Source organism: Orcinus orca, chromosome 10 (genome assembly GCF_937001465.1).
Source record: "Orcinus orca chromosome 10, mOrcOrc1.1, whole genome shotgun sequence".
Lineage (NCBI taxonomy): Eukaryota > Metazoa > Chordata > Mammalia > Artiodactyla > Delphinidae > Orcinus > Orcinus orca.
In genome coordinates, this window is record NC_064568.1 from 3159989 (window position 1) to 3303252 (window position 143264).

The window sequence follows — 143264 nt, forward strand, 5'->3', positions numbered from 1 at the left end:
GCTTCACAGGCAAATTCTATCAAACATTTAGAGAAGAGCTAACACCTATCCTTCTCAAACTCTTCCAAAATATAGCAGAGGGAGGAACACTCCCAAACTCATTCTACGAGGCCACCATCACCCTGATACCAAAACCACACAAGGATGTCACAAAGAAAGAAAACTGCAGGCCAATATCACTGATGAACATAGATGCAAAAATCCTCAACAAAATACTAGCAAACAATCCAACAGCACATTAAAAGGATCATACACCATGATCAAGTGGGATTTATTCCAGGAATGCAAGGATTCTTCAGTATACGCAAATCAATCAACGTGATACACCATATTAACAAATTGAAGGAGAAAAACCATATGATCATCTCAATAGATGCAGAGAAAGCTTTCGACAAAATTCAACACCCATTTATGATAAAAACCCTGCAGAAAGTAGGCACAGAGGGAACTTTCCTCAACATAATAAAGGCCATATATGACAAACCCACAGCCAACATCGTCCTCAATGGTGAAAAACTGAAAGCATTTCCACTAAGATCAGGAACAAGACAAGGTTGCCCACTCTCACCACTCCTATTCAACATAGTTTTGGAAGTTTTAGCCACAGCAGTCAAAGAAGAAAAGGAAATAAAAGGAATCCAAATCGGAAAAGAAGAAGTAAAGCTGTCACTGTTTGCAGATGACATGATACTCTACATAGAGAATCCTAAAGAGGCTACCAGAAAACTACTAGAGCTAATCAATGAATTTGGTAAAGTAGCAGGATACAAAATTAATGCACAGAAATCTCTGGCATTCCTATACACTAATGAGGAAAAATCTGAAAGTGAAATCAAGAAAACACTCCCATTTACCATTGCAACAAAAAGAATAAAATATCTAGGAATAAACCTACCTAAGGAGACAAAAGACCTGTATGCAGAAAATTATGAGACACTGATGAAAGAAATTAAAGATGATACAAATAGATGGAGAGATATACCATGTTCTTGGATTGGAAGAATCAACATTGTGAAAATGACTCTACTACCCAAAGCAATCTACAGGTTCAATGCAATCCCTATCAAACTACCACTGGCATTTTTCACAGAACTAGAACAAAAAATTTCACAATTTGTATGGAAACACAAAAGACCCCGAATAGCCAAAGCAATCTTGAGAACAAAAAACGGAGCTGGAAGAATCAGGCTCCCTGACTTCAGACTATACTACAAAGCTACAGTAATCAAGACAGTATGGTACTGGCACAAAAACAGAAAGATAGATCAATGGAACAGGATAGAAAGCCCAGAGATAAACCCACACACATATGGTCACCTTATCTTTGAAAAAGGAGGCAGGAATGTACAGTGGAGAAAGGACAGCCTCTTCAGTAAGTGGTGCTGGGAAAACTGGACAGCTACATGTAAAAGTATGAGATTAGATCACTCCCTAACACCATACACAAAAATACGCTCAAAATGGATTAAAAACCTAAATGTAAGGCCAGAAACTATCAAACTCTTAAAAGAAAACATAGGCAGAACCCTCTATGACATAAATCACAGCAAGATCCTTTTTGGCCCACCTCCTAGAGAAATGGAAATAAAAACAAACAAATGTGACCTAATGAAACTTCAAAGCTTTTGCACAGCAAAGGAAACCATAAACAAGACCAAAAGGCAACCCTCAGGGGCTTCCCTGGTGGCGCAGTGGTTGAGAGTCCGCCTGCCGATGCAGGGGACACGGGTTCGTGCCCAGGTCCGGGAAGATCCCACATGCCGCGGAGCAGCTAGGCCCGTGAGCCGTGGCCACTGAGCCTGCGCATCGGGAGCCTGTGCTCTGCAACGGGAGAGGCCACAACAGTGAGAGGCCCGCATACCGCAAAAAAAAAAAAAAAAAAAAAAAGACAACCTTCAGAATGGGAGAAAATATTTGCAAATGAAGCAACTGACAGAGGATTAATCTCCAAAATTTACAAGCAGCTCATGCAGCTCAATAGCAAAAAAACAAATAACCAATCCAAAAATGGGCAGAAGACCTAAATAGACATTTCTCCAAAGAAGATATACAGATTGCCAACAAACACATGAAAGAATGCTCAACATCATTAATCATTAGAGAAAGGCAAATCTAAACTACAATGAGATATCATCTCACACCAGTCAGAATGGCCATCATCAAAAAATCTAGAAACAATAAATGCTGGAGAGGGTGTGGGGAAAAGGGAACACTCTTGCACTGCTGGTGGGAATGTGAATTGGTACAGCCACTATGGAGAACAGTATGGAGGTTCCTTAAAAAACTACAAATAGAACTACTATATGACCCAGCAATCCCACTACTGGGCATATACCCTGAGAAAACCATAATTCAAAAAGAGTCATGTACCAAAATGTTCATTGCAGCTCTATTTACAATAGCCAGGAGATGGAAACAACCTAAGTGTCCATCATCGGATGAATGGATAAAGAAGATGTGGCACATATATACAATGGAATATTACTCAGCCATAAAAAGAAACGAAATTGAGCTATTTGTAATGAGGTGGATGGACCTAGAGTCTGTCATACAGAGTGAAGTAAGTCAGAAAGAGAAAGACAAATACTGTATGCTAACACATATATATGGAATCTAAGAAAAAAAGTGTCATGAAGAACCTAGGGGTAAGACAGGAATAAAGACACAGACCTAGTAGAGAATGGACTTGAGGATATGGGGAGGGGGAAGGGTAAGCTGTGACAAAGCGAGGGAGTGGCATGGACATATATACACTACCAAACGGAAAATAGATAGCTAGTGGGAAGCAGCCGCATAGCACAGGGGGATCAGCTCGGTGCTTTGTGACCACCTAGAGGGGTGGGATAGGGAGGGTGGGAGGGAGGGAGATGCAAGAGGGAAGAGATATGGGAACATATGTATATGTATAACTGATTCACTTTGTTATAAAGCAGAAACTAACACACCATTGTAAAGCAATTATACTCCAATAAAGATGTAAGAAAAAAAAATTACTCAGGAAAGACAGAACCAGGAAAATGTGACCAATACTAAGGTATAATAAATACATAGAAGCCAAACCTAGACTCAAAGAAGCTGTTATAAGTTATAAATATAACATGTTATATATTTATTTATATTGTAAATATTTATATATTTCTAATATAGAATATAAATGTGATCCATAAGTCAAGAAAAATACTCTAAAAATGAATGAAAAGATAGGATATCTCAGTAGAGAAATAGAAATTATAAAAAAACAACCAAATGGAAAATTTAGAACTGAAATATTTTACAACCAAATTAAAATCTTCCTTGATAGTCTCAATAGTGAATGGAGATGACAGAGAAAATCATCAACAAACTTGATGAAAGACCAATAGAGAAAAAGAGAAAATGGACTGAAAGAAGTGGACAGAGCTTCGAGGTCCTAGCAGACAATATCTAAAGGTCTAAGGTGTATGTAATTGGTGTTATGATAATAGAGAAGGAAAAGGGAAAAATATTTTTAAAAAAAGAATAGCCAGAAACCTACCCAAATATGACACGTGACATAGATTTATCAACCTGGAAGCTCAGCAAACCCCAAACAGGGTAAATTCAAAGAAAACCAAGCCTAGATCGATCGTAATAGAACTGCTAACACCCAAAGATGTAAATACCTTGGAAGCAGCCAGAGGTAGAGGATACATTAAAAGTGGGAAAACAATGATTGGAATGACCATGGGTTTTTCATCAGTAACAATGGATGTCAGAATGCAGTGAAAATATCTTTAAAGTGCTATAAGGAAACAAAACAAAACAAAAAAACCTGTTAATCCAGAACATTATATGCAGCAAAAGTATCCTCAACTGAAGTAGAACTTAAAGAAGTATTTACAAGCATATCTGCTCTACAAGATATGCTAAATAAAGTACTTCATTCTGAAGGATGAGGGAAACTTGGATCTTTAGGACTTAAAGGATAGCACAGAAATGGTAAATGTATGGGTAACAAGAAAACACTACTTTTATTCCTTCTTAGATTTTCTTTAAAATACACATGACTGTTTAAAGCAAAATTTCTAACACTTGGACTGGGGATTTTCTGTGTGCAAATGTACTACCTATAAACAATGATGGTGGTGTAAATGAACCTATATGATATTAAAAATTTGGTGGTTTATATGAATTGGTACTATTATTAATTCTAGGTAGATCATGAAAAGTTAGATATATACATTAATTTTCCTAGGGTAATAATGAAGTAAATAATTCAAAGACATACCACCAAAATTCCAATTGACAAATTAGAATACTGATATTATTCAAATAATTCAAAAGCAAGCAGGAAGAGAAGAAGAAGAACTGCAGCAGGAGCAGCAAAAACACGCATAGGGGACAAACAGAAACGAAGAAAAATGATAGATCTCAGTCCACCCATGCTAATAATTACATAAAATGTTGATAATCTAAACTGTCAGATTAAAAGGCAAAGATGGACACGGTGGATAAAAAACAAGTCCCTATTATATGTTTTCTAACATAGGAATATTAAATATGGAGTAAAAGAGATGCACCATTTAAAGAGTAAGTATAAGAAATCTAAAGTTGCTTTTTTTTTTTGCGGTACGCAGGCCTCTCGCTGTTGTGGCCTCTCCCGTTGCGGAGCACAGGCCCCGGACGCACAGGCTCAGCGGCCATAGCTCACGAGCCCAGCCGCTCCGCAGCATGTGGGACCCTCCGGGACCGGGGCACAAACCCGTGTCCCCTGCATCAGCAGGCGGACTCCCAACCACTGCACCACCAGGGAAGCCCTCAAGTTGCTATTTTAATACTAGATAAAGTAAACATAAAGATGAAGCATTTACGATAACAAGAGAGATATTTCCCAGTGATAAAGGCAAAACTTTATCAGGCAGGCATAACAAATGTAAACGTGTCTTCACCTATGCATATGACCTCAAATGCATGATGCAAAAATTGAGAGAAATCAAGAGAGAGAAATACAGTCATGGTGGAAGATTTTAACACCCCTCTGTCAGAAATTAATAGTAGAAAAATTCAGAAAAGACATAGTAGTTTGAACAACACTATCAATGACCTTGCTCTAATTATCGAATACGGAGACCTACATCCCAAAACTATAGAATATTTTTTTCATGCTCATGGTACACCAAGATAAGTCATATGCTGGGACATAAAACAAGCCTCAGTAAATTTAAGAGAAACAAAACTATACAGAGTTGTTTTCTCTTACCACAAGCAACTTGACTAGAAATCCATAAAAACAATATACCTAGGAAGGAAAGAAAAATAATCTGACAATTATAGAAAAAATTAATGAACCTAAAAGCTGTTTTCCAAGATCAGAAATTACAAATTCTTAGCTACGTTGATCCAACAAAAAAGAAAAAACAAATCACCGGTATTAGGATTTTAAAAAGGTTTAACAAAATGAATGGATAAACAAGATGTGGTATATATACAGAATGGAATACCACTCAGCCATTAAAAAACACTGGAAATTTTGTCATTTGCAGCAACATGGATGGACTTGGAGAGTATTATGATAATTGAAATAAATCAGAGAAAGAGAAATACTGTATGATATCACTTATATGTGGAACCTAAAAACATACGACAAACTAGTGAATGTAACAAAAAAGAAGCAGACTAACAGATATTGAGAACAAACTAGTGGTTACCAGTGGGGAGAGGGAAGGGGGTAGAAGCCATATAGGGGTAGGGGACTTAGAGGTACAAACTTATGTATAAAATAAGCTACAAGGATATATTGTACAACACAGGTAATATAGCCAGTATGTTACAGTAACTATAAATGGTGTATAACCTTTAAAAATTGTGAATCACTATATTGTACACCTGAAACATATAATATTGTACATCAACTATACTTCTTTTAAAACAAATGGGTTAACGCGACTTCCAGTTTCTGGTTCTTCATGTAAGGAGCTTGGAAGTCGCCACTCCATTCTAACAAATAAATGGCTCAACAGATTGAAAAACGATTAACTCATCTTGGATCCAACTGAGAAGGGAAGACACAGGGTAAACCACAGCCCCCAAGGTTGGAGAGACAGGCAAATCAGGAAGACGTGGATTAATAAAACAGAGGCTCACAAGTGGAAATTGCTGCAAGAACCAGTGCCAGGGTAGGAAGACCTGAACTGTAATTAAAGGATTGCTGGAGATTCAGTGTGGACAACTCAGAGAGTTAAAAACTCCAGGGGGACTCAGTCCTTGGTGGTGGTGGTGGAGAGACACTATATTGGGAGATTTACCTTCAGGAGCTCCACTGTATTCCCACAGTTAATATCAAAGAAAAATCCCCTCTGGCTTCCTGGAGGGGGAGAGGGAAAGGAACCATTTAAAAATAAACTAGAGCACTCTGTTCTTCTTTACAAACCCTGCCCTCAGAGGAACCTGGTTAACCGGTGGCTAAACTGGGGTATTATCAGAGCCTAACTGACCCAGGTAAGGGGAATACCCAACTGCAGCTCTCTCTAGCCATTCTGTCCCACCTTAACGGGCAGAAAAAAACTGAGAAACAGTTGTGAAGTTCACAGCCCAGAGGCATGGGCTCGCTGAAAGATTGCGACCTAATCATAGAAATAGAGAATGCTTCCCCTCCTCTCATACCTCGCAACCACATTTCTAGTGGAGTCACACATTTGATGACTATAATACAATATTGTTGTCTATATTCACTGTACTGCGCATTAGATCACTAGAGTTTATTTACTACTCATTCTAACTTTGTACCCTTAAATATCTGTCCTGTCCACCCACCCCCATCTCCTGTTAACCATCATTTTACTGTTTTTATGAGTCTGGCTTTCTTAGATTTCATATATAAGTGATATCATTCAGTACTCTACTTTCTGACTTATCTCGCTTAGCATAATGTGCTTAACACATTATGCTAAGTGAGATAAGTCAGACAGAAACAAATTATAAACAAATTTATATAAATAAAAATAAAGATAAAATAAATTTTTAAAGAATATTGGAAAGATCTATCTTATTTGTGTTCAAGGAAATAGAAGGGAATTTGGAAATCTTACTCTGAGAAATATTTGGTACAGAGTGCTTGATTACAAGATCAGGGAAAGGAAATGTAACAATAGATGGAAACTGACAATAGAAATTCTTTATTAGGAAGGAAAAGAAAGTGAAATGAACACCTTGAACAAAAAAGCAGGTGAAATGAAAACGAGGAAACAATAAAGTAAAGCAAGTAATAAACATGAAGGAAATGAAAAAATTAAACAAATACGTTGTCACAAATGGCAGGATGTCCTCCTTTCTCATGTCTGAATAAAAAATGCTGCAAGAACATGGGGGTGCCTATAGCTCTTTGAAATCCTGTTTTCATTTCCTTTGGGTATTTACCTAGAAGTGGAATTGCTAGATCATGTAGTAGCTCTATTTTGAACTTTCTGAGGAAACTCTATATTGTTTTCCATAGTGGTTGAACCAATTTGCATTCCTACCAACTTTGTACAATCTTCCACATCCTTGTCAGCACTTGTTATCTATCTCTTTTCTCCTTGATGATAGCCATTCTAACAGCTGTAAGGTGATATCTCATTGTGATTTTAATTTGCATTTCCCTGATTAGTGATGTTGAGCGTCTTTTCAAGTACTTGTTGGCTGTTTGGATGTCTTTAGAAAAAAAGTCTATTTATTTAGTTCTGTGCATTTTTCAATTGGATTTGTCGTTGTTGTTGTTATGCATTCTTTATATATTTTAAATATTCACTCCTTATCTGATACAGTCTTCCCTCAGTATCAATGAAAGATTGGTTCCAGGACCCCCCCATGGATACCAAAATCCACAGATGTTCAAGTCCCTTATATAAAATGGTGTAGTATTGGGCTTCCCTGGTGGCGCAGTGGTTGAGAGTCCGCCTGCCAATGCAGGGGACACGGGTTCGTGCCCCGGTCCAGGAAGATCCCACATGCCGCGGAGCAGCTGGGCCCTTGAGCCATGGCCGCTGAGCCTGCGTGTCCAGAGCCTGTGCTCCGCAATGGGAGAGGCCGCAACAGTGAGAGGCCCACGTACTGCAAAAAAAAAAAAAAAAAAAAAAAAGGTGTAGTATTTGTGTATAACCTACACACATATTCCCATATACTTTAAATCATCTCTAGATTACTTATAATACATCATACAATGTAAATGCCATGTAAGTAGTTGCCAGCATGTGACAAATTCAAGTTTTGTTTTTTGGAACTCTCTGGAATTTTTTCCAAAGATTTTTGATCTGAGGTTGGTTGAATCTGAAGATGCAGAACACACAGATATGGAGGACTGTGTATGGTGTGCAAACATTTTCTCCCATTCTGTAGGCTGCCTTTTCATTTTATTAATTTCATTAATTTTTTTTCTTTCCCTGTGAGGAAGCTTTTAAGTTGAACATAATCCCATTTTTAAAATTTTGCTTCTATTGTTTGTGCTTTTGGTGTCATTTCCAAAAAATTGCCAAGACCAATATCGAGGAGTTTCTTCCCTATGTTTTCTTCTAGACGTTTTACAGTATCAGTCTTATATTTCAGTCTCTGTCCATTTCAAGATAATTTTTGTGAGTGCTATAAAATAAGGGTCCAATTTCATTGTTCTGCATGTGTTTATCCAGTTTTCCCAAAATCATTTTTTGGAGAGACTATCCTTTCCCCATTGAATGTTCTTGGTTCCCTTGTTGAATATTAGTTGACTGTATTAGCAGGAATTTAATTTAGTTCTGGGCTCTCTATTCTAGGCAATTGATCTGTGTCTTTTTTCCCCAGTACTGAACAATTTTAATTACTATAGCTTTGAAGTATAGCTTGAAATCAGGAGTGTGTGTGATACCTCTGGCTTTGTTTTTTTTCCCCTCAGGATTGCTTTGGATATTTGAGGTCTTTTGTAGTTCAGTACAAATTTTAGGATTGTTTTTTCTGTGAAGAATGCCATTAAAATTTTGATGGAAATTGCATTGAATCTACGGATGCTTTTCAATGTTATGGTCATTTCAACAATATTAATTCTTCTGACCCATGAACACAGGATGTCTTTCCATTTGTTTGTATCTTCTATTTCTTTCAACAAAGTAGTGAAAAAAAATGTAGTTTTCAATGTACAGACATTTCACTCCCTTGGTTAAATTCATTCGTAAGTATTTTATTGTTTTTCATGCTATTGTGAATGGGATAATTTTCTTTACTTCTTTTTCAGATATTTCATAATTAGTGTACAGAAATGCAGCTCATTTCTATATGTTAATTTTATATCCTGCAACTTTATTGAAATCATTGATTAGTTCCAACAGTTTTTGGTGGAGTCTTGGGATTTTCCATATACAAAATTATATTATCTGCAAATAGCAACAATTTTACTTCTTCCCTTCAGCTTTTGATGCCTTTTATTTCTTTGTCTTGCCTAATTGCTCTAGCTAGGACTTCTAGTAGGACATTGAATAAGAGTGGTGAGAGTGGGTATCCTTGTCTTGTTCCTAATTTTAGAGGGAAAGCTTTCAATTTTTCTCCTTTGAGTATAGTTAGTTGTGAGTTTGTCATAAATGGTCTTTATTATGTTGAGGTATGTTCCTTCTGTATCCAATCTTTGAGGGTTTTTTAAAATTTATTTATTTATTTAAGGCTGAGTTGGGTCTTTGTTGCTGTGCGCAGGCTTTCTCTAGTTGCGGCGAGCGGGGGCTACTCTTCATTGCAGTGTGCGGGCTTCTCATTGTGGTGGCTTCTCTTGTTGCAGAGCGTGGGCTCTAGGTGTGCGGGCTTCAGTAGTAGTGGCTCTTGGGCTCTAGAGCGCAGGCTCAGTAGTTGTGGCACACAGGCTTAGTTGCTCCGCAGCATGTGGGATCTTCCCAGACCAGGGCTCGAACCCATGTCCCCTGCATTGGCAGGCAGATTCTTAACCACTGTGCCACCAGGGAAGCCCTCTTTGAGGGTTTTTAATCATGAAAGAAGTTGTATTTTGTCAGGTGCCTTATCTGCATCTATCAAGATGATTATGTGATTTTTATCTTTCATGTTATTAATGTGATATACTACATTTATTAATTTTCATATGTTGAAACATTCTTGCATCCCAGGGCTAAATTCCATTTGGTCATGGTGTGTAACACTTTCAATGTAGTCTTCAATTCAGTTTGCTAATATTTTCTGAGAATTTTCGCATCTATATTCATCAGGGATATTGGTTTATAGTTTTTTATCTTTTGTGTTATTATCTGGCTTTGATATCAGGATATTGCTGGTCTTGTAGAATGAGTTTGAAATTGTTCCCTCCCCCTCAATTTTTCAGAAGTTTTTGAAAAGAATTGGTGTTAATTCCTCTTTAAATGTTTTGTAGAATTAGCCAGTGAAGCCATCTGGTCCTGGGGTTCTTTGTGGGGAGGTTTTTGATTACTGAGTCAATGTCTTTACTCATTATAGATCTGTTCAGATTTTCTATTTCTTCCTGATTCAGACTTGGTAGGTTGTGTGTTTCTAGAAATTTATCCATTTCCTCTAGGTTATCTAATTTATTGGCATATAATTGTTCATAGTAGTCTCTTATGACCCTATGTATTTCTACAGTATCAGTTGTAATGTCTCCTCTTTCATTTTTGATTTTATTTATTTGAGTCTTCTTTTTTACTTGGTGAGTCTAACTAAAGGTTTTCCAATTTTGTTTATCTTTTCAAAAAACCCACTCTTAGTTTCATTGGTCTTGTCTTTTTTTCCTGGTCTCTATTTCATTTATTTCCTTTATGATCTTTATTATTTCCTTCCTTCTGCTAACTTTGGGCTTAATTTGTTCTTCTTTTTCTATTGTTATAAGATGTGACGTTAAGTTGTTTATTTGAGGTCTTTCGAATATATCAGTATATGCATTTATCTCTATAAACTTTCATCTCTACACTGCTTTTGCTGCATCTTGTAAGTTTTGATATGTTGTGTTTCCATTTTCATTTGTTTCAAGATATTTTATTTTTCTTTTGATTTCTTTATTGACCCATTATTTGTTCAGAAGCGTGTTATTCATTTCCACATATTTGTAGATTTTCCAGCTTTTCTCTTATTGTTGATTTCTCGTTTCATACCCATTGTGGTCAGAAAAGATAGTTGGTATGATTTCAGTCTTAAGTTTGCTAAGATTTATTTTGTGTCCTATCATATGCTCTATCCTGGAGAATGTTTCATGTGTACTTGAAAGGAATGTGTATGCTGCTGCTGTTGAATGGAATACTCTATATATATATCTGTGAAGTCCAGTTGGTCTAAAACATGGTTCAATTCCAAGGTTTCCTTGTTGATTTTTTGTATGGATGATTCATCCATTGCTGACAGTAGGATATTGAAGTCCTCTACTGTTATTGTATTGTTGTTTATTTCTCCATCAAATCTGTTAGTATTTGCTTAATATATCTTGGTACTCTAATGTTGGGTGCATATATATTTATGGTTGATATATGTTCTTGACCCTTTTATCATTATGTAATGACCTTCTTTGTCTCTTGTTACTACTATCAGTTTGAAGTCTATTTTGTCTGATATTACTATGGCTGTCCCCACTTTCTTTTGGTTCCCACTGGCTAGGATGTCTTCTTTCATTCTCTCACTTTGAGCCTATGTACGTCTTGACAGCTGTAATGAGTCTCCCGTAGACATCATATGGTGGGTTCTTATTTTTCTTATTCATTCAGCCACTCCATGCCTTTTGATTGGTAAATTCAATCCATTTACACTTAAAGTGATTATTGGTATGTAAGGACTGACTTTTGCCATCTTATCATTTGACTTCTGGTTGTTTTGTGTCTCCACCATTTCTTTTCTCCTCTGTTTCTGCCTACCTTTGTAATTGGTGGTGTTTTGTGGTGATAGGCTCAGTCTCCCCTTTTTCTATGTTTTGTGAATCCACTCTAGATTTTTGCTTTGTGGTTACCATGAGGCTTACATTAAACTTTCCATTGATAAAACAGTCCCTTTTTTACTGATAGCAGCTTATCTTCATTCACCTATAAAGACTCCACCTTTTTACTCCTCTCCTTTTATTTTCGATGTCACAATTTACCTCTTTTTATGCTGTGAATTTTTAAAATTATCATAACTGTAATTATTTTCAGTGTTCTTTCTCTTTAAACTTTATACTATAATTAAGTGGTTAACACAGTATTCTAATAGAGTTACTTTTTCTAATACTAAGTGTCTATTTTTCACCGTAACCAGCATGTTGTTTACGTTCATATGTTTTGTGTCACTAGTTAACGTCTTTTCACATTGTTTTGAAGAGCTCCTTTTAGCATTTCTTGCAAGGCAGGTGTAGAGGTGGTGAACTCCCACAGCTTTTGTTTGTCTGCAAACCCTTTATTTATCCTTCATATCTGAAGGATAACTTTGTGAGATGAAGAATTACTGATGGCAATTTTTATCTTTCAACATTTTGAATTTGTCATTGCATTCTCTCGTGAACTGCAGAGCTTCTGCTGAGAAATTTGCTGATAGCCTCATGAGGGTTCCCTTGTAGGTTACTTTCTTTTTTCCCCTGGCTGCCTTTAAGATTCTTTAGTTACCATTGATTTTTGACAGTTATGCTATGTTATATTATGTCTTGGAGAAGATCTTTCTACATTGAAGTAATAGGGTGTTCTGTTGGTTTTGTGGACTTGTATGTACCAGGTTGGGTAGTTCTCAGCTATCATTTCTTATATAAATATAAATATATATATTTATTTATTTTTAAAATTTTCTTTAGGTAAACTCTCTGCCTCCTTCTCCCTGTCTTCTCCTTTGGTACACCAATTATTCTTATGTTTTCTTTTCTGATAAAAACTGATAGTGCTCATAAAATTTCTTCACTTTTTAAAAATCTTAGTTCTCTCTCCTCTTCCAACCAAATCATTTCTAAATTCCTATGTCACTTATTTTTTCTTCCATCTGTTCTGCATTACCTATGGTCTCTAATGTATGCATCGTCTCGATCACTGAATTCTTCAGCTCCAGAATTTCTGCTTGGTTCCTTTTTTAAAATTTCAATCTCTTTAGTAGAGAACTCCTCTGCTCATTGATTTTATTCCTGAGTTTATTGAATTCCTTTCTGAGTTTGCTTGTAGCTCAGTGAATTTCTTCATAATAGCTATTTTGAATTCTTTATCAGTTTCATTGCAGTACTCCATGCCTTTGAATTCAATGGTTGGAGAATTATCATTTTCTTTTCGATGACATATTACCCTGATTCTTCATAGTGTTTGAGGATATGCACCTCTGCTTTCACATTCGAAGTAGCAAACACTCTCCTTAGGCAAGGATTTGGGCTTTTTTAGCTGTTACAGTTCAACAGGCTGGCAATTAGAAACCTTTCTTTTGTATTTCAGAAGGTGGCACTATAGCTCAAGTTTTTGGTTTCTCTTACTGGCTCTAGCTTTCAGAGCAGTCCTACTGACCATGCAAGAAGAGGTGGCAGCAGAGTGAAAGGAGGTGTGGCCTTAGCACCTGGGGCTGTGGGTGCCCTGGCTCTGTTGGGGGATCGAATGGGAGACTCTAGAGGTTCATAGGCAGACCTCCTGCTGAAATCCTGGAGCAGGCAGCAGGAAATGCATTCCTTCAATGCGCTTTGATATTCTTGTCTGCCTCCTTCCCTCTCCTCTCCCTCCCCAACCCCCATCCCCGTCACAGAAGTCTCTCCTCAGCAATCCAGGTGCTGCTGTAGAGAAACGGGTCCCTTCAGCTGCAGTGTGTTCAGTCAGGCAGTGAGTCACTCACCGCTTTTGCATCCCACTGCTCTGCCAGGGAGGTCACGGCTGTCCCCGTTACCAGCAAAAAGCGCAGTACCTCACAGTGGCACCCTGGGGAGGGGGACCTGCTTGGTGAGTTCCTCTGTCTTCTCTTCCTCCAGACTCATCTCTGTCCTGCTCTGATGGCACACCACTTTCTCCCATAGGGTTGGATGGACCTCCACAGATTCTCTGTCTCCCATGAATGGCGCCCTGTGTTACACTCTCCACGTTTCCCTTTTCCTGGTGTGAAAAGTGGGTGTGGGGCAGGCTCACCAACTCCCGTGGACCCACAGCCCCACTGAAGGCCTGTCTGCCGTGCTGGATGCACAGGTGGTAGAAACTCCTGGATGTTCTGGCGTAATGTGCAGAGGCACTTTGGTTTGGTTATGGACATCCAGTTAGTTGTAAATCGGGGGGGAGAGAAAAAAAGGAAAAACTCACACTGCCAAAGATGCTGTTTTTCCTCCACAGCAGTTCCTTTTACCAGGTGCATCTAGTTCAGCTATCAGAGAAAAATTACATGGCATACCAAAACATAATTTGAAGGGACAAATCAAGCATCAGAAGCATACATGGCAGAGATGTTGGAATTAGACTGGGAATTTAAAACAACTACGACTAATATGCTAAGGGCTCTAGTGGATAAAGTAGACAATATGTAAGAACAGATGGGCAATGGAAGCAATAGATGTCAATTATATCCTGTTGATTGAATATTGATGGGTTTAACTGTGTCCTAACTGATTTTCTGCCTTCTGGATCTGTCTACTTCTGATAAGGGGGTGTTGAGGTCTCCAACTATTATGCAGGATTCATCTGTTTCTCCTTGCAGCCCTACCAGTTTTTGCTGCATGTAACTTGATGCTCCATTTTTAGGTATATGGCATTAAGAATTGTTGAGACTTCTTGGAGAAATGATCCCTTTATCATCATGTAATGCCTTCTTTATCCCTGATAACTTTCCTTGCTTTGAAGTCTGCTCTATCTGAAATTAATATAGCTACTCCTGCTTTCTTTTGATTAGTGTTAGCATGGTATGTTTTTCTCCATCCATTTACTTTTTTTTTTTTAATAAGTTTATTTATTTATTTATTTTCGGCTGTGTTGGGTCTTCGTTGCTGTGCGTGGGCCTTCTCTAGTTGCGGTGAGCAGGGGCTACTCTTCATTGCGGTGTGCGGGCGTCTCATGGTGGCTTCTCTTGTGGAGCACGGGCTCTAGGCGCACGGGCTTAGTTGCTCCGTGGCATGTGGGATTTTCCCGGACCAGGGCTCGAACCCATGTCCCCTGCATTGGCAGGAGGATTCTCAACCACTGCGCCACCAGGGAAGTCCCCATCCATTTACTTTTTTTTTTTTTTTTTTTTTTTTTGCGTTACGCGGGCCTCTCACTGTTGTGGAGCACAGCCTCCAGACGCGCAGGCCCAGCGGCCATGGCTCATGAGCCCAGCCGCTCCGCGGCATGTGGGATCTTCCTGGACCGGGCGGGGCACGAACCTGTGTCCCCTGCATCGGCAGGCGGACTCTCAACCACTGCGCCACCAGGGAAGCCCCCATTTACTTTTTTTTTTTTTTTTTTTTTTCTCTTTTTTTTTTTTTTTTTGCGTTACGCGTGCCTCTCCCTGCCGTGGCCTCTCCCGCTGCGGAACACAGGCTCCGGACGCGCAGGCTCAGCGGCCATGGCTCACAGGCCCAGCCGCTCCGCGGCATGCGGGATCCTCCCGGACCGGGGCACGAACCCGCGTCCCCTGCATCGGCAGGCGGACTCTCAACCACTGCGCCACCAGGGAAGCCCTTACTTTTAATCTATATGTGTCTCTGTAATTATAGTAGGTTTCTTGTCAACAACATGTAATTAATTGGGTTTTGTTTTTTGATCCAATCACTATCGTTTAACTGGTGTATTCAGACTATTAACATTCAAAGTGATTATTGATACTGTTGGATTAATATCTCCTGTATTTGTTACTGTTTTATATTTGTTGCCCTTGTTCTTTGTTTCTATTTTTGTCTTCCACACTTCTTCTGCCTGTTTTTGGTTTTCATTGAGCATTTTATATGATTCTGTTTTCTCTCCTTTTTTAGCATATCAGTTACACTTCTTTACTTTTTTAGTGGTTGCCCTAGAGTTTGCAATATACATTTACAACTAATCCAAGTCTACCTTTTTTTATTGAGGTATAAGTGCCATATAACATTATATTAGTTTCAGGTATACAACTAAATGATTTGATATTTGTATCTATTGTTAAATGATTACCACAATAAGTCCAGTTAACATCCATCACCACACATAGTTATAAAAGTTTTTTCTTGTGATGAGAACTTCTAAGACCTACTGTCTTAGCAGCTTTCAAATATGCAGCACAGTATTACTAGCTAGAGTCACCATGCTGTACCTCACATCCCCAGGACCTGTTTACCTTAAAACTGAAAGTCTGTCCCTTTTGACCCCTTGAAGCATTTTGCCCCCACTCCACCCCCTGCCTCTGGCAACCACCAATCTGTTTGCCTTATCTATGTGCTTATGCTTGTTTTTGTTTTTGTTTTAGGTTCCACATGTAAGTGACATCACACAGTGTTTGTCTTTCTCTGTCTGACTTATTTCACTCAGCATAATGCCCTCAAGGTCCATCCATGTAGTCAAAAATGGCAGCATTTCCTTCTTTTTTATGGATGAATTATATATATATATATAATACATATAATATATATAGATTATAGATATATATGACATTTATTTATCCATTCATCCGTGACTGGACACTTAGGTTGTTTCCATGTCTTGGCTATTGTAAACAATGCTGCAATGAACATGGAGATGCAAATATCTTTTTAAAGTTAGTGTTTTCATTTCCTTCAGATAAATACCCAGAAGAGTAATTGCTAGATCATCCAGTAGTTCTACTTTTAATTTTTTGAGGAACCTCTATACTGTTTCCATAGTGGCTGTACCAATTTACCTTCCCACCAACAGTGCACAAAGGTTCCCTTTACTCCACATCCTTGCCAAGGTTAGTTATTTCTTGTCCTTTTGATAATAGCCATTCTAGTAAGTGTGAGATGATATCCCATGGTGGTTTTTTTTTTAATATCTTTATTGGGGTATAATTGCTTTACAATGGTGTGTTAGTTTCTGCTTTATAACAAAGTGAATCAGTTATACATATACATATGTTCCCATATCTCTTCCCTCTTGCGTCTCCCTCCCTCCCACCCTTCCTATCCCACCCCTCCAGGCGGTCACAAAGCACTGAGCTGATCTCCCTGTGCTATGCGGCTGCTTCCCACTAGCTATCTACCTTACGTTTGGTAGTGTACATATGTCCATGCCTCTCTCTCGCTTTCTCACAGCTTACCCTTCCCCCTCTCCATATCCTCAAGTCCGTTCTCTAGTAGGTCTGTGTCTTTATTCCTGTCTTACCCCTAGGTTCTTCATGACATATTATTTCTTAAATTCCATATATATGTGTTAGCATACGGTATTTGTCTTCCTCTTTCTGACTTACTTCACTCTGTATGACAGACTCTAGGTCTATCCACCTCATTACAAATAGCTCAATTTCGTTTCTTTTTATGGCTGAGTAATATTCCATTATATATATGTGCCACATCTTCTTTATCCATTCATCCAATGATGGACACTTAGGTTGTTTCCATCTCCTGGCTATTGTAAATAGAGCTGCAATGAACATTTTGGTACATGACTCTTTTTGAATTATGGTTTTCTCAGGGTATATGCCCAGTAGTGGGATTGCTGGGTCATATGGTAGTTCTATTTGTAGTTTTTTAAGGAACCTCCATACTGTTCTCCATAGTGGCTGTACCAATTCACATTCCCACCAGCAGTGCAAGAGTGTTCCCTTTTCCCCACACCCTCTCCAGCATTTATTGTTTCTAGATTTTTTGATGATGGCCATTTTGACTGGTGTGAGATGATATCTCATTGTAGTTTAGATTTGCCTTTCTCTAATGATTAATGATGTTGAGCATTCTTTCATGTGTTTGTTGGCAGTCTGTATATCTTCTTTGGAGAAATGTCTGTTTAGGTCTTCTGCCCATTTTTGGGTTGGGTTGTTTGTTTTTTTGTTATTGAGCTGCATGAGCTGCTTGTAAATTTTGGAGATTAATCCTTTGTCAGTTGCTTCATTTGCAAATATTTTCTCCCATTCTGAGGGTTGTCTTTTGGTCTTGTTTATGGTTTCCTTTGCTGTGCAAAAGCTTTGAAGTTTCATTAGGTCCCATTTGTTTGTTTTTATTTCCATTTCTCTAGGAGGTGGGTCAAAAAGGATCTTGCTGTGATTTATGTCATAGAGTGTTCTGCCTATGTTTTCTTCTAAGAGTTTGATAGTTTCTGGCCTTACATTTAGGTCTTTAATCCATTTTGAGCGTATTTTTATGTATGGTGTCAGGGAGTGATCTAATCTCATACTTTTACATGTAGCTGTCCAGTTTTCCCAGCACCACTTATTGAAGAGGCTGTCCTTTCTCCACTGTGCATTCCTGCCTCCTTTTTCAAAGATAAGGTGACCATATGTGTGTGGGTTTATCTCTGGGCTTTCTATCCTGTTCCAGTGATCTATATTTCTGTTTTTGTGCCAGTACCGTACTGTCTTGATTACTGTAGCTTTGTAGTATAGTCTGAAGTCAGGGAGCCTGATTCCTCCAGCTCCATTTTTCGTTCTCAAGATTGCTTTGGCTATTCGGGGTCTTTTGTGTTTCCATACAAATTGTGAAATTTTTTGTTCTAGTTCTGTGAAAAATGCCAGTAGTAGTTTGATAGGGATTGCATTGAACCTGTAGATTGCTTTGGGTAGTAGAGTCATTTTCACAATGTTGATTCTTCCAATCCAAGAACATGGTATATCTCTCCATCTATTTGTATCATCTTTAATTTCTTTCATCAGTGTCTCATAATTTTCTGCATACAGGTCTTTTGTCTCCTTAGGTAGGTTTATTCCTAGATATTTTATTTTTTTGTTGCAGTGGTAAATGGGAATGTTTTCTTGATTTCACTTTCAGATTTTTCCTCATTAGTGTATAGGAATGCCAGAGATTTCTGTGCATTAATTTTGTATCCTGCTACTTTACCAAATTCATTGATTAGCTCTAGTAGTTTTCTGGTAGCATCTTTAGGATTCTCTATGTAGAGTATCATGTCATCTGCTAACAGTGACAGCTTTACTTCTTGCTTTCCAATTTGGATTTCTTTTTCTTCTATTTCCTTTTCTTCTTTGACTGCTGTGGCTAAAACTTCCAAAACTATGTTGAATAGGAGTGGTGAGAGTGGGCAACCTTGTCTTGTTCCTGATCTTAGTGGAAATGCTTTCAGTTTTTCACCATTGAGGACGATGTTGGCTGTGGGTTTGTCATATATGGCCTTTATTATGTTGAGGAAAGTTCCCTCTGTGCCTACTTTCTGCAGGGTTTTTATCATAAATGGGTGTTGAATTTTGTCGAAAGCTTTCTCTGCATCTATTGAGATGATCATATGGTTTTTCTCCTTCAATTTGTTAATATGGTGTATCACGTTGATTGATTTGCGTATACTGAAGAATCCTTGCATTCCTGGAATAAATCCCACTTGATCATGGTGTATGATCCTTTTAATGTGCTGTTGGATTCTGTTTGCTAGTATTTTGTTGAGGATTTTTGCATCTGTGTTCATCAGTGATATTGGCCTGCAGTTTTCTTTCTTTGTGACATCCTTGTCTGGTTTTGGTATCAAGGTGATGGTGGACTCGTAGAATGAGTTTGGGAGTGTTCCTCCCTCTGGTATATTTTGGAAGAGTTTGAGAAGGATAGGTGATAGCTCTTCTCTAAATGTTTGATAGAATTCGCCTGTGAAGCCATCTGGTACTGAGCTTTTGTTTGTTGGAAGATTTTTAATCACAGTTTCAATTTCATTACTTGTGATTGGTCTGTTCATATTTTCTCTTTCTTCCTGATTCAGTCTTGGCAGGTTGTGCATTTCTAAGAATTTGTCCATTTCTTCCAGGTTGTCCATTTTATTGGCATAGAGTTGCTTGTAGTAATCTCTCACGATCTTTTGTATTTCTGCAGTGTCAGTTGTTACTTCTCCTTTTTCATTTCTAATTCTATTGATTTGAGTCTTCTCCCTTTTTTTCTTGATGAGTCTGGCTAATGGTTTATCAATTTTGTTTATCTTCTCAAAAAACCAGCTTTTAGTTTTATTGATCTTTGCTATCGTTTCCTTCATTTCTTTTTCATTTATTTCTGATCTGATCTTTATGATTTCTTTCCTTCTGCTAACTTTGGGGGTTTTTGTTCTTCTTTCTCTAATTGCTGTAGGTGCAAGGTTAGGTTGTTTATTCGAAATGTTTCCTGTTTCTTAAGGTGGGCTTGTATTGCTATAAACTTCCCTCTTAGAACTGCTTTTGCTGCATCCCATAGGTTTTGGGTCGTCATGTCTCCATTGTCATTTGTTTCTAGATATTTTTTGATTTCCTCTTTGATTTCTTCAGGGATCACTTCGTTATTAAGTAGTGTATTGTTTAGCCTCCATGTGTTTATATTTTTTACAGATCTTTTCCTGTAATTGATATCTAGTCTTATAGTGTTGTGGTTGGAAAAGATACTTGATACAATTTCAATTTTCTTAAATTTACCAAGGCTTGATTTGTGACCCAAGATATGATCTATCCTGGAGAATGTGCCATGAGCACTTGAGAAAAATGTGTATTCTGTTGTTTTTGGATGGAATGTCCTATAAATATCAATTAAGTCCTTCTTGTTTAATGTATCATTTAAAGCTTGTGTTTCCTTATTTATTTTCATTTTGGATGATCTGTCCATTGGTGAAAGTGGGGTGTTAAAGTCCCCTACTATGAATGTGTTACTGTCGATTTCCCCTTTTACGGCTGTTAGTATTTGCCTTATGTATTGAGGTGCTCCTATGTTGGGTGCATAAATATTTACAGTTGTTATAATTGGATTCCTCATTATGTAGTGTCCTTCTTTGTGTCTTGTAACAGTCTTTATTTTAAAGTCTATTTGTCTGATATGAGTATTGCTACTCCTGCTTTCTCTTGATTTTCATTCGCATGGAATACATTTTTTTTTTTTTTTTGCGGTACACGGGCTTCCCACTGCTGCGGCTTCCCCTGTTGTGGAGCACAGTCCCCGGACGCACACGCTCAGTGGCCATGGCTCAGCACATGGAATCTTCCTGGACCAGGGCATGAACCCGCGTCCCCTGCATCAGCAGGTGGACTCCCAACCACTGCACCACCAGGGAAGCCCTGGAATACATTTCTCCACGCCCTCACATCCAGTCTGTATGTGTCCCTAGATCTGAAGTGGGTCTCTTGTGAACAACATATATATGGGTCTTGTTTTTGTATCCATTCAGCCATTCTATGTCTTTTGGTTGGAGCATTTCATCCATTTACATTTGAGCTAATTACCAATATGTGTATTCTTACTGCCATTTTGTTAACTGTTTTGGATTTGTTTTTGTAGATCTTTTTTCTTCCCTTCCTCTTTTGTTCTCTTCTCCTGTGATTTGATGACTATCTTTAGTGTTGTGTTTGGATTCCTTTTTCTTTTTTGTCTATCTATTGTAGACTTTTGGTTTGCAGTTATCATGAGGTTTTGATATAGCAGTCTCTAAATATTCAAGATTAAGTTGCTGGTCTCTTCATTTCAAATGCATTTCCAATATCTTAACATTTGTACTCTCCTGCTGGTTTTGATATCATATTTGTGTGTGGATGATTTCCTACCTTTACTGTATGTTTGCCTTTACCAGTGAGCTTTCCCATTCGTAATTTTCTTGTTTCTAGTTGTAGGCTTTTCTTTTCTGCCTATAGAAGTTCCTTTAGCATTTGTTGTAAAGCTGATTTGGTGGTGCTGAGTTCTCTTAGCTTTTCCTTGTCTGTAAAGCTTTTGATTTATTCATCAAATTTGAATGAGAGCCTTGCTGGGTAAAGTATTCTTGGTTGTAGGTTTTTCCCTTTCATCACTTTAAATATATTGTGCCACTCCCTTCTGGCCTGCAGAGTTTCTGCTGAAAAATCAGCTGATAACAATATGGGGATTCCCTTGTATGTTATTTGTTGCATTTCCCTTCTTGCTTATAATATTTTGTTTGTCTTTAAATTTTGTCCGTTTGATTAATATGTGCCTCAGCATGTTCTTCTTTGGGTTTATCTTGTATGGGTCTCTGTGCTTCCTGGATTTGGGTGACTGTTTCCTTTCCAGGTTAGGTAAGTTTACAGCTATTATCTCTTCAAATATTTTCTCAGGCCCTTTCTCTCTCTATTCTCCTTCTGGGACCCTTATAATGTGAATGTTGGTGTATTTAATGTTGTCCCAGAGGTCTCTTAAACAGTCCCCATTTCTTTTCATTCTTTCTTTATTCTCTTTCGTGGCAGTGATTTCCACCATTCTGTCTTCCAGCTCACTTCCATTCTTCTGCTTCATTTATTCTGCTATCGATTCCTTCTAGTGTATTTTTTCATTTCAGTTATTTTATTGTTCAACTGTTTGTTTTTTATATCTTCTAGCTCTTTGTTAAACGTTTCTTCTATCTTCTCAGTCTGTGCCTCCATTCTTTTTCCATGATTTTGGATCATCTTTACTATCATTACTCTGAATTCTTTCTTGGGTAGGTTGCCTATCTCCACTTCACTTAGTTGTTCTTCTGGGGGGGTTATCTTGTTATTTCCTCTGGAACAATATTCCTCTGCTGCCTCTTTTTGTCTCACTTTCTGTGTTTGCGGTCCCACAGGCTTCAGGATTGTAGTTCCTCTTGCTTCTGGTGTCTATCCCCTGGTGGGTGATGCTGGTCTTTGAGGCTTGTGCAGGATCCCTGGTGGGAGGGACTGGTGCCTGCCCACTGGTGGGTGGAGCTGGGTCTTTTGCCTCTGGTCGGCAGGGCCATATCAAGGGGTGTGTTTAGAGGTGGCTACAGGCTCAGGAAGGCTTTAAGCAGCCTGGCTGCTGATGGGTGGGGCTATGCTCCCACCCTGTTGGTTGTTTGGCCTGAGGCATCCCAGCACTGGAGCCAAAGGGCTGATGGTTGGGGCCAGGTCTCAGTGCCAAAATGGTGACCTCCAGGACAGCTCACGACAATGAGTACACCCCAGAACCTCCGCCACCAGTGTCCTTGTCCCCAAGTGAGTTACAGTGAGCTACAGCTGCCTCCCACCTCCCCAAGAGACCCTCCAAGACCAGCAGGTAGGTCTGGTCCAGGATCCTATGAAGTCACTGCTTTTTCCCCTGGGTCCTGGTGCACACAAGACCTTGTATCCTCTAAGAGTGGCATTTCTGTTACCCCCAGTCCTGTGGAGTTCCTGCGATCAAGCCCCGCTGGCCTTCAAAGCCAAATGCTCTGGGGTCTCCTCCTCCTGATGCCAGACCCCCAGACTGGGGAGCCCGACTTGGGGCTCAGAGTGAGAGAACTCTCACTCCTGTGGGAGAACCTCTGCAAAATAATTATTTTCCAACTTGTGGGTTGCCTACCTGGCGGGTATGGGGTTTGATTTTATCACGAATGCGCCCCTCCTACCCTCTCGTTGTGGCTTCTTCTTTGAAAGTAGAATATCTTTTTTAGTAGGTTCTAGTCCTTTTTTGTCTATGATTGTTCAGCAGTTAGTTGTGATTTTGGCATTTTCATGAGAGGAGGTGAGCTCAGGTCCTTCTACTCTGCCATCCTGTCCTTGCACCTGGGATCTGCTTTTCTGATTCTTCTTGCTTTCTAGTAAATGCTGACCCCTGGCTGGACTGTAGCTTCATACAAGCAGAGGCCAGATAAGTCACCTCCCTGTGTCCCTAGGACATGGATGGTAGAGGTTCCCTGAATGTATCAAATGAATGGGATCCAGGACTAGTCACAGGTCAGTGACATCTTGATCAAAACGTTTCCTGAAAAAGTATGTTTGTTAAACATGCAAGGCTCTGCCTGCAGCTCAAAGAAGTCCCAAAGCGCCTCCAGACTGCACGGCTTCCAAAGCTGGTGGCTCCGGCTTCCTGACGCCAGACTCAGAACCGCACTCCTCACCCTGAGCCGGGCCTCCAGGCTTCAGAGAGCCAACAGCTCACTCTCTGGGGTGGAAGGCAGCCTCCTGGGCTCATGCTTCATGTCCCCTGGGCAGTGTGGGCTGGGACTCATTTCTAACAAATACAACACGTTAATGTTGACAGCGACGCCTGTGTGAAGGCATCTGCTCACAGAATCAGTGAGCTCCGTATGGACGCAACACAGAAAAGTTTAACAGATTCAAAGTGATCTACCAGTATCTTCAAAGGAGAATTTCAATTGAATTTTTCATAATTTATATTTCCTTATATCACAACATTTTTAATTAGGAAAAGCAAATTAAAACCCACTCAAAAATCACGTTTTCCTTTTAATTGACACTGTTTCCTCTCTCAGGTGCTACTTTGGTAATGATTAGGTCCCCACCTCTCAAGAACATTGCATCTGAACAGGCTGAGACAGAGCCAGTGTGAACACAGACCCCAAAGCAGGGCTTTTGGGATAACAAAAAGAGAAAAAAACAGCCTTTCTCTTCATTTACAAAGGGAGTCACTCAGAGGGTCCAAAGCTCTGTTTTCCAAACGTAGAAAACATGGAGCTCAATGCAAACTAGAACCCAAAATATATCAGAAATGAAGCATAGTGCTTCGTCACATCCTCCAGGTCTGATCATCCCGCCTCTTCTATAAGGAATGCCCCCCTCCAGCATTTTTAAAGGAAGATGTTTGTTTCTATTTCACTTTCCAACTGGGTATAAAATCTACTAAAAGGGATACAATGAATCAGAATAGATCAGCTCACTCACAAGACACTCCCAGATAAAGATTTTTGGTTGCTGAGATTATTCAGCACATTATTTCAAAATGGCCAAATTCAGGACAATCTGAGAATTCAAAAGTGGCGGCTACATTCGCTGACAGGTTATGTGAGACACACATACATACAACCCATGTTTCAGTGTACATGTCAAGGGGCCAAGACCCCTGATCACTCAATAAGTTATTTTGTACATTACAGTGCACAGAACAACAGAGGGAGAGACACTTTCTTGGAGAGGTTCATCCTCTCTGAAGGAGGCTGGAGACCAGGACCCTCATTAGCTAGACCCCTCCTCTTCTTTGGTTGTGGCAGCCTCAGAGACAGCCGTTTCCTCTAATCGATCCTCCTCCTCCTGGGGATAGAGGTCCGGGTACTTCTGCATGCACTCCTGCATGGCCCGGAACTGGTCTATACAGTCCGACCCCTTGACATCCTCTGTGCTGTAGTGGAAGCAGGAAAAGGCCGCCTTGAACTGTTCCCCACACGGGCCGCTGGCCATGCCCCCCAGGCACGGGCAGTTCCAGTTGATGTCTCCGTTGGGCAGGATCAGTCCTGGGACAGGAAGATGAGCAAGGAAGTGTGAGAGGTGCTGCCTGAGGTTTCAGAAAAAGCAAAACCAAGACCAGCCCTCATAGGCATAACGGTAACATGAACCACTGCCTGGCCGGCACTCACCGGTGGACCTGCTGCTCCCTCGGGATGGGGTTCAAATGCCCGGCACAAACCCAGCATTCCCGGCTCTGTCGGAAAGGTCACCATCAGCGACTCTCTCCGTGTGCAGCACTGCTCTGTGTCCTAAGCCGCCTCCCAGTGCTGTGGCCGTGCCTGTGCTCCAAGAACTACACAGGGAAACCGTTTAATCCAAAGCGGAAGTAACCGCTCGGATGGTTACTGAGAAGCTTTGAAAGCCCAAACACTGGAAGGAGTCAAGGTTCTGGTCTCCTCCTCTCACACAGATGGTCAGGAACCCCTGCGCCCCGGACCTTCTCCTCAAGCCCCTCCCGCTCCTCAGCTGCTCTCAGCTCAGCAGTGTCAGGACTGGTAAAAGCGAGGCTGGAAGATGTCCAAGGCATGATGGGCAGGAAAAAGCGAGTGGCGTGCCAGAGCACTGCGCTCCATTCTTATAAAAATGGAGAACCGTTCAAAAAATCCGAAGAGAGGGGCGGAAGAAAGAAGAAACTCCTAGGTTCAGCCTGATGGCCAGGGAAGCACGTGGGAACGAGGGCTGGAAAGCACACAGCCCTCACACCTGATGGAGACGCACTCAGTGTCCCAGGAGCAGTGGTGGCCAAGGTAGACACCTGGAAACCCAGCCGCGGCCAGGGATGTTGGACTCCCACCCCCGCCCAGCACTCACCGTGCTCCTCGTAAGGATCGTTGGGGTCGTCGGCCACCAGCTCCGCGTTGCTTGGAGTTTCATGGTCTTCTTTGGTCACAAATATGATTCGATCCTTTCCTAGTGTTTGGAGAACAGAGGGAGAAATGTTTCACCCAGGAGCTGTGAATCAGCCCTAAACCCAAGCAGCCAGGAAAACCTTGTTTGAAGACTGTCCCATTTGAAACCCCGAAGTGAGTTCAGTGGTGCTCCCCAGGCTGGGGACTCGCTCACTGCTGACTCTGGGGGAAGGTCTAGCAGCCGCTCCTGCATCACGTGCCTGTGACCAGACTGGGGAGGAGGAAGATGGCTCCTGCTGGCGCCATGTGCATCCTCGAGTGGGAGACGAGACGCCCCAAGCCATCAAATGCAGCTGTTTTCAGTCCCCAAGTTTGCTGACATCTAACAAACGGGTCTTCTTCCTCTGCTCAGAACTCCCATGAGCTCTGACGGCTCTGTCACTTCCCGTCCCTGTGAGCACCTGGTCCACTTGCTCCAGGCCCCTCAGGACCTGCCAGCAGGCGCCCTCAGATAACATTTTACCAATCGGGCTCCTCCGGAAGAGGCTTGGGGAAAGCACGAGGTTGACAGTAAACACCAGAGAGACGTGCCAGTGAGGACAGCAGAGGGGACAGAGGGAAGGTACTTGGTGTTTACACCCTCCCCTCCCTGTACAGCGTCTCCCAGGAGGGGTGACAGTAATGGCAGCTGACCCTCGGCACGCTCAGGACCACGGCCTGCTCAGAACACCTGAGGGTTCTCTCCAACACCTCCCATTCTATCTCAGAGAAGGTGGCTTGTCCCAAGTGGCCTGGGAAAGGATTGGGGCCGGGCAGCCAGGGCATGTTGAAGAACCTGAAGACCTTGGTAATTCTGGCCAGTGTTCAGAACACTTAAAAGCAGCCTGCAAAAGTGCTGCGTGCTAAGCAAAATAAATAAGCTGACACAATTGCTCAGCTCAGCTCTGACAGTTTTGTTTACCAAGGTCTCAGCCGGGCCCAGCCGAATGGGGAGGCTGGTCTCAGGCCAAGGCAAGGCGTCCAAGCCTGCTCGGTACGGGAGGCACCTGTGGGGCTTATGAGGCCCAGCCTCACAGAACAGAAGCTGAATCAAGCTCTCTGCACGTCCACACCACTGATGGGCTCCCAAGTGACTGATGCACAACCCCACCCAGAATGTTCCAGGTCCCTCCCACAGGCCGAGTCCTCCCAGGCACCTTTCTGGACATCCCCCAGAGAGATCGGTTATACTGGATCGAAGGATGTGATACTGTCATTTAGAATAAGAAGTATATATTTCACCTTTGACCCCATTCTTAGCACAGAGCTCCTAAAATTTTGGTTTCCCAAGTGATGAGAGCATAAAGATCTTTTTGTTATGTTAATAGGATGACTTGGGGGAGCCTGAGGATGGGGGCTGGTTGCCAGGAGAAACGGCCCTGGGATTAGAGGGTTGGAGCTTTCAGTCCCAACGTGCCCCCCCCCCACCCCCGCATCCCACCCTGGGGAAGGGAGAGGAGCTGGAGGCTGAATCAGCTGCCAGCGGCCGATGATTTAATCAATCATGCCTATGTAATGAAGCCTCCGCAAAAGCCCAAGCGGACAGGTGAACACGTGGAGGTTCGGGAAGAGAGGGCATGGAGGCTCCGCCCCTTCCCCACACCTTGCCTTGGGCGTCTCTTCCATCCAGCTGTTCCTGAGTTATATCTGTTAATATAATATTCTATCCTTTTATAATAATCCAGCAATCTAGTAAGTAAACTGTTTCTCTGAGTTCTGTGAGCTGCTCTAGCAAATTAATCCAACGCTAGGAGGAGGTCGTGGGAACCTCTGATCTACAGCCAGTGGTTAAGAAGAACAGATGACAACCTGGACTTGTGACTGGCACCTGCAGTTGGGGCGGGGGAGAGGGGTGTTGCAGGCCTGAGCCCTTAAACTGTGGGATCTGACACCATCTCCAGGTAAACAGTGACAGATTGAGCTGAATTGGAGGACATACTGCTGGTGTCAGAGAATTGCTTGATGTGGGGAAAATACCCACACACTGGAATTGGAATCAGAATCGTTAACGGCAGAACATAACTGCATCTTTTACACACGTGGGCCCTACTCAATGAGTTTCCCCACCCGTCGGCTCATTTAATCCTTACACCAACACTGTGAGGTGGGTATTACTAATCTCCTTTTTACAGAGAGAGGAAACGGAGGCCCAGAGAAGGTAGGAAACCAGCCCGAAGGCACATAGTATGTGAAGGCAGAGCAGGAACACAAACTCTGGTCTGAAAGATTGCGAGTGTGTCACCCTGTCCACTGCACGCCTGTCCCAGCAGGAATGTCTGAGAGTGCACACAGGACTGACAAAAGGACAGTGCTCACCGATCCCCGAGTCCCAACTGTGAAAAGAGAACTCATCATGACTGCCAACTAGTGGGGTAACCAGCTAGACTGGAAGTCTCATTACATTTCTCTGGAGAAAATATAAAAATGCTTGTTTTCACTTCCAAGATAACCTTAAAAAGTTGATACAAGCATATTCAGAAGGACGTGGATAACTACCTTATGCCCTCTTAGAGTTCCAAGTCAAGATTTTCATGATCACGGCCGATGGGAGAAAAGGCCTGGGGTGGACTTAACTCAGCCAAGGAGGGCCAGCGACTTCCTGGTCTCCACAGCAAAGGCTCCTCGGTCAGAGATTGGCCTTGGATGACCTTGGTCATCAGACGGTGGCACAGGGACAGTAACCTCAAGGACCCACCACTGGCACAGAAGCACATTCTCCACGCAAGGGGCAATTCAGTGAAATATCATCTACGAGACTGAATTAATGTTGTAAACTGAATGCTGTGAGAATTCAATCCACTCATCTGTCCAGTTTTAGAGTCACTGAAGCCCACGGGCACATGTTTATTAGAGCAGGTTCCTTAGACGTTTACATGACAGTAATAAAAGAAAAATTTAAAAATCAACACAAAAATATATTTCTCAAATTCAGGAAGCAGGGATTCCCTGATGCTGTACTCACTATAGGAGAATCAACCTTTTTAAACAACCTAATAAGGACTTCACCCTCATGACTTAAGCTCCTCTCAAAGGCCCCACCTACTAATACCATTCACCCTTGGGGTTTGGATTTCAGCATATGAATTTTGGGGGGACACATTCATATCGTAGCAATGGGAAAATAAGGAGCACATTCAGATACCCTCACAGCCTCCCTCTCCCTGATTCATAGCTCCTGCTCAGATGCCATCTTCCTTCATCACTCCCCATCACCCTTAACCTGCTTTTTCTCACCTAACAATTATGTATTTGTTTTTGTTTTTTTTTTGCAGTACACGGGCCTCTCACTGTTGTGGCCTCTCCCGTTGCGGAGCACAGGCTCCGGACGCGCAGGCTCAGCGGCCATGGCTCACGGGCCCAGCCGCTCCGCGGCATGTGGGATCTTCCCGGACCGGGGCACAAACCCGTGTCCCCTGCATCGGCAGGCGGACTCTCAACCACTGCGCCACCAGGGAAGCCCCAATTACGTATTTGTTTACCACCTGTCTCCCCCACTGAAATGTCAGCTCCTCAGGGGCAAGGATTTGTCTATTCCATTCACTGCAGTATCCTCGGAGCCTAGAACAGTGCCCAAGACATAGTGGGTAATCAGTATTTGTTGAAAAAGTGAATGGAGGAATGAACTCTGAATTCAGACATGAAGACCCCCAGACCCAGCAGAGGGCAGAAGACAGAACGGTTATCACTATGAAGTAGGTTAGAGAAAAAAAAACCTTGGATGGGTGGTCTCATTCCCCCTAGAACATGCGTGGGTCTTTACACAGCAGAATCTCTTGGTACATCCAACCCAGAAGGGGCGCCCGCCACCTCCACCGTGCCACGAAGGCAGACCGCCCACCTGTGCCCACTGCCATGTGATCAGTGGCTGGCACATCACAGGTACTCAATAAATGTTTGTTGACACAATAGGAGAGAACACGGTCAGCATTAGAAAAGGAAGAACAATGACAGGAACAGTGTGGCCCTGGGCCAGGGAGCGAGGCTGAGTCCACGCTGCCCAACACCTTGAACGCCCTGCTAAGGCCTTTAACCCCAAGGCTTGGGGGTGGACCCCTGAAGTAAATGTGCACAGGCAAGTGACTGACTCAGAACAGAGGGCAGCCGTGTGTATGGGTTCACTGGGTAAAGGTGCCGGGGATATGGCCCATCTAATGCTCTCGGCTTGCTGCAAGAACATAAGAAGGAAGATGACAAAAATAAACCAGGTAATTTCAAAGAGTTTAGGATGTGAAAGACACAAAGACCCAGAGAAGACCTCACTGAGGCGACATATGAGCTGAATCTTAGAGGATGAGGAGGTAGCCATGGGAAGAGCTGGAAGAAGGGTGCACCAGGCAAAGGGAAGGGCCAGAGGCCAGTGTGGCTGGTCAGTGATGGCAGGAGCCGGATCAGGCAAGGGGCTCGCTCACATCAGCCTTAATCTGGAAGGAGTGTGGGATCGTTTCTTTAAGTCCCATGGGAAGCATAAAGAATCGGTGGGTAGAAAAACAAGAAGTTGGGGACTTAGGGGACAGTGGCATGGATAAGATAAAAACTAGGGAAGGCCTAAAGTGAGTGCTTTTAATTCTCATCCCCAAACTAAGAGAGCTTTGATCCAGGAAAAGATAGGGATCTAAACACCTGCCTCTGCTTCCCAGAGAAACTGCAACCCCTAGAAACCCTCAAGAATGAGGATTATACCTTCATTATACCCAAAAGGTTAAAAAAAATTTGCTAAATGAAGAAGTAAATTTGACTTAGAAGAAGGACATTAAAAACAAAAGACTTGCTGTCTAACAAAGTGGTGAGGGCAGAGGACTTTTGCTCATGGCAAAGTTAAATATCAATCAATGGAAACTACTCATTAGAGACATCAGTGAGTTTTACGGCTTTATGACCCAGGGAAGGAGGATTCCAGAAGCAGAATGGGGTACTGGGAAAAGGCTTAGCATTTTAGACTGAGCTGTTCTCCTAACTGAAGCATGACCTTGGGTGGGACACTTCCATCTCTGGGCTTAAGATTCCCTTAATTAACTGAGGGAGCTGGACTATTCGCTAAAGGATTTCTGGGTGAGTTCCAACTCTCTCTGGAACTTTATAGTCTCAGGTGTCTACCAATCCCCTCACCTGGCACCGAGAAGGTGCTTCATGAATATGCGTGGAATAAATGAAGATCAACTTCTCATTTTACAAGACTGGACACTAGGCCCTGGAGGAGTTGGGTGGCCGCTCAGGGACAGAGCCGGTTAGTGGTTGTGCAGGAAGACCCTTGGACCCGGCTTGGAGACTTCTGAGGTCCCGGGTAGAGGTAACAAGCAGACAGACAGTAGGCGGGGACCAACTTTGTTTTATTTTGTTTTGTTTTCTGCACAGGGTGTCTTCTGAGCGGAAGGCTCCCTGGAGTCCACTGGGCACCAGACTGGGCAGTTCTGGAATCAGACCGCGGGCCTCCAACCCCAGCTTTGCGACTTGCCGGCCGTGTGGCTTACCCAAGTCACTTCTGGGTCTTGGTTTACTCTCCGGATAAAAGCAGGGCCTGACTTAGGAAGGTCGTCGCGAGATAGGCCACACAAAATTCCTGGACCGGGGTCTGACCCGTCGCAGCGGGCGGCACTCCCACCCGCAGCGCAGCGCCCACCGAGGGGCAACTTTCCGGGACAGTTGAAAGCAGTGCAAACGGGAACACGTGGTGTGTGGTGAGCGCCATAGTAACATTATAATTAGAATCAATAAATTCCTAGTTACCAGCCACAGGCAGGGCGCTCGCACAGCCCTGACCCCCGGGCCTAGGTTACGAGCGCCCCCATGTGCTGTTCCCTCCGAGGTCCGGGTTCGAGCCTCACAGTGACCTCGGCCGGCCTCGCTCCTACCCGGGCCTCGATTTTCTCATCTGAAAACCGGGGATGGCGACTCCGCCGCCGGGCCCAACCCGAGGGTCCCGAGGACTGTCCTCCGCGTCGGCAGTGGGGGCGCGGGGGTCCGGCGCGCTGCACAGACCGCGTGTCCCCTGCAGGCCCTCGTAGGCCGTCTCCACGCAGTACCATCTCCTACCTTCCTGCCGGCAGTAGGCCATGGTGCAGCCCGGCGCTCCGACCTCGCGGCGACTGTGGCGGCGGCCTCACGCCGTGACCTCTCCGCTGCAGGGCTGGCGGCTTGGAGGCCCGCGCGGTCCCGCCCCCTCCAGGCCTGCCCGCCGCGCGCCTGCCTCGGCGCGTCTAGCCCGGCCCTCTCAGCCGGGAACTACATTTCCCGGCAGGCCGCACGCAGCCCGGCTGCTCCTCCAGGCAATAGGAACTACATCTCCCAGAATCGCTTGCAGTGCGCAGGCGCATCAGTGAGGTACCGGTAGGTTGCAACTTTTGGAGCGTGCACCCGACCCTGGACTACATTTCCCAGGAGGCGGCGCGGCGAGCGAGAGCCGAAAAGCTCGTGCCCGCGGGGCGGTAACTGTGGCGCGTCCCGGGCTCTGGGATTCGGTTGGTTGTTTGCCGCTCTCCGGTAGGCGAGAGGCCGCGGGACTCCGCGCTGCGGCCGTAAGCACCTCTCGGAGCTGAGCCGAGCGAGGCGGGCGGCGACCCAGCCGCGGCATGGCCGCGAACGTGAGTGTCTTCTGGTTCGCCGGCCACACCCAGGCCTCCCCGTGTCCCGGTCCCCTCTCCCCGCGGGCGGGCCGCGGCCCCCTGCCCGGTGAACCCCTTCCTCTCCCGTATCCGGGCCTTCTGGCAGCCGAGCCGTCTGTCCGTTTCTCCTAGCTCGGCCGGACTCCTTGGGGCGCGCGGTGGCGAGGACCGGGCCTCGGGACGTGTGGCTTCGGCTCCCCGCAGCTTCTCCTTTCGTTCCCAGTTCTCGCCTGGGTTCTCGGATTTCTCCCATGTAAGGACCTTGAGGGCTGGACTGGGCCGCAGAGAAGGCCAGTCCACTGGGGCGGTGGCGAAGCCGATCCGCGACGCACTGTCCGGGCGGGCGGTGAGCTCCCCGCCCCAGGGGGGTATGTAAACCCCGGCTGATGCTGCTGCAAAGGGGCGTGGGCTGGTTTGGGAGCGGAGGAGTTAGGACGACGGGGAGAAGGGAGCATTTCCCTAAGGCCGGGCCGTCTGCCTCCTAGCATGGATTTGGTTGCAGACGCCCTGGCCGAAGGTGGTGCCCCTGGAACGGCTGCTGGCTGCTTTTTCCTGCAGCCAGCCGTATTTCAGGAATCTTTCTATTTAAGCCCAACATTCATTCAACAAACAGAGGGGCACCTCCCGCCAGGGTGCAGGGCATGGGAGGAGCTGGTGATTCACACTCGCCTTCTCTCTGAAAGTGTGTGTGGAGCCAGCTCACAGCCCTGCCAGCCCAGGCACTCCCTCCCTCCTGCTGTGGTGGAGTGTCCAGCCACTCTCCCCTGGTCTGTTACCTGCTCTTTTCAGGCCCCTCCTCTGTCCCCAAGCGCCCTCTCTGCCTCCCACACCCCCTGAGAAGCCAGGGCTGTGTCTCCCACAGCCTGGATTAGAGTTGTCTGGGAGTCCGAGAAACCTTAAATGGCGCACCTAGAGGTGGTCCGTGAGACGCAGGGTCCTCTGCCGGGAGAGACCCAAGCTGGCAGGACACGGGTCTGCCCCCATACCGCCACCACCATATCTTACAGATGAGGAACTTCCCCGGCAGGGGAAGGCACTTGCCCAGGGTCTCACAGCCAGTTTGGCAGGTCGTGGGAAGGTGTGGGGCAGGTTTTGGAGTCAGGCTGACCTGGGGGAAAATGCAGATTTTTCCTCAGTAGCTGTGTGGCCTTAATCTCTTGGGATTTTTGTTTCCTCATGGGAGCAGTTACTGTGAAGTTTAAGGGAGACTGTGTTTAGCATAGTGTCTGGGGCATAGTAGGTACTTAATACGTAAAAAAGAAAACAGTTTGTCTTCAGTTTTGGTGGGCAGAGACCTTGGATACATTGGGTCCTGACCTTTGCCAAAGAAAGTAGATGAATTAGGGTTCCCTCTGCTGCCAAACCTTTGTTGATTCACCCAGCAGTGGGGTGCACATTTACAGGGGCCACGAGGCCCCGTGAGGAAGAAAGATCTGAAGATGATGGGGCGGAGCAAGGAGGCCACAGGATTATTAATCACTGTAAAATCTGTCCAGTGATGGAGTTACTGTTACCATCTCCACTTTATAAATGAGTAAACAGGATCAGAGAGGTAGAGCAGCTTACTCAGTGTTACACAGCAAGTGATTTTCAGGGCCTGTATGTCGATCCTTGTTCCTACCACTCACTGCTCATTGATTCGAAGCTTGGAGTAGGGGAGTGGGCAGGGAGGAAATCTCCACGAACATCCATGTTTACTGGGCATTTGGTCCAGAATGTGGGCTGGGTGTGTCAAGCCACTCTGCACGCTCGCCAGCCTGAGGGGCACCTTCTTCTCCTAAGGCCATCTTTGAGCCCCTTATGTTGATGTTGGCTCCTAGCTGTGTGCTGAGGGGAGGCCAAGGAGGAAGCCAGGCCTTCCAGCCATCGACTTGGGGACTGCACTGGCTGTAGCGGGACTGGCTTCTTTTCCTGTCTTGCTTGCCTGCCTGCAGCGAGCTCCCAAGGAGTGAGGAACGCAGTCCAGAGCAGAGTGGTAGGAGAGTGGCCTCCAGTCTGCCCATATTTGAATCCTAAGTTCATCTCTTAGAGGCTGTGTGATCTGGACTGGTGGTATAACTGCTGAGCCTCTGTGTTCCTGCCTGCGAAATGGGGTCGTGATAGCACCCCCTTCCTTGGGCTTGTCCGTGTCTGGCCTGTGATAGACTGGAGTGTTTGCCATTGTCATCATGATGATGGTTGATGGTCACCTACCTGCCTGCAGCAAATTGCTCCACTAATGTTTCCAAATGGCCTGGAAAGTCAAGACCATTTCTGAACGCAATGGACATCTGGGCCCTGGCAGGCCTGGGCTGGTGGCATTCAGCGACAGTCAGAGAACATGGCACCAGCTTCGTTTAAGCAGAGACTGCCTTGATTCTCCTCTGACTCCCCAGTGCCAGGATGGGCTAGCTTACCCTGCATGCTCATCCGGGAACCGCTTACATCTTTGTGGCTTTTGTCAGCTCAGCCCAGCCCAGCCTTGGTATCAGTGATAGAGAAAGCTGACTGCATTCCCACCAGCCAGCACCGGCATGGGGCTCCCTGTGCCCTGGGCACTGAGCATCCAATAATTATGTCCTCTGGTTCTTACCACAACCCTATGTACTGGATTATTAGCCCCATTTTACCCATGAGGAAGTGCCGGGCACCGCGGGGTTCAATCGCTTGCCCAAGGTCTCATAGCTGCTGTGTAGCAGAGCCTGCATTCAAACCCAGCCTTCTGGCTCCAGAGTCCTGCTTCGGATGATGATGCTCTGGGTCAGCAGCGGACACGCTGAACTGTGCTTTGTTACTGGCTGGACAATCCTGACCCACTGACTCTGGAGTTTGCAGCCTACCATGACCCACCTAGAGCCGCCTAGCTGCCCTCCTCTCCTCCCCATGCCCTCCACAACCCAGCCAGAGCAGAGAGGCCGCTGTTCCCCCTGCTAGGGATGCCCTCACCCCAGGGTCCGCCTCCGAGAGCCCACTCAAAATGCCCCCTCCTTCAGGGGGCCTGCGTTGACCCTCCCAGCTGGAAGGGGTCACTCCTTTAACACTGGCTCTGTGCCTCTCACCAGGCACTCAGCAAGGCCTGGCACTGTTTGTCACCCTGACTCAATGGCCCTAAAGCCTCTCACCCCTACATTCTTACCCCTGTGAGGCCTGGCACTGCCCTAAGGAAACTCAGCCACTATTCGTTGAACTGAATTAGAAATATATCTCTAATAACCTGTTCGTAAAACAATTTGCTAATTTCTTAAAAAACATGCATCTTCCCTATGATCCATCAGTTCCACTCCTAGGTATGTACCTAATGCCCAGGGGAAATGAAAACACATGTTTTCCTGAAGACTCTGACAAAAATTCAATTAACAGTCAAGTTAAGAGGAAAAAAAGTTAATTCTGTTGGAGCCAAACAGGATTATAACCCGGGAGATAGACTCTCAGAAGCTCTTGAGAACTGTTCCACATGTTAGAAGTCAAAGGCACACACCGCAATGAGAAGCCCATGCACTGCAACGAAGAGTAGCGCCCGCTCGCCGCAACTAGAGAAAGCCCGCACGTCGCAATGAAGACCCATCGCAGCCAAAAAAAAAAAAAAAAAAAAGTCAACCTCCTCCCAAGGCTGTGTATACTGACTGAAGTCTCAAGAGCCATCCCCAGTCCACTCCACTTTCCACCCCCGCCATTTTATCCCATTATCCTGTAGTATGTTCTTCGTTGCACTTATCATTATATAAATGTATCTTACATATTTAAAAAAAAAAGAAGTCAAAGGCACAGTCGTGTACATTTTCAAATCAAAGGATCAACATCAAAATGACATACTGATATTTTCTATGAAGTTCATCAAAGACACATTGTCCAGTAGGCACGTACAAAGGAGCAGTAAATCACCATGACTGCCTGCAGAGCTGGGAAAGAACGCTATTCTTTTGAGAAGTTGCATTGCTTGCATCAGAAGAAAGGGAAAAAAATAATCTTTACTGTCGAGCAGGTGCTTCTGTCTTTGAGAAGGTCTGGTCAGTGTAATGCAGATGCAGACTGCACGTTAGGGAGGGAGAGAAGAGGCCCAAATGCACACAGAATTTTAGGCTTAAATTTTCATGTCCTGCCTTAAAATATAAATTTCATTTCATCTTTTTCCCTCTTTTGGTAGAATACATTAGGTGATCAAATATTTGATCCCTCGATGGGGTTGGTGGTTGCTTACCTGCCCTGCATCCTCTCCCTTGATGACAGATCTTAATAGCCTGGTTCTTTCTTTCCTTTTAGGGGGTTAGGCTAGTAAACTGCTTGGCAAGGACTGATGGTCAATTGTCCAATAGGACTTATGCCAGTTTTACCCTGCATATGCGTTGTGCATACCTATTATCTTATATAGAACTACAGGTATGATCAATAGTGTCAAATCGTTAGACATCGTTATTTTAGTTGGAGTTTTTTTTTTTTTTTTTTGGCTGTGTTGGGTCTTCGTTGCTGCGCGTGGGCTCTCTCTAGTTGCGGCGAGTGGGGGCTACTCTTGGTTGCGGTGGGCGGGCTTCACATTGTGGTGGCTTCTCATTGCGGAGCACGGGCTCTAGGCGTGCGGGCTTCAGTAGTTGCAGCACGCAGGCTCAGCAGTTGTGGCGCATGGGCTTAGTTGCTCCTTGGCATGTGGGATCTTCCCAGACCAGGGATTGAACCTGTGTCCCCTGCATTGGCAGGCGGATTCTCAACCACTGCGCCACCAGGGAAGTCCCTGGAGTTTTGAATATACAAGAGGCACAAGAGATTATTACTCTGTAAATGAAATCAATAAAGCCAACGACAATAACAAAGTCACAAGCAGAGCTTTAAGCCATGAATCCACAGAGTTGAGCCATTTCCCTGAGATTTCACCTGGACTAGGAAGGGGATCCTTCAGTACGGAAATTGTACTTGGTATGTGAGCTGTTAAATGAGTTGTATTAGAGGACTCATCCTATATGGAAACGCAGCATTTAGTCTGGGTTATAGCACAAGCTTCTCCTTGCAAGGTGGTGTTAAAAATCAAGAGCTATTCGATTTTGCAACATCACTTTCCCATCGTAGAAACTTCAGAATTGAGTAAATTAATCCTATAGAGTAAACAAACATAGAGGTGTATGCTGATGGGGAAACAGTTTATAGATTATACGTTTTCTAAGGCAGCACTGTTATCTAATACTACATGAGCTAAGGAACTTAGGGATGTCTGTTGGGCTGCAGTGCTGCTTGCAGTCTCTTTGGCTGTTTGACCAATGGTGCCTGATAGATTTCTGAGCATATCTCTGTTTACATATATTCCTGCCCTAGGACTCAAGATTCCCAAAAGACTTTGCCACCAGATATCTTGATATCCTGCTAACATGGATCTCTTGACTGTCATGGAGAGAGAAAGGAGGTTCATCTGCCTCATTGTATAGACAGTGGGGTAACATAATGCCCAACAAACAAAAAGCCTTTTACCTGCCAGCTGTTAAGACATTTATGTGCCCATCCTTGGGTAGGTGTGTCAGTTCCAATACCATATAAGAAGATAAAACCTAGGGATGCAAGTGTTCCCTCCCAGAGAGCTCTCATGGATAGCCGCATCGATTGGAAGTTTTGCTAACACGGTATTAAACCATGGTCGTTCTTGCAGGCTTTCCAAAAGCTGTCTGTATGGTATTTGACATGGGGGAGTTGTGGGCACAAGTTCCTTGTGTTTTTCTCTTCAAGACATTTGTAAGTTAAGTAAGAGATGGAGCTCGGGGCGGGGCGGGGCTGGGGTGTGGGTACTAGCGTAAGTTGTGTCTGGTCCCTAAGGACTGAGGGTAGTGTAGTGTCAGACAAGGCATGGACACATTAGCACATTAGAAAATTTGAACCTGAAAGGTTAGGCCAGAGGGAGGTTGATCTAAGTAAGTGGTAACATTGGGAACATCTGAAAAGTCAATGACAGGAGTTATGAGGGCCTGTGTCGGCCTTGTATTGTCTGAAGAGTTGGATGACAGATCCAGCGATCGGTTAAATTTGCCTCCCGTAGCTATACTTTGCAACAGCTGTACTAAGGAATTTTCCTTCCATCTTAAACCCTGGGGCAAAAGCATAGCTAGAAGTAAAACAGTAGCTGTCAGTTTTGACGGACATTTGGTAAATAGTACAATTGAACGGGTAGGATGGGTCTTGCAGGCCTGGTCTGGACTCTTGGGGCAGTTGTCTGCTGCTGTTGTCCCCTCATCCTAGCTTGGTGGTACTTGTCTTAGTTGAAACAGGGTGTTAGAAACGGGTCGAAGTCCATTTAGGTGGAGGGGCCTTTTTAAAATGAGAGACGTGAATCCATGAATTAATGTCTTTCGGTTTGGCTGAGCATGGATTAGTTAACAATAACAGATAAGGTTCTTACCCTTGTGGCTGCAAAGAATCATTTATTTGATGTCCTTTCCAATAAACAAAATCACTAGGTTATAATCCATGATCTGTAGGGTTTTCTGGGAGCTCGCTGTAAAAAGAGTTAGTTACTGATTGTTTTCTAAGTGCCTCAGTGAGACCCTGACAATAATGTAATGTTTCCCTCAAACCACCGTGGAGGCAAGTTTCCAAGAATACTGTTTTCCCCAGAAACCGTTTTCTCAGGCGCACAGTGAGTTATAGGGGGTGCGTGCTGGAGTGATGGCAGTTGTGCTCCAGACACTAGGTGGTTTTTTTTCAATCAGGTCTAAACCATATATCTGTGGTGGGATCAGAATTCCCTTTTTTGTGGCCATATTTGTTTCTCTTCTTTAGTGGCAATTTCTTGAGCCTGTAGAAGGAAATCTTTTACTGGGTTAGCAGGGTTAACTGAGAGCAGTGGCCGTTCTGGAGGCTGGATAGGATGCGTGTTTAAAGCTGCCTCATGGGCGGGAGCGTCACCGAGCTGATTTCCTCTAGTTTACATACTGTCAGATTTGGAATGCCTGGCGTAGGTGAAAACTGAAAATTATTGAAAATTACGGTTTCAATAATTGCTAACCGTATTGGCAGTCGTATAACAACAACTCTGCAACCTGTTTTCCATTTTTTTATTAGGTTGTCCTGAAGAGCTTAAAAACCTCATTGTTTCCATAACATTCCAAAGTCATGTGTCACTCCAGAGGCATGGTGACTGTCAGTATAAATATGTATTAACTGGTCTTTAGCTAGAGTTAAGGCAGTTAATTCAGCTTGTGCTGACTTTGTTCCTGGTAAGTAAAAGTTTTCATTATGTCTACTGTGGGCGTTACTGCATATCCAGCTCGGTAATGTCCTAATGCCGTGCTCATCCCTTAAGTAGGACCATCTATAAATTAAATTAGACCAGCATTACTGATATGGGCTTCCTGGAAGCAAGAAGATAATTGGTTAACAAAACAGTCATGGTTGTTTTCTTCCTGTGGTGCTGGAAGCAGAGTTGCAGGGTTAAGGTTATTACATGGAACCAAGGTAGCATAAAGCAACGATACTTCATAGGAAGCTAGCTGGCTTATAGAATAGTGCTGAGGGTGGTGAGAGTTTAGAAGAAACTCACCCGAGTGTGGGACATAAATAGTTAAAGGAGACCCCATTACTATTTCTTCAGTGGCTTTATGTGAGAGCCGTGGCTGAAATAGCCCTCGTACAAGGAGGAGGTCCTTTTGCTACCGAGTCTAATTTAATTTGGGAGCATAACAGCAAGTCATCTACAAACATTTTTGTAAAAGCATCAGTTATTGTATAGGCATAACTGTGTATAAATGACAAAAGACTTAAAAGCATGGTTAAAGACCTGATTACAGTGTAGTTATCAAGGAAATTTGGCTATTTCTGTGGCATACAACATTTTAAGATACTGTAAATCATGACTGACAACATACCAGGACATTTCAAATTTTAGGAACTTCATATAATTTCTAGAATGTTTATAGTAATATATTTAGCCATATAATATAACCTAACAAGATTTATCATTACTCATTTGACAATGTTTCTCATGTAATTTAACATACCAAATGAGCCTAATTAGTTTAAATATTTCTCTTTGAGCTGTTTAGGGGCCTTCTGAAGCTTCCCAAAGGTAGCTGGAGGCCAAAAGAACATTTAGAATTTGATTTGAGGAAGTTTGTGAACGATATCAAGAGGTTTTAAATGTTTGGCTAAGTAGAATCATAAGTCACTGTGAAACAATATTTATTCACTTAACCAAAGTGCTAGTAAAAGATTTCAAAAGCAAATACAGAAAGTTACAGAAGATTACTTAAGAGTTAAAGAAACTTTACAGTCTGTTATCAAAAGCAGATCAATATTTCAAGAGAACTTTGTCTTCTTAACAGAAAAAAACAAACTCTAGTTTTCACCATTTCACCTTTAATATTAAATTTCATTCATTTAATTAAATTCAGTCTGATCTTAGTAAGTCCTGGCCATGCATAAAACTCTTTTCTCAGGGTTCCCTTTTTAAAATTAGTTTTTAGAAATGTATGCCACTTTATAGTTGTCTTCCAACAAAGCACAGAATATATTTACTAATAGTCTCAAACATGTTTAATCTCTCTGTAATAAGAGATCAAAGTAGGTAAACATAGACTTCTTTAGCAATTAATGTTTCAGTATTTCTTATTAAGAAAATGATCTAGACATTCAGTGAATTCCATCATTTGACTTAATTTAGCAGAACGCTGAAGTTTCAAGTCACCAAAAATCTGGAGAAACAGTTTTTAGGCAGACATACCATAAAACAAAATTATTCTTAAAGAGTTCACCCCAAAACTTATTTATTACTTATGAAAATGTTATCATACCAAGTTAATTTTCTTGTTGACAAATTTTATAACAGAGATAACATGAGCTTATTAACTTTCAGTAAACCTAGGTACAGTTAAAGTATTACACTTAACGTTTGACTCTAAAGACATGTCTATTAATTAAACCATCGATTCTGACTCATTTTCATTCATTAAAGATTAAGCCTAGATTATGTGATCCTTTAAAAATTCGGGCGAGTGTAATTACATTTAGAAATATTTGATTTGTATGCATTTACTTTTAAGTCAATTAAGTAAACCTCTTTTACCAATTAATGTTGATAATACCATTTGGAGTTAGAGACGGATCGTACATACATGCAGACATGCACATATCCAGCCAGACACGGACAGAAGTCTCCTGGTTTTCCTGCTTGAGTTTCACAACGGCCTCCTCTTTGCACACACTGTGCGCCCCCCACCCCCGCGCCCCCCGTTTTTTTCCCCAGTTTTAGAGTCTATTAAGCCAAGGTTGTAGACTCAGGCGATGTGGGCTGTGTTTACATTTCAGGGACATGAGAAGAGTTGTAACTTCAGGCTTTCTCCTAGGAATACTTTTGTTCTCTCAGGGTCAGAGTTTTGAAAAGATGTTTTATCAAGCCAGCTTTCTCTACAGTGTTGGAATGTTAGAAGAGCTCCATCCTGGCCATTTAAGAGTTAAGATAAGTGTTTGCAAAAGCATCGGTTTCTTCATGAAGCCAGCCAGAGTGGCTGCCCATCAGGGGGCTGTTTGGCCTTTGAGCACGGTTTCCCATTATTAATTTGGCAGCCCAATTCAGATAGGATCCGAACAACTTTCTGAGGGCGGTGTGATGGATCGAATGTGTGTCTGTCTCCCTAAGGGCTTCCCCTTGGGTCAGCTTGACTCTCACGCGTCTTGGCTTCTCCCTCCGACAGTCTGAAACCACCGTGGATGCTCAGAGCGCAGGGTGATCAGCCTTTATGATGCGAACCTGGCGAGCAGAACTTAACTCAGTGGTTGTGGTGGGACTCCCTGGGCGACCGATGCGTGTTAAGAGACTTGATCCTCAGACACTTCCCCCAGGTTCTCAGTCGCCTGAGAACGGCTGGTGGCTGGAAGGAGCAAGTGTCCCTTTACTTCGGAGCTGAACATGCTCAGTCTCTCATTTCACTAGCAGTTTGTTCAGACCGTATATACATAATCTTTCCAATTTAAGTCAGTTTTTAAAAGAGACCAGTGAACCCCGTTCACTCCAAAGCTCCTCCAAGGTCCCTGCCTAGGATATGTTCCAGTACCCCCTTAGGACTCCAAGTCCCAAGAAAAACAGCTCAAGTAAAACTCAGGATGTCATTTAAAGCAGTGCTGTCCAGGTACCAGGAGAACCCACCAAAGTGCCTGAGGAATACGGAGGAGTGGGGCTCCAAGGGCCTGTGCTGGTACCAAGCACCCGTTTGGGGTGGACTCCAGGTGTCCTCTGCTGTCTGTCTCTGATATCCCACCACCTACGCCAAGCAAATGTCCACGAAAATTCAACTAACAATCAAGTGACAAAGAAAAAAGGGCATTTTATTTGAGCCAAACAGGATTATGCCCCAGGAGTTCTGAGACCCAGACTCTCAGAAGCTCTGAGAACTGTTTCGCCTGCTAGAGGTCGAAGGCATAGTCATGTACGTTTTTGGGACAAAGGATCGTAAATGAAAATGACATACTGATCTACATAAAGTTCACCAAGGATACATCGTCCAAGTGGTACGTGTACAAAGCGAGCAGCAAGTCATCATGACCCCCTGCAGGGCTGGGAAAGAACGCTGTTGTTTTAAGAAGTTACATTGCTAGCATCAGAAGAAAGGGAAAAAAATGGGCTTTATGGTCGAGCCGGCGCTCCTGTCTTTGAGAAGTCTGGTGAGTGTAATGCAGATGCAGACTGCATGTTAGGGAGGGAGAGAAGAGGCCCAAGTGGACACAGAATTTTATGTTTAAATTTTCGTGTCCTGCCTTAAAATATAAACGTTATTTCACCAACTTGTACATGAGTGTTCACAGAAGCATTGTTCATAATAGCTAGGAACTGGAAACAACCAGGGTATCCATCTACTGGTGAGTGAATCAACAGAAGTGATATGCTCGTGGGTAGAATTCTACTTGGCCATAAAAAGAAACAAATTACTGATACCGTGACATAGATGACCCTCAAAAGCGTTACGCTGAGTTAAAGAATCTGGACAGAAGGAGTTGATGCTGTGTGGTGATTCCATTCATACCAGGTTCTAGAAGATGCAAAACTAATCCGTAGTGATATGGATTCAAATCGTTGTTACCTCTGGGCGGTGGGGAGAGGGAGTAGTGTCAGGAAAGGGGCACAAGGAGCCTTCTGGGTGATAGACATGTTCTGTGTCTTGACACATGGGGTATGCACTTGTCAAAACCAAACACCTGGAATGTGCTTTTTTTTTTTTTTTTTTTTTTTTTGCGGTACGCGGGCCTCTCACTGCCGTGGCCTCTCCCGTTGCGGAGCGCAGGCTCCGGATGCACAGGCTCTGCTGCCATGGCTCACGGGCCCAGCTGCTCCGCGGCATGTGGGATCTTCCCGGACTGGGGCACAAACCCGTGTCCCCTGCATCGGCAGGCAGACTCTCAACCTCTGTGCCACCAGGGAAGCCTGGTCTGTGCATTTTTAACATACAGAATTAAAACTCAATAAAAACAGTATAAATAGGACTTCCTGGTGGCCCAATGGTTAAGAATCTACCTGCCAATGTAGGGGACACGGGTTCGAGCCCTGGTCCAGGAAGATCCCACATGCCGTGGAGCAACTAAGCCGGTGCGCCACAACTAGTGAGCCTGTGCTCTACAGCCCGCAAGCCACAACTACTGAGACCACGAGCCACAACTACTGAAGCCCGCACGCCTAGAGCCCATGCTCCGCAACAAGAGAAGCCACTGCAATGAGAAGCCTGCGCACCACAACAAAGAGTAGCCCCCACTTGCCACAACTAGAGAAAGCCCGCACACAGTAACGAAGACCCAACGCAGCCAAAAAAAAAAAAAGTATAAATAAATAGCAAAATTCAATTTATTTTTTGAAAACCAATTTTCTTTCTTTTTTTTTTTTATGTCTTTTTTCAGTATTCCAGTACGAGTAACAGGAAAGAACATGTCAGAATTACAACCAAGTCCCAGCCAGGCTTCCTGGAGCGGCTGAGTGAGACCTCGGGTGGAATGTTTGTGGGGCTCATGACCTTCCTGCTCTCCTTCTACTTAATTTTTACCAATGAGGTACGATGTTCGGGGTCCCTCTGTGCAGATTGAGGGTCCCTGCAGTATCAGGGAGCAAAGGCTGTGAATTCGGATGCTGGATATGGTAATAAGGGTCTAGATTTTATGGGGGCAGGAGCTGAATTAATCAGAGTTCTTTCTTTTGTGACCCACCTCACGGCTGATGTAACCAGGAGGGGGAATGGATCTGTTCGCACACCTGCAATCCTGGGTAGCATCAGTTTCAGGCACGGTTGCATCCAGGCGTTCATGCTGGGTCACTAGGAATCTCCATTTCTCCATCTCTTGCCCATTTTTCTCTGTTGTGGATGTTTCTTTGGCAGGCTCTTCCTTTGTGGTGGCAAAGGTGGCCCCGTAACTCCAGGGTCACATCCAAGCAGCTTAGCAACCCCCGGGAAAAGAGGAACCATCTCTTTCTAAATCAGTTTAGCAAAAGTCGCAGGGAGATCCCTCAGTGGCCTTAGTCCTCTCTCTGAACCGCTGCCTGTGGCCAGTGGACACAGGATGTGATTGCCGAGGCCTGGGTCACATGATTTGAACAGGTGTGCGATCGCCCCAAGTGAAGCAGGAGGGAAGGGGCGGAGAAGGCAGAGGAAAATGGGGGAGGGGTGCAGGGCAGAAGAAGCAGCAGCTCTTCCTGGCACGGGCGGTGCTGAGATGGGTGCCGGGTGGCCTTCCTGGGAGAGCGCACGTCCTGGGTTCCTCTTGCCCAAGGCAGAGGGCACAGCTGTGTCCAGTGGTTGAAATCCTCACTCCCCGCTGTGCACAGGGCCGCACAGTGAAGACGGCGACCTTGCTGGCTGAGGGACTCTCGCTGGTGGTGACCCCCGACAGCATCCACAGTGTGGCTCCAGAGAATGAGGGGAGGCTGGTGCACATCCCTGGGGCCCTGCGGACGTCTAAGGTAGGCTTGGCGGTGGTTGCTGACCCGCGGAGGCCGGGACACATCGCAGGATATTGTCTGATGGAGGATTTGAAAGCGTGGGCCTTGGAGACGGGGACACTTGGTGTGACTCCCGCTGTATCTCTCAGCAGCCGTGTGGACCCATCTTTCCTGAGTCTCAGTGTCTTCCTCTGTCAAATGGGGAGAATAATTGTAACAGACCAGGGCCCGGTTCTGAAGATTGGGTGGGATTCAGTAGCTACCCTCCTGGCACAGTCTCTGGCCCGAAGCAAGAGCCTCACAAAGAGGCGCTTTAACAGTGATGATGGATTTGTGTGTCTGGTGCCAGGTCTTCTGTCTGAACACCCGACACGCTGCGTGGGTACCGCGCACTTGGGCCGAGCAGCCTGAGCTGTGCACGCGGCTCGTGTCACAGGCTTGCAGGTTCAGCACTCGGGACGGGCAGCTTCCCTCGTCTCCCCATGCGAGCAGCCGCGGAGTTCTCTGTGCTCTTCTGCGCTCTGGACCTGTTTCTCCTCCAGCCTGGCTTCCCCAAGCTGGGCATTCTTGTCCTTTATTTTTCTTGTTTGATTCTATCTGAAGCTCTTGTCTGATCCAAACTACGGGGTCTACCTCCCGGCTGTGAAGCTGCGGCGGCACGTGGAGATGTACCAATGGGTGGAAACCGAGGAGTCCAGGTGAGGGGCTGGTGGGTGAAGAGTTGGCTGGGGCTGAAGGAGGCGTGGGGATTAGGGTGACGTGCAGGTGGCGCTCACTTTGACACTTCTGAAATTTAAAGTATAAAATCTTCCTATCAGAGAAATGTCGAGTTATCCCCCAATTACTGGCTGATGGTCTTGTTTGGAGGGGGCAGGAATCTCCTGCAGAGGGGCTAGGAGGAGAAAGCGGGCTTGGTTAGCTCCCTTCGGGGAAGTTGTTTAGGGCTGCCCCAGCTTAGGCTCAGACAGACCTGTGCCAAGTTGTGTCCCATCTTCTCTTCCATGGTGTGCGGGGCGGCGGGGGGCGGGGGCGTCCTGGGTCATGTGCTATCGGATCTAACAGGAGCCCCAGGCAGGCTCTCATGGACCACAGGTACTAAGAGTGAGGGTGGAGAGGGGACTCGGGGAGCCCAGGTGGCTCAGTTTGGGGCAGGGCAGCCTCAGGGGCCTCCACAGGGCTGTCACAGAGCAGAGGGTGCAGGCAGATCGCTGAGCCCACAGGGCAGGGCTGGGACACAAGCTAGGGGAGGCCGGTTTCAGCTCAGGATGAGAAAGCTCTTTTCTCTAGTGAGCGCCTTTGAGGCCTGGAGCTGGCTGTTTGCCAGGGAGCACCCTGTTTCTGGGCTGGTGTGGACCAAGCCTACTCCATCTGGGGAGTCTGACCTGGGAGCCCCGAGGTTGCTTCCAGCCGGAGATGCTTAGAGATGGGGATGCCTCGGGAGTGATGGGCTGACTCTGGTGCTGCCTGTGCTTTCCCTGCAGGGAATACACCGAGGACGGGCAGGTGAAGACAGAGAGGAGGTACTCCTACAGTGAGTACCGGGCCCCGGGCCTGCGGGCGGACAGAGCACCTCCCTGCACACCTGTGGGCTCTGTCCTCACCAAGCATCAGGCTCCTTGGGTGCTGGTCCTCAGAGCCCTGCTCTCCCATCCATTCAGCGAGGCTCCAGTAGCCGCCCCTTTGGCTCCCGAGTGGTCGCAGGCTTGGATAAGAGGACGTGCGGCCAGTGGGCCTCAAACCTGAGGTTTACCGTGGTTTCTGCATTTTTCCCTCTGCCTGAAACAGACACTGAATGGAGATCGGAAATCGTCAACAGCAGAAACTTTGACCGAGAGATTGGCCACAAAAACCCCAGGTGAGAGCTAGGTCCCCAGGCCTGAGCGTAGCCCTGTCAGCCACTAGCAGGTGCCCAGCCTCAGCCTCCTCATCTGAGTAATGGAATTGAGTTGCTTCTGTCTCGTGAGCTGATGAAAATGTGGGACAGGTTTCCGAGGCCAGGTCCTGTGCTGGGCACCAGGAACAGAGGTGAGACCTGACACCCCTGGCCCCAGGCAACCTCCCCTCAAACAGGTCACGGGTGTAAGGCTGGACTGAGTGCCTGGAGGGGTCACCAGCGGTTGGCGTGGGTGGGAGGACAGTCAGCAGGGGCTTTCAGGAGGCAGCAGCGTTTGACCCGGCCCTGCGGGGGTTCCGGCAGAGGAAGGTTAGCTCAGGGGCAGGATGGGAGTGGCAAGACAGGCGTGACACTGGGCTGGGCCAGGGAGGGCCTTGAATGTGCACAGTAGGGTTTTGGGTGTTAGCCCGGCTGGGAAGGGTCAGGAGGGTGTGAAGTCCGTGGAAGGGCCGTCTGAAGGCTGGGGGACAGAATGGGACATGCTGGTAGGGGTCCAGGCAAGAGGGTAGGAAGCTCTGGGGGACAGGAGGCCGGAGGAGCCTGCTCCTCCCGGGCAGAGGCTGAGGCAGGGGGGGAAAGACCAGACTGTGGGGCTGGGCTGGACGTGCAGGAGCCCTCTGGGTTGGGACCCTGCCCAGCACAACCCACAGGGACCCAAGCAGCGCCTGCCCAGCGCCCTCCTTCACCAGAAGCTCCCCCTCTCCCACAGTGCGATGGCCGTGGAGTCATTCACCGCAACAGCCCCCTTCGTCCAAATCGGCAGGTTTTTCCTCTCGGCGGGTGAGTCTCAGGCCCCTTTAGGTGAGCCAGCATCGACCCGGGTCCCTGCACTTTCACCTGGCCGCCTCCCAGGAGCCGGGGCCCTAGCACTCAGCCCTCAGATGCTTAAAGGGGTCCCCTGCTGTCCTGGGCATGGGGTCAGCCGGAGCTTTTCCAGCATCGTACTCTGGGCCGAGGCCAGAGGGCAGGTGTGTCCCCAGGAGGTGGGGAACCATGTAGAAGCCCTCCTGAAACCCATACCAGGGAGCAGCTGCTAGGTGCTGCGTCCTTATCGGGCTGACGAGGCAGAGCTGGGAGCCCTTGCTTGGCAGCCCTGGAGCCGGCAGCGCAGAGAAGGCCCCAGGACTCCACTTCTGAGCCCCACTGGCACCCAGCCCTGTGCCCGGGGTCGTCCGGTTCATCACAGGCCCCGAAGGGACTCTAAAGAGAGGCTTGCAGGGGCCAGGGTGGCGCCGCTGGCCGCAGAAGCTCCTGGGGCTCCGTCCCTGGGCCTCCGTCCCTGGGCCTGACCCAGGAAGCAGGGGGAGAAGACACTTAGGTGGCAGACAGCCAGGGGGACGGGGAGAGACTGTGTGAGCCGGGGCCTGGCTTCTGCTGTCTGCTCTGGCGCTCAGCTGGTGCCGGCCATGCCAGCCAGCCCCAGCCTCGTGCTGTTGCTGCAGCAGGGGAGCCAGGCCTGGACGCAGATGACCAGACCCAAGGTGGAGTGGCTGCCAGGCTAAGGCCCTTGCGGAGCTGAGGGGAAGAGGGGACGGGGAAGGCTTCCTGGAGGAGCTGAAGACTGAAGGGGGCTGGCACTGCGGAAGAACGGAGTCGGAGGGGGACTCCGGGTGGGAGACGGCGTGTGTGGACGCCCCGGGTGTGTGGGGTCCCCAGGGGGCGAGCCAGGAGGTGGCTGCATGGCTGGGCTTGTGAGGGTGTTTGGAAAGGCCGTCAGGCCGAGGGTCTGCAGCCAGGAGCTGCAGTGGACTCAGCACTGTTTCTAACTGCCCGCCTCTCTCAGGCCTCATCGACAAAGTGGACAACTTTAAGCCACTGAGTCTGTCCAAGCTGGAGGACCCACACGTGGACATCATTCGCCGGGGGGACTATTTCTACCACAGTGAAAACCCCAAGTACCCCGAGGTACCCAGCGGGCTTGGGCGCTCAGATGGCAGAGGTCAGGGCCCCAGAGTCCCACCGCCGACAGCGCGTGGGACTCAGAGCGCAGCTTCAGACTCTGGTCCGGTTCCGGTGAATCACAGCTACACTCGGCCAGGGAAATTGGAGGGGAGAGACTTTCTGGGTGATGGGGCCACCTGGGAAAGGGCAGAGGTCATGGGAGTGGGGCACGCCGTGGGCCCAGCTGACAGCTCCCACCTCCCTCACTTGCTTCTCTTCCACCCCAGGTCGGAGACCTGCGCGTCTCATTTTCCTACGCAGGGCTGAGCGGCGATGACCCCAACCTGGGCCCAGCTCACGTGGTAATCAGCTCCCCGGGCCGACTCAGGGGGGCCTTCCTGGGCGCAGATGCTGGGGCCCAAGCAAAGGCTATGGGCGCTCCCCCCCCGCCCCCACCGTGTGCACACGTGCCCTGTGCACGTCCACGGGCCCCAGGCTGAGGGCGCGGTGCTGGGGGTCTCGCAGCTGGGCCCGATGAGGTTCTTTCAATCACGTGCAGTCCCTCTGCCCCCAACCCCGGCTTCTGCTCTGTAGAGACTGGGTCCCACGTTCCTGACCCCGTCACCCCGGCCCCAGCCCCAGCCCCTGCTCAGCCCTGAAACGCGCTTCTGCCCGGGGTCCTCCCTGGAGCTTCGGACGGAGCAGCAAAACGGGAGCCACCGTCCCCTGGGCCGACATGGAGGCGGAGGCTCGGGGTGGCGTGGGTGTTCCCGCTCGCTGCCTCGTTGGCACATGGTGAGGAGAGGAGCTGGGCCCGCGGGTGGTTGCCCCGCAGCTCTAAGCCTGAATTCTCTGACCAGGTCACCGTGATTGCCCGGCAGCGGGGCGACCAGCTGGTCCCGTACTCCACCAAGTCCGGGGACACCTTGCTGCTTTTGCACCACGGGGACATCTCAGCAGAGGTGAGTGGCCACTGTGCACCTGTGCTCTGCCCTCCAGTGGCATGTCACAGACTGCCACCACGGAGGCAGACCCAGGCCCCGAGGCCAGAGAAAGCTGTAGAAGGGGTTAGGTCTCCCTGTGTGTGCAGCCCACGTCCCCGAAGTGGGGAGCAGCCTGGTGTGAGGGGCAGACGCTGAGCTCACAGACATGGAGACAGCAACCTCCTGTGGCAGTGGGCAGCAGGGGATGTTTTTGCTGAGTCCCAAGTGAAGAGAAGGGGCCAGCCAGTCGCGCTAGCAGGCCAGGGCCCTCCTTGTCGGGGCCAGGACGCCGGGTGGCCCTACCCAGGGAGGGGCGGGCAGAGGCCCGTGAAGGCTGTGTGAGCTGGGGTGAAGGGGTTGAGCTACGTGGCCCCAGGACCAGGCGAGTGAGGGCGGGCGCCTCCAGAGAGACCAGGGCACCCACCCCATCCGTAAAACGGGGTCACGCCTCACCCAAGCCCCGAGGAGAAGGGGTGCAAAGACGTGCCATTAGTTCAGTGCCTGCCTTAGAAGTTAGCCTCTCCTGTCCAGGCAGGAGATCCTTCTCTGTAGCAGAAAATGCGCTTGTATGTTGTTGATGAGCACAGCGTGTCCGTGGAGAGCTGTCCTAAACCTGCCCTCTCAACCCATAAGGGTTTGGAAGGTTAAGGTAGTGGGCAGGCGGCAGGGCTTAGCTGTGACCTTTTGACCCGCTTATTGGGCCTTCAGCTGTCGTCCCCTCCCTTCGGCCCCCAGTCCAGGAGGCGCTGGGCTGTGCCTTCTTCTTGAGCTTGGGACGAGGGTGTGGTCAGGCTGCGGCCCAGTAGCCAGTTACCAACCTCAAGGCAGGGCTGGCCCCTCCCAGCCTGGTGACTGTGAGTCACCCTTTCTCAGGCAGCTTTCAGGGCCCCAGGGAGTTTCTAGAATTAGGAGGCCCAGCCCAGGCCTCTGTCCCGGGGCTCCAGCCTCCCGCAGGTGGGGCCCCGGTCTCAGAGCTGCCCCCCAGAGAGGAGTGCTGGGGCTCGTGGCTTGACGCCGCGTGAGGACAGATGACCCCTGGAAGGCGCTGCTGCGGCAGGAGGGTCAGGTTTATTCGGTGAGACGGTGGGCTGGTGGCTCTTGGAGGAGGCGGGCTGTGATCTGAGGGCCCAAGCCTGCCTGCGCTGTGCTGCCAGGTGGGCGAGGCACGTAGGCCTGGGTAGTGCCCTTTCCTCCCTCTGGTCTGTCCAGAAACGCAGTGGCTCCTGGGTCAGCCCGGGCCCCTCGGCTCTGGCCCTGCCGACTGGGTAGGCTGGTGACCCCCGGAGCTGAGACGTGACGGCCCCTCCCCGCTTGTCCTCCAGGAGGTGTTTCGTCGGGAACAGAAGAGCAACTCCATGAAGACGTGGGCCCTGCGGGCGGCCGGCTGGGTAGCCATGTTTGTGGGCCTCAACCTCATGACGCGGATCCTCTACACTCTGGGTAGGTGGAGAGAGACAGGGCCTCCTTGGCTTCTCCCGCCGCCGCTCTCCCTTCCTGGTGGGGGGCACTCAGCCCATCCTGTGCCCCCAAGGCTTTGGGACGAGAGAGCAGGGGAAGCAGGATGTGGGTCAGGATGCTTCCAGTGTAAGACCGGGCGGATGCTGACCCCCGAGGCTGCGGGTTTCCCCGCTCCGTCCACCTGCCCATCCCCTCAGCCCTTCACCCCTTCACCGCACAACCAAATAGCCGTGCTGAGGAGGCTGGCCGGCCCGTGCCAGGCCTGAACAGAGCTCTGGATTCCTTTCCTGGCCTAATTTGCAGAGTTCTGTGAAATGTTTGGCAAATAGGAAACACTCAGGAACTGTTATGCTTCACCCCGACCCCAAATCCTGGGCTAGACTTGGCACGGCCGCTGGCAAGTCTGGAGCGCAAGGGAGAGCGTGCCGGGCTGCCCAGGGCCTGGGGTTGGCGCACTTGAGCCCCAGAGGTGCCCAAGCAGCCCAGCCTGGCTCAGGAGGACCAAGTGCCTGGGGTGACTGAGTGCTGGGCCTTGGCCGCTCTCCGGGAGGATGGGGCTTTTCGGGGGACGCCCTGTCCAGTGAGATGGTTCTGTCCACCGTCTCTGGGCCCGGAAACCCGTCCCCCACTTACCCTCTCCAGCTGGGGAGAGTCTGGCTGCAGTACACGCAGACTGTCAGATCATTTTATAGCTGGGAAAACTGAGGTGAAGGGAAAGGAAGGCTGCTTCCCTTGGACAGCTGAACTGTGCTCAGAAAGGCAACCGCGTCTTGGGCACAATCGCTAAGTCCATCGTGGCTGTGACCTTGGACAGGCTGTTTTCCTCTCAGAGCCCAGTTCCACCATCAAGTTTGTCTCATAGGGCCCTCCTTTGACTCTCCGACTGGTTCTCTCCACACTGGAAGGCTGATCCTCCAGAGTCAGAACAGACATGAGAGCACAGAGGGACAGTGCAGGGGAGGGACTCAGGAATCTGCAGCGCAGGGCGCCCGTTCACACCTCCACTCCTGTGATGAGCACTTTCCGAGTGCCTGCTGTGCGGAGGACGCTGCTCCGGGCCCCGGAGGCCACGCAGCCAACAGTACGGACTCGCTGTCCTCTCTGGGCTTAGCACAGAGACTAAGACCTGAGGCTCTGCGCTCAGACAGTCTTTTTTTTTTTTTTTAAATTTATTTTTGGCTGCATTGGGTCTTCGTTGCCGTGCACAGGCTTTCTCTAGTTGCTGCAAGCAGGGGCTACTCTTCACTGCAATGCATGGGCTTCTCATTGTGGTGTTTTCTCTTGTTGCAGAGCACAGGCTCTAGGTGCACAGGCTTCAGTAGTTGTGGCACGCGAGCTCAGTAGTTGTGGCTCACGGACTCTAGAGCGCAGGCTCAGTAGTTGTGGCGCATGGGCTTAGTTGCTCCGCGGCATGTGGGATCTTCCCGGACCAGGGCTCGAACCCTTGTCCCCTGCATTGGCAGGCGGATTCTTAACCGCTGCGCCACCAGGGAAGTCCCACTCAGACAGTCTTAAGTTTAAATCCTGGTTATGCCACCTTCTAGCTGTAAGTTTAACTCCCAGGCCTCAGTGATCTTGTGGGTGAACTGAGGTTGAGAGCAGTACCGGCCTATGCTGCGGAGCAACTAAGCCCGTGCGCCACAACTACTGAGCCTGCGCTCTAGAGCCCATGTGCCACAGCTGCTGAGCCTGCGTGCCACAGCTGTTGAAGCCTGTGTGCCTAGAGCCTGTGCTCCGCAACAAGAGCAGCCACCACAGTGAGAAGCCCGCGAAGCCCGCGCACTGCAACGAAGAGTAGCCCCCGCTTGCTGCAACTAGAGAAAGCCTGTGCGCAGCAACGAAGGCCCAACGCATCTAAAACTTAATTAATTAAAAAAAAAAAAAAGATTAGTACCGGCCTTACAGGGTGGGCGTGGTGTGGTGCAACACATGGTCCCATGGTCAGTGCTCAAATGAGACGTGTGCTTGTGGGGGCCCTGCCGTCGTGGCAGACACCCAGGCCGGCCGTGCAGACCCAGCGGCACCAGGCCCCTGGCCCATGGGAACTGAGTGCAGATCCCCCCAGTGAATGATGGCTATGGAACGCCTGCCTGCAGAGGCCAGGAGGCCAAGGACGGCTAATTGCACAAGGGGTGACGGATGCGAGACTGTATCACGTTGGGCGGTAGACTGCAGGGTCCTCGAGGTGGGCGGCTGGGGCCTGTTGAGTCCCCTCAGCCCCTCCATGGAGCTGGGTGCACAGGTAACTGGTAACGGCTTGGGTGACCGAATAGGTCCCTCCAGGAAGGGCTGAGGGGCCCAAATAAGCCCCCCAGGGGGTTTGGCCCAGCCTGCTTTGTGAGGGGCAGCAGCCAGGTGCTTGCCACCATCCCCGGAGAGTCTCCGTTCTGCCCTCAGCGCACAAGGTCTCAGAGCACCACCACGCGCCCTCCCTGGGGCTGGGACGGGCTGCAGTCAGGAGCAGGGCTCCTCCTCGTGTGACCTCCCAGCTCCCTCAGGCCACATGCCCCCCCACCACTTCCTCTTCCTCCCCACCTGGTCCAGAGACAGTGGCTGGCGGGGCGGGGAGAACAGCAGAGCACGGGGGCCTGGGAAGCCTCACTACCTCTCTCTTCCCCACAGTGGACTGGTTCCCCATCTTCCGAGACCTGGTCAACATTGGCCTGAAGGCCTTTGCCTTATGCGTGGCCACCTCGCTGACCTTGCTGACCGTGGCCGCTGGCTGGCTTTTCCACCGGCCCCTGTGGGCGCTCGTCATCAGCTGCCTGGCCCTGGTGCCCATCATCATTGCTCGGACACGGGTACCGGCCAAAAAGCTGGAGTGAGCCGGGGCTCCGGCACCCACTGGACACTGCCTGTGCCTCGGGACCCAGGTCATCCCCTCCCCCAAACCCACGTCGGTCTTGGATTCCGCACGCGCCCCACTCAGGTGGCAGCCTTGGCAGTGTGCATGGGTGTCGGGTTGGCGTCCATCACTTAGCACTTCGCACCCCTTCTTGCCAGCGGGCAGCTTTGGTGGCAGGAGGCGGCTCCTGTCTGGCAGCGTGACACGCGCCCTCCTGCTTGTTCCCTTTCCGTCTCTTGGGGCCGTGCGGCCGCTTGCGTGTCTCACTTAGCTGATGTCTGCCGCGGTGGTGACACTCAGACCTGGGGACGGTGTCCGGCTCCACCACAGCCACCGCCGTGCCCGCCTCCCAGGACAGGGCAGCAGGGGCGCCACAAACCCACTCTGCGCATGGAGCTTGATTCGGTACTTAAGAGAACCGGGGGGTGTGGTGATGAGGAAGGTGGACGTTTGTTGGGCTTTGCACGCACATTACCATTTGGCAGAATCTTTGTGGCGTGTAGGACCCCCACAGGCCTGGTTGTTTCTTGCCACTTCATTTCTCTGCACATAGCTCCCCGACCTGCCCTAAGAGGGGGCAGTTTCAAGTCAGATCTAGAAAACAAACACCTCTGGAATGATTTACGTCTCAGACTGTTACAGAAAAAAACCCTTTCATCTGTCAGTTGAAGGTAGTTCAGAGCACAGAAAGTTCAGTGGGGCTGTTACTTACCTGGTCGAGAAAGTTACCTGTCGGTGTTCTGGGTCCCTGAGAAGCTTTTCAAAGCTTCAGGTGCTTTGAAACCAGTGTTAGCAAAAGGCTCGTTTTCCCTCTGGGAGGAGATGGGCGTCTCTATCCGGGAGAGAAAGGCATTTCCTTCCATCCTCTGGCATCAAAACCCAGATTTTCTTGAAGATGATTTTGAGTTTTTACTCAGTTATCCTCAGTGGGCTCCTTCGTGGTGACACCCCACCCACCAACCAAAATCAGGCGTCAGAGGCTGCAGATTGGAAAGCTCTCTGGCCTGGCTCTGTTCATCACAGGTGTGCTTTTGACATTAGCATCTGGGTCTCAAGTGGCTGCTTCTGGGTGATTTATGTGTTCAGTATCCACAGCTTTATTCCTAAATCATATCTACCCATGCTTATTTAATTCACAGAGTTTAAGTTTCCCAACTACTCTCAACACCCTTTGAAAGATCAAGTATGTTGTAACACTGATGTCTTAAAAGACTTGTGTGTCCTTTACCTTTTAACTATTTGGAAACTGTTGTGTTTTGCTGGGAGTGGCTGCTTTAGTGGAATAAGTATTTGGCAGCTGAATAGGGCTTAGAACTTCGGAAACTCAAGAGCTCATAACCTCTCTCGTTGTCCTGGGGCATTTGTGGTATAAACTGAGATTTTTCATGTTCAAAACAGCCAGCCCCAGCGATGAGTTATCTGGGTTTAAGGACTGAAATAGTGTTGTTCACTGTTGCTTGTTAAATGAACAGTTTCTTCGATCTCTCAACTCTTAAAGATGCTTTTGGAAAGCACAGTGACGAGATGATGGCTAAATACAAAATCCTTGATATTTGGTTTGTGTAATATTTTTCTGGCACAGATTTTAAATTACTGCCAATTTCTTCAAGTGTTCTTAAATACCAAAATCATGTTAAGAAATATATCAGGCCTTTGGGAAATCATGACGAAACTTGTATTATCTTTGTATTTTTGATAAAAATTCAAAATAAATTTCGAAATATCTTTTGATACAGGAACTTGCCATTATCCCTTTTTTTTTGCTTTCTGTCTGAAATTTCTGTCTGAAAGAATTCAGCCATAGAATTTATTCAGAACCCTATGAATTTTTGGAACTTAGGTTCTAAATTGCTTTCAGTGGTTAAAATTGGTTTCAGTTTTTGAGAAGGCACCTCAGTATCTCTAGCACTTAGAAACCTGCTCTGGTTTGTGTGGACTTACGCGGCTCCCACCTTTGCCGGTCTTCAGATCGTTCTCAGAGGTGGGAGGGAGCCGGCGGGACCCGGCACAAAAGGCATCCCGCATCTGCCGCTGACGAGCTGTGTGACGCTAGGCATGGCAGTGACCTGAGCCTCAGCTTCCTCATCTGTGACACGGGGACAGTGCCTCTCTATGGAGTGAGATAAAGCCCACGAGCGCCTGAAGAAGTGGGCGGCCGCGAAGTGTCCGCCCTGCAATTTGAACTTCTTTCCCCTTGTTACAGGATTTGAAGCAGGTGAGTGGTAACTTTCCAAAACCTGAGGTTTCACTCCATTTCCAAGATGCATCCTAGGAGCTGCCATCTGCCTGAAGAACTAGTTATTCCTGCAGAGACAGGGCAGTGCTCTTGACTCAACTCCCAGAAAACACGGTGCTCACTTCCAGGAGGGTGAGAGCCAGCTCTGGTGCACACAGTGCCAGACCAGGCGGTTTCCATGGCAACCCCCACGTGTTTCACAACAGGAGCCTGCCTGCCAGTTCTTGCTGCATGAGTCACACCCCAAGTATTTTGCTTGTTTCCCTTGGATAAAACTGACTCAAAATTTTAATGGCTCCTGTCAAAGATTAAATCATATCTCCTGGATTAAACATAGAAATAAAAAAATTCCATGTGTGTAATGGCAAGTTCCCAGCCTGTGGGAAAACAAGATCTGATCTTTAATGTAGTCACGACCTGTATACAGTCACTGTCATCCAAGTGTTCTTATCTGATGTAAAATCTGAAAGAAAACATAGTCACGTCTTTCTAGAGAAATGCTTTATTTTTTTCCTCAAAATGTTATAAAAGTTATTTCTCCTAAATATCTACAGTGCATAAGGCTTTATAAATGTATCCAGTAATGAATAAAATTCCGTTTAACACTGATCCACTCTTCCTGACATTTCTCTAATTCTCATCGTTTGTCCTTTCCTTTCCTGACTTTAGCTCTTTGTTCTAGTCTTCTGCCACCACGAAGTGTTACCTGGGAATGTAGGTCCAGCCATGTCACCCTGAGACGGCCTGCGCTGACCTGCTCTCCCCCCACAGCGTCAGGCGGCTTCAGGGACCTGACTGAGGGCAACGAGGGGCCTGCAGAGAAGGGGCCTGAGTCTGCAACAGCACGCGTGTCAGACGCAGGAGGGATCTATCCGGGAGCAAGGTCTGGGGCACGGCTGAGCCACCGAGGAGGTGACTACTCACATCACAGCTTCTCAAATGGGAACAGGTGGGAAGCTGCCTCCTTCTCCTCCCTCCTGCTCTTCCGGGGGCACTTCCGCTTCTCCTCTACCTCTCGGTTTTGGGGCCAGGAGGCTGCCAGGATCCTGGCCACTTCCGCTGGAGAGCTGGTCCCCTCCTCCTCGTCTGAAGAGAGTCCTCCTCCTGCGTCTGCGTGGGGAGCGGCTTCCTCACTCTGGGGGGGACAGTGGAGGAAGCCCCGTCAAGAGGCAGTGACGCCCCAGCAGCGCTGAGCCGTGACCCGGAGGACAGGGCTCAGCCCAGCAGGTCCCAGAGCGCTTGCTGTGCACACAGGGCTAGGGCCACAAAACTGCCCTTGGGGAGCTACGAGCAATCCAGGAGGTAACTGCGTTTTCTTCCTCGTTTCTAAACAGAACAAGTGCACGAATGCACAGCATCAGCGCTCAGTGCCCGCTGCTGCGAGGACGGGCTGGGGAGGGAAGGGGTAGCCGTGCGTGGGGTCGCAGCTGCCCCCAGAGCGTGTCTGTGCGTCTCTGACCACTCCACGTGACTGTGTCCGGGGGGCCTCTGTGCCCCCATGGGAGCCCGCAGGGGCTGTGAGAGGGGCCTGAATGAGCACCTGTGGGCCTGAAGGGTGGTCACAGCCCCAGGGGCAGCACAAGGCCAGGAGATGCAGACACCTGTCCCCCGCCCCGAGTGGGCTCAGCACCAGATCCAGCCCATAGCAGGCACCCTCTTGTGCAGACAGGGCGGGGCTGGCAGAGCAGCCGAAGCCTGACTCCAGGACACCTTGGACACCTCCTCAACGTGGACAGGACGCAGGGCCTGGGAGACACAGGTCTGTGGCACCGGAACAGAGCTGACTTGATCTCTGAGCAGAATCGGCCCCTGGTTCCCTAACTCCGCCCCCCTCCAAACCTGGCGTGTCCTCCAAGGACCACCCTGACCTGAGCCCCGTAGCGAAGCCTCAGCCGCTCCCGGATGAGCAGCCCTTTGACCAGCAGCTTCCAGTTCCCCAGAGCCCGCTTCTCCCTTTTCTGCAAAAGCAAACAGAATGGAAAACACTGTGCACTGCCGTTTCAGGAACATAAAGATACAGGTAATGCTTCAGGTTAAAATAGTTTCTCAACCATACCAGGTGTGATTCATAAAGTGCTACACATGAAAGGCACCAAAACCAAAAACCTCTTAATTGTTACCAACTCTAAAGTGTTTAGTGGAGGAGGGGGTCCGGGACCTGGACCACGGGCAGCTCCCTTTAACAGAGGTGGGTGTCGGCAGCAGGGGTAGCGGGCCCCAGAGCCCGGATCCAGGCAGACAGTGGACAGAGACAGGTTTCTGAGGGGCAGGCAGGTCGTTGCTCAATGCTGCCTCCCAGGAAGGAAGAGCCAGAAAGAGGGCTGAACCCGGGCTCTCCCCTTCTCTTACACGTGGAGTGAGGGAGGCTGGAGGGAACACCAGCTCCGCTGTGTGTGCTTCCCCACCTTTCTGCTTCCCCCTCCTGGCCCCTCCCAGGCCCTGCCTGCTCACCTCCTTCTCCTTCTTCTCAATGAGCGCCTGCTCGTTCTCCCAGGCGGCCAGGAGCACATCTTTATATTCTTCACAGATTATGTAGCCATCGGTTCTGTGGGGATCAACACAGATGGTCTCTCGAGTCTGGGCCTGCTCTGGCCTCTCCACTCCCCTTCGTGGGGGACAGTGGGCTGCTCCTAAGCACTTGGGGCCCTGAAGTACTTCCAGGGTCAGCAGTCCACAATCCCGGCCACAGCTGCTGGCTGACACCACCCATGCAGAAGGCAGGCCCGTGGACCCCAGGCTATGTCCTCTTCCCCAGCCCCTCCCCACCCCCACTGCAGGGCAGGACAGAGGTCACCAACCAGGAAGGATGCTGACCCTATTCAGTCACCCTGACCACCCCCAGAACACTGTTAATCCACATCGTTAGGATGCTGGTTTCGCAGCTTTCACTGGTTTTGCAGCCTCTGGTTGGAAGCCAGAGTAAAAGTATAAAACATCGAGGGTTAAGGCTGATTTTGCAAATCCAGAGTAAAACCTTAGGGCTTCCCTGGTGGCGCAGTGGTTGAGAGTCCGCCTGCTGATGCAGGGGACACGGGTTCGTGCCCCGGTCTGGGAAGATCCCACGTGCTGCGGAGCGGCTGGGCCCGTGAGCCATGGCCGCTGAGCCTGTGCGTCCGGAGCCTGTGCTCCGCAACAGGAGAGACCACAACAGTGAGAGGCCCGCGTACCGCAAAAAAAAAAAAAAAAAATAAGAGCCACTGGGCCTCAACCCCTGCCAGCCCCACACCAACCTCCCGCCCCTTCTCCATAACTTCCCCCCACCCCTTCTGGCCTCCACGGGAGGCCCCTCACGCACATGGGATGGGAGTAGCCTTTGTGGAAATCGAAGCCCGTAACAGCCTGGGCACAGTCAATGTTCAGCTTTCGGGCCACGCGGTGCAAGTTGGGCAGGTTCAGCTGGACGCAGCCGACAGGCATCATGCCGGGCAGGAAGAGGTACACGTTGCCAAATTCGTTCCGGGGGACCTGCGGAGGGTGGCACACTGGGTCCGGCGGCCACAGAGGGAGGTGGCCTGGTACCGACTGAGCGTGGCCCTTACCTACCAGGTGGCCTGGTACCACTGAGCGCGGCCCTTACCTTCCCGTCCACAGCCACTGGCGGCTGGTACTCCTCGGTCTGCCACTTGCCAAACAGGCCCAGGTCATTGTAGTCCTGCAGTTGCGGCTCAGCCAGGCGGGCTCTCCGGGCCCGGTTGGAATAGCCTTTTACAACCTACACCCGAGGGGACAGCCACAGTTAATAACAAAGGCAACCACTTCCTGAGCATTCACTGTACACCGGGCACTGTTCTCAGTGCTTCTGTGTATTGATTAATCTTTTCAACAAACCCAGGAAGTAGAGTCTATTATCGCCTCCATCTTACAGCAGCCTAGGAGGTGTAAACAGTTCACCTACAGTCACACAGCTTGTAGAGCGTGTGTCTTGAACAGCTATGCTGTGCTTGGTGTCCATCACTGAAGGGGAAATTGGGACTCAGAGATGTTCCTGTGGCCGGTGAGTGACGGGGCCTGCTTTTGGCAGTGACCGGCTCCCCGTGCCTCAGCCCCTTCCCACCAACCAGAGGCCCCTGCACCCTGGCCCAGCTCCCTGGGTCTCACAATGCGAAGGGCTCCTCCGAGGGATCTGACAAAGAAAAGCGACTGTGTCTCATGACTGGCCACCGTCCTCCGCCGGCTGAAGCGGGCCCTATGTCCCGTGACAGCCTGTGTGGTCTGCACTGAATTCATGCGTCTGTGGGCAGCTGACCAGCTAGAGAGGGAATGAGGCATTGGGGCTGCACGCTGCCATCTCACTAGCTCTGGCCTTGGACAGGTTTCCCTTTCTGAGCTCCTGTTTTTTCATCTGTACAATGGGCATCCTGATGCTAACTCCTGTGAGACTCAGCAAAGATAACATACATGCAAAATGAAGGGACAGTGAGGGCGGGTGGGCCTGTCCACGCCAGGCAGGGCTCCGGCCTCTCAGAACAAATGGGTGACATGGTTCTGACCCACAAGGCCAAGGTTCTGACCCACAACACCGAGGCTTGGAGGGCTGCTTGCTGGCCTAGATTTCCTGTGTGCTCGGGAAGGCCCATCTCTTACAAGGTCCTCAGTAAAGATGCTCTTCTCCTCTGATCCTCTCAAGCCAGAACAGTCTGTCCCCACGCGTGCGCGGCAGCCCACAGTCCCGCGGCTGTTACCTTGTAGGGCACTTCTCCAAGCCTCACCACTCGGGCCTGTTTCAGCCACGTGTCCTTGGAGTGCAGGGTGTGCACGCAGTCCCTAAGGAGCCAACGGGAGACAAGACAGGGTTCATGCCCACTGAAGCACCCCGTGCCCAGTAGCCCGCAGGGCCCAGCTGCCTCCTCTGGCCCCCCAGGAGAAGGGGGAGCTCGGCCCTGGAGCGTCTCCCGGGGCACCAGGGGCCTGCGTCAGGCCCACGGTTAACAGGCACCTGCTGTCTCGCAGGGGAATGCATCCACTCACAAATCCCAAACTAAATGGCTTCCCGTGGTGCCTTCCCCCTCCTCCCGCCGAAGGGCCCAGCAGCCGGGGGCGGGGGGAAAAGCCAAGCAGCACAGGTGCAAGCCCCCCAGGGTCTGGTCTGCTCCTGAATACCAGAGACGGGGAGGGAGGGGCGAGTGTCCAGAGAAGGGGTGGGGAAGCCAGAAGACAACAACACGGAGACTACAGTAAGCTGACAAAGTACACAGGTTAGGATGAATGCACACAGAGCAATCGGTTCCACCTGGCTCTGGCTTCCGCTCTCCTTCCCGAGCTTAGAGCCACACCCTGCCTCACATTCCAGCTGCTTCCTGCTGAGCCTTCAGCAAGGCCCGCCCTTCAGTAGGGCTCCAAGGAGCAGGGGCACTAAGCTCCCTGTGGTGCGGACATCCGGCCCTTTGCCTGCCCCCGGGCTGAGGCTGACGTCCAGCACAGTGCACCGGACAGGGTCACACCTCCTCTGTGCCCCTTCCTAGCGGGGTGACCCCCGATCCATCAGGAACGGTGAGTGCTGCCTCCCTGCCTCACAAGCTGCTGGCGGGACCAGAGCCAAGGGCTCCACACGCGTACCCACCGCAGGGGCACATCTCTGCCTGAAAGAGTGACTGTCACAGTCGTGGTCTTCCGGGAGGAGCGGAGAAGGGGCAAGCAGGTGGGCATCGTCTGGACATTCATAAGGATAGCAGAGGGAAGTGGGCACAGACAGCCCGTTCAGAATAAATCTCAGCTTCTAACCACTTTACATCTATTAGGACACTACTCAAGAAACAAAACAAGAACTGGCGAGAATGTAGAGACAGTGCGACCTTCATGCTCTGCTGGGGGACATAAAATGATGCAGCCACTGCAGAAAACAGTGCGGAGGTTCTTTACAAAGTTAAACAATCATCATGTGATGCAGAAATCCTACTTCTGGGCATATACATCCAAAAGGACTGAAAGCAGGGTCTCAAGAGATGTCTGTGCACCCATGTTCATAGCAGCACTAAAAGCAACAGCCAGAAGGGGAAGCAACACAAGTGTCCATCAATGCATGCCATGGATGCCAGTCACAAAAGGACAAATGCTGTAGGATCCACTTCTATGAGGTGCCTGGAGGAGTCAGATTCATAGAGACAAAGTAGAGGGTGGTTACCAGGGCCTGGGTGGGGGGAGGGGGGTTAGTGTTGATGGGGACAGTTTGGGAAGACAGAAAAGTTCTGCAGATGGTGGTGATGGCTGCACAACAATGTGAATGTACTTAGTACTACTGGACTCTTAAAGCGGTTACATGGTAAATTTCGTTCTGTATATTTTATTACATTAAAAACAGGAAAAGTCTGCCTCGAAAGCTTTCTCCAGGCAGGGACCCCCTTCCCACCAGATGTCCCCTGCACGTGAGGACACCTGTGCTGTATCCTCCATTGAGGTCGCCAGGCCCTGGACGCTGACTGTCGGCAGCTGGGCCCCTGACCAGCCAGGGGACAGAAAGCTCCCACAGTGACCCTAACCGGAGGGTCAGGGATGACTCCCTTCGGGGCTGAGCTGCAGGAAGTAGCTCTCAGGCAGAGGACTTGAGCCACCTACTCCTGTGAGTTTCCCTAAGTTTCCTTTTCTGTCTTCCTTTTCTCATTTATTAAGAACATCCTCTATTTTGTGGTCTTGCATCTTGGTCTTGGTCTTTTTAGAGTTTCTAAAAATCACTTATTTTCTTTCTATTAACATTTCTTCCATTTCTTCCATTGTTAATGCTGACTCACCTTAAGTTTATTACATTTTTTCTCAGTTTTAACTTTGTATATATTTTGTTTTCTATGCTGTTCCCTTCCCCCCCTTCTTTGGCAATGTTTTTACTGTGGGGAAAAAACATAAGATAAAATTTACCCTCTGAACCATTTTCCGAGTCTACAGCTCAGTGGCATCAAGTACATTCATACTGTTATGTAACCGTCACCACCATCATCTCCAGAACTTTCTCCTCTTCCCAAACTGAAACTCTGTCCCCATTAAAATATCTGCTCATTTTAAGTTTCATTATCAAATCCTTTATTCCTTCCTTTTGCATGTTTTTTGACTTCTGTTTTGCGGGGTGTTTTCTTATTACCCCATATAATCCTTATCTGTCCTACGTATCTTTCCCCCCATAGCTTTTCTCCCCCTGCTGATCTTTTTTTTTTTTCTTCTATTTATTTATTTATTTTTTGTGGTACGCGGGCCTCTCACTGCTGTGGCCTCTCCCGTTGCGGAGCACAGGCTCCGGACGCGCAGGCTCAGCGGCCATGGCTCACAGGCCCAGCCGCTCCGCGGCATGTGGGATCTTCCCGGACCGGGGCACGAACCCGTGTCCCCTGCATCGGCAGGCGGACTCTCAACCTCTGCGCCACCAGGGAAGCCCCTTGCTGATCTTGTAATCCCCGTGGTTTTCATTTCCAGGCCGCAACCTCTCTGCCATGCCCCCCGCCCACAAACGGCACGCGCACACCGTGAAGCTCGAACCCCAGCCCGGCGAAGGCTGCTAATCCCAGGCCGCCGGGCGTCTCCTCACCTGGAGTAGACAGCCTCTCCGCGGCAGTACCCGAGGATGGCGGCCGTCTCGGGGTAGATGGCCTCATACTTGAGGAGGTGCCTCTTGAGGGCGTACAGAGGGTGGTTCTTGTACATGCCTATGACGGTGGGCAGAGGCTGGTCCAAGTGCCTCGCCTGAAACTGCAGAGGCCGAGAGACGACGTTGGGCGTGGTGCTCGGAGAGGGAGGGAGGTTGGCGGTGACCCCCGAACTTGCCCAGGTAACTGACGGTGCCGTGGGGCTTTCGGGGCCCCAGGGCCGCCGCACCACGCTGTGACCTGGCGTTCTGTCCCACGGGTTTAGGTGCCTCGGAAGCTCCGCAGGGGCCGGTAATCCTGCAGCTCGCAGCAACAGAAAAGTCAGCCCTACCCTCTGACACCTCGGCCGGCCCGAGCAGAGCCTTCCTCGGGAGGAGGCCTCACCTCAAGTGACACCACAATTCTGTGACACGGGTTCAGCGGCTCGGCTCCCCCGGAAACCAGAATGAGCACTCACACCTTCTCCGTCCACTACGATCAACACCTGTTCTCCCCGTTGCCTCAAGGAGCCTAGCTCTTCGCAGGCAAGCCCACTGCTCACCTGCATCCCACTCACCAGGTCTCTTGCATTTCCCCGCAGCATCTCTTCAAACCCCGACAGACAAGGGAGGAGCGGCAAGTGGGGAGCAGGAGGGACCCCGCTTGGCCAGCTTGCATGACAAGCCCTTGAACCAGGTCAGTCACAACACGCTCTGCACGACTCCCACGACCCTGTCACCTCTGAGCCACACCCTGAGCGATGCAGTGCAGAGGGACGACTCCCTGCCCCGGGGAAGTGGGAATAATTCTCTAGCAAGTCTGCCCACCCTGCGCTGTGGGCAACCCTGCGCTGTGGGCAGCCCTGCACAAGCCCCCGGCCCTCTTCCGGGCCCACGGCTGTCCCACGACTCAGGGACGCGCTGCTGCTCCAGAAGCCGCCCCCCAGGGTGGCCCTCAACAGACAAGCCATCTCCTCAGCCCTCCTCCTGGGAGCTGAGTGTTCCGGGTCGGGGCAGGGGTGCTGGCGTGCACACCTCTGCGCGTGTGCACGCTGAGAAGGGGGACCAATTATGTTACTGCGTGTTTTCCTCTTTCACTCAGGACTACTTACCTGACGTAAAGCTCCAAATTTATAACTGGGCAATAACTGAAAGTACACAGGCTTTGAAGCCAGAGCAACCTGGGTTCAAATACAGGTTGGCTCATCTCTCAGATTCTAAACGTTTAGCTGGTAAAATTAAGGCTACGATAACCCCAGCTTTGTACTGTTGCTGTGACAATTAATTGAGGTAAAAACACAACACGGGGCTGGGCATCCAGCAGGTGCACGTGCGCAAGGCCTCACCTCCTGGTCCTCCTTCTGCTCCCTCTCCACCAGCGGGCTCCGGTAGGGTCGCAGGGTCTCGGCCCACCACGCGGCATCAACCCGGCACTTTCGGGTCACCGTCATCCAGGCAGGGTCGTACCTCTGTGTGACATCGCGCAACCAGCCGTCGCTGTCGATGCCCACGATGTAGGTCACAGGCTTGGTGGCGTACTGGTAGCAGGTCAGGGGCTGGCCCACTACACCGTGCACACAGTCCACGCACACCCACTTCTCCTCCTGCTCAGAGAACACCTCCAGCCACTGGTCCACACCAGCTGCTCTCCGGCCGTCTGCTTCCTCACCATCCACGGGCATCTTACGCTTGCCTCTCTTACGCTTACTGCCGGAAGCACTTACAGATGCTTCTGGAAAGCCAGGGGGCTGACGGTCGCTTCCACGCTGGGACCTGGACTCCCTCTTGGACCCCACCTTCATCCTCTGAGGGGCGGCGGCCCTCCTCTGCCTTGGAAGGCCTGGCTCAGAATCCTCGTCGGATGGGCGATGGCTGTCCGAGCTGGAGAGCTCAAAGTCAGAGCTGCTGCTGGCCTTGTCACTCCCGCTCTCCTCTTTGTAAGACACCCTGGCGGCCGCCTGCCGCTCCCGGCCCCGCGAACGCCTCTGGGTCCCCTCCGTCTGCCCCCCGGCCTTGCCCTCTTCTTTCCTGCTGGAGGAGGGCTCTCTCCGCTTCTTCCTGGTGGCAGCCGCCTTGCTCCCCTTCGCTTTGTCAGGTGCACTGCCAGTGCCCTCAGAAGACATGTCCTCTCGTCTGCTTCCTCTGCTGGTCTCTGGTTTGCTTGGCTTTCCAGGAACTTGGCTGGAAGTTTCTGAGGAGCCTCCAGGACCCTCTGTGGATCTCTCCTTGGAAGGTTTCTTTCCCTTAAACAGAATAGGAAATTTTTGTGTTTTCTTTTTTTGCTAGTGATGCAATAAAGACTCTGGCATCTAATGGGGCTAAGTCACACTGGAACACCAGCGTACACAAGACATTCCCGGCTCAGACAGTGACAGGCTGGCTACCCTCCAGGATTGTAAGAAAGCAGTCACTAAATTCTGCAGCTCCTTAAATAAGGCCACACTCTAATTCTTTTCAATACAAAGTGTAGCACAGGGAAAAGAGCACAGGATGTGGAAACAAACCCGGGTTCAAACTCCACTTCTGCTTTCTCATTTTTTATGTGATTCAGATAAATTATGTAACCTCTGAGTCTCAGTTTCCTCAGCAATAGTACTCACCTTGCACATAAGGCATTTTGCAAACAAAGTCACAGCATTAAGAATTCAGAAATTATTAAACTTGACTCCTGGACCGAATTTCGGACAATGCCAGCACCCCAAGGAGCACAGTGTTCAGCCTCCTTGGATGATGGCAGAGCTCTGAGTCCTCACCGTCCTCTCTCCACACTGCTGAGGATGACCAGTACCTTTTTATTCTACCATTTACAGAACAGAAACCAGAGCACGAAGGAGCCCAGGCTCTCACAGGCCCCTCTACGCACGCAAAGCCCAGCTGCTAGATACCCAGCCAGGCGCCCAGTCTTCCCAGCACAGGGCCTGTGCCAGGCAGGCTCAGAGGAACCCTGCTCCACGAAGACTGATTTTTAAAAATCGTCTGATGAGCAGATCTGTTTGCTCTAAGTCTCATAATTTCTCACTCCTCCCTGACCAACTACTCTTTTCTCTGGAAGCCCCGGGAACCTCACCTTCGCTGCTGATAACTTCAGAGGAATTGGCTGTAGAGATAGTACGAGTCGGGTAGGGAGATGTAGGGCCCGGAGAATCAGTAAAAATATCTATGATGAGAAAGAACAACATGCTTATCCTCAGGAAAGAATTAAGCGTTTGCATAATTCCGTGCTGTTTGTTGTGGTGCCTATTGATAAAAGGGAAACAACCAACTTGTCTAACAGTAGAAGCCTGGGACCCTCAACACTATTAAAATGATGCTGTAGAGATTTATCTTTGTAGAAAAATGGGGAAAGGTAACCATATATTAAAGGAAAATAAATGTTTGCTTTTTAATGAGTTATGTTAATTTTTGTAAGAAAAAATCGTGTCCAGACATAAACATGTATGTATATTTGGAAAAGCACCCATATTGGGTTATGGGTGTTTATAGGTGTTTGTTTTTTTTCCAGCTTACCTATCTTCTGATTGTTCTGTTTTCAACATGTGTTGTGTTTGTGATAAAACAATAAAGCAAAATACCACTTCGAGAGAAAAGGCATCATCATCATCAGGCCCGAGAACCCCTCCCGTGCACTCAACCTCCCCAGAGCAAATATTTCAACCAGAGGCTGCAGCTCTAAAAATTCTGTGAACTTGGAAGGATGGGAGCCTCCTCATGGGAATTAACCTCCAAAACAACAACAGTGGGACAGCACATGAGCAAGATCTTCCCACACAGACCTCAGGGTCCTGGCGTCCTCATGAATCACTAGTCATCTTCCCTCCTCGGAAAGCAAGAGCAAAAGTCAGAAACAGGAAGGCAGGTTTTCTGTGAAAAGCCAGTTATATTGAAAAAAATAACTACTTTTGCCTTGTTTCTTCTGGAGTTAAAAACGGCAGATGAGAAAACATCAAAGAAACCCAAATTGAGGAACTCTACAAAATTCCTAAAAAGCACTCCTCAGGAGTGTCCAGGAGGACTGGGACACTGTCACGGCCTGGAGGGGATGGGGCGCTGGGGTGACAAGATCACGAATGCCTGGACTGCATCCTGGGACAGGAAAAGGGCATCAGTGGGAAAACGTGGAAGACAGAACTCACCCCTACAGTGTGGCTGACAACACGCTCTTAACGGGCACAGTGCACACCATACGAGTGTTGGTTGGCTCCTCACTTTCTCTGTGTGTGGGTGGTGCAGGGGCACGGGTGTAAAAGGCAGGGAAACCGAGCACCAGCAGGCGGCTGAATGATGGTTTAAACCTAGAACCTCCATCCGGAACATCCCCACCTCGTCCTCCTCACAAGACCACAGGGAAGACTGAATAAGGTCAGGTACACGACAGCACTCTGGAAGCGATCTTGTGCCTCACAAAGACGCGTGGGCACCACCTTTCACAAGTACGTCACTGAAGAAAAAATTTAAGTTACAAAACTGTATGACCCCTACACTAAATACAAGGTGAGCCAAGTGAAAATGACGAATCCTAGAAACATACAAATTACCAAAACTAACTCAAGAGAAAACAGAGACTCTGAAGAGACCTATAAGGAGAGACTGAGTCACAAATCAAGCCCTCCCAATAGAGGGGGATCAAGACAGCAGAGTATGAGGACGTGGAGCTCACCTCCCCCCACAAACACACCCCAAACACATCTACACGAGCAATAACTCCCACAGAAAACTAGCTGGAAACTCACAGAAGATCTCCCATAACCAAAGCTGCAAGAAAGATCTCCATGTAATTGGGCAGGATGCAAAAAAGAAAGGTACCAGGTTGGGACCGGCACTCCTGGGAGGGATCTGTCAGGAAGAGAAGGTGTCCGCTTGCCCTGGGGAGTCCCCTTCCTGCTGGGAAGCCCACTGAGACAGACAGGAGGGCTGGAGAAGCCTAGACTCTACTCAAGAGGAGCATGCGGGCTGGCTTGCTAACAACCAGGACAGAGAGACCTGCCCTGGTGGTGGCCGCCTCCCCGCACTTCCCAATTCAAAGGGGCGAATGCCCTGGCCCCGCTCACTCCACACCACGGCCTGGCGTGAGATCAGTGCAGAGACTGGGTCTAGCTGCGCAGAGGCAGACAGGGTGCCTAGGATGTGATCCAGGTGGGACTGTGAAGACTCCCGTCAGTGCACACACAGGGGCGACGGGGCACGCTGGGAAGACAGTGTCAGCGCATGCCACACGTGGCACCTCAACAAGGTGCAGCAGCTAAGCAGTGAATTTCACGTAGAACCTACAAGATGCTGCCACGAGAAACTCGCTTCATGGCGAAAGACGCACACAGACTGAAAGCGAAGTATGAAAAATATTTCATGCAAATGGAAACAACAAGCAAGCGGGCACAGCAATACTTAACAAAAGACAAAGCAGACTTCAAAACAAAGACCATACAGAAAGACAAAGAAGGATATTACATAACAATAAAGGCATCAATACAACAGCGTATTACACTTGTTAACATATACGTTTCCAATACAGGAGCACCTAAATATATAAAACAAATATTAACAGACGTAAAAGGAGAAATTCACAGGAATACAATAACAATAGAGGACTATAACATCCCACCTACATCAATGAACAGATCATCCAGACAGAAAATCAGTATGGCAACAGAGGTCCTAAATGACACAATGGACCAACTGTACTTAATAGATATCTACAGGACACTAAATAAGAAAAACACCAAATATACATTCTTTTCAAGCCAGCAAGGAACATTCTCACGGATAGACACATACTTGGTCACAAAACAAGCCTCAACAAGTTTAAGAGGACAGAAATATTTTCAAGCATCTTTTCTCACCACAACGGTAAGAAACTAGAAATCAACCATAGAAAGGAAAACAGGAAAAGAACAAACACATGGAGACTAAACAACATGTTACTAAAAAGCAAGTGGGTTGATGATGAAATCAAAGAGGAGATCAGAAATATCTTGAGACAAATGAAAATAGAAACACAATCTTACAAAATCTATGGGATACAGCAAAAGCAGTTCTAAGAGGGAAGCGCATAGCAATACAGGCCTTCCACAAAAACAAGAAAAATCTCAAACAAGATAACCTACAAACAAGATAACCTACAAACAATCTCAAACAAGATAACCTAAAAGAATGAGAAAAAGAAGGACAAACAAAACCCAAAGTCAGCAGAAGGAAGAAATAATAAAGATCAGAGAGGAAATAAAAGACATCAAAAAAGCAACAGAAAAGATCAATAAAACCAAGAGCTGTTTTTGTTTTTAAGATAAACCAAATTGATAAACCTCTAGCGAGGCTCACCAACAAGAAGAGAGAGAGGACCCAAATAAACAAAATAAGAAATAAAAGAGAAACAACTGAAACCACAGAAAAACAAAAAATCATGAAAGAATGCAAACAGTTATATGCCAACAAATTGGACAACCTAGAACAAGTGAACAAGTTTCTAGAAACATACAGCCTGTCAAAACTGAGTCAAGAAGAAACAATTTGAACAGACCATTCACTGGAAGTGAAATACAACCTATAATTTAAAAAACTCCCTGCAAACAAAAGTCCAGTACCAGAGAGCTTCACTAGGGAATTCTACCAAACATACAAAAAGACAAAAACAAAAACTTAAATCTGTCCTTCTCAAACTATTCCAAAAAAATGAAGAGGAGGGAACACTCCGAAATTCATACTATGAAACCACCATTACCCTGATACCAAAACCAGACAAAGACACTTACAACCCCAAATCTTTGATGAATATAGACGCAAAAATTCTCAACAAAGTATTAGCAAACTGAATCCAACAATACATACTAAGGATACCACACTCAAGTTGGATTCACTCCAGGGTTGCAAGGATGGTTCAAAATATGTAAATCAATCAATGTGATACACCACATTAACAAAAGAATAGATAAAAATCACATGATCATCTCAATAAATGCAGAAAAAGCATTTGACAAAATTCAACAACGATTCATGATAAAAATTCTCACCAAAGTGGGTACAGAGGGGACATAACTCAACATGATAAAAGCCGACCATGTCAAATCCACAGCCAACATAATATGCAACAGTGAAAAACTGAAGGCTTTCCCAATAAATTCAGGAACTAGACAGGGATGTCCACCCTTGCTGCTTCTATTTAACATAATATTGTAAGTCCTAGCTACAAGAAAAAGAAATAAAAGGCATCCAAATTGGAAGGGAAAAGGTAAAACTATCACTATTTGCAGATGACATTATATTCTATATAGAGAACTCTGAAGTTTCCACATAAAAACTATTAGAACTAATAAATGAATTCAGCAAGGCAGGAGGATGTAAGATTAATATACGGAAATGTACTGTGTTTCTATACACTAACAATGAAATAATCAGACAGAGAAAGTAAAAAAAGCAATCCTGTTTATTAAAATTGCATCCCCCCCCCCAAAAAACCCAAAAAAACACAAAACACAAAACCTAGGAATAAACTTAACCAAGGAAGTAAAAAGATCTATTTGCTAAAACCATGAAACACTGATTAAGGGAACTGAAGATGATTCAAAGAAATGGAAAGATATCCCATGCTCTTGGATTGGAAGAATTAATATTGTTAACATGAACATACTACCCAAAGCAACCTACAGATTTAATGCAATCCCTATCAAAATACCCATGACATTTTTCACAGAACTAGAATAAATAATCCTAAAACTTATATGGAACCACAAAAGACCCAGAACTGCCAAAGCAATCCTGAGGAAAAAGAACAAAGCTGGAGGCATAACCTTTCCAGACTTTATACTATACTACTATACTACAAAGCTATAGTAAACAAAACAGTGTGGTGTTGGCATAGAAACAGACATATAAATCAAAGGAACAGAATAAAGAGCCCAGAAATAAACCCACACACGTATGGTCAACTAATCTATGACATAGGAGGCAAGAATATACAATGGAGAAAAGACAGTTTCTTCAACAAGTGTTGCTGGGAAAATTGGACAGCTACATGTAAAACAATGAGATTAGAACATTCCCTCACACCACATACAAGAATAAATTCAAAATGGCTTAAAGACCTAAATGTAAGATCTGAAACCATAAAACTCCTAGAAGAGGGCTTCCCTGGTGGCGCAGTGGTTGAGAATCTGCCTGCCAATGCAGGGGACACAGGTTCGAGCCCTGGTCTGGGAAGATCCCACATGCCGCGGAGCAACTAGGCCCGTGAGCCACAACTACTGAGCCTGCGCGTCTGGAGCTTGTGCTCCGCAACAAGAGAGGCCGCGACAGTGAGAGGCCCGCGCACCGCGATGAAGAGCGGCCCCCACTCGCCGCAACTAGAGAAAGCCCACGCACAGAAACGAAGACCCAACACAGACATAAATAAATAAATAAATAAATAAATAAAAATTTTAAAAAACCCCACAACTCCTAGAAGAGAACATAGGCGGAACACTCTGACATAAATTGTAGCAATATTTTCTTGAATCAGTCTTCTAAGGCAAAATAAATAAAAGCAAAAATAAACAAATGGGACCTAATTAAACTTAAAAGGCTTTACACAACAAAGGAAACCATTAACAAAATGAAAAGACAACCTACTGAATGGGAGAAAATGTTTGCAAATGATGAGACTGACAAGGGTTAATATCCAAAATATACAAACAGCTCATACAGCTCAATAACAAAAAAAACCAAACAACCTGGGCTTCCCTGGTGGCGCAGTGGTTGAGAGTCCGCCTGCCGATGCAGGGGACACAGTTTCGTGCCCCGGTCCAGGAAGATCCCACATGCCGCGGAACGGCTGGGCCCGTGAGCCATGGTCACTGAGCCTGCGCGTCCAGAGCCTGTGCTCCGCAACGGGAGAGGCCACAACAGTGAGAGGCCCGCGTACCGCAAAACAAAAACAAACAACCCAATCAAACAATGGGCAGAAGACATACGGATGGCTAACAGGCACATGAAAAGATACTCTACATTGCTAATTATTAGAGAAATGCAAATCAAAACCACAATCAGCTATCACCTCACACCTGTCAGAATGGCTATCATCAAAAAGCCTACAAATAACAAATGTTGGAGAGGATGTGGAGAAAAGGGAATCCCCGAACACTGGTGGTAAGAATTTAAATTGGTGCAGCCATTATGGAAAACAGTATGAAAGTTCCTTAAAAAACTAAAAATAGAACTATCATATGACCCAGCAATTCCACTCCTGGGTATATCTGGAAATAAAACCTCTAATCAAAAAAGATAACATGCACCCCAGTGAACATAGCAGCACTATTTACAATACTCAAGACATGGAAGGAACCCCAGTACCCATCAACAGATGACTGGATTAAAAAGATGTGGTATATACATACAATGGAATATTACTCAACCACAAAAAACAATAAAATGCTTTGCAGCAACATGGATGAACCTAGAGAATATTATGCTTCGTGAAATAAGTCAGACAGAGAAAGACAAATATGGTAATGATATTGCTTATACGTAGAACCAAAAAGAAATACAAATGACAGTATATGCAAAGCAGAAACAGAGTCACAGATATAGAAAACAAACTTGTGGTTACCAAGGGGGAGTGAGAAGAGGAAAGGGACAGATTAGGGTATGGAATTAACAGATACAAACTACTATACATAAAATAGATAAGCAACAAGGATTTGCTGTATAGCACAGGGAATTATACCCATTATCTTGTAATAAGCTATAATGGAATATAATCTGCAAAAAACACTAAATCACTATGCTGTAATCTGAAACTAACACAATATTGTAAATCAACTATACTTCAATCAATCAATCAACAGAAAATCCATGAATGCAATGCACTACGTTAGTAGAATGAAGGGGAGAAAAATCACAAAATCATCTCATTTGACACAGAAAAAGCATCTGACAGAATCCAAAGCACTTTCATGATTAAAACACATTCAGAAAACTAGAAATACGGAACTTCTTCAACATGATAAAGAATGTATATGAAAATCCACAACTACCAAGATACTCAGTCATGAAAGAGTGAAAAGCTTTCCCTCCCAATATCAAGAACCAGACAAGATGCCTGCTTTTGTCACTGCTATTGTACACTGTGCTGGAAGTTCTAGCCAGAGCAACTGGACAAGAACAAGAAACAAAAGGCATCCAAACTGGAAAAGAAGAAGTAAAACTAACTCTATTCACAGAGGTCAAGATCTTATATATAGAAAATCCCAAAGAATGCACAAGAAACTGTTAAATGAACTCAGCAAAGCTGCAAGGTATAAGATCAACACAATCAGCCGTTTTTTTAATACACCGTCACTGAACAATCTGAGAAGGAAATTAAGAAAACAATACCATTTACAACAGCATCGAAAAGAATAACATACCTAGAAAAAACCAAGGATATGAAAGACAGGTACACTGAAAACTATAAAATACAACTAAAAGAAATTTAAAAAGCAAATAAAAGGAAAAAGCCATGTTTACAGACTTAATATTGACTAGATAGCAATGCTGCCCTAATCAATGTACAGAATCAATGCAAACCCTATCAATACTCCAATGGCCTTTTTTTTTTTTTTTTCGCGGTACGCGGGCCTCTCACTGTTGTGGCCTCTCTCATTGCAGAGCACAGGCTCTGGACGCGCAGGCTCAGCGGCCCAGCCGCTCCACGGCATGTGGGATCTTCCTGGACCGGGGCATGAACCCATGTCCCCTGCATTGGCAGGCGGACTCTCAACCACTTGTGCCACCAGGGAAGCCCCTCCAATGGCCTTTTTTGCAGAAATGGAAAAGCAGACCATCAATTTCACATGAAACTGCACAGGGCCCCACATAGCCAAAATGGCATTATGAGGTTGTACTCATACTTCTGATTTCAAAACTTACTACAGATTCACAGTAATCAAAACAGTGTGGCACTGGCATAAGGACAGACATGTAGACCAATGGAATAGAACAGACAGCCCAGAAATTAACCCAAGTGTCTATGGCCAATTGATTTCTGATAAGTGTGCCAAGACCATTCATCCCCATTGAAAAACTTCCAATAAATAGTGAAAATAATACAACAAATACAATGAATAGTTGAAAGACTAGTCTCTTCAAGAAACGGTGCTGGGACCACTGGATATCCATGTGCAAAAATAATGAAGTTGAACACCTACCTTACATCATATAAAAACATTAACTCAAAATGGATGAAAGACCTAAATGTAAGAGCTAAAACTGTAAAACTCTTAGAAGGAAATACAGGAGGAAATCTTCATGATCTGGGATTTGGCAATGAATTCTTGATATGACACCAAAAGTACAAGAAACAAAAGAGGACTTCCCTGGTGGCACAGTGGTTAAGAATCTGCCTGCCAGTGCAGGGGACACGGGTTCGAGCCCAGGTCTGGGAAGATCCCACATGCCGCAGAGCAACTAAGTATGTGTGCCACAACTACTGAAGCCCGCACACCTACAGCCCGTGCTCCGCAACAAGAGAAGCCACCGCATTAAGAAACCCGCGCACCGCAACGAAGAGTAGCCCCCACTCGCCGCAACTAGAGAAAGCTCACGCACAGCAACCAAGACCCAATGCAGCCAAAAATAAAATAATTTAAAAAAAAAAGAAAAATAGAAAATTGGACTTTGTCAGAATTAAAACTTTTGTGCATCAAAGGACTTCATGAAGAAAGTAAAAAGACAACCTACAGAATGGGAGAAAATATTTGCAAAGCATATATCTGATAGGCGTCTGGTAACCGAAATATATAAAGAACTCTTACAACTCAATAACAAAGACAAAGAACCCAATTTTAAATGGGCAAAGGACCTGAACAGACATTTCTCCGAAGAAGATAAACAAATGGCCGATACGCATATGAAAAGACATTAACCCATCATTAATCATCGGGAAAATGCAGACCAAAGCCACAGTGAGTACCACTTCACACCTGTAAGGATGACTATAATCCAAAAAATGGAAAATAACAAGTGTTTGTGATGATCTGGAGAAACTGGAATCCTTGTACTTTGCTGGTGAGAAGGTAAGATGGTGCAGCTGCTATGTAAAACAGTTTGGCATACAATTACCATATGACCCAGCAACTCTACTTCTAGGTATATACCCGAAAGAACTGAAAACAAGTACCCAAATAAATATATGTACACACAATGTTTATAGCAGTACTCTTCACAACAGCCAAAAGATGGAAAACAACCTAAACGCCCATCAATTGATGAATGGATAAGTGAAATGTGGTCTGTCCATACAATGGAATATTATTCACCATAAAAAGGAATGAAGTTGATACATGTTACAAACGTGAATGAACCTTGAAAGCATGCTAAGTCAAAGAAGCCAGACACAAAAGGTCATATGTAGTCGTCCCTCGGTTATCTTTGGGGATTGGTTCCAGGACCCCGCCGGACACCAAAATCCGCAGATGCTTAAGTCCCTTATACAAAATGGCAGAGTACAGCTGGCGCTCCCTCTATCCTTGGGTTCTGCATCTGCGGATTCAACCAACTACAGATATAAATCTGGTTGGCAGTCGGCTGAATCCGTCAATGTGGAACCTGCAGATAAGGAATGCTGACTGTACTGTGATTTCTTTTATATGGAATATCCAAAATATGTAAATCCATAGAGAGAGAATGCAAATGGGTGGCTGCCAGATACTTGGGGAGGTGGGAAAAGGAGCAAGAATGGGAGTGACTGTGTAATAGGTACAGGGTCTCCTCCTGGGATAGTAAGAGTGTTTTGGAAATAGATAGAGGTGGTGGATGCACAACACTGAAAATGCACCGAGTATCACTGAATTGTTTACTTCTTTAAAAAAAACTATTTCTTTGCTTAATAAAACTACACAAACAAAACAGTACATGCACAGATATACGTGGGAACAAAGTCTGGGAGGATGACACTGAAATACGAGTGTTTTTCTCTGGGTGGTGATATCACCACACAATTACTGTCCAGATACCCACACTTTTTCAAGCCAAATTGGAAGAGACGTAAGATGCCAGTCATTTGGTCTCTAAAGATACAAAAAGTCTCTTTCCCTAAACGGAATCTGAAGTTCAGACACAAGTATATGCATCAACAGAAATCTTCCAGGGATAAAACCACATTTCTACCTATTTTTGTTTTATTGAGACAGAGCCTTACCTAAGGGTATTTTAAGCATGCGACAAAGCCTGTCTACTCACAAACTCTTCGCCAAGACTCCTTTTGGACAGAACCCTACTCACTGCACGGCCACCTGCCAGCATCTTCACCCAGCTTGGAAGGTAAGGAAACACTTTCTTAAGGATTTCAGCAGCCAATTTGAAAAAACATTTCCTTGGGACTTTTAAACACGATTTTTGAATACTGTAAACAATTCGAGGGCAGCTGACCAAAAATTAAGTGCTTTAATACACCAGGACACCAAGTAAGAGACAGGAGAGAGGGCAGCTTTCAACTCACACGTGGGCCCAATCCTGTCTCCAATGCTTACCAACCGAATGACCCTAAGAAAGTGATTTAGCCTCTCTGAGCTTCAGTACCTGTTTTTATTTTATGAGAACTGAGCAAGGAAATATATGTAAAACAGCTGGAATGGTATGTGGCACATGACTGCCATATTCCCCAGCTAACAGACCTAATGAAAACAGTGCTGCCAGGAGTCACTCACGTGGACCAACTCTTCACTGTCTCTCGCAGAGTAAATAGCAAACCTTCTCTCCAGCATCGTCTGCAGGCCATCCTGCTCATTGGTTGAAAGGTCTGCATTAACTGTAAATGTTCCAATGAACCTGGAGAGAAATCAGGCATTCCTTTGCGTCAGATGTCAGGGCAAAGAGGAACTCTGTTCTTCTACAGCCGAAACACAGAGCGGGGTGTCTTGGGAGCCCCGCCTGCCAGTGCCCCTCTTCCCAGCCTGTCTGGCCAACTCCTGAAGACCCAACTCACACCCTCCCCCTGGGGAGCCTTCCCAGCCCCTCAAGGAGGGTCTGTGGAACTGACCTGCACCCAGCCTCTGAGACACAAATCCTACACTACGCTCTGCAGCACAGGCCTGAAGGCCCTACCATTTCGCCAGGTTTGACAGGTAGCTGACGTCCACGTCTTGAGGTGGCACTTTGGTAAAGCGAGTTGGGACGATGGAGAGGCCGATGGCACGCAGATCTGGCTGGTTGCAGATGCTATTTCGATAGAAGCCATTTGCAAGCAGACACAGAAGGTGAACCTGGGGAGAGGGAAAAGGGAAGGCTGAAAACCAGTGGGATTTTTGCTGCCAAATTCAAAGACGTTTTGCGGACAGGAAATATTTGTTGTCATTTCTACATACAAGAAAGTAAAAATACTAACGCTGCCATCTCCCAAGACTCTGTCTTTCATCCCCTCTTCTCTCTAGGTACTCCTTCCCTCAAAGAAACAATCACATCTCAAAGCTGCAAAATACAAACTTCCTTTTTCTCAAGAGGTCTTATCTTTTAGAGGTACTGATACAGCCTGAAGGATTTGTGGATGAAATGTTACAAAGTCTGGTGTTTGCTCCAAAAAGATCAGGAGGAAACGGAATGGGGGAGAGCCGCTGTCGCAGCTGGGATGGGATAAGCCGTGTGCACCTCAACCCCACCCCGGTGTGTGTAATGCCTCCGCCGCAGACCCACACGTGTCCCCACGCCTGCGCGCCACCCCAGCCTTCCCCAGCCTCCGGAAACAACCACGAAGCTGTCTGCTCCTCCTCCCACTCAGCTTTGCATCATTTCCCCTCAAGGCAGTCCCCCTTCTTCCTGCCTACAGCCGGCCTGCTGCAGCCCATGCTCCGCCCTTCTCCCCTCACTTAAGCTTCACATCTTGGAGTCATAGTCATCCTCGCCTTTCTTTCACCTCCAACACCAAAGGGTAAAAGAAACCCAGCCACCCGGCTCGGCGCCCAGGCCTGTGAGGGCGCCAGGCCAGCTCTCCCCTCGTCTCTCCACCCTGACTCTGTGCTCTTTGCACCCCTCGGCTTCTGCAGCTGCTGCAGGCAGTGCCCCTTCCACCCTCCGCATCACTACACTCTCCCTAGCTGCCTGCTGCCGGTCAGAGGAAAACCAAAGTCTGCCCTTGCCTCACTCTCCATGGGCCTCCAGCGCATGCTGCCTCCTAGATGCAGGCCCCCTGGCTGTCCCACCAGCCCGGCCACCACTCGGCCTTTCTGCGTCTCCCTGTGCCATCCTTCCTCCTGACCCGCCCCATCCTCTCTCCTAAATGAGGCCTTCCTCGGCTACTGAGGCCCACACTGATCTCTTTCCTTGTGCTATGTCTCGAGTCTCCCTGTTTTGATGTCTTTCCTGTTCCCTGTGTGAGATCAGAAACTCCTGAATGGTAGGAAACAAGCTTCATGCAAGTCTCTCTCCCCACAATGCCAAGCACCTTGCTAAGGCCCCGGTGTATGTTCAGGAAGTACCAGCTGAAGCCAGAAGCCACAGCAACTTTAGCTGAGATCAGAACCAACGTTATTAAACAGCTGAGAGAAGGGATGGGAGGACAGTGCCTGGTATTAGCCCCTGCTGCCCGCCCGGCACTGAGCTACGTGCTTTACATGTGCTATCTGCTTACTCCTCACGCCCATCCCCCCAGGCAGACACTGTTATCACCCCCACTTCAGGACCGAGTCAGAAACTCACCAGGTCACACAGTGAGTGGAAGCCCAGAGGCAGGGCTGACGGAAAGCCCAGTTCCCCTGCGTACCACCCTCCTCCTTCCCTGCCGTACCTTGTGTGTGTCCTCACGGACTTCCTTATTGAAACGTTTCATCATCCTCCGAAGATATGTCTCAAACTCCGTTTTTATCTTTTCACTGCAATGCACATTGAAAACTCGGAGGATGAAGGGTCAACGCCTTTCAGCTGCAATGACTGAGGCTGTGCTACTCAGCAGACCTGCAGGCTGGCTGTTCCCACTCCTCCTTACCCGTGAGCCCTGGCCCAGGACGTTCCCTCCCCTTGCTCGACCTGCGCCCACCCGCCATCCAAGCATGCTTCAGAGCCCGCCCTCCAGGACGTCCCCTCTGACTATTCCGCCCCCAAGACTGACCGGCTCCTCAGCACACACTGCCTTACGTCAAGTTAGCGCACGCTTGTTTGTGCGATGCTGTTCTGCTGTAAAATCTCTCTCATGTCTGTGTCCCAAGCATCCTGAGGAAAACCTGAGGCTTCCTGACTGCTATTATCTCCCTCCTTCAGGCCTAATAACGTGCCCATCACACGGGGGCCTCAGGAACCAATTAACTACCAGGAGACGCACTCCATATGGCCGGGCTGCCAGGGGCTGCCGAGGGCCTGGGGACCCTGGAGAGGAGTGGGGGCCCCTAGCTGCAGCAGGCACTGCCGCAGGCCCTGCAGTGACATGGGGAGACGAACAGCAATGCCGGGTCAGCCTGAGGGACGCAGATCGTGGCGCATCCACTCACAGCAGAAATGTTACTTAACCTCTCTGAGTCTCCGGCTCCTCATTCGCACACTGTCCTAAAGACGGAGTAAGATGACGGGCAACCTGCAGAGCCCCTGGCACACCTCCTGCCCTAGCCAGGACACAAAGGTGTCTCCTTCAGTCCTAAAGGTGAGCCCAGGGCTCTCTCCCCTAACGCTCCTGACAGCTCTGAAACTCAGCCCGGGTCTCCTATGTGTTTTTCATTGAGGAGCAGCTGCCAGTGATGATACGTGACAGAAACTAGAAGCAAGTGCTTAATCGTACCTTCTTTCTCTTGCCTTCACCTGCTCCGGTGTTTCAATTTCTATCTCCACGGGCTTCACGGGCAGAGCGGATGTAGAGAAGGCTGCACTTTCCCCCACGTCACCCGGCACGGGCTCACTAACTTCTATAAACAGTAATTTTTAAAATCAATGATAATAATTATCGTTATAATAGATACTGTACCAAACAAAATCGAGGTTCTGCTGGGACGGAGCAAGTGAGGAATGGGTGTGAGGTAGGAAACCGTAGAGACCATGTTCTGAGTTCCTAGGAAATGCCAGGCCCTGTGCTCTTACAATCTAACTGTCTCATTAACCTGCACAAGAACCCAGAGAAACAGCCCTCAGAAGAAGAACCTTAGGCACAGAGATAGTGAGGTGAATTAGATACAGACCCCTGGTATCATGGAGCTAATGCTCATCTGTGTGTGATTTAGAAGAGACTTAGGGAGCAATTTCCTATTCTCTGTATCACTATGGTAACGCTCACAAAAATTTGCTTTGTAGAGAGGCATGACTTCCCCATTCAACTGTAAACTTGTACTGAATACACAGCAAGGCATGCATCTTCATCTTTCTCCGCTACACTGCTTATAAACACCAGCTGAAATAAATTAAATTTGCTGAACTGTGAACTTCATTAGCAAAGTTCCTTTCAAAGCAGCTCTGGGCCTAGAAGCAATGACACCCCACTGGCAATGACAATACCCAGTGCCAAGACCTTGGTTTCTATGTACCTGTTCCTACTAAAATGAACCAGGGCTTCTTAGAGAAAAAAAAGGCCAATTCCAGGTGTGCAGCAAGGGAGTATAGAGAGATCCTGGAACATCTTATTGTGCCAAAGAACAAAAACATTCTCAGAAACTAATGAAGCCATGTCAAAAGGACTCTGTAGGGTAGCTAGCTCAAAGGGGCTCCTGCTCGCCAAATGTGGGACGATCCAAAGATCAGAAAATGTAATGATAACTGATAACATGGAATTTTTAAGTCCATAGTGATACCCAAAATAAATAAATACAATTCTTAAAAGGCAGAGCTATTCTTTACAGATCAAAGTCAGCTAATAAATATACATGAGATGACAGAATCAAAATATTTGCAGTGCTCAATATAATAATCTTTGATTCAGTCAAGATCATTGACGCTTGCTAAAACCATTAAGTAGAAAGTGACCGGGGAACAGGATATTCACACAGAATCAGAGTCCCACTAGAGATGGTAAATTACAAAAGGAAAATGTACCTTTACATTGGCACAATCAGGCAGTACCACAGACATGATCAAACTTAGCATCGGCAGCGGTACAACCTGACATTAGATGCCTCTGAATGGATGCACTGTGAAGTACAAAGCTCTGAAGTGTTCCTGCCAAAAAATGTTTAATCTAAATATAACTAAGTCTTTGGTCTCCTTACAGTTTGTAAGGAATCCAGGGGGCATTCAAACAAGGTTCCCACCATCACAAACCACAATATGAGACATTCTACAAAACAGGAGGCCAGGACTCCACCAACACAAAACAAAACAAAACAAAAACCCAGTGCTATGAAAAGCAAAAAAAAAAAAAAAAAAAAAGAGAGAGGAAAAACAGTTATAAAGGATAGTTTTGTAACAATTAGGGACTTAATTTAGGTATGATAATGGTATTTCACCATGCAGGAGAATGTCTTACTCTTAGGAAATGCATGCTGAAGCATTTACAAGTGAAGAGTCAGGATGTCTGCGACTTACTTTCACGTGGTTCCACAATGCAGATTTACAGAAGGAAAGATGCTGGTACATTCAAACGGCACAATGGTAAAGTTAGTGAGTCTAGGTGAACAGTGTATGGACTACATGTTCAATTTTTTTGTAGGTTTGAACACTTTCAAAATAAAAAGCTGGGAAAGAAAAGTCACACTAGGGATGGTGACATTAGGGGCTATGTATTGTGAGTATGTGATGCAGCAGGCCCAACACATTTTCCCACAACAACCTGGAGCCTAGACTGTGCCCAGCTCACGGTAAGTGTTCGGTGTTTACCAACTGTCACCAGTGGAAAAACTCAGCTCGGACAGCTGGAGTTACTCACTCACCCAGCTGCACAAGTGGCAATGCTGGCCTCTGAGCCAGGTATGAGCACCCGCAAAGCCCGGGCTCTATGAGACGATGCGGCTTCTCTATCTCATGATCCCCTCCATGGAGCACCACCAGAGGAAGAGAATATACAACGTTCTTTGCTAACCTGGTCATGACTTTTTCCTTACATCAAAAGCAGGTCCCCTACTGCAACTTTGTTTTTATTAGTTTCAAAAGAAAAGGACAGGATTGCAGTGACATGACTCCAAACAGAATCCAACAGAAAAACAGCATCAAACAGTTCTGAGAACAGAGGAAGACACTTTACCTTCTACCTCTTCCCAGTCCTCCTCACTCTCTTCCTCGTCGCCCCCTTCACCCCCACCTTTGTCCGCAGCAGCCTCTTTCTCTGGACGGTGCACCTTCTTGAGGGCACTCGGGAAGTCCCTGTGTAGAGATCACAGGAGGGAAGATGAAGAAAAGCTCAGACATCCTAGGGCTATGTTTAAACTAAACTCAACTGTAAGGACTCCTTCTATTTACTGAGAAACTGTTGCAATTAGTTGATGATTTGTGAGCTCTGAGCCTCACTTCCTCCATTAGCCCGGGTCTCAAGTTCCCATCAAGATGTGCTCTGATCACAGGTCGCACACTAGATGTGCTGTCAAAACAGGAGGAACATGATGAACCTACAATCTAGAGCTGTGTGAAGGGAAACAGCTGTGTCTGTAAATGATACAGGGCAAGTTAGAAAAAAACCACAAAAATAATGTGAGTCCCAGAAGTAAAAGCTGCGATGTCTGTGTGCACACACGTGCAGCCAGACGCCAGAAAGAAGAGGAGAGAAGTCACATTTGCGGATCCTACCATGAGCCAACTCAGAAGATTGTTTCCCCACCTCTGGGAAATAAGACGAAAGGAGACTGAGGTTGGTAGAATTTTAACTTCTAAGTAAGTGGGGATGTAACTGAACACAGGTGTGTCATAAGGAACACGGACAACTGGAAGGGTAAGGAGAGAACTACATAGATACGGAGCTGGCTAAATACTGGCTCAAGAGTCAACGGTTGCTAATATGCAATAAAATTGCGCAAATTCACACATAAAATATGTTCAGGGAATTGAGTTACTTACAGCTTTTTAAGACTGGACACATGGTATCCAGTGAGAATATGACCCAAGATTTTAGCACAGACATTTAAAATAACAAGCCTCAGGCTTCAGCTCTAAAAAGACAAACACTCCCTTTTTACCCTGCCACTTCCTCTCAACACCACAGCAACAAAAATGTCCCCTTAGAGTAAAAGTGGCAGAAATGGCAACTCTTAACTGAGAGGGAAAGGGGGACCAGAGCTTTCCCTGGCAACATCCTGGTCTATCTGTTTGTGAATTTCTATGCAGAAAGAATTCAACAAGTGCGGAGCGGCAACTGGGAAGCAGTAAGCTCAGAGGCATTCGCGGGAAAAGTCTAAGAGATGAACGATGGTGGAAAATCCACATGCTTCCTTGCGCTCCTTCCCACAGCTGCCCTGTCCTGGCCTACTTTCTGAGCCAGGACTGGAGGTGCTGGAAAAGCTGACACTAAGAATGAGGGTTTATTTCTGAAACAAAGAAGAAACTACTGCCTCTCTGTTTGTCCTCTTCCTCCCCCCTCCCCAATTTCCCTAGGAGGCAGATGATCAAGTGTTGATTGTTCACCACATATTAATATGCTCATTCACTGTCAAAGGCCCTGCCCTAGACACCACGGGGCATAAACAAATGAACCAGTGTGGGTCCAGCCGTCTGAGCTCACAGTGGTATATGGCACGGAAACAAGTAAGTGTAACACAAGGCGGATCAGTTACACTCTTACGAGATGCAGCAAGAAGTCCGAGGAGGAAAAGGGGGAGGAATCAATTAAGACTGTGGAGGGGATGACTTCTGCTCTGCATCTTGAAGGTGGAAGAAACCGTTCCAGGCAGAAGGAAGAGCGTGAGCACGTGTCAAGTGAAGGAGGGAAGTCCAGCTGGGCAGGGGCGGAGCGCACCCGAGGAGAGCAGGACAGGACACGGCCAGACGTCAGGGAAATGCCTCGTGTATGAAATGTCTTCGTGTGGTATAAAGAGTACTGGACCAGGAGTCAGAAGACCGAGGTCTCATCCTGGTTTTGGCCACCATCTAGCTGTGTAACCATGAACAAATCACTTTCTGAAAGCTGTCGTCCTCATCTGAAAAGTTTGGGAGGTAAACTATATAATTGCCAAGACTCTTCCCAGCTCTTACTAGTGGTCTGAGCTCTACCTAGAAGAGTTCAAAGATCCCACCTTTTCCACAGATCCCAGTGACAAGCAAAAAGAGTAGGTTTTCTTAGTCACACTTCCCTGATGGGAACAATCAAGACCTGCTCAAGAGGTTTTCAGCCATCTCACCTGGAATCTTCCCCATCACTGAGGGCTTCATCCTTAATAACCTGAGGGTTTTCGGATTTAACAGTCACTTTGGCCGCTTTCTTTCTTGCTGGACCATCTGCTGGGCCCCCAGAATCACCGAAGCCTCTCTTCCTCTTTCCTCGTGAAACTTTTGAGAGAACACTCTTCTTTGGAGGTTTCTCATCTTCGAAGACATCTAGATGACCACACAGAACATGAGATAAGGGACAAAAGGAAAGGTGGAGACACGGTAGCTTCATGGGCAGGGTCATGAGAAGTCCTCTCTGGTAACCTCCCTCTAAACCTCCGTCACCATCCCATGTTGGGTCAGCAACCAACTTTCAGCCTCTTCCCACCTCCAGCCGGTCTACACTCTACACTCTTCCTTTATCAGCACTGTATTCTACTCCTAAGACTACAGACACACCACCACATGACTCATACAACCTAAACTGCAAACCTTAAATTTCAGCTAATATCCAGCAAGGAAGATTCATCAATCCATTAATTAACACCTTGCTTATTTACTACCTGCCAAGACTAATTATTTATTTTAGGGATAATCCACTCCTATTAAGTGAAATGATTCAAGTTCATAAACATGTCCAAGTGTCCAGTTTTAGCACAACCGATTTCTCCTAATCTAAGTTCCTGTCATCTTTCAAAGCCAAACACTACTCAAAACACATACATTATGAAATCTTTCCAGTCTCACCTCAGTGCCACTCTCAGCAAACTTAGGGTTGGAATGAGTTAGCAGTAACTCAAAAATAACTTTATTTTCTCAAAATAATTATTGTTTCTTTTTTTTGTTAAAGGGAAATATAAAAAATGCATAAACTGTTGGTTTTAGTTCAACTAGGGTATCTAAAAGCATGGTCTGCTTATTAACATATATTTCTGTTATATATATTTATAATATGTATTAATATGACAGGGAAATATTTTCTATTTTATTATAAATATATTCATGCAAATTATCTTAAATCATCTTCTTTTGCTGCTGCAGAACTCTGCTTCAATTAACTGTGGAAAACAAAAATACCCTAGCCTTCACTGAGGTTCCAAAAGGAGCTGCAATATTAACCTAAAATATCAAATTAATTCATTCCTTTCATCTATGGTTTGTCCTGCTGACTCTCTGGATAGGTATTTATATTCCCCAAGAATACAATTTTGCATGGGGAAAAAAGACTCTCCCTTTTGATCTAAACAAAATCATAACTTAATTTTAATAAATTTCACCTTATAACAGCATTTGTTTTAATGCTGGTTAAAATCACTGATTCAGTTCTGTTTCTTTAAAATGTTTTATAAAAGAAGAAATTTATGCATTCCCAGGTTTTAAACATTTTAATGGAAACAAAATATTTCAAAATTAGTTATTTATAATCTGGAAACAGATTTCTTATTTCAAGGCCAGAATTTGCTTAAAAGTTTATGACTTGACAGTTTGGTAGGGCACCCTTAAAAACAGGATTTCTAGATCTTACAGTGGTTTTTAGCCCTTTGTTAATACTCCACTTTACTAATCTAAAGATGCAGGTGGGAGGTTGCTCCAGAAGCACTATTTCTTCCTCACCAAAATCACTTGGTTGGTTAAAAGGCACAGCTGTGTATTTTTGTGTTTTGAAGAGAGAGGTTGAGGAGTTAAAAGTGAGAACAAGGGAAATAAACTGTGAATCAAAAAACTGTTCATAGTATCATTATTCATAATATCCAAAATTTTTAAAATCTGAATGTCTATCCATTAGATAAGCATCAATTATGGTACAGTCACACAATGATATGTAATTCAGCCATCTTTTAAGACAAAGGAAAATGATATATGATAAAATGCTAAAAATGCAAAATTATTTTAATAGTATACTTTCTACTTCACACAAAAAAATACACAGACTAGAAGGAAATACACTATTATTTAGTGGTGGCTGTTTCTGGATGGCAGACATACGGATGACATTTTTTTCTTTATTCTTTACTGTTTTTTTTTTTGTTTTTGGTGCCACAGTATCAAGAGGCTATTATCCAGATATTCCATGCAAATGGAAACAAAAAGATAGCTGGGGTAGCAAGACTTGTATCAGACAAGACAGACTATAAAACAAAGTCTATACTAAAAGACAAAGGACATTATACAATGATAAAGAGGTCAATACAAGAAGATATCATTCATAAATATATATGAAGCTAACATAGGAGCACCTCAATATATACAGCAAATATTAACAGAAATAAAGGGAGAAATTGACAGCAGTACAATAGTGGGGGACCTTAACACCCCCACTTACATCAATGGACAGATGGTTCAGACAGAAAATCAATAAGGAAACAGTGACCCTGCGACTTCCCTGGTGGCACAGTGGTTAAGAATCTGCCTGCCAATGCAGGGGACACAGGTTTGAGCCCTGTTCTGGGAAGATCCCACATGCCACGGAGCAACTAAGCCTGTGTACTACAACTACTGAGCCTGTGCTCTAGAGCCCGTGTGCCACAACTACTGAAGCCCGCACGCCTAGAGCCCGTGCTCCGCAACAAGAGAAGCCACTGCGATGAGAAGCCCACACACTGCAATGAAGAGTAGCCCCCCACTCGCCACAACTAGAGAAAGCCCGTGCACAGCAACGAAGACTCAACACAGCCATAAATAAATAAATAAATGGGGGAAAAAAGGAAACACTGACCTTAAATGACGCATTAGACCAGATGGACTTAATAGATATCTGCAGGACATTCTGTCCCAAACCAGTACAATACACATTCTTTTCAAGTGCACGTGGAACATTCTCCAGGATAGATCACATGCTAGCCCCAAAACAAGTCCCAACAAATTCAAGAAGACTGAAAATGTATCAAGCATCTTTTCCAATGACAACAGTATGAAACTAGAAATCAGTGACGGGAAGAAAAAAGAAAAAAATACAAACACATGGAGACTAAACAAGATGCTACTAAAAAACAAAAAAAACCAATGGATGAATCATGAAATCAAAGAGGAAATCAGAAAATACCTTAAGACAGTGAAAATAAAAACACAATTTTACAAAATCCACAGGATGCAGCAAAAGCTTCCTTCTAAGAGGCAAGCTTACAGCAATACAGGCCCACCTCAAGAAACAGGAAAAAATCTCAAACCACCTAACCTACCATCTAAAGGAATTAGAAATATTACTCAGCCATAGAAAGAATGCAATTTTGCCATTTGCAACAACATGGAGGGTATTATGCTCGGTGAAATAAGACAGAGAAAGACAAATACTGTGTTTTCGCTTATATGTGGAATCTAAAAAACAAGACAAATGAACAAATGTAACAAAACAGAAACAGACTCAGATACAGAGGACAAATTAGTGGCTACCAGTGGGGACAGGGGTGGGGGGAGAGGCAAGATAGGGGAAGAGGATTAAGAGGTACGAAGGACTAGGTATAAAAGCAGTAAGTTACAAGGATGCAATGTATAGCACAGGGAATATAGCCAATACTTTATAATAACTTTATATGGAGTAGAGTCCAATATCAGATCACTATTGTACATCTGAACTAATATTGTAAGTCAACTATAATTAAAAAGAAAAAAAAGAGGCCATTTTCCAGGACTCTCCAAGATCTAGAGCTGTCAGCCCTCCATATCCCCCTGGTTCTGAATCCACAGATTCAACCAACCTCGGACTGAACTTTGGTTGAATCTGCAGATGTGGAACCCGAGGATACGGAGGGCTGACTGTACTACACTGTTACGTAAAGGATTTGAGCATCCGCACATCTTAGTATACATGGAGGTTCTGAAACCAATTCTCTGCAGATACCGAGGGACAACTGTCTAACCAGCCTCCTTGACCTTAACCAAGTAATTTCAGCAGGGCATGAATTAACCACTGGGGCTTGATTGGCCAGCCACTGATTTACTAAAAAAAAAAAACACCTGCTTAGAACTGCCAGCAGCACCTCATAGCACTAAGAATAAAATGCAAACTCCTTAGTTTGGTCTCCAACCTAAGGGTCCTCCTACTCACGTCTCTCACCTCAATTCCAAAACATTCCCTCCTATGGGTCTTTAAACTTACTGATTCCTCTGTCCAGAGCTCTCTTCCCCCACAATGTCCTACAAAAGGCTCCTTCATTACAGTCAGTAATTGGCTCAAAGTGTCAAGTCTTCACACAGGAGTTCCTTGACCACTAATTCTGACAGCCGCTTCTTCCCTGTCCCCATGTCAGCTTTATTACAGCAACCTGTCCTACCTTCTTCATAGCTCTTATCACCATGTGAATTTATTTTTTAACTTACTTGTCCTACCTACCCTTCCCCAAAGATTACAGGCATCATGAGAGCAGGAACCTTGCCTATCCTGTTCACCGCTATAATTCCAGTGCCTAGCACAGGGCCTGAAAATAGCAAGTGCTCAGTAAGTAGCTGTTGAAGGAGTTAATGAACTACATCGATGAAGGATTTAACATTGAGATTAAATATGGAGAAACCAGAAGTGCCCTAATGGAAACAAAGATATAACGTGGAAGACTATTTTCTTTGTCCCCAGCTGTTGGAAGCAGCCAAGTGTCACGTTCATGTGCATGCACTGAGGTTCTGGTAAAACCCACACTATGGTGCTGTTAGACAGTACACTGGAGAGTCACCAAATCAGTGTCACCTGCGGCCAAAACCACAACCAAATTGCTCCTCTACCCAACCACATCAAAGCTGATAACTCTTCCCGGAAGCTACATTGGAAACTTACTGCAGCTCCACTGGCTCGCAGAGCGTGAGCGAAGCTTAAGTGCATCCTTGCCTACGTGTAGGCTGAATTGATATGAGCTACCCCATCTGATTACTTCACCTGGACCATACCAGGAGCCTTACGGGATGAAAATTCACAGCCACCCAGCAGGTTAGAATTAAGTTTCACAGACGAGGTCCAGTGAGGCTAAATTATTTGCCTCTCATATATAACCCAAACACATATAACTACTAAATGTTGGAGCTATACCAATCTGGTGCCAAGGTGAAGTGTTTAGCTGGGAGGAATGCTACCCAGGCTGGTGGCATTTCCGATACCTTTTGATTTCAAAAAAATTTTTTAATTGCCACGTATTCAGAATACATTCCCTCTGACTAGAATGACAACCCCTTTTCACAGCCGTTTGCTGAAATATTACCTATTCTTCAAGTTGCAGACCAAACATAACTTCTTCAGAGAGCATTTCCCAATTTCTCCCAATTATTCCTTCAGAAGTCAGAAAGCCTTATACCTTATCCCATGAAACCACACGCTGTCTTGGATATTTTTTTGGTAAATGTGAACACTACCCTACTCTGATCTCCAAGAAACCTCTATCTCCCATGTCACCTAGCTCGTGTGCAGCAGACATTAGGTACTCATAAAATGTTATAGGAATGAGTCAACGAATAAAATGGAACTTGTAGTATTAACTGTGAGGTAAATCACCTTTTAAGTTTAGAAATGGTTACCATTTGACTATTTCCTAATGAATGATGGCCTTAAAATATGTACAGAATCACAGAATTACTGAATCTATGTCACAGGAGCCCTTGATGGTGACCTAGGCTAATCGTCTACCCAGTTATATCAGGTACCCCAGAAATCCGTTCTACAGCATGCATTATGCAATTATTTATAATATTTATTGAGTACTTAGTATACGCAGAGAAGGGGGGAGGACAAGATAGGATACAGCAAAAAAATAAGACATGTTTACATAAGCTTAAATTCTGGTAAGACAGGTCAAAAAGGAAGCAAATAAATGAACAAGATCATTACAGATGTGGCACAGGCTGTCAGAGCCTCTGTCACGAGGGGTACCTGGGAGAGACCACCTTAGGCAGGATACTTGAGGAGTGCCTGGGTTGAGACCTGGAGGAACAGAAGTGAGCCACGGCAAAAGCCACGGAAGAACGTTCTAGGGAGAATGAACATCAAAGGCAAAGGCTCAAGTGAAAAATAACAGCGTATCTGAGGAACCAAACGGAGGCCAACACGGAGGGTATCTGGCAAAGAAGACAGTGGTAGCAGACAACAGAACAAGCAGGAGCCATATCCCGTAGGATCTTGTAGGCCATGGTGAGGAATCTGGATTTTATGCCAAGAGCAATGGGAAGCCACAGAGGATCTGAAGTAGGAGCATGGCAAGATCTGATTTTTTTTTTAAGATCACTTGCGCCGCTGCATAGAGAACTCTTGCCGTGGTGAGGGATGAAAAGAAGTAAGGAGGCCAGTGAAGAGGCAATCGCTAGTCGCTCAACTGAAAAGTGAGGGTGGCTTGGGCAGGGGGTGCGGCCACGGGAATAGAGAGAAGTGGAGAGATTGGAGATATGGTTCTGAGGTTGAACTAACAGGACTTGCTGAAGGACTGGAGGTGTGCGTGTAAGGAAGAGGAGGGGTCTGCTTAAAGAAGTGAAGGGATCAATTCCTGAGAAGGGAAAAGTGGGGAAGGGGCAGGTTTAACTGGGGAAAATCAAGAGTTTTGCTTTGCCCAGGGCAAATATAAGAAGCCTATTCAATATGCACGTGAAGAAGTCAGGTGGGATCCGAAGCTGGGGCTCTGAGGTGAGATTTGGCTGAAGGTACTATTCAGGAGATCAGCACACTCCAGCACTCTAAGTCCTGGCCCGTTCGTCATGTGGGGACACAAAACAATCGCAGTGCCTCTTGCCTATGCACACTCTGCATCTACCAGGAGGCCGGACTTGATCCTGCGGGTGACGCGGAGCAGGAAGAGGCTGAGCAGGGGAGCTCGCGGTCCGGCCGGGCTCCGCGGAACCGCTCAGGGCGCATCGCTCCCGGCACGGAGGGCAAAGGCGCAGCGACGTCGGGGAGGCCCGGGGCAGCCGCATGACGCCTGCCTCCCGCGGTCACCGGAACGCCGTCTCGCTGGCCCAGGTGGGCGCGGGGCTGCCTCGCCCGCACCTGCAGGAGGCCGGCCTCGCCCTCCCCCACCCGGCCTACCTCCCGCCCTCCTCCAGCCTCTCCCCCTAAGCCCGGCTCGGCCTCGCTCTCACCCGCCTCCTTCTCCTCGCGCCTGGCTTTGCTCTCGCCCTTGGCCGTCTGGCTGCGTGACTCACGTCCCCGCGGCCCCCTGCCCGCGGCCACCTGGCCGCGCAACTCGCTTCCCCGCGTCTCCCTGCCCGCCGTGCGCTTCCGAGCCATCTTTGCCTGGGCAGGAGTGGCGGACGCTGGACGCACCTCGCCGCCAAGGGACGCAGCGCGCGCGCTGGCTCCGCCCCAAGGCGGGGCGAGGCGCGGCCACGCCCCCTCATGGAGACGCCAGGTACCCAATTCCCCCCGCCCCAACGTCGGCGCCCCTGATAAAGCTCCGCCCCAGCCCCAAAGGACCAATGCCAACTGCAGGAAGCAAGAAGCAGCAAAACCGATTATTTCTACTTCCGGTGCATTGCGTCCTCGCCTTTCCAGAGACCGGAGGGGGTTCTCGTGCTCTCGCGAGAGGCGGGAAAGAGCGCAGGGTTTGAAAGATGGCGGATGACGTGGACCAGGTGAGTGTCTTCTGAAGAACTCGCTTCGGCGCGGCTTTCCCACGCCCAGGCCTGGCTCTGCCCCACTTTGCCTGTCAGGGTTGCTTTCTCCAAGCTCACGGCAAGGTGGCCAATTACGCCGCCTCTTTCTGGGTCTTCACGGCCTTAATCTGCGTCTTGGTTAACCGCGCCCCCTCCCAATTTTGCCTCAGGCCCTGAGATTTTTTTTCTGTTCGAAGTCCGCTGGAAACTAGTTATTCCTCACTCTCGTCGCTTCCTTTCTCTTGAGTCTCACCTTTTTCCGTAGGGTGGGGAACAATTATCCTTGCCTGCCTCACGGACCTGTCGGGATTCTGATAGAAAGCCTGATAGTACAGTTAAGGAGTTGTTATCGTTACTGAGCGCAGCAGTTGTTGCACAGTCAACAAACACCTAGTGAGCATCGTCTTTGTGTGGTTGGACACCGTTCTGAGCACCAGGGACACTGGCATTGACGTACGTGGTCCCTGGCCCCACTTGAAGTTTATATTTGGGGAAGGACGGGTAAAAAGTAAACATAAGTGTGCGCGATATGCGGGGCTGTGATGTGGTATGAAGGTAACAAGCAAGGAACTGGTATTCAGAATAACTGATGGTCCTGCAGGCTTTCTCACCCGCTCTCCTTTTTTTCCAAAATGCTCTTCCTCAGATATCTTTGTGGATCAGGTTACAGCTTGTTCAGCTTTCTACTGAAATCTCACCTCCTCAAAGAGGACTTCTCTGGCCACCTGGCATCAAACGGCACTCTCCAGTCTGCTTTATTTTTCTTCCTAGCATGTTATTGGTTCATATGAAGTATATGCTTCTTTATTTAATGCCTGTATCCCCCAACTGGAATGTGAGTGCCTTAAGAGCAAGAGTTTTGTTCACTGTTCTGTCCTCGGGGTTTAGAACGGTGCTGGAAGCACTCAACGGATATTTATTGAGTGAATAAATCGAATGATCAGGGAGTCCGCTTTGAAAAGGCAGTGTTTAAAACTACGGGATGAAAAGGGTGGACAGTGGGTAGTAGGGCGCAGTCACGTATCTATCCTTACAGTGTTATGATTACTTATTTATGTGCCTCTCCCCACTAGAATGAACTTGAGGGCAGGGACTGACTTCTGTATCATTGTAATCTAGTATTTGGTTAGCTGGTCCTTAACAAACACCTCTTGAACTGGGGATGGGGACTACGTGAGTCAGTATTTTTTCTTCTTTTTTTTTTTCCTCTTTTACTCTATGTTAGGGCTGTAGAGCCTGTAACATTCAGTCACCTTCCTCCACTGGCCTTATGTACTTACTGAAGCAGCTCTCCTTGAATAATCTTATCAGCTCTCCTGGCTTCAAGCATCCCTTCCATATGGACCCCGGTCATCCTAGCCTTGGTCTCTTTGAGACTTGTTTCCAACAGTTCTTTAATAGTAATAAAAAGAACCATTTATAAGTACTTTTCTGTTTGCCAGATACTATTTAAAATATATCAGATACTTCAGTTAAATACATTAGCTCTAATCCTCACAAGAATTATGAAGGGAAGATTGTGGATTCCTCATTTTGTAAACAAGGAAACTGAGAATTAAGGATGGCATGATTTTTTAATCCCAATTCGTAAGTGTCAGAGTCAGGAATTGAACCCACACTGCCTGACTCCAAAGCCAATGCTTTCAACCAGTATTCTATACTGCCTGCTAAATATATTCATCTTACTGACCAAATGGCACCCTAAACTCAACTTGCCCTGTACTGAACTCATAATCCTCCCTCAAACATTCATCTCTGCTTAGCATTCTGACTAGTATGTGGTAGTCATTAAATGTAAGTTCTTCAAATTACTAAATGATATTTGAGATAAAGCTGAAGTCTCTGAGAGAGTGACTCCCTACACACTGAAATGGGGTCAGACAGTTTGGATTTTGAGGGAACAGAGTGCCGTCATGATGATTTTGTCATATAACTCCTTTCTGTATACGTATGTTTCAACCCTCATTGATCTAGCACTTACTCTGTGTCAGGCACTGTTCGATGCCTTCAAGTATGTCATTTAAGCCTCACAACAACAGTGTTAGGTAGGCACTGTCGTTATACACATTTTGCAGATTAGGAGACTGAGGCATAGAGGGGTTAAGTAATTTGCCCACAGTCATGCAGGGCACTGATGGTTCATACACTTTACTCTCTAGTACTGTATTACTAAACCTGTTTCTTTTATCAGCAACAAACTACCAACACTGTAGAAGAGCCTCTGGATCTCATCAGGCTCAGTCTAGATGAACGAATCTATGTGAAAATGAGAAATGACAGAGAGCTTCGAGGCAGGTTACATGTGAGTAAATTTACTAAATCTCCTTGAAATCAGATTATTTCCTTACCGTTGCTCCCTTGTCCCACCCCTTTGAAATGTAAAAACTGTCCACTCTGGAAGAGTGTTTGAAGGTAGACAAGGAGGAGGGGGAAAGTCAGCCATATTTCCAAAAGCTAAATGCAACTGTGTTTTATTCTTATTGTTAACATTTATTTCTCTTAACGGAAATGGTGTGTTTATTAAAGAATATTTTCATTTCTTTCATTTTATCCTGTTTATTTGTAAATAACATTTATTTGTCCTCCATTCTCATTTAAGTGTTCTTTAAATTACTGACATATATATAAATTTGTGTTTTGTTGTGAAAAATTTTAGACAGCACAGACATACATAGAGTAAAAGGGAAAGTGCCATTTCTTCTTTTGAGTCTATAGTCTTTCAGGTCTTTTCTATATATCTACACATATATACAAGAATGTGTGTCCATATGTATATATTTGCACTATATACACCACCTCTAAAAAAAATAAATGGGATCTTGCTATACATTTTGGGGATACCTTTCTTTGTCACTTAATTGTTCTTGGAAATTATTGATCATGAGTGCATATAAATCTCCTTTATTTTTTTAAATGACTGTAGAATTCTGTATATGGTAGCAGTGATATTAGGATTGTTTTCCATTTCTTACTACTATAAGCATGTTTATACATCGACCTTTGTGTATATCTGCAAATATTTCTATGGGATTGGTCCCTTGAGGTGGTCCCATTTATTCATGAAGAGAGTATACTAAAGGTTTTGCCTCCTCTTGATAACTCGTTACTTTCCTAAGTTGTTTTTATAACTACCATTCTACCCTAAAGTGATTAAAAATAGCTACTTTTTATTGAGCATTATTTATATGCCAGGTACTGTTACTCTAAGTGTTTTGCATGTAATATCTTATTTAATCTCTGTAACAATTCTATGAGGGTAGATACTCATTATCCCGTTTTACGTTTGAAGAAGCTCGGGCTCAGAAAGATGAAGTTACTTTGCTTAAGGTGACACAGCCAGTAAAAAGAGGGCCAGGCTAGGAACCTAGGCAGTCTGACTTCAACCCCCTCTTAAGTACTATGACTCTACCTAACATGAAACCTAAAGGTAGACAACCCCCTGTGCTTGGAAAGGAAGTCGGGACCTAGTAGTCTTAAATTACAGAAAGGAAGAAGAATCCCGGGTAATGGAATAGTGGCAACTTCGCAGAGAAAAATAGAATTGAACTTAATCTCTTGGGCCAGTGGCAAGTAGACAAACACCCCAGGACAGACGTGTTGCCTTAACTCTTGGAGGCTTCTTCAGTTCCCTGCCTACACTCAATTGTCTCTGTACTGAATGACCCTCAACCTTTTGTTTTCTGGCCCTTATCTGTAGATCTTTGCCCCCGTTTGTTGCTTTGCCTAGCAGTTCCCCGTGTTGCTAATTGGCTATTTTTATTTTGATGTGCGCTGGTGAACCATTTAACACTTGGCTAGAAGTAAGCATAAGTGGGTTCTAAACAAGCCACTCCCTCCCTCCCACCCCCTGGAGCTTCACATTTTAGTACAATGCATGAGCCTTAGAGCTTGGATTGAGGACATCCCTGAATATCTGAGTTGCAATATTTGTTGATCGAGCCCACAGGCTCGTGCCGAAAAGCTGGTGTTCTGGTGGGTTTTGGTGAGGCTATAATGTGCAGGGTGTTGCTCTACTTACTTTACTTTGTGGTGTTTAGTTTAGGACAGGGTGTGTTGAGTGACAGGGTCTTGTGCTTTTAGGAGACTGCATTGCTGTCATCTTAGCAGTTAAAGAATTTTATTTCCTTTACTGTATCTTTCTTGTCACGCTATTACAGATGGAATTGAAAGAAGTATACTGAGAGGTATATGAACTGGCTTTTTTTCATAATTAAATATTATAAATATTTATGTGACTGCCTTAGATAACAAATAGGGTGGGCACTTTAAAAATAATTTCAAATTATTTTGAGTAATTCAGTTTTGACCATAACAGTTTTATATTTGTATCAGGTCAATTAAGTTAACATGGAGATGATTGGCAGAGAAACAGTATATTAGCACAGCAGGATTATTTTTTATTTGCATGTAAAACTTTGTGGTGTAAGTATTATGTGTTACTTGTAATTGAGTGATTTGCATATTGTAAGCCCTGTTTATTATTTCCTAATTTGCTTATTACATTTCTTGGTCCCTCACCTTCCCACTTCAGGCCTATGATCAGCATTTAAATATGATATTGGGAGATGTGGAAGAAACTGTGACGACGATAGAAATTGATGAAGAAACATATGAAGAGATATATAAAGTAAGTCTTGCAGTTCCATTCATCGCTTTTAAAATGTCAGTTCTTCTCAGAATCCAACAGTTATTTATGGAAAGCCTGTCGTGTTTTGATACCTATTCATGGACTCAGTAGAGTGTAGCAATTAAAAAAACCAAAGGCATTGGGGTTGGACAGACCTGGTTTCCAGTGCTGGCTTGGCCGCTTCCTATCTGGGGTACGTTGGACAAGGGAAGTACCTTTGCAGATGTAACTTCCTCACTGGTAAGCAGGAATACAGTCACTTCTGTCGTAGGGTTGCCAAGATTCGTTGAGATATGGCTGTGTAAGATGCCTCTGTGTGCTGGTATATAACAGTAATACTGGACAGTGTTTTGTTTGATGTGGACTTACGTATCAATACTTACTAGAAACTAAAACTGAGAAATTTTTAAGATATTTAATTAAAAATAATAAATCGATTACATTTTGACATAAGTAACATTTTTATGAATAATAGCTATATTTTCTAAAACAAAATATTCAGTGAGAAGTGTCTTTGTTTTATGTTTTGCAAATGCTTGGCTTAATAGACAACAGCTAGTTACTCACATCTTTGTTTCTGCATTTAATCTGTTGCGCTATATTGTGAATGTCACACAGATAGGTAGTTGGAAAGGGAGGAGTATTTCTTGTGGATACTTGCCTTTGATACTACACCCAAACTCAGCAAGCGGTAGTTTCTTAAAGGCTAGTTGTAGTGTAGAATCTGAAACTATATCAGTGAACTTTTCATTTTCTTGTTATATGCAAATTCATTGGTCTACCTTGCGCTTGGAATGGATTTTTTATACATGCGTGATTTTGTAACATCAAGCTCTGGTCATTTGGAAAATATTGGTTCACTGCATTATGCAGATCTTCCAGATATTGGCACATTTTGTTGTTCAGTCTTTTAAGTATTGAGAAGCCACTCTGGCCCTCAGGACCGCCTGGATTCACATCTTGACTCCCTTGCTTACCAGCTATATAATTGTACCAGTTACCCAACTTGTCTGTGACTAAGTTTCTGTATCTGTAAAATGGGGATGGTAATACGACTCACTTCATACAGCTATTGAGGATTCATTGAGAGATTCCGTGAAAAGCCTTCAGGTGGCGACAGGCACATAGTAAGTGTTCACACGTCAGCCTTTGTTGGGTTTTGTGGTTCTGCTTTATCCCGGCTTTCCTCCTCTTTTCAACCACTCCCGACTCCGTGGCTAGTTTTCTTTCTCCCTCTGAACGTGGGATTTTTTTTTTAATCTGCTTCTTTTCCCCCCTCAGATGTCAATTAGTAATTACTGTTTGTTATAAGCCATCAGTCTGTAATAATAGTACAGCATGAAAGCTTGAGCTCTGGCTTAACAGATCTCGGTTCAAATCCTGGCTGCTGGTGATTAGTTATGTGACCTTGGGCAAGTTCTAGAAATTTTTTAAGCCTCAGGGACCTCCTCTGTAAAATGCCAATACAATAATTGTGCCTTCCTCCCAGGATTACAGGTTGCAGTGAATTTGGTGCTTGTAAAGCTGGTGGCAAGTGGTGATTGGTGGCCATTATGATTATGGATAAATCTGTGTCTCCAGCTTTTTTCTTTTCTGAGCTTCACTCTCTCATTTCCAATATTCTTATTGAAACTATGTCCACGTTGGATGTTATCTCAAACTCAGTACATATAAAACTAAACTTCTGGTGTTCTTCACCTTCAAAATGAGCTCATTCTCAATTCCCTGTTTCTGTTCATGATTTTCTCAGTTATTTGGACGTTATATCTCAGAATTTTATATAACAAGTCAGCCGAAAACTTAGTGGCTTAAAAGTACACACGTTTATTAGCTCACAGTTTGTGTGGGTCAGGTGTCCAGGCTCAGCTGGGTCCTCTGCTTCAGGGTTTCTCACAAGGCTGCACAAGGGCTGGGTTCTCATCTGAAGGCTAAAGTGGGGAAGGTTCTGCTTCTAAGCTCACTTTCGTGGTTGTTGAGAGGATTCATTTGCTCGAGGGTTTTGGACTGAGAGCACCTCAGTTCCTTGCTGCAGGGCCTCTACCACTGGCAGCTTGCTTCATCAAACCCAGCAAGAGAGCTGGCTAGCAAGGTGGAAGTGACTATCTTATGTAACCTAATCATGATAGTGACACCCACTAACTTTGTAGATTCTACTAGTTAGAAGCAAGGCACAAATTTTATGCACACTCAGAAGGAGGGGGTTACACAAGTGGGTGAACACCAGGAGGCAGGGATCCTTGGGGGCGATCATAGAAGCTGCTTACTTGTATCTCCAGAAAACTATAATTGAATTAATAGAGAATCATTTCAGATGAAGTGGTTTCCATATGAAGGTAAGGTTGGAACTTTTTAGTTCAGAAGTATGACCACTGAGTGAGGGATTTGAGTAAAATATATCAGTTATTTTGATGAGCGCTGACTCCGTCACTGAACTGGCTATGGTAAGACTAGGTTGCCTTTTGCAACTAGAAGGAAACCAGAAGGCAGTGCTGCTTCCTAGTAGCAGACAGCAGACATGATCCTTGTTTCTCTGAGAGTGATTCTCAGAGTGTGTTCCTCGAACGAGGAGTATGTGCACACCTGGAGTGTGTTAGAAATGCAGGTTCATGGGCCACACCCTGGCCTACTGAGTGAGGATCTCTGGGCAAGGAGCCAGGAAACAGCCCTAAAGGTGATCTTATGCACATTGAAACTTGAGAACCACTGCCCTGAGAGTGTATTATCTGGGAAAGAGTTGGATACATTCATGGATGACACATAAGTGTACTTGATTTAGCATACTACATTTATAGGTACTACTTGAATTTACTGTTGGGGCTTCTCCTTTTATGTTAGTTCCAGTACCCAAGAAGCTCATAAAACATGGTTCTTACATTTTTAAAAAGTTCTGAAGACATAGCTATTACCAATATTTTCTGCCTGGTGGAGAGAGAGTTCTTTGTCGGACCTACATGTGGTCAGTTGTGGTACAGATTCCTGTAAGCTAAAAAGGATAAATTAATTGTCATTGCCCCACCCACCTCCACTGTAGCACAGCAGGGACAAGGATATCTGCTGCCATAAAAACTCCCTTTCAGAAAAGGAAAGAACGGGAACGTAGAGCAGTTACTGGTCCTTCGCACTGATGGATCCCCTGGGGAGGCAGTAGTAGAAGAAATCCCTTGGTTAGGTCATGTATGTCCTGTGTGATATTTGGGACATCCTAAAAAAAATTCTTTTTCATTTATCTATAATTCAAATTTAATTGGGTGACCTGTATTTTTATTTGCTAAATCTGGAGGCTGCAGAACGTTCACAGAAACGTCTCACTTATGCTGGAAGACTCAAATTGTCAAAGGCTTTTTTCAGCCAGGCTATGTATGGGTTCTTTGGCAATACCATTTCTTTAAAAACTTATGACTTCATATATTTCTGATCTGTTTACTTCCAATCAATTCTTTGGGCCAGTCACCTCAAAGTCTTTTTCTGTACAGAACTTGTAGACATCTTTATTTCTTTAGTTCCTCACCTCTAATTTGTGTAACTACCTCTCCCACAAATTAACGTTGACTACCTTGGGTCATTTGCTAAAGTAAATTTGGGTGGGAAAGGGACACCCTTAATCTGATCTTCCCCTCAGGGCTGAGCTTGTTTACCTGAGAAAATTTACAGGGCCACTTTGTTCCTTAACGCATTTTTCCTGCTTATTGTCCACAGTTGGGAGTCTAAAAACAGTTGGCTTTTATGACATCATGAATGCTGTTTCTTGTAATCTCTACTTGAAAACCAGCTAGTTCTCACCTAAGCTCATCTCTTCCTTACACTGCCCTGCCCAGTGCATCAGGTTAACAGCAACACTACTAACGTTTGGCTTTTTCCAACCTCTTCCCCAGAACCTGTAGGTTTGGGACATCTTTTGGGCTTTTTCCAGCCTCTTCCCCAGAACCTGTAGGTTTGGGACATCTTTTGGGCTACCTTTGGAGTCAACATTTACTTAATGTTTTGCCGAGGCATGAGAAAATTTCAGACCTTCCATATCTGTTTCCTTACAGCCTAAGGCTTGTTCCCTAGGCTAATGCAAAAGGTATCCATTCTGTATATGAGTGCAGTAGCACATAGAAGCAACACAGGAGGGCTTAGCACAGTAGGATTTTATTTGTACCCACACAACGGTCTTTAGTGAGGTTTTAGGTCGGTACAGTAGCTTTCTTCCAGGTGCTCAGTCAGGGACCCAGGCTTCCTGGCTCTGCCATCCCCAGGGTTCTCCATAATCTGAGTCCATGGTCGCGGGAGAACACAGAGGCGCCTTTGTGGGAGGTTGCTTATCACTTCTGTTCACTTTCCATTGGTTAAAACCCAGTCCGTGGCACCATCTGGTTGGCAGGGAGCATGAGAAATGTGGTCTAGCTGTGTGCCAAGAAGAGGGACAGAAAGGGCTGGGTGGATAGTGGACGCCTCTGCCCCAGTTGTGTTCCAGGAAAAGAAACAGTTAGTAGATGGTTCTTTGTGCCACAAAGGTAAGTGAACAGGTTTTTTAAGCAATTTGTTTGTGTTATGATGAATCTGTGGTTTTTTGTTTTCAAATTTCTTTCTCGAAAAATAAATAATACTACTACAAATTTGTATAAATGTGTTCTGTGTTTTTTTTCCTCTTCCAGTCAACAAAACGGAATATTCCGATGCTCTTTGTCCGGGGAGACGGTGTTGTGCTAGTTGCCCCACCATTGAGAGTTGGTTGAAACAAAGAATTTATCCTGTGTGGAAAATAGGAGATTTTGTATGATTGCCTCTTTAAATGTAGAAGATACTCAAAAGAGAAACCGGCGTACGTTTTGATTTTAAGAAATAACCAAGAATTCTTCCACTTCTGAAATAAGTTGATTTGCAGATAACTCACAAATTCTTAAGCTAAATGGCATTTTTATTTTTGTCCAACCCTTCCAATAAATGTGATCACCAAGATGCAGAACTTTTTCAGGAGTTGATTTGCTCCATTGTTTTTTCGGACAATTTCTGGGTTTCTTTCTTTGAATTAAATTTGATGTTTCCTTTTTTGATTTTTAATGCAGTCTCCTGTCTTGTGAATTCTTTCAAATAAGCACATGTGTTCCATTCACTTTATTTGTACACTTTTGTGTTGCATCTACTGTGTTTGCGGCACCAAGTTGAGTCCTGGGAACGACAGTTTTGTCCATTTGCTTCCCTTCCTGGAGTCTTCTGGAAAGGCAGTTGTTGAAGCCAGTAACTGCAGCACAGTGAGGTCAGGGCTGATGGCGTCATGCAGGTATGGGATGCCGTGAGAGCACAGAGAAGAGCACCATGGGTGGGCGGTCGTGGTGGTGGGGCTCTCGTTGTAAACATTGGCACTGCAGTGAAACATGGGAGGCTGGTTCTCTTTTCTCTGGCCGGATTATTTCTAAGGCCAGGCTTCAGTGGTTGTTAATCCATTATCTAGCACAATATGCTTAACATATGCACAATATTTTAAGCCACGTGCAAGAAAGATGCTTTCTTTAAGGCGTTGTGTAATAAAGTTTCATTTTATTTCTTGTGCCTGTCCCTGCAAGTTAGTGGAGAAGAAAAAAACAAGTGTGGGCAAGCTGACAGATGCCTTACCTTACGTGAGTAGACAGGAGAGAACCACTCACTTCTCCCAGCCGCACTTTGTCCACAGGCTTCAGTAGTCCCAGGACGCAACCTGTTTATAGCAGCCTGTTCACTGTTGAAGGAATGGGACTGTGGTTCTGATGGTAGCAAGTGGTTGATCCTTTAGATCACCCTGTCTGAGTAGAATGCTTGCCTAAGTGCTGAGGATGGTGATACATGTAATAATTGCCACCTTTTGTCGAACAGAGTACACCAGGCAAAGGCATTTTGTGTACGTCTTCCTATTTAATCCCTGCAGCAGCTCTCCTGCAGGATGTTACGAGAAACTGAAGCTCCATGAGCTTTCGTTGCTTGTCTGTGGGTCTGAGGAAGTACCTGTGTGAGTGAGTGGGCCAGGCGTGTGGTGCAGCTCTGGCTCCTAATGTCCACCACAGCCATGACGGCCACTCTGCGGTTCTCTCCACGTTGCATTTATTTTTAGTGGCATGTGCTATCTGTGCCTAATTCCTGAATACTTCTACTCCGTTCTTGGTCATCTTTCTCTTTTTTCTCCTAAAATTGATAGGTTACAGCAGAACTTTTTTTGGCTGTGAGGACTTGTGTACATGCACACGTTTCTGAAAACCATGAACCTTACAGTCAGACACAGTTGCCATCGCATGCACATAAAACTCAGCAGCCCCTTACAAATGTCCACTTACTCCTGTCTGCTAAGATACAGGGAGGGGGCAACAAAAGATTTAACTGCAGGATAACCATCTGCGTGTTACCAGATGGGGGTTTTGCGAGCCCTTTTGGAGCTCACGCTACCTGCCTGGAGGGTTGGAGCTGGGACCCAGTCCACAGCAGGGGCCGCTCAAGCAGCGTCCTGCCACAGATCCCCATCAAGGCTTTCTCTCCAGGTCTGCAGGGGCGCTGCCCTCTGATAGGGCCCCCGGTGCCATACCTTGGACTTCTGGTGCCACATAGCACACCGAGCTCTGGCCAGCTGGACGGCCCGTTGTCGTTGGAGCCGGTGACTGGTGGTTTCTGCAACGCGGTGTCACGTAACTCAAGGGGAGCCTTCTACCCATTTTTCCTTTGGAAACCTCTCAAGCAGATGCCATACCTGGATCCCCGCGTTGGTGGATTCCTGAAAGAGATTGTCGTGAATTGTCACGGCTTCCCACAAAGAAAGATGGACAGACAGAACGTGGAACTACACACTCAGCTTTGAGATGAAATGTGCCCAAATTGAAATCTGAGTAACTGGAGTATCGCAAATAAGACTAAAAGCATTAGCTACAAGTGGGCAATTTTCACACATTTTAAATAGTGGTTTTTGTAGATCTGCCCAAACTAGGCTGTTTTCACACTTCATTTTATTACATATACAGGCAGACCGCGGGGCTGTTGCAGGTTTGGTTCCAGACCACTGCAGTAAAGCGAGTCACAGGTTTTTTGTTTTCCCAGGGCATGTAAAAGTTATGTTTACACTATACTGTAGTCTATTAAGTGTGCAATAGCATTAGGTCTAAACAATGTACATGCCTTAATTAAAAAATACTTCATTGCTAAAACATGCTAACCATCCTCTGAGCCTTCAGCCAGTCTAAATCTTTTTGCAACAGTAACATCAAAGATCACTGATCACAGATTACCATAGCAAATATAACAATGAAAAAGTTGGAAATATTGCAGGAATTACTAAAATGTGACACAGAGACATGAACTGAGCAAATGCTGTTGGAAAAAATGGCGCCAATAAACTTAATGCAGGGTTGCCACAAACAATTTGTTAAAAAAAAAACGCAATAAAGTGAAGCACAATAAACAAGAAATGCCTGTAATATATACCTACATTGATATTAGCCTGTAGTCAGAGGGGAGGAATGTTCCATTGTGTGAGCAGTTGCCAGCTGTGAGCAATGCTCACCTGCACTGGACAGGGAGAGTCACTGAAAATTCCAGGAGTCATCCTGGCAGGAACCAGAGGCTCATTGATGTTTTTGTTCCTCAGCTCTGCTGAGCTATGTGGATTTCATTCTTGGGCAAGCCCTGCCTGGTAGCAGATCCAGGCTTACAGCCTACCTGCTTGCCAGCTGCAGTGATCTCATTCTCGATTGGCTCACGTGCTGGTCCATGACTAGTCATCGTGGCCAAGAGAATACAGGGTTCTGATTGGAACTAAGAGTCAGATTATCCCTGCCTGGGGCATGTGGTCTGAGGGTGGAGAGGGGTAACTTCTCTAAAGGGAACCAGGGAAAAGAGTGGATGGGAGCTGGAGACAAAGAATGCCTGCTACGTAAGAATAACTTGTAGTCTCCTCTAACTTCTACAAAAATAAGCCATTTTGATACTTGATTATTAGTAACAAATTTCTTGGAACACACCTCATAGCAGACATTATGATTTGAAGCCATCACTCTGGAATCTAGTAGGAGGCCCTCGAGCACCCTGAGCGGGGTCGGTCAGTGTGTAAGGAGCTTAGATGTGTTCCATGACTGGGCCTGATAGTAACGAGTCCTCTTGGGGGGCCAAGGTGGGGACCTGCAACGCAAGAGGGTATTTGGCTGAGAGTAGGTATTGGAGTCCTCAGAGCTCTGAGGAGGGTGGGATACTTGCATGATATGAGTGAGAAACAGCGAGCCCCACCCAACAAGTGGCTTTTTGTGAGCAGGGACCATTGTCACAACCCCAGCCCAGGGCTTGGCCAAGAGTGTGTCCCCAATAAATGCTGAATGGCTGAGTAATTAAACCATAAGAAAGCCAGTGACAACACTATGGGTGGAAAGGCTAAATGGTACTCTTTTTTTCAGCTTTATTGAGGCATAATTGACAAAATTGTAAGATATTTAAAGTGGACATTGTGGTGATTTGATATAAGTATACATTGTCAAAGGATTCCCACCATCTGGTTAATACATCCATCACCTCATATTCATCTTTTGCGTGTATGTCTGTGTGATGAGAACTTTAAGTTCTCCTCTCAGCAAATTTAGATTATGTAATACAGTGTTGTCAACTTAGTCACCATGGTTTACATTAATTGTCAGATATTACTCATACCTGAAAGTCTGTATGTTTATACCAACCTCTCCCTGTTTCTCCCACCCTCCAGCCTTTGAAAACAATTTTTCTATGAGTTTGACTTTTTCCTTTTTTTTAAAAATTCCACATATGATACATGCAGTGTTTGTCTTTGTTTGGCTTATTTCACTTAGCATAATGCCCTCAAGGTCTATCTACATTGTTGTAAATGGCAGGATTTCTTCTTTTCTCGTGGCTGAATAATATTCCATCATTTAAATATATATGTGTGTGTGTGTGTGTATATATATATATATATATATGTATATTGCAACTTCTTTATCCATTCAGGGCAAATGGTACTTTCAAAGTACCATTGCACATTGTTTTCCAGATACTTGTGATGTCCTGCCCACAACTGGACACTTTTTGCCCTTCTAGCCATCTTGCCCCCATTACCATTTACCTGAGAATAGCAGTATATGCCAACAGTAGATACCTAACTATTTATCAATTTACATGGAAAACTAACACCAGAAAATAAGAAAGCCAAGCGTTTTATTTTTTTAAATTAATTAATTTATTTTTGGCTGAGTTGGATCTTCATTGCTGCACGTGGACTTTCTCTAGTTGTGGCGAGCAGGGGCTACTCTTCATTGCAGTGTGCAGGCTTCTTATTGTGGTGGCTTCTCTTTGCGGAGCATGGGCTCTAGGTGCGCGGGCTCAGTAGTTGTGGCACTCGGGCTCTAGAGCGCGGGCTCAGTATTTGTGCTGCATGGGCTTAGTTGCTCCGCGGCATATGGGATCTTCCCGGACCAGGGCCCAAACCCGTGTCCCCTGCCTTGGCAGGCGGATTCTTAACCACTGAGCCACGAGGGAAGTCCGCCAAGTGTTTTAATTCCTTTTAGATCCATTGCTCAATTTTAATACCTGGAGCACATAGGTTCTTATTTTCTTGCCTGCTTCTAGAAGTTTCCTGGATGTAGAAGTAGCATGCCCCAGCGCAGGTTCTGATATTGATTACAACAGAGGAATTTTTTCTTGGCAGTCATCCTACCCACCTACAGTGCTATGGGGATCTGGGCTCTAGGTGTTGACAGGACTCCCGGAGTTGCCCTTGGTGGGTTGGAAGACTGACCACAGAGTCTGGAGATGTGGTCAAGTCAGATAAACCTGGCTACAAATCGCAGCTGTGCCACGGGCCAGCTGGGCAAATTACTTATGCCCTAAGGTCAGCCTGTAAGGGTTGGAAAGCTTTTCTATAAGAAGCCCAGGATGGAGCCAGGAACGTTGCAGACACATCACAGACCCCCGGTTCAGAAGTCACAGAGAAGGAGGCAGTACTGGGAGGCCTGTTCAGTTTGCTCTGGTCACTTACTCATCTTACTTCAACTATCCCCACTCTTTCTCCCCAGATAGATTCCAGGAGGACCATGAATGTGAAATAATTCAATTCAGTCAATTAAAATTTATTCTCAAATGTCTTCTCTGTGCCAGGCTCTGTCCATGGAGGACTGAAAACACAAACAGTGCACAGTGCTAGTGCTGTGAGGCACGTGGAGGGTCAGGTGTTGAGCACACAGCGCGACTCAGTGGAAGGTGGTCTAAGTAGGTAATGTTTGAACAGACATCTGAGCAGCAGGAAGGAGCATTAGTCCAGGCCCCTGGGAGCCGTGCAGAAGCTCTGAGGCGAGAGCAGTGTTGCCTGGTCAGGGGTCTGCAGGGAGACCAGCAGCAGGAGGGGGAAGACCTGAGGGCCCACACACAGTCCCTGGCGTTGCGTGATGTGTAGTCCGCACAGTCCCTCCTGATCAGACACTAACACTTCACTTCCTTTTCCTTCCTCCCTCCCTCCCTCCCTTTCTGTCTGTCTGTCTGTCTCTCTCTCTCTCTTTTTTTAATTCAAAACTTGTTTATTGGTATGGTTTCCCACTCAACTTGGTTCAGAGTGCTTTTAGTGCTGTCTGTGTCTGTAAGCTCTGCTTTTCCTTCTGTGGCCTGGTGAGGACAGTGGAGCAGCCAACGTGCAAAGCTGCCATGTGCGTGGCTCCAGTGGTGATTTCGTGGCTCACTGGGCATCTCACACCCATGAAGCAGGACCTGGGGCTATGCACCAGGCACTTCTCCTTGTGTTTCCTCTTCTCTTCTGGAGAGAGATGGAGGGCCTGAGCCAGAGGCATGTTCCCTCTCGTGGGAGGTGTTACCCCCAGTAAGGGCCTTCCCTTCTCAAAGGGAGGGATCTTCCTCCTTGAGGCAGGGGACGGCTGGGAGTCTGTTCCCTTGAGGGGAAATGACTGCTCTCCCCTCAGGTGGCCTGGTGGGAAGAACAAGGTGGAAATAGCTCTCTCATCCGTGTTTTGTGAATTTTGGCAAGACTCGCACCCTTTCTGGCCTCACATGAGGGAAATACAGGGAGAATTTGACCACCCGGCCATGGGCTTGTGCTCCTAATGCAGCGCCCAGCTCAGAGCGTGCCTCCACTGCCATCTCAGATGTCAGCAGCAGGTGGCGCTGTGCTCTCTGCTTCTCTGCCTCCACGTTTCTTGGTTTGCAGTCAGCGCTGAATCGTGCTGGCCAGCAAAGCCTGCGCCACTTATTTCCTTAAATAAGTGGAGCTCTAACCCAACAATATCTGTTGCTGCCAGGATCAAAGAAGGAAAGAAAACAGCGTGCTGTTAGGCCCCAGGGACTAAGTTGTAGGGTGAAATGTCCCTCGTGCCCACATCTTAACTGAATTAAAATGAGATTGTTGACAAGACCACATCCCAAACAACATGCCTTTTGTCAGCACTCTGTCCTGTGTGTGCATGTGGTCGACAGGTGGTCGGAGAGAGCTCTTATCAGGGTTTGAGTCCAGATGCTGCTGCTGTTGAGCAGATCCTCTTACCTGCTCACAGCCTCAGTGCCTTCATCTGTGCAGTGTCCCTTCAGCTTAAGCATTGTGTGTTGGGGGGCAGGCTGCGATCATTCTGTTACTGATTAAAAGAGCCTCAGTTTGGAGTTCTTGAAAAACTCTTGGTTATAGTATTCGAAAGCCAACAATTGTGTGCTAGGTGAACGGTACAGATCTGGAGTCAAGAAGCCTTGCATTCATTTCCCCGTACCACTGCTTACTAGGTGAACAACAGGTCTGGCCTCTACTCTTCAGTTTCTTCCTCCATAAAGCGAGGATGGTAGCCGTGCCCACCTCATGAAGAGGCTAAGCATTCACTGGCATCCACCCAGGGTCTGGCTCAGGGCCTGCATGCAGTAGCAGCCCAGAATATCTTTGTTTTCCTTAATTAAGCCAGCGGCTCCAAGTACCGTTCTTGTCTCCTCCTGTCTGCATTTCAGGCCTCTGTGGTTGGTCCATAGTACAAAAGACCAGTCGTAAATATTTCTCTGTCTTATAATAAGGATCAAAGCTGTTCTTTATGAGTTCATAGTTTCTGCCTGGCTGAGTCTCCTACAGCATTAAAAAAATAATAATCTCATTGATCTCTTTTTGCATTGTTTTTCCTTAAAGGCTTTTCCAGGCTGAGGACTGCTAGAAAGTGGGTCGGATAAAAGCTAATAATGAAAAGGATTTGGAAATCAGATGAGAGGTCAAGGGGTCTTCCCTTGTGCAGAGTCTTGACCCTCTCCCTCCTTGATTCTCAGCAGTGTTTTTCTCAGTTCAATATTAGGGTACAAGAGAAATGAGTGGAACCAGGTCTATGAACAAGGTCACCCAGCAGCATCACGAGACAATGACATCACTGTCAGCTCTTGCCCAGGAAAAACCCAGGGCTCAAATAACCGAGGGAAAGGACAGGTCATCTTCATGGCAGGTTGACAGAGCTGGTTGCAGGCTGCCATCAACTATCAGGCCCGGGAGTGTTGCTAAAAATTACCCAGGGCCACACCCACCTCTGCTCAATTTGCGCTGGGCAGCCTCCCTGCCCTCGCATGCTCAGGACATGAATATCACCAACAGGTGTTTTTTTTGTTGTTGTTGTTCCATTTCCTAGAAGAAAGGTTACCAACTGCCAGAATCAAAATAGAATGTGAATTGTGTCCCAGGAATCCTGTCCGATCCAAGCACACTCATATTGTGCAATGACCTTGAGGGGATAGAGCAGATAAGCGAAATCTCAAAGTTATTTTCACTTTGTTGGAATTGACATCACAGAAGGCCTCTCATCAGCTTCTGTCTCCAGGCTGGTTATGTTTCCGCAGCTGCTGCATGTCAAGTGAATCCTGTTTTTAGTGCCCTGGAGGGACACTGTTGCTTAGGTGAACCTGAGGCAAAATCCCTCACGTGAAGAATCCTTTTGTTAAAGTGAGTGGTTGCTCTCAACTTTATCCATTTCCCAAATTCATGGTTTTATACATTTTTTTTTCTTGGCTTAAATTCTTCATTATTCTTAATGGTATGATAGAGTTTTCCATATGGTAGTGAAATACCTATGGTAACTTTCCTGAAGAACAAAAAAAAAGTTAAATTAGAGAATTCAGAGCTTTGTAGATTTGTCTTTCACATATATGATGAATATTATCTTTTTTTAATTGTAAAAAACTATAAAATTTATCATCTTAACCACTTTTAAGTGTACAGTTCAGTAACACTAAGTATGTTGACATTGTGCCACACACATTGTGTTTTCTTAAAGCAAAGCGCTCCTGGGTGTGTTTATCAACAATTAGAGATGTCCCCTATCTGCCAAGTGTTTCTTCCATGAGGTAATACCTTATTACTACGCCTACACTTACTTTTTCAGGATTTCAAAGCTCTGGAAAGTAATTCTGAACAAAATCCATGGGCAGTACTTAAAACATAGGGAACCCTAAGAGAAGGCTGTGAAGATAATTCATCCTTTATTTGTCACAGTTCTAACTCATTTGGATAGAAAGCCTGTGGACCTGCATAAGGAGGGCTGGCCTCGGGACTGTCAGATGAGGGTCATGGTTAAGGCATTCACGTCATGTCGTCTGTGCTTAAAGTCTCCAGTGGCTTCCCATCTCACCAGAGTGACCTTTGCATACCTGACCCATCTCATCCCGCCCTGATCCTACCCCTGCCCACCTTTCTCACCTCACTTCCTCTGGCATTCACACTGGCCTCCTTGCTGACCCTTGAAAATGTCAAGCTCATTCCCTCTCAAAGGCCTTTGTATTTACTCCTACCTCCTTCTAGAACAATCTTCTCAACTTGTGCTGAGCAATAGAAACACTTACGCAAGTCATAGCATTCTCAGTGCCCAGGCCGCATCCTATACCAATTAAATCATCATCTCTGGGGCCTTAATGATCAGTATTTTTAAAAAACAAACTCACCAGGGGACTTCCCTGGCTGTCCAGTGGTTAGGACTCTACGCTTCCGCTGTAGGGGGCACAGGTTTCATCCCTGTCAGGGAACTAAGATCCCGCATGCCACGCAGCCAAAAAAGAACAACACAAAACAAAACAAAACTCAGCAGGAATTCCAATACAGCCACGTTTGAGAGCCAATGTCCTGGATCAGTGGTTCTCAAAGTGTGGTCCCAGATCAGAAATAGTAGCATCACCTGGGAACCCCACTCTAAACTTACTGAATCAGAAACGTTAAAAGTAGAGCCTGGGAGTATGTATTTGAACAAACCCTGCAGGTTCTGTCACGTGCCTAAGTTTGAGAACCATTGTCCTATATCCTCGGTGCTCAAGAGGTGGCTTGTGGGCCAGCAGCGTCAGCATCACTTGGAAGCTTGTTAGAAAAGCAGAACCTGACACCAGCTGGTAAATGCAACCAACTGAATCAGAATCTGCACTTTAACAATATCCCAGTGCCTCCTGCACATTAACATTTTAGAAGCTTTCTAGCTCTGTCCCCTGCGAGAGCCTAAGAGCAATAATGCACTGGTAGCAGGAGCCTACCTGGCACCTAGAGCTTGGACTCTAAGTGTCTTTTAATACCAAAAGGCTTGTTGGAGAAAAGGCTTATTCCATGGCTCGTGCAGGGAAAATGCAAGATGAGTCTTAAACATCTTGTGCCAGAAAGCAAGGAAATGCTTAAAGAATGATGGGGACACGTCAGAAAAACACAGGGGCTGGGATAAAGGGGCTCTTGTTGGCCAAATAGGAGACAAATCTGGCAGTAGTGGATTATAACCTGTTGAATAAAGTAAAAGCCAATGGGTTTGTAGTGCTATAAGGAAATAAATTATTGTGTAAATAAATGAAAGAGAAGGAAAAACTCTTCCTTGCAGTAGAATGCCAACTAATAAGCATAGAAGGAAAGATGGAGTAAGAAAATCAGCCACGAATGCTAAAACTGATGGGTGAAAGTTTGAGGAACAGAATATTTATATTCTAAAAGTACCTCCCCACAAATGATTTATTAATTACAAAGGGGACAATAGTAACTTTATAGTGGAGAAACCTGGCAGAGACCACCTTCACCCAGCAGTCAAAGTTAGCATCACCCACCCTGGGACAGACCAGCACCACGTGCCTCCCGCTGTGCAGTGCTGAGGAGGGCAGAGTGTACGTTCAGTGGCGTTCCTGCCAAAAAGGCATAACCGAATCTGCTCCTCAGGAAGCATCAGGAAACCCAAATAGAGCAACAGGTCACAAAGTAACTGACCTGCATGCTTAAAAAATGTCAAGGTCGAGAAAGACAAAGAATGGCTAGGGAAGTGTTCCGCATTAAAGGAGACTAAAGAGATGTAAGGACTAAATGCTGTATGAGATCCTGGACCCAGAAAAATATATGTCATTTTAAAAGGTCATTGTAGGAGCAATTGACAAAATTTAAATACGGACTGTGGTTGTGTAAGAGGATGTTCTTTTTTTTTAAGATTTATTTTTTTCTTTTGATGTGGACCATTTTTAAAGTCTTTATTGAGTTTGTTACAATATTGCTTCTGTTTTATGTTTTGGTCTTTTGGCGGCGAGGCATGTGGGATCTTAGCTCCCTAACTAGGGATCGAACCCACACCCCCTGCATTGGAAGGTGAAGTCCTACCACTGGACCTCCAGGGAAGTCCCGAGAATGTTCTTATTTTAGGAAATACACACTGAAGTATAGGGTAATGGGGCATTATGTTTGCAATATGTACTCTCAAATGGTCTGAAAAAAGTATGCGTGTGTGAGTGTGTATGTATATGTGTATAACATGTAATATGTTTAGAGAGAGAGAGAGTAAAGAGGGCAAAACATTAACAGTTGGTGAATCTAGAAGATGAGAGTTTCTTATTCTATTTCAGAACTTTTCTATAATTTAAAATTATATCAGAATAAGAGTCATATCCCCTCCCCTTGAAAAAAGACCTATGAGAACAAACACCAAAATAAACCAGGCAAGCAGCAGTGATCCAGAGCACTCTGGGTTCCGAGTTAAGTCCGACTGTCTCCTGGTCATTCAGGTCTGTACTCCTCTGTCACCTCCTCAGAGAGGCCCCAGCTGGTCACCCCATCTAATGCAGCCCCCAGCCACCACTGTCAGACCCTCTCTGTCATGTCACCTGCTTTCTTATTCTCATAGCACTTGGTTGGCATGTAAAAGTATTCTTGTTTATACACCTGTCTGCTCATTTACTGTCTCTTCCCACTCGGACATGAGCTTCATCATCATAAGAGATTTTATCTATCTTGGTATACCCCCAGTATGGTGCCTGACAGCTAGGAGGCACCTCACGTGTGTGTGTTAAATGAATGAACAGACAGACCTCAGTTTCCTCATCCGCAGGACAAGGGGCTGCTCTACGATGCACCACCAGACTCCTTCCAGCCTAGACACTGATGGAAGGAGTCTGGCAATGTAAGAACTACTGTTTAAAGAGCATCTAAAATGTCCTAGGCTTTTACTTACAATCTCTCATTTAATCTTCACAATGACCCTTTTCCATTCATTCATTTAGCAGACACTTAGCAAGTGCCTGTTATCCACTAGGCACTAAGAAAACACTGATTAACACAACAGACACAGCCCTTACCCCCACGGAGCTTCCCAGGTTAGCCAGAGCTGGCTGAGAAAACTGAGACTCAGAGAGGTTGCCCAGCTTGCTGAAGTCACACAGCAGGCGCAATGCAGAGCTGGGAAGGTAACCATCATCTCAGTCCTACTGCTGGGGACCTGCTGCCTCTAAGGAGCTGCTGCTGTGAGTGGGTCCACTCTTCAGGGGGCTCCCTCAGAGCTGTCACAGCTCCTATGTCCCATGACCTCAACACTAACCCTCACTATTCCCCTTTCCTCAGCAAATAAACAAAATGTGCTGTATCTCAGCCATTTCTGGTTGTTTCCATGGCTTCTTGGTCCCATTTACTTCAGATAAGCAAGGCTCTGTTCTGCTTCACTGGGCAAAGGTTAAGTTCAGTTTAACCTAAGAAATAATCTAAGTGGGAGATGTAATCAAATAACCTTACCAGAAGAATAACTGAAAAAGCAAAAAGCAAGAAACAAAATAAAAACCCACTTCAAAAATGTTTAATGATGAGACCGAGCATGAAGAGTTAAAACAATGTAAGAGGGCAGGGAAACTTCCTAAAAGATGTTTGATTTTTTTTCAGCTCATTGATCCTTTCCCTCCTTGAAAGCTTTCTCTGCCAATTAATCACTCAACTTATTACCAGGCCCTGTTTCCCTGTTTATAATTTTGAGCCTCAAGAATCCCTCTGTAAAGACCACAATAAATTTCCCTAGTTAGCAAGACAAACATTTATCTTAGCGAATCAATTACTATGCCGGGAGGTCTTGGATTCCTGGGATTTAGTTCATACCTTTGCCCTTGATTTGTTGGGCGACCTTCACTTCTCTGCGCCTCGGTTTCTGAAGCTGCACAAGGAAAACAGTGTTGTGTTCTGAAATTGCTCTGGGTTCCCTGTTGGAAAATAGAAGAGGGTATTTGGCCAAGGATATGATTTATCTATGCCCATAAATGCCTCTCCTCCTCCTTCTGGAAGCTAGCTAATTATGTTTAGAGTTGAAATGCATTCTCTCTGGGCATCTAAAGTAGATTCCTTGTGGGAATGTCTAGCGAGTGGGTGAATAAAAGAGACACATTAACAGAGTTTTGTTATTCTAGAGAAAAATGTCATATCTCTATTTTTTGTGGCCACAAAGTTCAGAGTTAGGGAGGGGGGTGGACAAGAAAACAATATTGTTCTTCGGAACTACATTTCACAGATGACTTACTTGTGAGAGAAGCTTTTCTTTCACTGCTGATCAATGCTTTTTCAAGCAAGCCAGGCAGCTAACTGGCAACCGAATAGGTGATGAAATGACCACCTTTGTGTTTAGTGACTTCCCCGTCATTGGAGGTAACCAAGGATAGGCTGAAGGACCCCTCAGCAGAGGGTGGAGTAGAGAAAGTTCAAGCACCAGAAGAGGGTTTCAACTAAGTACCATTCATCCCCCTCTAACCCTGAGATTTAGGAATTCTAGTCCCTTTTGGTGTCACGTGCTCTTCTGAACGGACAGTCCCAGGTATACAGCAGAGCATGGGACAGATGGCGGCGATGGGTGAGGTCATGGGAAAATTTGAGATTCAAATCTCTTAAAGAAAGGATGGCTTTATATCCACTACAAAGCATGAACCAGAATTAGGATCCCAGAAGAAGAGGCCGAGTAGGGTATTGTGTATTTGAGGGCACATCATATGTATCTGAGAACACACCTTTCAACAGGAAGTGTTGCATGGACCATGGACTCTGCAGCCTAAAAGGAATTTGTTGCAGCCACTGAGACCCCTCTGCATGTAGCTTTCAGCCATAGAAGCCCCATCACTGATTAGAGGCAGGAGGAACCCCAGCCTCAGAGACCCAGAGAGGGTGAGCATGGTGGTGGAAATTGGGGACGGTATCAGCTTTTAATCAGGCACTTATTTTAGAGTAAATAACAACCACAATAATAATAAGAGCTGCCAATTATTGATCATCTACTATGTGCAAGTATGATGCATAGTTTGCCTCACTTCTACAATTCTTCAAGGTAGGTGCCATATGCCTATTTTGCAGATGAAGAAACTGAGGCTTCCAGAGAGCAGAAGTGACCTGCCTTGCAAATAGTGACACCAATATTCAAACTCAAGTCTGTCCGATTCAAGATCCATGTTCTCTCCACCGTGTCAACAGTCTTGATTTAGAAGTAGGGATTATTAACCCCATTTTTACAGATAAAAAAACTGAGCTCCGACAGTGCAAGTAATAATGGAAAAACTGAAGTTTGACTAATTCCAAATCTCTGCCAGGTATCCTGTGAGAGGAACCTTGTAGAACCCCAGAACTGGGAGACATCCGTAGGGCAGTCTGGACAAATCCCTTCAGTCTACAGAGGAGAACCTGACTCAGAGGGGGAAGCTAGCAGCTCAAGGACATGAGGCAAGACGGCGGCAGGCTGGGCAGGATGTGCGGGTGAACGGCCTTCGGGTGGAGTGGGACTGGATCTGTGCTGACCACCTCCTGGATGCCTTTGGGCTGGCAGTGAGGCTGCAGTGAGGCCTGTGACCTTGGAGAGTATCCAAGGGGCTAGAGCAGTGAGGGCTGAACTTCTGTCAGGGAATCTGGTTCCCTGTGTGAGGACGTGGACCAGCAGGCAGGCCCTGGGGTTAACAGCTCACCAAGCCCAGCAGCTGCTCATGCTGGCAGACCTGGGAAGAGTGAGGGGATCGGTTGAAAGGCAGGGAACACAAGTGGGGCTTCTTTGGGGAGCTGAGACATTATTCCCAGATGCCCCTGCTCATCCTGCACCTTCTTCAAAGGCTCTGCCTGCAGTGTGAGGCCTCCCTGGATCTATCTGAACTCCCTTTTCCCCCTCTGGCTGCAAGAGCCATTATCCTGACTGCCCTTTCTAGAAGACATTTAGGTGCCTGGCCCTAGGCTTGACACTCCATGTACAAAACCTGACATATAGCTTTCCCAACAATCCTGTGACCATGCTATAATGAGCTAAGGCTCAGAGATATTAAATGACTTGCCCAAGCTCACACAGCTGATAAGTGACAGAGCCAGGATGGCAACTCTATCAGGATAGGGATTTCTGGCTTCTTTGGTCACTGCTGTATTCCCAGTGCTTGGCACGTAGTGGCCACCCAGTACAGATTCATCAAGTAAATGTCTGACTCTAGTGCCACGCCCGTTGCCCCACACCTAGCTGCCTCTTGAAAACCCCCATGATGGGAGAATTCAGTTTTGAGTGAAAATAGATTTAGAGGACTTCAGTCAAGAATGAATCCATGAAGTCCTTTTCTATGAGTACTTTTTATACTTATCAAAATAAGACAATGAAGAAAGCTCCCTGAATAGAATGTAAATTGCATTGTGCACGTTTTTACAATTAGTAATCAGGGCTGCTACAGAATTAATTTCTTCCCCAGGCAGGTTCAATGAGATGCTCGTTAGCTCATTGTGCTTCTTTGCTTTCCTACAGACAACATGCATGCTAACAGGTAGTTCTTTTTCGTTTCTGAAATGGTGCCTTTTTGAAGTGGTTCAAAGCCATTTTGATTTTACGACTCAGAATCTCTAAGTCACTTTCCTCAAGCCATGAATTTGTGACTATATATTCCCAGACTCGGGGAGTACAGAAAGGGTAACCTGTATATCCTCGAATTTCCAAAAGGGAAACTTGTAACGAGGTCAGCTTACAATATAGCTCCTTCTGTTGACTGGCATGGTCCAAGTTCATTGAATATTTGGTTTATTGGATCGTAACCATCCATCCACTCATGGGTTCTCTCATTTTCAGCAACTGGAATTCTATAAATTACAACTGAACTCCATCTAAACTTTACTGACCATAATTATTTTTTTCTTTCATGATTCAGGATGTAGTTTAACACCTCACAGAGCCCTAGGCCAAAATAGTGAATTTTGAATTAAAACTTCTCAGAGCTGAAAGGGATCCTACAGATCCCCTAATCTAACTTTTCCTAAATTCTGTTTCACAGAACAACTCCCCAGTAAGAGAGTGTACCTAGAAAAATTTCCTCTCTCAAGTAAGTTTGGGAACTGCTGTGTGCTCTGCCTTCCTGTCAGAGTCACAATGCATAAGAGCAGACTCAAGTTTCCAAGAAGTCTTGCAGTAAATATGGTGGTATTTAACTTTGTCCCACCCAGTGTTCCCAAAATTACTGGACCGGGGGATGGGGGGGATTTTTTTTAACTTCTGAAAAATGCCTACTGGAAAACACTTTGGGAAATATCACTCTAGTCAGACCTCACACACACTTGCACACATACCCACCTTCCAATTTTACAGATGTGGAAAGTGATGTTCAGAGAGGGGAAGAAAGTGGCCTGAAGCTGTACATGTCTAATGGCAGAGCTAGGCCTGGAACCCACACATTTCTTAGCTCCTAGGTTCATAATTCATATCACCTACAATGCCCAGGTAAGATTGGTAGATGAGAGATAGCCAGGTAATAAAGTATGGATTGACCCAGCTTTTATTGTACCAAATAAACTGTTTATTTTATTTTATTTTATTGGAGTATAGTTGATTTACAATGTTGTGTTAGTTTCAAGCATACAGCACAGTGATTCAGTTAAGCCATACGTATATATATATTCACTCTTTTTCAGATTCTTTTCTCATATAGGTTATCACAGAATATTGAGTAGAGTTCCCTGTGCCATACAGTAGGTCCTTGTTGGTTCTCTATCTTATATATAGTAGTGTGTTTATGTTAACCCCAAGCTCCTGATTTATCCCTCCCCCTGCCACATTTCCCCTTTGGTAACCATAAGTTTGTTTTCAGTACCTTTAAGTCTGTTTCTGTTTTGTAAATAAGTTCATGTGTATAATTTTTAAAACATTAGATCCCACATGTGAGTGATATATGGTATTTGTCTCTGGCTGACTTATTTCACTTAGTATGATACTCTCCAGGTCCATCCATGTTGCTGCACATAGTATTTTTTCCTTCTTTTTATGGCTGAGTAATGTTCCATTGTATATATATACCACATCTTCTTTGTCCATTCCTCTGTTGATGAACATTTCGGTTCTTTCCATGTCTTGGCTATTGTAAATAGTTGAACATTGGGGTGCACGTATCTTTTCAAATTCTGATTTTCTCCAGATATATGCCCAGGAAAACTGGTTTTTTGAAGCTTATTATATTGAAAAAGATAGCTATGGAACAAGGAAACTTTGTGTCTGCCTCAGGTGGCTTTCTCCATTCTGGAGTACAGGTCCTAACATGGCTACTTTACTTCTTATCCAGCTGTAGATTATTTCTTATAAAGCGAATTGGAGTAGTTGGAAGACGGGGTAGGGCCGGTGATCAGGCCATTTTGTTGGAGTGACTGATTATCATTGTTAGTAACAACAGCCATAGCCACTTACTGAATAGGGACAGGATACTTCATTGGTGGCAGTGAGCTTGGGAGCCACACACACTGAGTTTGAATCCTGGCCCCATCACTGAATAACTGTGTGATTAATAGTACCTATATTTTCCTGGCACTGCAGTCTGAGAGGATTTGATGTCATGATTTCTTCATCGGGAACATTGGGTATCAAACACAATAGTTCCTGTCTTAGAACAAGGAGGTTTTCCAAAAGACGCACAGAGGCTCACCAGGCAGCTATCTCATAAACCTGGGGGAGTTTGAGCAGATAGCCCAGGAGGGGCCTGTAGGTTGGCGCACAGCGGTAAGAGTGGGGCAGGGGTAGTGATTTGGGCAAAGATGAGTGAAGAGTTGCTCAATCCACACAGAAGATGAGGCACATGTTTTTCAACAATAATTGAGGCAAAGAACAGCTATGGAAGACAAATAGATTGTCTTGACCAGGATTTTTTTCATTGACAATTGACAAATAACTCCAACAGGCTTAGGAAAAAGAAAGGAGCCGCAGGAGGGGCTGACTAGACATGGCTGCATGCAGGGCTCGAGTCATATCAGCAGGACTCTCTCTCGCTCTATCCCTTGGCTCTGCTTTAGTTGTGCTGCCTCTGTTCTCAGCCAGGCGCTCCCTTCATGCTGGCAAGATGGCCACAGAAGCGCCAAGGGGACATTCTACAACTTAGCCGTATTACCCCTTTCCCCAAATTTCAAACAGAGTTCCAGGATTCATTATGATGGGCCTGGCCCCAGGTCATGTGCTGCTTTCAGTTCCTGGGACTGATTGGCCAGGCCTGAGCCACTTGCTTCCTCCTGGAAATGAAGCAAATGTGGGGCTGGGACCCTCACCTCCTGCCTTTATTTCCTCCTGTTTCTTTCAGTTCCTGACCCTTGTCTCTGTCTTCAGTTGGCCCACTGCTTCCCGGGCTTCACAACCACACATCATTCTGGCCCCAGGTAAGAAGTGGCCACATCCTAGAGGGGTCTTCTGGATAGACCTAGGACTTTCTGTTGGCTCAAAAGTAGATTGAGATAGAAGGAGGCAGTGTGGTGTGTGATGCTAGGACAGTAGAGGAGTTTTCATCCTAAGTGCCAGTTTTTTAAAGTGGCTGTCTTGCAGAGGATGGTAAAGCTGAGTCCAGACTCAGAGGGAAAGGAAGCCATGATTGATTAATAATATGTGCCAGGAGCACTGGATTAGGCGGTGGTAGCAGATGTGCCATGTATTTGCGAAACCTCATTAAAGAAACAGCATGGATCATGGAGTGTAACAGCCCTGTTCACCTCCACCTCCACCACTTAGTCCTGTGATCACATTGCAGTTACTTCGACTTAAAGGCAACAGTTCCCACATTTGCACAGTGAGGACATTCATCCTGAAGAACTTCTAAAAGAATCAGTGGAGACAGTGTACATAGATAGGTGCTAACCATGTTGCATCATAAATGGAGCTTTGGTTTTTTTAGAAGTAGAAAGACATCTCACTTTTCCAGGGGTCCACTGCCCACAGTGCTAGCATTGCCTAAGATACCTCAGTTAGGAAGATTTACATGGGTTTGAACTTCTGTTTTTCGGAAGAGTTTGAGAAGGATAGGTGTTAGCTCTCATCTAAATGCTTGATAGAATTCGCCTGTGAAGCCATCTGGTCCTGGACTTCTGTTTATTGGAAGATTTTTAATCACAGTTTCAATTTCATTATTTGTGATTGGTCTGTTCATATTTTCTATTTCTTCCTGGTTCAGTCTTGGAAGCTTGTACCTTCCTGAGAATTTGTCCATTTCTTCCAGGTTGTCCATTTTATTGGCATAGAGTTGCTTATAGTAGTCTCTTATGATCCTTTGTATTTCTGCAGTGTCAGTTGTAACTTCTCCTTTTTCATTTCTAATTTTATTGACTTGAGTCCTCTCCCTTTTTCTCTTGATGAGTCTAGCTAAAGGTTGATCAATTTTGTTTATCTTCTCAAGGAACCAACTTTTACTTTCATTGATCTTTGCTATTGTTTTCTTCGTTTCTATTTCATTTATTTCTGCTCTGATCTTCATGGTTTCTTTCCTTCTACTAACTTTGGGTTTTGTTTTTTCTTCTTTCTCTAGTTGCTTTAGGTGTAAGGTTAGGTAATTTATTTGAGATTTTTCTTGTTTCTTGAGGTAGGATTGTACTGCTATAAACTTCCCTCTTAGAACTGCTTTTGCTGCATCCCATAGGTTTTGAGTCATTGTGTTTTCATTGTCATTTGTTTTGAACTTCTGTTTTTGAAAGATGCACTGTTGGTTTCTCACCCTTATCCCATCAGGCCTTTACAGTGCATTGTATCCAGACCCAAATTCCGACAGCCAGCATCTGCTTCTCATTGCCTCTCCTGCCAACAGGGTGACAGCCAGCACCACCATCTGAGAACTTACAAAGAGTCTGACTTATCTTCATAAGATCCCACATTACCTTGTCTTATACCAAGGGACTCACTTAATGACAAAGGATGTACAGCAATGGGCACATGATCCCAGGACCCACTGATCTTCCCAGGGAATGTGTCACCAGAAGCTACTGTTGGCCCAATAGAATGTCGGAAGGGCCTCTTAGAAGCAAAGTTAAGATGCCAGCCTAGGAGTGATATTCTGCAGGATTGGGGTGCTGTGTTTTTTATTGAGGTAAAAGTCACATAACATAAAATTCACCATTTTAGCCTTTTTAAAGTTACAATTCAGTGACCTTAGTACATTCCTAATATTATGCGACCATCAGCACTATCTCATTCCAGAACATTTTCATACCCATTCAGCAGTCAATCCCCACTTCTTCCTTACCCCAGCCCCTGACAACTGATTTGCTTTTTGTCTCTACGGATTCACCTATTCTGTATATTTTGTATAAAAGGAATAATACAAGATATGGCCTTTTGTATCTGGCTTCTTTCACTTGGCACAGTGTTTTCAAGGTTGATCCATGTTGAAGTATGGATCAGTGTTCATTCCTTTTTATGACCAAATAGCATTCCATTGTATGGATATAGAACATTTTGTTTATCCATTCATCCATCAGTGAATATTGGGTTGTTTCTGCCTTTTGGCTATTGTGAATAGTACTGTTATGAAATTCTTGTAGAAGTTTTATCTTGAACACCTGTTTTCAGTTCTTTTGTGTATATACCTAGAAGTGGATTGCTGGTTCACATGGTAATTCCGTGTTTAACTTTTTTTTCTTAATTTTTATTTTTAAATTTATTCATTTATTTTTGACTGCATTGGGTCTTCATTGCCGTGCGCGGGCTTTCTTTAGTTGCGGTGAACAGGGGCTACTCTTCGTTGCAGTGTGCAGGCTTCTCATTGCGGCGGCTTCTCTTGTTGCGGAGCACAGGCTCTAGGCATGCGGGCTCAGTAGTTGTGGCTCGCGGGCTCTAGAGTGCAGGTTCAGTAGTTGTGGCGCACAGGCTTAGCTGCTCCACAGCATGTGGGATCTTCCCAGACCAGGGATCGAACCCGTGTTCCCTGCATTGGCAGGAGGATTCTTATCCACTGTGCCACCAGGGAAGTCCCTGTGTTTAACTTTTAGAGGAACAGCCATACTCTTTTTCCCAGCAGTTGCACCTTTTACATTCCCACCAGCAGTGTATAATATGAGTTCCAATTTCTTGATATCTTCAGTAACATTTGTTATTTTTCATTTTTTAAAATCATAGACATCCTAGTGGGTGTGACGTGATATCATATTGTTGTTTTAATTAGCATTTCTCTAGTGATTAATGATGATGAGCATCTTTTCATGTACTTATTGTCCAGTTCTATATCTTCTTTGAAGAACTGTCTATTCAAGTCCTTTGCCCCTTTTTTTAACTGGGTTGTTTTGTTGTTGTTGAGTTGTAGGAGTTCTTTATATATTCTAGATATTAATTCTTTGTCAGATATATGGTCTGCAAATATTTTCTCCCATTCTATAGGTTGCCTTTTCACTTCCTTGATAGAACCCTTTCTTACACAAAAGTTTTAATTTTGATGAAGTCCCATTTATATATTTTTCTTTTGTTGCTTGTGCCTTGGTGCCATATCTAAGAATTTATTGCCAAATTTAAGGTCATGAAGATTAAATCCTATGTTTACTTCTAAGAGTTTTATAGTTTTAGCTCTTATGTTTAGGTCTTTGATCTATTTTGAGTTCATTTTTAAATATTTTATTAGGTAAGGTTCTAACTTCCCTCCTTTGTGTGTGATTAGCATACTGCCTTGATTATCATAGCATTGTAGTAAGTCCTGGAATTGGAAAGTGTGAGTCCTCCAACTTTGTATTTTTTTCAAGATTGTTTTGGCTAATCAAGGCCCCTTGCAATTATATACGAATTTTAGGATCAGTTCATCCATTTCTGCAAAATAGGCAGATGGAATTTTGATAAAGGTTGCACTGAATCCGTTGATCACTTTGGGAAGTCTTGCCATTTTTAGCTGTCTTTTGTTTTTACTAATTGCCCTAGGCAGGACTTCCTATACAATATTGGATAGAAATGGTAAGAGTAGACCGCCTTGTATTGTTCATGATCTTAGAAAGCATTTAGTCTTTCACCATTAACTATGATGTTAGCTGTGGGTTTTTCATAGGTGACCTTTACCATGTTGAGGAATTTCCCTTTTATTCATAATTTGTTGAGCTTTTTTTTTTTTTTTGCGGTACGTGGGCCTCTCACTGTGGTGGCCTCTCCCGCTGCAGAGCACAGGCTCCAGACGCGCAGGCTCAGCGACCATGGCTCACGGGCCCAGCCACTCCATGGCACGTGGGATCCTCCCAGACCGGGGCACGAACCTGTGTCCCCTGCATCGACAGGAAGACTCTCAACCACTGCGCCACCAGGGAAGCCCTGTTGAGCATTTTTTATCATGAAAAGATGTTGGGTTTTGTAAACTCCTTTTTCTGCATAAACTGAGATGATCACAGTTGGGTTTTTTCCCCCTTCATTCTATTAATATTGTGTATTTGGTTGATTACTTTTTGTATGTTGAACCACCCTTGCATTCTTGGGATAAATTCAACTTGGTTATGTATATAATCTTCTTAATATGCTTCTAGAATCTGTTTGCTAGTATTATGTTGATGAATTTTTGCATCTATACTCATATTAATATGTTGGTTTTTAGTTTTCTTTTCTTTGATGTCTATTTCTGGCTTTGGTCAGAGTAATACTGGCTTCATAGAATGAGTTAAGAAGTGTTTCCTCTTCTGTTCTTCGGAAGAGTTGAGAAGGGTTGTTCTTGTTAATTCTTCTTTGAACACTGTAGAATTCACCAACGAAGCCATCTGGTTCTGAGATTTTCTTTGCTGGAAGATTTCAATTACTGATTTAATATCTTTATTTGTTGTAGGTCTGTACAAGTTTGTTTCTTCTTGAGCCAGTTTTGGTAGTTTGTGTTTCTAGGAATTTGTCCATTTCATCTAGGTTATCTAATTTGTTGGCATGCAGTTGTTCATAGGCATCTTTTATAATCCTGTTTATTTCTGTAATGTCATTAGGATGTCTACACTTTTATTTTTGCTTTTGGCAGTCTAGCTTCACAGTCCAAACTCTTAACCACTGTGCTATGTTGTCTCCACCATTCCTGCTTTTGGTAATTTGAGTCTTCTCTGTTTTTTCTTAGTCATTCTAGCTAAAGGTTTGTCGGTTTTTTTTTTTTTAATCTTTTCAAGGAACCAACTTTTGATTTCATTGATTCTCTGTATTGTGTTTTGATTCTCTATTTCATTTATCTCTGCTCTTACCTTCAATATTTTCTTCCTTTTGCTTGCTTTGGTTTAGTTTTTCTTCTTTTTCTATTTCCTTAAGGTGGAAAGTTGGATTATTTTAGATATTTCTTCTTCTTTAAAGCAGGCATTTGGATTGGTTCAAGATGACGGAGTAAAAGGACATGCTCTCACTCCCTCTTTCATGAACACCGGAATCACAACTAACTGCTGAACAGTCATCGACAGGAAGACACTGGAACTCACCAAAAAAGATACCCCACATGCAAAGACAAAGGAGAAGCCGCAATGAGACAGTAGGAGGGGCGCTATCACAATAAAATCAAATCCCATAACTGCTGGGTGGGTGACTCACAAACTGGAGAACACTTATACCACAGAAGTCTACCCACTGGAGTGAAGGTTCTGAGCCACACATCAGGCTTCCCAACCTGGGGGTCTGGCAACAGGAGGAGGAATTCCTAGAGAATCAGACTTTGAAGGCTAGCAGGATTTGATTGCAGGACTTCGGCAGGACTGGGGGAAAAAGAGACTCCACTCTTGGAGGGCCCACGTAAAGTAGTGTGTGCATCGGGACCCAGGGGAAGGAGCAGTGACCCACATAGGAGACTTAACCAGACCTACCTGCTAGTGTTGGAGGGTCTCCTGTAGAAGTGAGGGGCAGCTGTGGCTCACCAAGGGACAAGGACACTGGCAGCAGAAGTTCTGGGAAGTACTCCTTGGCGTGAGCCCTCCCAGAGTCTGCCATTAGCCCCACCAAAGAGCCCGGGTAGGCTCCAGTGTTGGGTCGCCTCAGGCCAAACAACCAACAGGGAGGGAACCCAGCCCTACCCATCAGCAGACAAGTGGATTAAAGTTTTACTGAGCTCTGCCCACCAGAGCAACAGCCAGCTCTACCCACCACCAGTCCCTCCCATCAGGAAACTTCCACAAGCCTCTAAGATAGCTTCATCCACCAGAGGGCAGACAGCAGAAGCAAGAAGAACTACAATCCTGCAGCCTGTGGAACAAAAACCACATTCACAGAAAGATAGACAAGATGAAAAGGCAGAGGACCATATACCAGATGAAGGAACAAGATAAAACCCCAGGAAAACAACAAAGTGAAATGGAGATAGGCAGTCTTCCAGAAAAAGAATTCCGAATAATGATACTGAAGATGATCCAGGACCTTGGAAAAAGAATGGAGGCAAAGATCGAGAAGATGCAAGAAATGTTTAACAAGGATCTAGAATAATTAAAGAACAAACAAACAGAGATGAACAATACAATAAATGAAATGAAAACTACACTAGAAGCAATCAGTAGCAGAATAACTGAGGCAGAAGAACAGATAAGTGACCTGGAAGACAGAACAGTGGAATTCACTGCTGCGGAACAGGATAAACCAAAAAGAATGAAAAGAAATGAAGACAGCCTAAGAGACCTCTGGGACAACATTAAACGCAACAACATTCGCATTATAGGCGTCCCAGAAGGAGAAGAGAGAGAAAAAGGACCAGAGAAAATATTTGAAGAGATTATAGTCGAAAACTTCCCTAACATGGGAAAGGAATTAGCCACCCAAGTCCAGGCAGCACAGAGAGTCCCATACAGGATAAACCCAAGGAAAACACACTGAGACACATAGTAATCAAATTGGCAAAAATTAAAAACAAAGAAAATTATTGAAAGCAGCAAGGGAAAAACGACAAATAACATACAAGTGAACTCCCATAAGGTTAACAGCTGATTTCTCAGCAGAAACTCTAGAAGCCAGAAGGGCATGGCATGATATACTTAAAGTGATGAAAGGGAAGAACCTACAACCAAGATTACTCTACCCAGCAAGGATCTCATTCAGATTCAATGGAGAAATCAAAAGCTTTACAGATAAGCAAAAGCTAAGAGAATTCAGCACCACCAAACCAGCTCTACAACAAATGCTAAAGGAACTTCTCTAAGTGGGAGACACAATAGAAGAAAGGGACCTACAAAAACAAACCCAAAACAACTAAGAAGATGGTCATAGGAACGTGCATATCGATAATTACCTTAAACTTGAATGGATTAAGTGCTCCAACCAAAAGACACAGGCTCGCTGAATGGATACAAAAACAAGACCCATATACATGCTGTCTACAAGAGACCCACTTCAGACCTAGGGACACATACAGACTGAAAATGAGGGGATGGAAAAAGATATTCCATGCAAATGGAAATCAAAAGAAAGCTGGAGTAGCAATACTTATATCAGGTAAAATAGACTTTCAAATAAAGAATGTTACAAGAGACAAGGAAGGACACTACGTAAGGATCAAGGGATCAATCCAAGAAGAAGATAAAACAATTATAAATATATATGCACCCAACAGAGGAGCACCTGAATACATAAGGCAACTGCTAACAGCTATAAAAGAGGAAATCGACAGTAACACAATAATAGTGGGGGACTTTAACACCTCACTTACTCCAATGGACAGATCATCCAGACAGAAAATTAATAAGGAAACAGAAGCTTTAAGTAACACAATAGGCAAGATAGATTTAACTAATATTTATAGGACATTCCATCCAAAAACAGCAGATTACACTTTCTTCTCAAGTGCACACGGAACATTCTCCAGGATAGATCACATCTTGGGTCACAAATCAAGCCTCAGTAAATTTAAGAATATTGAAATCATATCAAGCATCTTTTCTGACCACAACGCTATGAGATTAGAAGTCAATTACAGAGAAAAAAATGTGACAAACACATGGAGGCTAAACAATACATTACTAAATAACCAAGAGATCACTGAAGAAATGAAAGAGGAAATCAAAAAATACCTAGAGGGCTTCCCTGGTGGCGCAGTGGTTGAGAGTCTGCCTGCCGATGCAGGGAACATGAGTTCGTGCCCCAGTCTGGGAAGATCCCACATGCCGCGGAGCAGCTGGGCCCGTGAGCCATGGCCGCTGAGCCTGCGCTTCCGGAGCTCCACAATGGGAGAGGCCACAACAGTGAGAGGCCTGTGTACTGCAAAAAAGAAAAAAGAAAAAAAATACCTAGAGAAAAATGACAATAAAAACACAATGATCCAAAACCTATGGGATGCAGCAAAAGCAGTTCTAAGAGGGAAGTTTATAGCTGTACAAGCCTACCTCAAGAAACAAGAAAAATCTCAAATAAACAATCTAACATTACATCTAAAGGAAATAGAGAAAGAAGAACAAGCAAAATCCAAAGTTAGCAGAAGGAAAGAAATCATAAAGATCAGAGCAGAAATAAATGAAATACAAACAAAGAAAACAATAGCAAAGATCAATAAAACTAAAAGCTGGTTCTTTGAGAAGATAAACAAAATTGATAAACCATTAGCCAAACTCATCAAGAAAAAGAGGGAGAGGACTCAAATCAATAAAATTAGAAATGAAAAAGGAGAAGTTACAACAGACATGGCAGAAATACAAAGGATTGTATTGTATTAGAGACTACTACAGGCACCTCTATGCCAATGAAATGGACAACCTGGAAGAAATGGACAAATTCTTAGAAAGGTATAACCTTCCAAGACTGAACCAGGAAGAAATAGAAAATGTGAACAGACCAATGACAAGTAATGAAATTGAAACTGAGATTAAAAATCTTCCAACAAACTAAAGTCCAGGACCAGATGACTTCACAGGTGAATTCTATCAAACATGTAGGGAAGAGTTAACACCCATCCTTCTCAAACTCTCCCAAAAATTTGCAGAGGAAGGAAAATTCCCAGACTCATTCTATGAGGCCACCATCACCCTGATACCAAAACCAGACAAAGATACTACAAAAAAAGAAAATTACAGACCAATATCACTGATGAATATAGATGCAAAAATCCTCAACAGAATACTAGCAAACAGAATCCAACAACACATTAAAAGGATCATACACCATGATCAAGAGGGATTTATCCCAGAGATGCAAGGATTCTTCAATATACACAAATCAATCAATGTGATACACCATATTAACAAATTGAAGAATACAAACCATATGATCATCTCAATAGTTGCAGGAAAAGCTTTTGCCAAAATTCAACACCCATTTATGATAAAAACTCTCCAGAAAGTGGGCATAGAGGGAACCTACTTCAACATAATAAAGGCCATATATGACAAACCCACAGCAAACATCATTCTCAATGGTGAAAAACTGAAAGCACTTCCTCTAAGATTAGGAACAAGACAAGGATGTCCACTCTCACCACTATTATTCAACATAGTGTTGGAAGTCCTAGCCATGGCAATCAGAGAAGAAAAGGAAATAAAAGGAATACAAATTGGAAAGAACAAGTAAAACTGTCACTGTTTGCAGATGACATGATACTATACATAGAGAATGCTAAAGATGCCACCAGAAAACTACTAGAGCTAATCAATGAATTTGGTAAACTTGCAGGATACAATATTAATGCACAGAAATCTCTTGCATTCCTATTCACTAATGATGAAAAATCTGAAAGAGAAATTAAGGAAACACTCCCATTTACCATTTCAACAAAAAGAATAAAATACCTAGGAGTAAACCTACCTTGGGAGACAAAAGACCTGTATGCAGAAAACCATAAGACACTGATTGAAAGAAATTAAAGATGATACAAACAGATGGAGAGATATACCATGTTCTTGGATTGGAAGAATCAATATTGTGAAAATGACTATACTACCCAGAGCAATCTACAGATTCAATGCAATCCCTATCAAATTACCAATGGCATTTTTTACAGAACTAGAACAAAAACCTTAAAATTTGTATGGAGACACAAAAGACCCCTAATAGCCAAAGCAGTCTTGAGGGAAAAAAACGGAGCTGGAGGAATCAGACTCCCTGACTTCAGACTATACTACAAAGCAACAGTAATCAAGACAATATGATACTGGCACAAAAACAGAAATATAGATCAATGGAACGAGATAGAAAGCCCAGAGATAAACCCACGCACCTATGGTCAACTAATCTGTGACAAAGGAGGCAAGGATATACAATGGAGAAAAGACAGTCTCTTCAATCAGTGGTGCTGGGAAAACTGGACAGCTACATGTAAAAGAATGAAATTAGAACACTCCCTAATACCATACACAAAAATAAACTCAAAATGGATTAGAGCCCTAAATGTAAGACCGGGCACTATAAAACTCTTAGAGGAAAACATAGGAAGAGCACTCTTTGACATAAATCACAGCAAGATCTTTTTTGATCCACCTCCTAGAGTAATGGAAATAAAAACAAAAATAAACAAATGGGACCTAATGAAACTTCAAAGCTTTTGCACAGCAAAGGAAACCATAAACAAGACGAAAAGACAACCCTCAGAATGGGAGAAGATATTTGCAAATGAATCATCAGACAAAGGATTAATCTCCAAAATATATAAACAGCTCATGCAGCTCAATATTAAAAAAACAAACATCCCAATCCAAAAATGGACAGAAGACCTAAATAGACATTTCTCTAGAGAAGACATTCAGATGGCCAAGAAGCACATGAAAAGCTGCTCAACATCACTAATTATTAGAGAAATGCAAATCAAAACTACAATGAGGTATCACTTCACACCAGTTAGACTGGGCATCATCAGAAAATGTACAAACAACAAATGCTGGAAAGGGTGTGGAGAAAAGGGAACTCTCTTGCACTGTTGGTGGGAATGTAAATTGATACAGCCACTTTGGAGAACAGTGTGGAGGTTCCTTAAAGAACTATAAGTAGAATTACCATATGACCCAGCAATCCCCCTACTGGGCCTATACCTAGAGAAAACCATAATTCAAAAAGACACATGCACCCCAATGTTCACTGCAGCACTATTTACAATAGCCAGGTCATGGAAGCAACCTAAATGCCCATCGACAGGTGAATGGATAAAGAAGATGTGGTACATATATATAATGGAATATTACTCAGCCATAAAAAGGAACGAAATTGGGTCATTTGTAGAGATGTGGATGCATCTAGAGACTGTCATACAGAGTGAAGTAAGTCAGAAAGAGAAAAACAAATATTGTATATTAAAACATATATGTGGAACCTAGAAAACAGTACAGATGAACCACTTTGCAGAGCGAGACACAGAAGTAGAGAAAAATGTATGGACACCAAGGGGAGAAAGCGGCAGGGGGTGGGGGTTGTGGTGTGATGAATTGGGAGATTGGGATTGACATGTATACACTGATGTGTATAAAATGGATGACCAGTAAGAAAAAATAAATAAATAAAAAATAAACATAAAAAATAAATAAAGTAGGCATTTACAGTTATAAATTTCCCTCTGAGCACTGCTTTTACTGCATCTGATAGGTTTTGGTTCTTCTTTGAGCCATTGGTTGTTTAAGCACGTGTTGTTTAACCTCCATGTATTCATGAATTTTCCAGTTTTCCTTCTGTTATTAATTTCAAGTTTCATTCCATTGTGGTCATGGAATAAACATTTTATGACTCTGTTCTTTTGAAATGTGTTGAGACTTTTTTTATGGCCTAACCTATGTTCTCTGCTGGAAGATGTGCTATGTGCACTTGAGAAGGATGTGTATTTTTCTGCTGTTTGGTGGAGTGTTTTGTTTGTGTTAGGTCTCATAGGTTTATACTGTTGTTCAAGTCTTCTTTTTCTATGTTTATCTTTTCCCTAGTAGTTCTATCCTTTATTGAAAGTGAGGTGTTGAAATTGCCAACGATTATTGTAGAACAGTCTTTTCTCCCTTTAATTCTGTCCGTTTTTGCTTTGTAAATTTGGGGTTTTGTTATTAGGTTCTATATATTTATAATTGTTATACTTCTTGGTAGATTGACTCTTTTATCTTTATTTAATGTCTTTCTTTCTTGTTACAATTTATGTCTTAAAGTCTATTTTGTCTGATATCAGTATAGCCACTCCAACTCTTTGAGTTACCATTTACATGAAGTATCTTTTTCCATCCTTTCACTTTCAGCCTATTTGTGTATTTGGATCCAAAGTGGGTCTCTTGTAGACAGCATATAGACATTTTTATTGTCACAAATTACATCTTTGTACATTGTGTGCCCATTAATATATTTTAAGAAATTTTTTTGTGTAGTTGTCCTTTAAATTATACAGCAAAAAAAGAGGAGTTACAAACCACAAATGCCTTAATACTGACTTTTATATTTACTTATGAAATTACGTTTACTGGTGTTTTTTATTTCTTCTGTAGACTCAAGTTACAATTCAGTATTCTTTCAGTTAGCCTGAAGGATCTCCTTTAGCATTTCTTGTAGGGTAGGTCTACAAGCAATAAACTCTCTGTTTTTGTTTATCTAGAAAATCTTAATTTCTCTTTCATTTTTGAAGGATAGTTTTCCTGGCTGTAGAATTCTTGGTTGACCATTTTATTCTTTCAGCACTTTGAATATATCTTCCCACTGCCTTCTGGCCTTCATGATTCCTGAAGAGAAATTAGCTGTTAATCTTATTGCGAATGTTGTACGTGATGAGTCATCTCTTGCTTGCTGCTTTTAGGACTCTGCCTTTGGCTTTCAACAGTTTGAGTACAACGTGTCTCAGTGAGGATCTTGAGGTTCACTCAGATTCTTAGATGTATATATTTATATCTTTCATCAAGTTTGCAAAAGTTTTGGCCATTATTACTTCTGATATTCTTTCTGTTCCTTTCTCTCTCTGCTCTCCTTCTGGAATTTACATTATACATCTGTTGGTATGCTTAATGCTGTTCCACAGGTCTCTTAGGCGTTGTTCATTTTTCTTTACTGTTTTTTCTTTCTGCTCCTCAGACTGGGTAATCTCAATTGCCCTGTCTTTAAGTTTTCTGAATCTTTCTTCTACCAGATCCAATATGCTGTTTACCTCTCTAATAAAATTTTCATTTTAGTTATTGTACTTTTCAACTTCAGAATTTCTCTCTAGTTCCTGTTTTAATTTCTATCTCTATCTCTGTATTGATAGCCTCTATTTGTCAACACATCATTCTCATTGTTTCCTTTAGTTCTTTGAGTATATATATATGTATATATATATATATATATTTTTTATTTTTTTTATTTATTTATTTTTTTTTGCTATGTCAGGTCTTAGCTGCGGCACACGGGATTTTCGTTGCCGCATTCTGGATCTTTGTTGTGACATGCAGGATCTTTAGTTGTGGCATGCGAACACTTAGTTGCGGCATGTGGGATCTAGTTCCCTACCAGGGATCGAACCCTGGGTCCCTGCATTGGGAATGCAGAGTCTTAGCCACTGGACCACCAGGGAAGTCCCAAGCACGTTTTAAGTAGTTGACTTATAGTCTTTTTTTAAAGTGAGCTCAGTGTCTTCGCTTCCTTAAGGAACACTTCTATTCATTTCTTTTTTTCCTATGTATTAATCATTTTCACTCTGGGGCACTGTCTTTCAAGATTCAATGTGCACTTTGAAATAGCAGCCATTATGGTTGGTGATGGGTCTACCCCACCAGGTAGACTACATGGGAACCAAGGAGTGGAAGTAGAAGAGGCCCTGTCTGTCCTCATTTCCTTAAGGAAGCTTCCTCTCTTGCTTCTGACTGTTTTCCTTTCTTCTCAAGCATAAAATAGTGGGCACTTAGATGGACATAATGGTTTGCTCATTTAGTGGCTGCCCGTTGTACTTGGAAAGAAAAATAAAAACCAAAAGCCTCTTTCACACAGGGGTCCTCTGTAGGACCCTGCAAAATCTGACTCCAGCCTCCCTTCAGGCCCCATACCCCTCTCTCACTGGACCCATTCTTCCTCCAGCTTTGTAGCATGTGATGCCATGTCCCGCCTCAGAGCCTTTGCAGACGCTCTTCCGCTCACAGTGCTCTTCCCATCATTTGTTGTGTGGTGAATTATTAGTTATCCTTCAGATTTTACCTTTAAAGCCAGTTCCTCAGAAAGGCCTTCTCCGAGCCTTCTAATATAAATCATTTGCCTCCATTGTTCTCTTTCAGAGGGCACTTTGCTTGTTCATTTTCTGCTTACAGTCAGTTGTCTTGGTACATTTATTGTATATTATATAAATGATTAATATCTTTCTTCAACAACCACATAGAAATGTTGAGATGGGCCTTGAAGGTCTCCAAGCAGATGGATGGCAGTGGCAAGGCTCTTAGTGTTCAGAGGTAGGGAGGGGGCCTTGCAGGAGCACTCAGAGCTCTGGGGTGTGGCTTTTCTCCTGGTGATGGGGATGTGGGGTTGGGGAGCGGCTGCATTTCCAGGAACTTTGACAGCTGTCTTCTGTCTTGACCCTATAACCCCTAGTGCTTCATTTCTCTGTTCCTCTTGACAGCAAAAGTCTTCAAAAGAATTGTCCTCACCTCCTCTCTCCAGTTACTCTCCTCCTACTCTCAAAATCAGGCTTCTGTACCTGTTACTTCACTGAGATGGTCTATCAAGGCCAGCGATGACTTCCAAGTTGCTAACTCCCATGGTTGATGGTCACTCCTCATTCTTTTTTGACCACTCAGCAGCAGTGGACACTGCTTTGACTCTCTCCTTGAAGCTGTCTCTCCCCTGACTCCTCTGCTCCGACCACACTCACTCCCTTGGTGATTTCATCTTATCTCATGTAGAAGGTTTTAAATGCCTCCTATAGGTTGACAACTCGCAAATCAGCATCACCAGCTTGGGTCTCCTCCCTGACTCCACACTCTATATTCAGCTGCCTGCTTGCAAGCTCACTCCTGCCTCAGGCCCTTTGCACTGTTTCTTTCCTGCCTGCAGGACTCTCCACAAATGCCCCTGAAGCTTGCTCCTTTATTTCTTCAGATTTCTGCTCAGACACTAGCTTCTCTGCAATATGTCCCTTGGCCACCCTGTATCAACAACAGCCCATGTCCTCAGAACTTCCTGTGCCCTTAATCTGCTTTATTTTTTTTCAAAGCACCTCCACCATCCAAAATTCTCTCTGTTCAATATTCTGTTTTCTCTCTATTCTCTATATTCTGTGTTCTTATTTGTTTATTATCCACCTCCCCTGACTAGAACGTAAGTTCTGTGGAAGTGGGAGCTGCATGTCTGGTTCACCTCAGCAGCCCCTGCACCTGGAACAGGACTGCTGAAGGAATGGATGGGGCTGTGCTCAGTACATAGTTATAGACAGATCAGTGAGTATGGGAATGTATCTTCCTTCCCTGTGGATCGCACGGATATGTTGAACTCTCCAGTGATTAGAGTTGTGAACTGGGAATTTTTTGTTTTTATCATTTATCATGAAAATACGTGTACTTCTGTTACTCTAATTATGGGGATATACAAATATTCGTATATTTAATATTGCAGCTTATTTTGGAGAAAACTATGAAGCATGTGTGTACCACAGTTAACTCTAAGTATACTTCTGTTCCTTAGGCTTTTTATCTTATTTATTTCTATTTAAGTAGAATATTGTTTTATCATGATGCTGTACGCCAATAAAATTTTTATGTTATCACCTCAAAAACGATGATTTTTTCTCTAGAGTTGCACTTTAAACTAAATTTACAGTAGTCTTCACAATAATGTCATATCACCTTTGGCTGAATGAACTTCAATGAATTGGATTTAAAAAAACCAACATCACTGGAATTAACAAATTTTCTATTTGAATCATGTAATGCCATTGATATAAAACTATCTTCATTTAATAGTTCTCAGCATGCTTCTTCTAATGGAACCAACACTTATCACTGTCGTTTTATTTTTCACATGTACGGAAGAAAAACCTGAAACTGAAAATGGGTGATATTATTATTATTATTTATTTATATATATTTTTTGCGGTACGCGGGCCTCTCACTGTTGCGGCCTCTCCCGCTGCGGAGCACAGGCTCCGGACGTGCAGGCTCAGCCGGCATGGCTCACGGGCTCAGTCGCTCCGCGGCATGTGGGATCTTCCCGGACCGGGGCACGAACCCGTGTCCCCTGCATTGGCAGGCGGACTCTCAACCACTGCGCCACCAGGGAAGCCCCAAGTGAAATTATTTTTAAAAATACAGACATTTGATGTAAATGAAAAGTCATGCTTCCAACTGGGATTCTAAAGAAACACCTCATTCCTGACTCCCTACCGACCTCTTTATGTTTTAAAGGCAGAAAAGCAAAACATTCACACCTTCAAAGATCCTGCTCCTCCTTTGAAAGCCTGATGCTGCTTGCAGAGGGCAGCAGGGCTCTTCTGCTTATAGACCTGAGTCTCTGACACTGTCTCCCTGAGGGACCTTGGGCAAGTCCTGTCCTCTTGCTGGGTCTCATTTCTCCCTCTGTAAAGCTTCCCAGGGCGTCCAGCTCTGGCATCCTATGGTTTGTTTCCACCCGGGGAGATGGCGTGGCACTGGTGTCTGACCTCACTGGGAAAACATGCCAGATAAGCTGGCCCCCCTATCTCCACGGCCTTCATCTTCACCTCCGTTCGTTCACATGAACAACACCAGAGTTTCTGGGACAGCGTCCCTCATTGATAAAATGTCCCATAACTTCTCAATGAGCCCACACACTGTAACCGCAGTGATAACGGGCTATATCTGGCTCGCTCAGAATCCTGACTGTGTTCCACACGGTGCTGTGGCTGTGGTTATCTGCTGTGCATGAATGGCCAGAGGCAGAAAAAGCACAGCAGCCTGTGCTGTAGAGAAGTGGAAGTGATTAACTTATGTCGCAGGCTCCAGTGTTGGTCTCAGCAAGTGGGAGGCAAAATGGATGTTGACAGCCGCCTCGGAGCTCACACCCCTGCGTCAGCACTCTGCAGGAAACAGATGGCTTCAGGGCCGCTCTCAAGCCTGTCGACAGCTCAACAGCTCGTGCTTTCTGATAGAGTTGTCAGAAAGCAACAAGGACAGTCCCAGGAAGTCAGTTTCCTGGCCCTGGAGGTGTCCTGGTGGAGCAGGGTAACCGACAGATGGGATGTTGTAGAAGAGGTGCAGATGCCCTGGGTGGGGAGACCATGTCTATTCTGTTAGCGCGGTCCCTCTCCTCCCTGCTCAGGGGCTCAGGGCCAGGGCTTATCTCTCAGGCACCAGTTACGGTGAGCAAGCTAGGCTAACCCTTAGAAGGAGAGCCAGCACCCGGGAGTCAGGGCGGGGCCAAAGCTAGAGATCATGAGAAAAGGGGAGGAATTCAGGGCAAGGCGATAAGAATTCACAGTAGGGCAGTGAGATAAAGTGAAAATAAGTAGACATCAAATAGGATGGGAGGTCAGAAACAGGAAGTAGTCACTTTTATAAGCCTGTTAGGTTGTGATGCCTGGTACACTGGCCCGGCTTTTAAAAATGCCCCAAAGTGGGTGCTCTTTGTGTCTTACTAACACTGCATGTTGAGCGTCAGTTCAGAAAAACAGATGCTTCATTCCCCGACACACACCTGAAATGAAAATACCTTTGTTATCTTCTTCTAATGTCGAGTACCTACTTTATGCAGCATCCATGAGAGAATCTGTACTACTTTTAGCCACTTAGATGTTACTGTCTAGACTGATTTGAGAAGAAGCCATAAAGTGGCTTTCTAATCTCTCATCTCAATACAGCCAAGCAATAGGCTATATCAGACCCATGTGGGCTGCCCACATGGTCTCGTCTCTGCTATCCAATTTCATGGAGTTGAGTGCAGCAGCGGAGGGTGCAGTGTGATCTACGTGGTGCACAGGAGCCCACAGCACCAGGCTGCCCACTCTGCGTCCTCATTCCCCTGACAGCTCCACACTCATCTTTCCAGTCAGGCCAGAAGAGCATTAAAAGCTCTATGTTCCACATCCCCACACACCCCGATCTCAACCCCTCTGGGCTTTGGCAGCAGTCTGCAGAGATCACGTTCTCTCTTTCTGCCCAGAGCACGTCCCAGCGAGAGCCTGACCTGGGCGGGGTGATCTGAGGAAACTGGATGACTTCCCGGCCTCTCATGAGTCAGGTGTTCATAGCCTCATCTTTTCGAAGTGAATTCCTGGAACGTAACGTGTTTTCTGATCATGCAAAAACACCTCTACCGCCAAGTGGTATCCTTTGGGGTCACATCAGTGGACCCTCTGGGCAGCCTGTCTTCAGAACAGGGAGTCGGGCTGGGAGAGACAGGCAGCAGTTGCTTGTGCCGGGCCTCTGGGGCGGTGGTGAGGAGTTTGGATTTTGAGCAGTGGGAAGTTACTAGAGTGTTTAAAGCTGTGGCAGGGCGTGATCTGATATTCATTTTAAAAGATACCTCTGTCATCAGAGGGCTATGGAATCGAAGGAATGGGAGGATGAGGGGAACCGTTTAGGAGGCTACTGGATTGCCCGTCCGCTCATTTGTTCACTCACTCTCCACGCATGTGCTGCCATCCAACCCTGTGGACAGAGGCACTGGACATCAGGTTCCCTACCTTTCTTGAGCTTATGGCAGAAGGACTATGAAAAAGTAAACAGACAAAGGGAAGAGATCCATTCCAGAGTTCCTTGACGACCTAGGGGTTAGGATTCCAGGCTTTCACTGCCTCAGCCCATGTTCAATCCCTGGTTGGGGAACATCTCGCAAGCCATGTGGTGCAGCCAAAAAAATAAAAATAAATAAATAAATGTAAAAAAATTTCAAAAAGAGGAGAGATCCATTCAGACTGTGATGCGTGCTATGCAGAAGATAAAACAGGGTGCTCTGATAAAGAGCTACTAAGGAGGGAGGTGAGGGTCACTTTGGAGGGTTGAAGGGATGGCCTTTCTGAGACCTAAATAACGGGAATGATGAGTCATGTGACAATGAGAAGTGGGCACGGGGGTGTTCTAAGCGGAGGAAACACCAAGTGCAAAGGCCTTGAGGCAGGAATGAGCTCACGTTGTGCTCGGGGACCTGCCCAGGCCACTCCTTGCTACCGAGGTTAGGAGTTGGGTTTGCCTCTGCGGGGGTGAGAGCCACTACAGGGTTTTGAACAGAGGCACCAATGAGCCACAGACTATAGCCTGAGGGCCAAGTCCAGATCAATGCCTGTTGTTTATAAATAAAGTTTTATTGGAACCCAGTCTTGCCCGTTCGTCTACGTAGTGTCTGTGGCTGCTTGCAGGCTGCAGTGGCAGAGCAGCATAGTTGTGGCAGAGGCCACCTGGCCCACAAAGCCTTTAGGTATTTTGATACTTACTCTCTGGCCCTTTACAGGGTAGTTTGCTGACTGCTGGTCTAGTTGCTGCTGTCAGAGGTTATTCTGGCTACTGTGTGGGTAGCATCCTGGACTAGAGCTATGAAGCTACTGCAGGACACAGAGGACAGTGAGCCTTTCCCTTAGCATCTCTGGGTGCACACAGCTCTGAAGACAGAGAGCGTGTGCGGGGCGTGCTGCCTCGTGCACAGTGGCCAGCCGAGCTGATGCTGCTTTGCCTGGTGAACTTGGCAAGGAGTTCATCGCTGCTTGTGGGCCCTCCACCCAGACCATAACTGCCTGTCTTTTGTCTGCGGCACCTTGTCACCAGTTTGGAGCTTAGAGACAGTGCAGGCCAAGCAGCTGTTTCCTATTACCTGCTCGTCCCATTTCAGCAGCCTGTTGTGACTGCCAAGTGTGCCCACACCACTCCCAATAGACAGCAAGACATACTGTGAGAAAGGGATCTCATTTCCAAATTTTAGGGCGATTGGTTTTGTTTTGTTTCTTGAGAAAAACATTAAGTAAAATAGTTGAATACTGTGTTAGAAACCTAAACGTCTAGGTTTTTTGTACCATGGGATCTTATTTTCATTCCTTTGGTTGTAACTGATAAATATTCACAGAATAAGTGAGTTAGTACACTTTTTAAGAAGAAAAACCATTTGTGTTACCTAAAGAAATGGTGAAGATGAGGGCAGGGACAAGAAGAGAAGATTCGGGGTGACAGATCAGCTGTCCCCAAATAGCTGTCTGTAGGTGGGAGGTCAAATTTATTTGAACAAACATTTATTGAGTTTCTGCTCCGTGCCAACCACTGCTGGGTGCTGGAGAATCTGAGGTCCCTGATGTCTGGAGCCTCACCGTCTGGTAACAAATATAACAGTGACAATATGACAAGATAACAAAAGTAAAGCACTTAATAATAGTTCTTACATTCCCACAACATCCCTCTAACATAGGTATTATCACTGCAATTTTAATTGAGACTTGAAGAGTAAATGTCAGAGTTGGGATATGAAACCACATCCTTTTGTCATTAGAGCTTTTTGCTGCCCTTCCGATTGGAAGAACTAAACCAATCAGTGTAGGTTCCAGCAAGGTAAGTTTCAGCTCAGGACAAAAGGGGCTACTTTGGAAGGTGATGAGCTGTGTGTCAAGGGCAGTGTGTAAGTAGGGGCTTACGGAGGCCTGGCTGGATCAACAGCCTCAAGGAATATTGTCAGAAATTAGTCTCTCTAGGGCTTCCCTGGTGGCGCAGTGCTTAAGAATCCACCTGCCAATGCAGGGGACACAGGTTCGAGCCCTGGTCTGGGAGGATCCCACGTGCTGCGGAGCAAATAGGCCCGTGCACCACAACTACTGAGCCTGCACTCTAGAGCCCACGAGCCACAGCTACTGAAGCCCGCATGCCGCAACTAATGAAGCCCGCGTGCCTAGAGCCTGTGCTCCGCAAGAGGAGAGGCCACCGCAGTGAGAGGCTCACACACCGGGATGAAGAGCAGCCCCCGCTCGCCACAACTAGAGAAAGCCCGCGTGTAGCAACGGAGACCCAACACAGCCAAAAATAAATAAATAAAATTAATAAATTTATTTAAAAAAAAAAAAAGAAATTAGTTTCTCTCTGCGCCTTGGCTCCGCTTTCCTCTGGTTTGGCTTCCAAAACAGGTAGGTCCTTCAGCTTCAGGCTAACATTCTGTCTGCTTGGTAGCCTCAACACGAAGAGGACACCTGTTCTCAGTAGTTCCAGCAAAAGCCCCAGGATTAACTCTGACTGGACTGGCATCTCTGAACCAATCCCTGTGGCTGTGAATGTGGGACTCTCATTGAGTCAACTCTCCCAACCACATGGACTGAGGGCAGCTCTCGCCCCCATCTCCTGAGCTCCCCCAGTGCCGCTCCTCCCAGTGATACAAAAGCACGGGCTCTTCGGGGTCTTTGGATGGAAGGTCATGGTATCTAGCATAGTGGAAGGAGGGTGGAATTGGAGTTCAACAGGCTTGGCTGGTCACTTACAGTGTGACCTTGAGTAAACACGCTTCTCTCTCTGAGCCTCATCTGTAAACTGGGTGTTCGTAGCCCCTTCCTTCCTGGCCACAGGCAAGAGTAAACTGGTGCTTATATAGTGCCTGGCCCAGGAAACGATGCCCAACATCCTCAGGGAGGGATTTACGCGAGAGGGGATGTGGAAGAGCCTGGGCTATTCTCAGGACGAGGATGCAGGGTGAGTAAAGCGTCGGTGGGTTGCCAGCGATTCGGCCAGGTTGACAGCCATGAGGCCAGGTCTGGCTGCACAGTGGATGCTGTCTCCACACTGAGCTCCCGGGAGAGGAGCCACTCGGACGAGGCTGTTTCTAAAGACCCAGCCAAGCCTATTTCCCTCTCCAGCTTCTCAAGCTCCAGCCAAATCACCAGAAAACAATGTTCCCAGAATGAACTGGCTCAGCTCCTTGCAGAAATGCTGCCAGAAAAGGACAATTAGCTCTGGGCCCTTGGCTTTTGTAGGGGTCTGCGTTAGACCCAACTGAGGGGGAGGAAACACATATTCATGGTCTTCTTCCTGGCACCGTCAGGAGAAAGGCGGGTCAGTGCGGCCGCAAGCCCGAGGCCGCCTGCATGTGAACCTGGCTCTGCCCACCACCAGCTGCGTGACCGCGGGCAGGATCTCACTTTAGAACGGGGCAATGGTGGTAAAAACGGCATCTACCTCAAAGGTTTGTTGTAAGGATTACACAGGTCATATATTAGCTCCAGCCATTATAGGTCAAAAATTGGGCTCTATCAGCAATTTCATATGGTTCAAGCTAAAGTTCTTGACGCAGAGTAGGTGTTAACTATGGGCACATGCTATCTGTGGCCCTCACGACAGTCTTACCAGGAGGGCGCTGTTGCACCTGTGCTATGGGCGAGGGGGTAGCCAAGCAGCGCGGCCACCGTCCCAGAGCCTGTGTCCTGTGCGGCCAGTAGGAAACCGAGCATCTGAGAGAGACATCCCCTCCTGGGTCCTGCAGAGGTGACCTTGGCCTGAGACCCTGTCTGATGATTGTTCTTGGCTTACACGTTGCAGGCTCCTGCAGCAGCATTGAAGGCATGATCCTTTGTTCTAATCGGAGTCCCTTATCTGAGGATCCAGGTGATCAATTTCTCTTAGAAGTCAGTGCCAGGAAAAGAAATCTGTCTCGCCTAATAAACTGGTACATTTCCTTTTATCAGAGAACCCTAGGAGGGCAGAGCGAATACCTGGGCTGGGTTTCCAGAGATGGTGAATTTTTATTATTCTCTTTATTATACCTACCATGGAAGATCATTAATTATGTACCAAGACATCACACTAAGTGCACCACATGAACGTTCTCTTTGCTACTCAAAGTGTGGTCCTTGGACCAGCAGCAACGGCATCACCTGGGAGCTTGCCAGAAATACAGAATCTCTGGCTCCTCCCGAGAAGTGCTAAATCCAAATCTGTATTTTAACAAGATGGCCATGTGACTCATAGGTACATTTAATGATTGAGGCATCCTGCTTTGCGGCATTTAATCCCCACCCCATTCAGGAAGTACAGATTGTTTTACCCCTGTTTTACAGCTAAGTAGTCGGGGGGTTCTGACTGATTCCAGAGTCTGCATTCTTGCCACTGTGCTGCCCAGCCCTTGAAAAGTACGAGGAAACATGTAGCAAAGCCCTAGAGGTGGGTAAGTCTGAGAACCTTGGAACAGCCAGGTTGCTGACGGTGTTTCTTGGCCATCTTAAAGCTCTGGGCGCCTTTCCCAGAGATTCAAGGAACTTAGATCTGGCAGAACTCCTTAGGTGATCACATTCAGGTGACAGCTGGCAGCACCAGGACCAAACCCTAGTGTGAAGGGGAAGAGGCTTTGGCGTCAAATCAAAGCCCACTGCTGAGCATCCTCAGGCCTGTCGATATAACCTCACTGAGCCTCAGTTTCCTCACTCGTAAATGGGGTCAAGTGTATCCACTGAGTCAAATTATTGGAAAGATAAAACAATCT

The 143264-nt window shown here is 45.7% G+C and overlaps 4 protein-coding genes and 1 long non-coding RNA gene across 6 annotated transcripts; 2 read left to right on the forward strand and 3 right to left on the reverse strand.

Annotated features, from left to right (window-relative positions):
* Positions 1-24092: 24092 nt before the first annotated feature.
* On the reverse strand, positions 24093-32172 carry CHCHD4 (coiled-coil-helix-coiled-coil-helix domain containing 4). Its single transcript, XM_004284321.4, has 3 exons — positions 32019-32172; positions 25912-26010; positions 24093-25106 (listed from the first exon to the last, which is right to left on the reverse strand). Exons 1-3 carry the CDS (start codon positions 32038-32040, stop codon positions 24832-24834), a joined length of 396 nt encoding a protein of 131 aa, XP_004284369.1. The 5' UTR covers positions 32041-32172; the 3' UTR covers positions 24093-24831.
* A 234-nt stretch (positions 32173-32406) lies between these two features.
* TMEM43 (transmembrane protein 43) lies at positions 32407-57358 on the forward strand. 2 transcript variants are annotated; one of them, XM_033414146.2, is made up of 12 exons: positions 32407-32566; positions 44420-44569; positions 45339-45473; positions 46056-46150; positions 46934-46983; positions 47238-47307; positions 48056-48126; positions 49130-49251; positions 49515-49589; positions 50088-50189; positions 51533-51650; positions 56717-57358. In XM_033414146.2, exons 1-12 carry the CDS (start codon positions 32555-32557, stop codon positions 56737-56739), a joined length of 1023 nt encoding a protein of 340 aa, XP_033270037.2. In that variant the 5' UTR covers positions 32407-32554; the 3' UTR covers positions 56740-57358. The 2 variants fall into 2 exon arrangements, with proteins under 2 accessions (XP_033270037.2, XP_004284368.2); XM_004284320.4 differs by lacking the exon at positions 56717-57358 and adding an exon at positions 54291-56252 and having other exon boundaries at positions 32408-32566.
* LOC125965623 (uncharacterized) lies at positions 45337-47244 on the reverse strand. Its single transcript, XR_007479724.1, has 2 exons — positions 47054-47244; positions 45337-46344 (listed from the first exon to the last, which is right to left on the reverse strand). It is a non-coding gene; the product is annotated as an uncharacterized LOC125965623 (long non-coding RNA).
* XPC (XPC complex subunit, DNA damage recognition and repair factor) lies at positions 57236-92657 on the reverse strand. The gene is made up of 16 exons (XM_004284350.4): positions 92481-92657; positions 85469-85664; positions 83386-83504; positions 81001-81124; positions 80020-80104; positions 78345-78502; positions 77948-78068; positions 67363-67452; positions 65642-66538; positions 64260-64420; positions 61432-61513; positions 60327-60461; positions 60045-60214; positions 59201-59294; positions 58618-58707; positions 57236-57884 (listed from the first exon to the last, which is right to left on the reverse strand). The coding sequence occupies exons 1-16, from the start codon at positions 92626-92628 to the stop codon at positions 57675-57677; spliced, it is 2880 nt and encodes a 959-aa protein (XP_004284398.1). The 5' UTR covers positions 92629-92657; the 3' UTR covers positions 57236-57674.
* A 131-nt stretch (positions 92658-92788) lies between these two features.
* LSM3 (LSM3 homolog, U6 small nuclear RNA and mRNA degradation associated) lies at positions 92789-102663 on the forward strand. Its single transcript, XM_004284319.3, has 4 exons — positions 92789-92972; positions 95185-95295; positions 97525-97620; positions 102258-102663. The coding sequence occupies exons 1-4, from the start codon at positions 92952-92954 to the stop codon at positions 102336-102338; spliced, it is 309 nt and encodes a 102-aa protein (XP_004284367.1). The 5' UTR covers positions 92789-92951; the 3' UTR covers positions 102339-102663.
* The last annotated feature ends 40601 nt before the right edge of the window (positions 102664-143264 follow it).

Coding starts and splice junctions, on each gene's coding strand:
- TMEM43 (XM_004284320.4), top strand. Junction 46,984..47,237: donor AGAGAGGAGGTACTCCTACA/GTGAGTACCGGG, acceptor TGCCTGAAACAG/ACACTGAATGGAGATCGGAA. Junction 50,190..51,532: donor ACGGGGACATCTCAGCAGAG/GTGAGTGGCCAC, acceptor CTTGTCCTCCAG/GAGGTGTTTCGTCGGGAACA.
- CHCHD4 (XM_004284321.4), bottom strand. CDS start 32,040: ATGGCCTACTGCCGGCAGGAAG. Junction 26,011..32,018: donor GGCCTACTGCCGGCAGGAAG/GTAGGAGATGGT, acceptor TCCAAACACTAG/GAAAGGATCGAATCATATTT. Junction 25,107..25,911: donor CGATCCTTACGAGGAGCACG/GTGAGTGCTGGG, acceptor TTCCTGTCCCAG/GACTGATCCTGCCCAACGGA.
- LSM3 (XM_004284319.3), top strand. CDS start 92,952: ATGGCGGATGACGTGGACCAG. Junction 92,973..95,184: donor TGGCGGATGACGTGGACCAG/GTGAGTGTCTTC, acceptor TTCTTTTATCAG/CAACAAACTACCAACACTGT. Junction 97,621..102,257: donor CATATGAAGAGATATATAAA/GTAAGTCTTGCA, acceptor TTCCTCTTCCAG/TCAACAAAACGGAATATTCC.
- XPC (XM_004284350.4), bottom strand. CDS start 92,628: ATGGCTCGGAAGCGCACGGCGGGCAGGGAGACGCGGGGAAGCGAGTTG. Junction 61,514..64,259: donor GGAGAGGCTGTCTACTCCAG/GTGAGGAGACGC, acceptor TTGGCTCCTTAG/GGACTGCGTGCACACCCTGC. Junction 60,215..60,326: donor CAGTGGCTGTGGACGGGAAG/GTAAGGGCCGCG, acceptor CACCCTCCGCAG/GTCCCCCGGAACGAATTTGG.